The sequence below is a fragment of the Populus trichocarpa genome, chromosome 8 (assembly GCF_000002775.5).
Source record: "Populus trichocarpa isolate Nisqually-1 chromosome 8, P.trichocarpa_v4.1, whole genome shotgun sequence".
NCBI classification, from domain to species: domain Eukaryota; kingdom Viridiplantae; phylum Streptophyta; class Magnoliopsida; order Malpighiales; family Salicaceae; genus Populus; species Populus trichocarpa.
Window position 1 is genome coordinate 9,567,535 of NC_037292.2, and position 137,176 is coordinate 9,704,710.

General features: G+C 36.9%; 7 protein-coding genes and 1 pseudogene across 18 annotated transcripts; 4 read left to right on the forward strand and 4 right to left on the reverse strand.

Annotated features, from left to right (window-relative positions):
- The first annotated feature begins 543 nt into the window (after positions 1-543).
- On the forward strand, positions 544-4,162 carry LOC18101537 (myb family transcription factor MOF1). 2 transcript variants are annotated; one of them, XM_024606787.2, is made up of 6 exons: positions 544-1,056; positions 1,193-1,269; positions 1,416-1,452; positions 2,006-2,126; positions 2,300-2,546; positions 3,295-3,811. In XM_024606787.2, exons 1-6 carry the CDS (start codon positions 930-932, stop codon positions 3,304-3,306), a joined length of 621 nt encoding a protein of 206 aa, XP_024462555.2. In that variant the 5' UTR covers positions 544-929; the 3' UTR covers positions 3,307-3,811. The 2 variants fall into 2 exon arrangements, with proteins under 2 accessions (XP_024462555.2, XP_024462554.1); XM_024606786.2 differs by lacking the exon at positions 3,295-3,811 and adding an exon at positions 3,818-4,162 and having other exon boundaries at positions 548-1,056.
- Positions 4,163-7,302: 3,140 nt separating this feature from the next.
- Positions 7,303-17,058, forward strand: LOC7471458 (uncharacterized protein At4g15970). 4 transcript variants are annotated; one of them, XR_002983355.2, is made up of 5 exons: positions 7,303-7,633; positions 7,775-8,149; positions 8,763-9,244; positions 9,329-9,447; positions 16,699-17,058. XR_002983355.2 is itself a non-coding variant. In XM_024607104.2 (4 exons), the coding sequence occupies exons 1-4, from the start codon at positions 7,454-7,456 to the stop codon at positions 9,390-9,392; spliced, it is 1,101 nt and encodes a 366-aa protein (XP_024462872.1). In that variant the 5' UTR covers positions 7,303-7,453; the 3' UTR covers positions 9,393-9,865. The 4 variants fall into 4 exon arrangements, 1 of the variants encoding a protein (XP_024462872.1); XR_002983353.2 differs by lacking the exon at positions 16,699-17,058 and adding an exon at positions 16,117-16,423; XR_002983354.2 differs by lacking the exon at positions 16,699-17,058 and adding an exon at positions 9,519-9,865.
- Positions 17,059-27,283: 10,225 nt separating this feature from the next.
- Positions 27,284-33,160, forward strand: LOC18101538 (protein indeterminate-domain 5, chloroplastic). Of its 4 annotated transcripts, none has more exons than XM_006379741.3 (5): positions 27,284-27,544; positions 27,642-27,949; positions 28,227-28,623; positions 30,393-31,707; positions 32,859-33,160. In XM_006379741.3, the coding sequence occupies exons 2-4, from the start codon at positions 27,802-27,804 to the stop codon at positions 31,675-31,677; spliced, it is 1,830 nt and encodes a 609-aa protein (XP_006379803.3). In that variant the 5' UTR covers positions 27,284-27,544; positions 27,642-27,801; the 3' UTR covers positions 31,678-31,707; positions 32,859-33,160. The 4 variants fall into 4 exon arrangements, with proteins under 4 accessions (XP_006379803.3, XP_006379804.3, XP_006379802.3 ...); XM_006379742.3 differs by having other exon boundaries at positions 27,659-27,949; XM_006379740.3 differs by having other exon boundaries at positions 27,284-27,949.
- Positions 33,161-39,862: 6,702 nt separating this feature from the next.
- On the reverse strand, positions 39,863-44,306 carry LOC18101539 (protein indeterminate-domain 5, chloroplastic). Of its 2 annotated transcripts, XM_006379743.3 has the most exons (4): positions 44,089-44,306; positions 43,724-43,933; positions 43,004-43,400; positions 39,863-41,255 (listed from the first exon to the last, which is right to left on the reverse strand). In XM_006379743.3, exons 2-4 carry the CDS (start codon positions 43,875-43,877, stop codon positions 40,184-40,186), a joined length of 1,623 nt encoding a protein of 540 aa, XP_006379805.3. In that variant the 5' UTR covers positions 43,878-43,933; positions 44,089-44,306; the 3' UTR covers positions 39,863-40,183. The 2 variants fall into 2 exon arrangements, with proteins under 2 accessions (XP_006379805.3, XP_052311464.1); XM_052455504.1 differs by lacking the exon at positions 44,089-44,306 and having other exon boundaries at positions 43,720-43,868.
- Positions 44,307-57,582: 13,276 nt separating this feature from the next.
- Positions 57,583-61,651, reverse strand: LOC18101540 (protein CHROMATIN REMODELING 19-like; annotated as a pseudogene).
- Positions 61,652-63,717: 2,066 nt separating this feature from the next.
- Positions 63,718-67,102, reverse strand: LOC7457838 (transcription factor bHLH111). 4 transcript variants are annotated; one of them, XM_002312461.4, is made up of 7 exons: positions 66,566-67,102; positions 65,366-66,098; positions 65,033-65,143; positions 64,731-64,802; positions 64,529-64,594; positions 64,180-64,221; positions 63,718-64,079 (listed from the first exon to the last, which is right to left on the reverse strand). In XM_002312461.4, the coding sequence occupies exons 1-7, from the start codon at positions 66,868-66,870 to the stop codon at positions 63,912-63,914; spliced, it is 1,497 nt and encodes a 498-aa protein (XP_002312497.2). In that variant the 5' UTR covers positions 66,871-67,102; the 3' UTR covers positions 63,718-63,911. The 4 variants fall into 4 exon arrangements, with proteins under 4 accessions (XP_002312497.2, XP_024462309.1, XP_024462311.1 ...); XM_024606541.2 differs by having other exon boundaries at positions 63,718-64,091; positions 66,566-66,981; XM_024606543.2 differs by lacking the exon at positions 64,180-64,221 and having other exon boundaries at positions 66,566-66,982.
- Positions 67,103-79,581: 12,479 nt separating this feature from the next.
- Positions 79,582-87,161, forward strand: LOC7457839 (plant UBX domain-containing protein 7). The gene is made up of 10 exons (XM_002311528.4): positions 79,582-79,871; positions 80,296-80,414; positions 80,542-80,652; positions 80,857-81,052; positions 82,233-82,310; positions 82,402-82,470; positions 83,372-83,515; positions 83,664-83,763; positions 84,879-85,159; positions 86,790-87,161. Exons 1-10 carry the CDS (start codon positions 79,764-79,766, stop codon positions 86,949-86,951), a joined length of 1,368 nt encoding a protein of 455 aa, XP_002311564.4. The 5' UTR covers positions 79,582-79,763; the 3' UTR covers positions 86,952-87,161.
- Positions 87,162-87,535: 374 nt separating this feature from the next.
- Positions 87,536-89,597, reverse strand: LOC18109218 (pentatricopeptide repeat-containing protein At5g13770, chloroplastic). Its single transcript, XM_024607372.2, has one exon. The coding sequence runs from the start codon at positions 89,541-89,543 to the stop codon at positions 87,678-87,680; it is 1,866 nt and encodes a 621-aa protein (XP_024463140.1). The 5' UTR covers positions 89,544-89,597; the 3' UTR covers positions 87,536-87,677.
- Between the last annotated feature and the right edge of the window lie 47,579 nt (positions 89,598-137,176).

Here is a 137,176-nt window from a genome sequence, read left to right on the forward strand (position 1 = left end):
CTGATAATTTCCATGTAATTTCAAACCAATCATGGGGGCTATATAATTCTGAAGGGTGTGTGTATCTAGTTTTACTTGCAGTTTAACTATGTTTTTAAAATTATATTAATATAAAAATAAATTTTAAAAATAAAAAATATTTTTTAAATATTTTTACAAATAAAATTTACTTCATCACACGCTCGAAAAAGTATAATAAAAACACACACGTATTAGTGGAGAGAGCGAAGGTCAAAGCGAAGCAGTTGGCTGGTGCCGCGCGTGTAGAGTTGGTTACTATTATATGTTATTGGCAGTATTGCTATTACATAGGTGTGATGATTTTCGGTGAAGATCAGAAATTCGTGATCATCAGATCAGATTTCCTTCATTTATTTTAACACTCCCTCTCTCTCCCTCCCTGCTGCAGGTCAGTTGAATTATGTTGGAGGTTATTTTTTTTAAAATATATTAAAATAATATATTTATTTTTATCTTTAATATTAAAAAATAATTTAAAATAAAAAAATTCAAATTAAAAAGAAGAAGAAGTTAAAACTCGATACAAAACACCCGAAAAAAGCCAGCAGTCAGGTATTATCAGTCCTTCTTAAGGAATTTACAGCCTCGTCTATTCCTTTTCGCGTGATCCTTCTCTCTCTTTCTTAAAACCTGTTATATCTACCTTCATTGTTAAGAATCTACGCTCATGAGTGACTATATATGTGTAAGTTTGTTTTAAGCCTCTGTGACCTGTGCATATTGCTCCTTTATACCTGGACACTTCCAACAAGATTGAAAGAAAAAAAAGAAGAAACAACTCCTTTTGAGAAGACAAACCAAAGGGGGTGAAAAAGGAGAAATTTTTAAGAGAGCCCGGCTGGTGGAACCTTGTCTAGAAGAGGAAAGGAACTTTTTTTTTTTGGGATACCCATTTAGATTCTGAAGAAATGGGTAGTTGTGGAAGGAGTGGAGCTGTGAGGCAATATGTAAGATCAAAGGTGCCTCGTTTGAGATGGACTCCTGAGCTTCATCGCTGCTTTGTTCATGCCATTGAGAGGCTCGGTGGCCAAGATAGTGAGTACAGTTCTTGTTGGATTATTGCTTTCTTCTGTTTTAGGTTTTTTGGTTCTTCCATTTTGGCACTTATGTTGACTATGTGCTTATTTTGCTCCTTTCTGTTTCTTTTTTTTTTCCCGTCTCTTCTTTGTAGAGGCTACGCCTAAACTGGTTCTTCAGCTGATGGATGTGAAAGGACTCACCATTTCACATGTGAAAAGCCATCTCCAGGTTAGTCTTTCTCCTCTCCATGCTACTTTAGTTTGGGGTGTATTGTTTTTCTCCTACTCCTTCGATTCAAAATTCTTGTCTTTTGTATCTCCAAGCACCATTTGTTTTACTGGTTTGCTTACATGTGCTTTCTTTGTCTTGATCAGATGTATAGAAGCATGAGGAGTGACCTGAGGGGACAAGGTATCCAAAGCTTTTTAGTTTCCACCCTCTTTGTTTGATGAGTACACATTAATAGTTCTGGCTCTCTATCCCTCAACTATCACATATAGGCCCAGGAATCCCAAAACTTCCAATTTTCTAACCTTCAAGCTCTATGTCATCCATCATTGTCTGGGTCTGTACATGCATTGATGACAGACTCTCTATTATACTTTCCTCTAGTGGTTCTTATCAACTGCTCAAAGTCAAGAATTGTGAAATTCACATGTGAACATACATTTTGGAAATGGGTAGTTGCCTCCCTTCATTTATTACCTGTCTTTTCTGTTAGAGTTGATGCCAAAAGCGTTGAGAACAAAATAAGCCTCGTTTCTCTTGCAAATCTTCTAATATTAGCATTTCTGATGAAACTCACAGCATCACTTGCATCGCATTCCTGCTTTTATAAGTTACAGGCCCCATTTGTTTTCCTTTACTCTCTTTTTTTTCAATTATAAAAGAGCCAAATTTGATGGAATTGACATCTTTTTGTATGCGTTTGGGTTTATGTTGCTGGGTTGGTCGCTTTGAACAGATAATAGCTCCACCCAACAAAAGAGACGATCTTTTGATGACCATGATGAGTGTGTTGAAGACGTAAAACCCATTGAAGAATCAGATTCTCACTTGATGTACAGGCCTTTCTCTTCAAAAAGGTCAGCTTAGCTTTATCCTTATGGTTTCAGACGCACATATCAAAAAGAAAAGTAGATATATTCATGTAGAAACAAACAAAAAAAGATTAGCAATATTGCATGATCTTTTCCTTTCAGCCCTTTGCTTTTTCTTCTTTTCAAGCTCCTTTTTGTTTAAATTCTCTTTTCTACAGGGCCAGAATCGAGACCAGGAGTTCAATATCTGAGGAGAACCTGCAATGCAGTCAAGGAATATGGGAGACAGTCTCGAATCCGTACTCTTTTGATGATTATATGGGAATAATGGAGGAAGGTAATGGAGGTGGTTTCAAATGGGAGCAAGCCCATTCTAAGCCTCAATCGACAGCCTTCTCCCCATCACTTGACCTGTATTACTTGAACACTTCGAAACGTGAAGCGGAAGAATCTGACCTCGTCAAGGTAGAAAATTTAAACCAAACTCTCTCTCTATTTCTTTTGCCAGCCTTTCTAATGGGGTTGAGTGTAACGTTGGTTTTTGGTTTCATCTTTTCAAGTCTGCTGACTTCTGTAGGGTGGCCTCTTTTTCGTTTCCATATACATGCGTATATAAATAGATATACGTAGGGCTTTATGACCAGTGGTCGGATGGAATATCCGGGCTTTCTTGGTCAACTTACGTCATCTCTATAGCCCTACAGTGTTCCCATTGCTGTAATTTAGGTAAAAAAAAGAAAGTGTGCAGTAGTATCTCATTCTAGTGCAAAGTCTTTGGACTTGTACACTGTACAGTATCTAATTTGGGCGATATTTTATTATTACCTTATGGACCGGCTGTATGGTACTTATGTAATTAGTCTGAAATTTATTTTTTAAAGTATTTTTTATTTAAAAATATATTAAAATAATATTTTTAAAAATTATTTTTAACATCAGTATATTAAAATATTTTAAAACATAAAAAAAATAAATTTTTAAAAATATAAATTTAATTTTTTTCAAAAACATTTTTTAAACGAAAAAACATACAAGTTCTTGATCGGATTGAAACCGCCCTCGGTAGCCTGTCTAGTTCCCTAGATGGTGGTAATTGACCAGCAACTCCGCAGCCTGCCTTGCTTGTTCAGTTCTTTAAAACTGTGGGGATTTTAAAATGGACTTGTATTCAAGCTCCATTTCGAGATTTAATTTGAAGAGTTTTCTTTGCTAGGTTCTGGGGTAAACATGCAGGGTAATCTTTGTGTTACTGTAATCTTAACGTACTGTGGTCCACTGTCACTTTGATAAACGGGGTCGCCTCGAGGGTAAAAGGGAGGGGATTGAAAATATCCGTCTAGTGCACTGGAGAAACATGAATTCTTAGAGCCAGTACAAGCAGTGGCAGGAATGCTGTTACTGAATCGCAGGACTGCCCACATATGACTTGGCATGATTGTAATACGGCTACAATATTTCTTCCTTATTCCGTGTCAATTAATTATCAGGATAAGTAAAGAGGAATGTCCACCACCTGCCCCAATTATGTAGATATTTGTATGCCTTTCCAACTTCTTACGGAGCAACACTTGTATGAACTGAGAGATTCCGGTGACAGCTGCAATGGCTGTTTTTGCTCTTAGGTCTTCATCTCTGCTACTCAATAGCATTGATAAATGTTGTCCTATCTTTCCATTGCATTTTGGTGTCAGTAATGCAGCAAACTATAGATGACAGGTTTTTTTTTCCTTCCATAGATTGCCAAGCTAGAGGATAGAATGTGCAAACCAGGAAAGGTGTACAAATCCGAGGTTACTGAAAGTGAAAGAGCAGAAGATGAAGAACCTGGTGTTTGCGAATTGTCACTTGCACTCTCCCTGCCTCTTCCTTCCTCACAGAGAAGCAATGCTTCTTCGACGAGCAAGATCAGCGAGACATTCTCATCATACTCCAGGTCTAACTTAAAAGATTGTTCTGGCTTTTCTAGTGGAAAACGGGACATTAACTTAGATTTGTCTATTGCTCTTTGTGGTGCCTAATCAATATTTGAAAAAAAAAGTCTGTTCTCTAGAAATTAAATATTCTAGTGCTCATTTTCCACAGATATCTCCATTCGTCCTTTATTCTTAGCCTTTGTTAATCTCATTTTGATTTAGTTGTTGAGTTCATATGGGGCTAAAACGTGCGACTTTGAAGATATACGTGCAAAATGGTCGCGCAGTGTTCATGTTTACCAGTATTTACGAGCAACTTTGGGAGGCTTATTTCTTAGAAAATTACCATGTTGTGAACAAGAAATCATGCTCGTGGGCGATAGAGGAGTTACTGGCAAGAGGAATTAGTATAGGATAGGGCTTTTGTTTGTGCTCTCACCATGTTTTCAATTGCGTGTGGTTAAGTTAAGAATCAGAATCAATCCTTTACCGGTTTAATAAAGAACAAAAATTTAATTATTTTCGAGGAAACATAATGGTAGAAAATGACGTCGATTATTGTCCACGCTTTTATCGCGGTTTGGAACTAAAACTTTTTTACAATGTAAACAAATAATTTCCAGGTGGTCATAATTTTTTTTTTGTTACTGTTAGTATAATAATTTAAACTTAAAAATCTTAATGTTACTATTTTTTTATTCTAAATTTTAAATTAAATTACATAAAAGTTACTCTAGATCTAAAGAAAAACTTTGAATAAAAAAAAAATATTCACCAAGATTAACTTGTAAAACTTGCATCTTAAATTAATTTTGTTATGTTATAATATTATTAAAATACAAAAAACGACTCATAATCAACTCTTTATGAAATAATAAAATTAATTAATTTTAAAGGGTGCGGTTTGTTCCCTAGAGGTCATCAGTTAGAGCTTTACAAATCTCAGGGCCACTGGAAGTTTACATGGTCATTAACTTTAACGACTCATAATCAACTTTCTATGAAATAATAAAATTAATTAACTCTAAAAGGTGTTGCTCAACTACTTAAACTGTAAATTTATTCCCTAGAGGTCATCAGTTCGAGTTTTATAAATTTCAGTGTCACTGAAAGTTTACATGATTGTTAATTTTGAGATTAGTTGAGACATACAAGCTGTCCAAATAATCATGTTAATAAAAAAAATTAATTAAAAATCCTATGTTGTCTCTGTTAAAAAAGTAGAGCTGCGTGGGCTGCTCGCTTAGACTTGTAATTTATTTTTCCTTTTAAAATGGGCATGCCCCCAAGTTTTGAGCCGTGACCTCGATGTCTTTTCATGTTTTAACCAGCAAGCTATAAGCCTATAACATGAAGCTTCTAACTAAATAAGTAAAAAAAGATATATTAATTTAATTTATTGTTTATATGAACGGGTAAATCCGTCGTACTTTTTAATTGTTTTAGCAATAAACCCCTTTAGAAAATTGACATAGAAGGACGCTCATATTAAATAATACTACAACTTAGACTAGGAATAGGAATAGGAGGTGTGAATTCTTTTCTTTTGAATAATAATAATAATAATAATAATAATAATAAAAAACGTCCCGATTACTAGAGAAATCACACTACATGATAAAAAAATAAAAAAATTAAAAATTAACCGCTTTCATGTATGGCAGCGGGAACAGCAAAATAAAAAACAAATGGCAGCCATCTTTTTATATATATAAATTATCCACACACAGATTCCTATCTCTGTGAGGGTTGGGGGTGGAATCGGGCTTCAAAAAACAGAAGATATAAATACTCGAATAGGCTTCCCACATCGTGGACCGGTCAAGTTCTGTTTATGAGATCAGTTGTTTTTGTTTTTATAAATAAATAAAAGTTTTTGACTATTGATGGTGGAGGGCTAACAATTTGGAATACATCGAGAAATCCCGCGGCTTCTCAAAAATATGTGCTCCTCAAATTTTTATTTATTAAATAAATAAAAGTCTTTACCTATTTCCCAAAAGTGGAATCCCCTGAACAAATTTCACAGCTTCATTTTAATAATTATGTACCGCCAGTCGCGAATCTAGAGTTTTTTTTATGAGGAAACAAATTACTAATAAATACTATATAATTTTTTAATATAATTTATTTTTAACTTGATTGAGTTACATGACTTGAAGCTTTAAATAACTATTCATCTTCAAGGAATTTACGCTTGAAATAGTTGTATAGTAACATGTTAATTTAATTGATGAACCTGCTTGTTTTTTTATTTATTTATTATTATCATTAGTGTCTACATAATAATTAACACAACTACACAATAATAAAGTCATTTGCGTTACACAATAATTCTAAATCTTTTATATAAAATTCATAGTAAAATACACATCAATTAGAATTAGTCACGGTTTTAAAACTCGATTTGACATATTGATTTGAAATTTAACAAATTAATCTAGAATTTAACTGATCTAGGAATAGATTTAGATTAAATTTAAATAAAAAAAACCTAATTGTAACTCGTTGATTATTATTTTTTAACAAAGAAAACATTATTTTGTTTTATTAAAAAAATGAAAAGAAAAATTGGGGATTAACTTAGAATGATCCAGTGAAAACCTGTGATCTGAATCTTAATCCGAATCGACCACTAAAACCACTAAAACGGGTTTAAAAACTATGGATTTAGGTATTAAGTAATTTATCTAAAAGCATGAAATGAACACATTAATTTCACAATTTATTTGAACAAAACCGTCACCTCTGTGTATGTGCGGCTCCATGGTTCTTTTAGGGTAATTTTCTTGATTTTCTCAAAAACACGATAAAACCATACTTCCAAATGCACGTGACCTTAACATGCAGGTCACACTTGTATATTATATTGAACATTTTCTATTTTTTTTAAAAAAACTAAATTTATCTAATGAAATTAGCATAATCCACGTGATCATGCCATAGCTATGGATGGAATAATTTTTCATTTGTAAATGCCATTAATTCAACCGGAAAAAAAAAGCATTAATTAATATGAATAAGAGAGTGATTTTAAACACGAGCAAACTTGTTTTTTTTTAAATTTAATTATTTTTTATATTTTAATTGTTTTGACATGTTAATTTTAAAAAGTAAAAAATATTATTTTAAAATAAAACAACAAGCATAACTACACCTCCAAACATGCCGAGACATATTAGATGTAGTGCTGCACGCTGTTTTAGACTTTAGTGCCGGGAGAAATCCGCTAATTTGGAATGTCAATTAAAACAAGAAAGGAGGATTGCAATGGACACAGTTATTAGAGAAAGACGGACCCACGTTATCCAATCCAACGCTGTTTTGATTTCCAAACCACAAATCCCTCATCTTTACGCTCACAAGGAGCTCAAATATAATTAAACCGTGCTACTTGATGAATCCAGTTACTTTATTATTAAGCTTCCAAACAATCCCATCAGTTTCACCACCGCCTCCATGTTGTCTGAATCCCCCGTGCCCCGTGCCGTACTCGTCTTCGCTTCCATTGCCGTCTTCATTTTGCTCCTCTACGGCGCTTCTGATTCTCCCCCCTTCCTCTCCTCCTCCTCCTCCTCCTCCGGTTACTCCTTTAACATCTTCCCTTCTCTCCTCGGCGGCAGCGATTCTCAAATCCCAGTGAGTGAATAATAATAATAATGGTGAAATCACTATTCAGCGCATTTTAGCACAAATCAAATGACTGACGGCGCATTTTAGCTCAGCAACATAGTTATTTGCATTGAATTGATGGGTTATTGAATGTGATTGATCATGTAGATTAATGGTGGTGATGATTATAATAAGCTGGAGAAAGTTCTGAAAGAAGCTGCAATGGAAGATAAGACAGTAATAATTGCTACATTAAATGAAGCATGGGCAGCTCCAAATACAGTTATTGATTTATTCCTTGAAAGCTTCAGAATTGGTCAGGGAACGCGCAGGCTCTTGGATCATCTGGTGATTGTTGCGTTGGATGAAAAGGCGTATAGGCGGTGTATGGAATTACATACGCATTGCTTTGCTCTTGTTACTCAAGGACTTGACTTTCATGACGAGGCTTATTTTATGACCCATGTCTATTTGGAGATGATGTGGAGACGCATTGATTTCTTGCGCTCTCTTCTTGAAATGGGGTATAACTTTGTTTTCACGGTAATTATTATTATTATTTAATCTCTTTATTTTGCTTGAGGCTGTGATTTTCTTGCTTGTGCAAATTCATCTTCTCTGAGAATTGAGATGGATCGTTGTTTTACTTTACTGCTGTTGAAGCAAATTAGTTCTGTGCTGAAATAGGTGTACAGTCATCGTGTAGTTAATTGGCTTTTGAAAAAGGAAATGTTCGTGCACTGCTTACTTGGAGAGTTTACTGAAACTAGTTTTAAGGTTTTAGAGGTTATTTGGGCTGTCCGAGGTGTCTTGGCAACCTTTTTTTCAATAGTAAAAGAAAGGAATAAGATGGATGGTGTGATGCTGCAAACATTTTCTATGTTACATTGTGAAATGCAACACTTTTTTTTATTCTTCAATCACGAAAGGTTGGTTTTTGACATTTTGTTTAATTATTTTGCTCAAATGGTTGAACTGTACTTTTGTGTTTTTTCAAAATAGAATGGCATTTCCTGTAATAATGCTGCTATTTTTTTTCTTTAATCTAGGTATGCAGATACTCATTTCTGAATGCATATTCATGTCTCATCCTAGTCTGGTCATCCTTTCCTAATTATTCTACTGCACATTCAATGTGTTTGTTGGTTTCCTCCAGGATGCTGATATCATGTGGTTCAGGGACCCCTTTCCACGGTTTTTTCTGGATGCTGATTTCCAGATTGCATGCGATCATTTCTCAGGCAACTCCAGTGACATACAAAACAGACCCAATGGAGGCTTTAACTATGTAAAGTCCAACAAACGCTCAATAGAATTTTACAAGTTCTGGTATTCTTCACGGGAGACCTATCCTGGCTTCCATGATCAGGATGTCCTTAATTTTATCAAATTTGATCCTTTCATTGAGAGCCTTGGATTGAAGATGAGATTCTTGGACACTGCTTTCTTTGGGGGACTTTGTGAACCCAGCAAGGATTTGAATTTAGTTTGTACAATGCATGCAAATTGTTGTTTTGGTTTGGATAGCAAGCTCCATGATCTTGGAATTATGCTTCAGGATTGGAAAACTTTTTTATCTTTGCCACCAACCTTGAAACGATCACTGTCTGTGTCTTGGAGGGTACCACAGAACTGCAGGTGAGTAGACCGGACTTTGCCTGTCTGAATTTGACCTTTTAGCATCCCCTTGATGGACTTTTTTTGTCAATTAATTGCATACAGTCTTAATTCTCTACATCAACATGATTCTCCGGAAAAGAGTGTTCAACAAACTGTGGGACATTGAACTGCGTGGGATACTACTTTGAGGAACACTTCCCCTTCGCTTGCAGAATGAGAAGGTAAGGTTTCTTGTTTTAATGCATCAAGTGATGTCTTACATATATGTTCCTGTGTTTTGTATGTTACATAGTTGGGTGATAAAGCATTGAAATAGCTGAAAGGAAGTATAGAAGAGATACATCAAAGAGAAAGAGAGAAAATGGGCCCTACCTGAATCTCGATGACGAAAGAAGACTCTGCAGAATGTTTGAGGTTGATAGCATAATGCATAATCGCTTTAAGGCTTTGGAATTCCTGTCAAATAGGCATCCTGAAGCACAGATAGTGGGGCTATCATCCAAGTCTCACCTGATATTTCTTGTACACCTCCCCATCTAATCATCTACTTTTCATCAGCGCCAGCCTACTGATATCTGTTCAAAGTTTACAAGGCTGATATATACTTCAAATAAATAGCCAACAAACATTTCATTGCCATACACCATGTATAATGCCATGAATTCAACAGAAAATTGATAATTGCTTTCTGTTGGCAACAAAAGACTGGTGCATGATTCCACGATCCCTATACCACAATGAGAGATCTTCTGTTGCCCATTTCTTGTTTTCAGCATCCAAAATCAAATGAGGAGTAAACAACAAACTGTTAGTGGGCCAACATGAACTAGGCGTAACAGCATCTCCCTCAAATTCTTTACCTTAAACCAATCTATGTCACGAAATCTTCCTACCCAGTATGGCATGCTCCCTAACAATGAGAATTATCAACAACTTTTATCATCCACGCTCACCTAATATCCTTTGCCATCTCCCAAAAGGTGATCCATTTGAAACATTCAATCTCAATGACTATAACAACTCAACCACCTGCATTGCAATATATGTAGCAAATTGTCAACATTTGCAATTGTCAACATTTTTCTCAACCACTCTCAACCACCCTCTCCACCATCAACCACCCTATCCTTTGCAGCCATTATATTTATGTTTTCCTTTCTCCTGTAAACATGTGTAAAAGACAGAAGAGAAAAACGAGAGAGAAGAGAGAGTGCAGTGTGTGTGCAGAGGAAGAAGAGAGAGTGCAACTGTGAGAGTGAGAAAGTGCAGATTTGAGAGAAACACCGAGTGTAAGAGTGAAACACTGGGTTTTGTGGGATTGTACTGGGTTGAGTTGAGTGTTTGTATCATTCCTCCATTAATATACAATCTGCTGCCTCCGTGGACGTACCCGGTTTTGGGGAACCACGTAAATCTGTTTGTTTGTGTTTTATTTGTGTTTGCTTTCGGTCCAGTATGCACAACAATTGGTATCAGAGCATTAGGGAAGCTAGAACACTGAAAAAACACGTTTTTCAGCTCTCTGTTCAAAGTTGCAGAATTTTCAAAGTTCTCAGATCTTGCTTTTGACCAGCTGCGGAGATTCCTCTCGTCCATACGAGTCCGGCGATATAAAGATCGTCGAAATCGGAGTTGAAACGAGCCCTGTAGAGCTCGCCGAAGTTTCGCCGGAAATCTGCCGGAAAAACCAGTCATTGCCGGAATTCTCGCCTGAGAAGACAGCCACGTCATCCGACACGAAGGCGCTGAGTCATCATCCACGTCATCACAGAGGGTCCACATCGCCCTGTCATCAGACACGTCATCAGCCACGTCATCTAACAGTGACAGAATATTCTCTTGACAGAATAAGAATATTCCGTTACCAGTAAGAGAATATTCCCGTGACAGAATATTCTTTATCAGAGACAGAATATTCCTTCCCTGAGTCAACTCGGTCAGATTGGTTTTTTGGCCAACTCAGTGATTTTTTGACCCGTTTTTGGCCGAGTCAAGTTGGTTCCTAGCATTTTCAACCATTCCGGACGCAACCGTGGTGTCCGTTTTGTTAAACAGCATACCGAAGTTACTGTTTTGGCACTTTTGAGCATAAAAGTGTGTGTTTTAACAATTTTGGGATTCCATTTGTAATCCAAAGACGTCCTAATGGCTGATATTCCAGAAGAAAAATCAGCGGGGAATGCTAGTATACCTCCACAATACATCCCGGTATCGAATACCAAATTTGAGGTGGAGAAGTTTGATGGGAAAGGTAATTTTGGCATGTGGAAATGTGAAGTCATGGATATGCTTGTCCAAATGAATTTAGATTTCACTCTAGAAGATAAACCAGAGGATCTGGATGATAAAAGCTGGGAAAGGATAAATCGGTTGGCTTGCAGTTCTATCCGACTTTGTCTTGTAAAGGATCAGAAGTACGCCTTTTCAGAACAAAACTCTGCAAAGGAATTATGGCAAGCACTGGAGGACAAGTTTATGAAGAAGAGTATAGAGAATCGTCTCTACTTGAAGAAAAGGATCTTCCGTTTTCAGCACAAGAAAGGTACTTCTATGAATGAGCATCTAAATGATTTCAATAAAATGATAGCTGATTTGAAGAATTTAGATGTGGAAATTGATGATGAAGATAAAGCTCTACTGTTATTAAATTCACTGCCTGACACATATGAACATCTTGTCACCACTTTACTGTATGGTAAAGAAAAGATTAAATTCATTGATGTGTCCAATGCTTTGGTGAACAATGAGTATCGGAAGAAGGACCAAATTGTTCACAAGGAGTCAACGTCAGAAGCATTGACTGTTAGAGGCAGAACAAACCCTAGAAGATTTCGAGGGCGAGGGAGATCTCGCTCAAAATCCAGAGGAGAATCATCAAACAGACGATATCTTGCAAAAGATGAGTGTGCCTTTTGTCACAAAAAAGGGCACTGGAAGAAAGATTGTCCAATCAAGGGCAACAAGGAAAAAGATGAACCAAATGTGAACGTTGCACGAGATGAGGATGAACAAGACTCTGCATTCATGGTCTCATCACCAGAAAACCATTCTGGTGAATGGGTTCTTGATTCTGCATGTTCCTATCACATGTGCCCTAACAAGCACTTATTCTCGAGACTCGAGGAGTTCGATGGAGGAGGTGTGTTGATGGGTAATGATGATGTGAGTGAGATCAAAGGGATTGGGACTATCCATCTGAAGATGCATAATGGGGTAGTCAAGACACTAACAGATGTACGGTATGTACCTGACTTGAAGAAAAATCTCTTCTCACTTGGAGTCCTAGAATCCAGTGGTTATAAGATTATCATGCATGGTGGAGTCCTGAAAGCAATCCGTGGTGCATTAGTTGTCTTAAGAGGCACGAGGATAGGAAACTTATATTTCCTGGATGGATCTACAGTTACTGGTACAGCAGCTGTTTCCAAAAGTATAGAAGATGATGAAGCAGATAATTCCAGACTTTGGCACATGCGCTTAGGGCATGCTGGTGAAAAGGCTTTGCAAGGATTAGTCAAGCAAGGTCTATTAAAAGGCGCCAAGACTGGGAAGCATGGGTTCTGTGAGCATTGTGTTCTTGGAAAACAGACAAGGGTCAAGTTTGGCACTGCAGTACACAACACAAAAGGGATCCTAGATTATGTTCACACAGACGTATGGGGACCTTCAAAGAATGAATCTCTTGGAGGTAATCGTTGGTTTGTTACTTTTATTGATGATTTCTCAAGACGAGTATGGGTTTACATGATGAAACACAAGGATGAGGTCCTTGATATCTTTCTGAAATGGAAGAAAATGGTGGAGACTCAAACTGGAAGGAGGGTTAAGACTCTTCGGTCAGATAATGGTGGTGAGTACACTTCAGATCCTTTCTTTGAAGTTTGTCAGGATGAAGGGATCAAGCGACATTTTACTGTTCGCAAAACACCACAACAGAATGGAGTAGCGGAACGCATGAACCGCACATTGGTGGAGAAAGTCCGATGTATGCTATCACATTCGGGACTAAGCAAAGTGTTTTGGGGCGAGGCATTAAGCTATGCTCGTCATATTGTTAATCGGTTACCTTCAGCAGCATTAGATGGTAGAACCCCCTTGGAGGTATGGTCAGGCTCTCCTGCAAATGATTATGACTCTATGCGTATATTTGGTTGCTCAGCATATTATCATGTTACTGAGTCCAAGCTAGATCCTAGAGCCAAGAAAGCTATATTTTTGGGCTTTAGTGGAGGAGTAAAAGGCTACAGACTCTGGTGTTCTGAATCAAAGAAAGTGATCTTGAGTAGAGATGTCACTTTTGATGAGTCTGGCATGTTACAGCAAGAGAAATCACAGGAGAAGGAAAAACAGTCTGGTGATGCACAACAGGTGGAGTTGGAGACTTCAGTCATCCCTATAAAGACTGTTCAGACAATCTCTACTGAAGGAGATTCAGATGAAAGTTCAGATGAAGAGGATGCAACAACTCCAGCAACCACACAACAAGAATCCATTGCAACGAGTAAACCGAAAAGAGTTATCAAGAAACCTGCTCGGTATTGTAACATGGTGGCTTATGCACTTCCGGTGATTGATGATGGAATCCCCTACACCTACAAAGAAGCAGTACAGAGTGTAGAAAGTGCAAAATGGAACGAGGCAATGGATGAAGAGATGAAATCTCTCCACAAGAATCAGACTTGGGATTTGGTACAACTCCCTAAAGGAAAGAAGACAATTGGTTGCAAGTGGGTATATGCCAAGAAGGAAGGTAATCCTGGAAAAGACAACATCCGATTCAAAGCGAGATTGGTAGCAAAAGGCTATGCTCAGAAGGAGGGGATAGATTATAATGAGGTATTCTCTCCAGTTGTTAAGCATTCATCAATCCGTATTCTGTTAGCCTTGGTTGCACAGTTTGATTTGGAGTTAGCCCAACTTGATGTGAAAACTGCCTTCCTACATGGAGATTTGGAAGAGGAAATTTACATGTCTCAGCCAGATGGTTTCAAAGTCACTGGGAAAGAGAATTGGGCTTGTAAACTGAAGAAGTCATTATACGGATTGAAACAATCTCCTCGCCAGTGGTATAAGCGATTTGATAAGTTCATGGCAGAACATGGATACACACGGAGTCAGTTTGATCACTGTGTATATTTTCGCAAACTTCTTGATGGTTCTTTCATCTATTTGCTCTTATATGTGGATGATATGTTGATCGCATCAAAGAGCAAGGTGGAGATTGATAGACTGAAAGCTCAACTGAGAACTGAGTTTGAAATGAAGGACCTTGGAGAAGCTAAGAAGATTCTTGGCATGGAGATTCAGAGAGACAGAAGAAAAGGCACAGTCTGTTTGACACAGACCCAATACTTGAAGAAAATTCTACAGAGATTTGGGGTAGATGGTAAGACCAAGCCTGTAAGCACACCTTTAGCTCCTCATTTTAAGCTAAGTGCTTCAATGTCTCCACGCACAGAGGAAGAGCGCAAGCATATGGCTCAAATTCCTTATGCAAATGCAGTTGGTGCATTAATGTATGCAATGGTTTGTACAAGACCAGATATTTCACATGCTGTCAGTATGGTGAGCAGGTATATGCATGATCCGGGAAAGGGTCACTGGCAGGCAGTTAAGTGGATTCTACGGTACATTCATGGCACAACTGATATTGGTTTGAAGTTTGAGAGGGATGATAGACTCGGACAAAATTTAGTTGGTTATGTCGACTCGGACTATGCTGGTGACTTAGACAAGCGTCGTTCCACAACAGGCTACGTGTTTACACTTGCTAAAGGGCCTGTAAGTTGGAGGTCAACGTTACAATCAACAGTAGCTTTGTCAACAACTGAGGCAGAGTACATGGCAGTAACGGAAGCTTTCAAGGAAGCTATTTGGTTACATGGGTTGATTGAAGATTTGGGAATTGTTCAAGAGCACGTGGATGTCCATTGTGATAGTCAAAGTGCTATTTGTCTTGCAAAGAATCAGGTTCATCATTCCCGCACCAAGCACATCGATGTTCGATTTCATTTTGTTCGAGAAATTGTGGATGAAGGGGATATTCTGCTACAGAAGATTGGTACCGCAGATAATCCAGCTGACATGCTCACAAAATGTGTCTCAGGGATCAAGTTCCAACATTGTTTGGACTTGGTCAACATCTCTCGGTGTTGAGCACCTTCAGGGTGCAGCGCCATATGGCGCATCAGAGGCAGCATTGATTGATCACGAGGATTGAATGGAAAAATCTTGCCAAGGTGGAGATTTGTAGCAAATTGTCAACATTTGCAATTGTCAACATTTTTCTCAACCACTCTCAACCACCCTCTCCACCATCAACCACCCTATCCTTTGCAGCCATTATATTTATGTTTTCCTTTCTCCTGTAAACATGTGTAAAAGACAGAAGAGAAAAACGAGAGAGAAGAGAGAGTGCAGTGTGTGTGCAGAGGAAGAAGAGAGAGTGCAACTGTGAGAGTGAGAAAGTGCAGATTTGAGAGAAACACCGAGTGTAAGAGTGAAACACTGGGTTTTGTGGGATTGTACTGGGTTGAGTTGAGTGTTTGTATCATTCCTCCATTAATATACAATCTGCTGCCTCCGTGGACGTACCCGGTTTTGGGGAACCACGTAAATCTGTTTGTTTGTGTTTTATTTGTGTTTGCTTTCGGTCCAGTATGCACAACAATATAATGACATGCCAAATCCAAATTTAATGAAGTCATCCACTAATTAGAATAATCCCAATTTTTCAATTGAAGCATTGGCAGAATAGGAAATCATGGATCGTAAGTATAAATGCATGTTTAAACTCTCTTTATCTTTATGATCTAAAGGAGATCCAAGTGACTTGTTTCTCTTTTAACGGGACTCCAATGACCTTGTTTGTTGCCTGCCTTTTCATCCAGAATTAGAAGGCCCGATCGAATCCTCAAGGCTGTTGTTTTTCCCATCTTCTTATGACCTTTACCATCTTGCTACAACTCTAGTGAAGGATATGTTGGTTTTCATGTCAATGGTGTGCTGGGGAATCTATTATTATACAAACATGTTTTCTCGATGGTACTGTTGTAAAAAAAATCAATCAATTGTAATATATTGCACATGATAATGTTCATATGAATTCATTTGAGTGCCCTTTCAAGAGCATGTCAAAGAAACAAACGATTGTTCTTTTTTAAGAAAAAAATTGACAAATGGATATATTTTAGAGAATGTGGATAAACTAAAAGTATTGATTTTTTTGGACAAGGTACAATTGAGAAAATGTGTAATATATTAGGATACATTGATGGGTTTCCAAAATAAAAAAATAATAATAAAAGTAAAGATCTGTACATTAATGGGTCAATCTGTTTTTAGTTTAAGCTCTGAACATTTATATTTTTTTCCAGAACGATCGTTTCTTTTTTCAGAAACTGGATAGCATTTGGTTTTATAACCTTGTGGCTAAAAACAAATGTCCAACTATTTTCCTTGTGCATTGACAGATTTTATGCTGGAGTTGGAAATTTTTTTGATGAAGCTAAACTGGTCAATCTATAAGTTTGTTGTGATAAAATCTGCTGCTAAAATGTTGGAAGGAAAGTATTTGAGAAGGAAGATTTCTCGTCTTCATTTGAACATTTGGTCCAAGGCAACCAATCTTGTCTTCACTTGTCATCTACTCCAGTAGATAGGCCTAGGCATGCATAGAACATTGCTTTAATCATTGTTGGCTAGTCATGTTAATTAGTTTGATGTATTTCCTCGCTTCAGCATCTATCAGGCTGCGTTTAATTATGTTCTTCATGGTGTTTTGGAAAACTTGCTAGCTAACATTTTTGCTTGAAGTCGAGGTCGATTGATTCTATGCTGCGTAAATGGTTTGTAGTAAAGTTTCGGAGGGGCAATGGTACTTCCCCCCTGCCTTCTGAAGCTGTGTGTTTCGGCGAAGTTCTTGCCTTTGCGTGTTATAGCTTTGCCCTACAATATGCAAAGAGGGACAAATGATATGGGGGTATGACAGCTTGCTTTCCTTGCTTTGTTGAAAGGATTTTCAGCTTCGCGTTGGGGCTGCTGGCAGTTATCAAACAAAGGTTGATTTTCTTCTTCTTCCCCCCCATATGGACTCTGGTTTTTATAAGCTTATAATAAACCAAAAAAAAATGTACGGAAAGATAAGGAATTCGGCAGCATGGAGCTAGTGAAAATCTTTTCTTCAGGCTCACAAAATCTTTATGATCAATTCTATAGCACATTAAAAAATTCATTCATTCGAAGTACGAGCATCCAAGTTGTAATCTTGGATCTAAACTGATATGAAAATGCATTCTTGAAATCAAACAATAAGATGTCCTGAGCTGATCTAATACGACCACTCATCGTCGAACATAAAATAACATATCACAAGAGATCATTCATCCGGCAGAAATCCCTAGTTCACTCGCAATCTGAATTGAACCCCAACTGTTTCATCCCAATACATGTGGCTGATTATGGTACATCCAAAGCTTTCAAGAATTCGCTATCTCGCGTGAAATTCCGGCAGAATTCACACGAAACCAAGTAACCAAATCTGCAAATACCATAAAAAAAATAAAAAATAAATAACAGCCTCCGGTTGCTTTATACGAAGTCAGCCGTCCGAACTCTGAAGAAAACTTTTGACTATTCAAAAACTAAATGCACAAATGCTTTACAAACTACACCTTCAAGTGAACACGCTACCGGGGGAGAGATAGAAGAATACCACCAGATAACGGAGTTGGCTGTAGCAAGGTTCTGAAAATAACTTTCAAATGTAAGGAATACCTGCTGAACCTCGAGAATCAAACAAAGGCTTCGCAGGCAAGTTAAAAAAAAAATGAAAAATGTAACTAATATTCTATGAGTACATAGGCTTTATCTACAGCCACTATCAGATCCAATCACTCACGGCTTGCAAGAACACCCTCATCCCATGTTCAGCACACCCATGCACATGGAGAATTGGCATGGAATTAGATTTCTATACCAAATCACTGTTATTGTAGATCTGTTGAGATTAAAAAGAGTTCCATAACGAATCGAGTACACGGACCTTGCTCCATCAAAATCAATACAAACGAAGTGATCATATCACCACCCATCTTGGAAATGGCCAAAACAGACATCACCAGACTTGAATAGAATCAACTTTTTCCACTGGCCTTTCCCTTCCAAAAGTTTGCAAACCATCTATCCCTGGTATGAAAATAAAACCAACCCTAGATGTCCAAAGAAACAGAGAAATGCTCAAAAAACAAAGTCTGAACTGCAATAATTTCCACACCAACAATAAAGGGCGCGGCGGCAGTTTAGAAAGATGAGAACTGGATGTAGAGCAAAAAAATGTACTACATCCATTTGGTCTTGATTGGAATTATGTGAACCTTTTCTTTCTTTCTTTCTTTTTTTATTTTTGCGGGGACATGGACAAGAAGAGGATATAGAGCAGCGACCCTCACCATCCTCAACAATAAAAGGAAAGTGGCAGTTCAGAAAAAAGGGCCCTGGACGTTGAGCTAAAAAGTGCACTACATCTATGGTGGTCTGATTGAAATTATTGGGCAATTTTTTTTTGAGGATATGAATGGGAAGATGATACAGTGCATAGACCCTCACCACCCCCACCCCCACTCGCACACGCCCACCACGCACAGGCACAAGTGGATATATTGCCTCTTTCTAAAGTAACTTCCTAAAAGATTCCCAACGCAGTCAGAATGTGTACCAAAAATCACCATCTCTTAGGACTAAGTTTCACCTAAATATGTATAGTTTAATCTCTGAAATGCTTCCGAAAGGTTAATGTTATTGAGCCATCCAAAAATGGAGATTGTAGTGCTAGACATAACCACAATATGACCTCAATGCAGTCACTAAGAACGATTCTATCTGAAAAGGACTCAAAACATGGTGCCTCGTACTATGCAAGAGGATGATGAAGCTGGTCATAGAAAATTAGAAATCCTCTTCATTTGAAAGTCACCAGTCAAGTTAGGAGGAGGATAAGGGAGATGACATGAGACCAACCTTGCCATGTATTACATCATCCCTCCACGATCCCTGGAATACATCCCCATGGTTGAAGTAGAATGTACCTGGACCTGATCTCTTACCATAGCACCACATACCATCATACATTCTTCCATCCTCGAGGATCAGATGACCCCGTGTAAATTTAACTTAAGCAAGTGGGCTCTGATTTCTTCTACTACAGATGAAACAAATATCACCAATTCTCTGAACAATTCAGGGCTATCAGTACCTTCCCTTCTGGAAGACCTCCTTGGCACCAATCCCTGTATACAGCTCCCCTGTACTGCATCTCCATAATAGGAATCCACTTCTTTAGTGAATCTCGCTCAGCTCCCTGTGTGAAAATCAGACAATCAGATCAGAAACAGATCAAATAATCTCAATGATCTAGAGGAAAGTTTCAAGATTACCAGAAAGAAAGAGGAAGAGCTAAAATTCTTCAGGTTCATGGTTGCCTGTAAATATCTAAGTGAAATTATCGTTTCTGCATCAACCACATATCCCAATTTACAACTAGCATTTTTAGACGATAAGTTTGACAAGATACTGGACAGGATTGTCCATTTAAAATTAAAGTTGACCACTCCAACAATTAACCAACACAAGCAGAATGTCTTGCTTCAAACAAATAGTTTTTCAGAAAATAAGGACCCAAAACTCGACTTGCATTTTTTAACCTGTTTTCATGAGATGAAGATTACCAGCATAGATGCAGCACAAACAGAAAGAATTCCTTACTTCTTAGGCACTTCAGCATCTTCACCCTTTAACAGTGTAGATACATTATTAAAAATCCCTTCATTGCTTAGTTTTAGCATATAAAACAATTTAATCAGACTAATAGCAGCCCCAAACATATGAGAGTTATAGTTAAGGAATGTACAAACAAGGATAATGGCCTTTGAACAAAACTTTACAAACTGCGAAACTTCCATATCCCTTGGATTATTCTTTATTTGTTTTGTGCTGCAAAAAAAGAAAAGAAAAGAAGAAAAAGAAAAAGAAAAGTAGTACCAGCATAAGAAAATTAGAAACACAAACCTTTTTCAAGAACCTTTTCTTGCAATTGAACATTCTAGGAATCTTTGATCTAAACATTGCTGCATGAACACGATTTTTTTTATAAAAGAAATACAAAAAGATCTATAAATAAAATAAAATAAGAAAAAAATTGCAGCGATGGCAAGATCGGAGGAGCGAAGGCGAGAACTGGAAAGGCGAGTCGAAGAAGAAATCAACGAAGGCATCCTTCCTGCTACCAGTGCTTATTACATGAACGAAGTCTTTGCCGGATTATTCTCCTCCCAAAAACTCACACCGTCGCTTTTAAAACTCAATGAACCATCATCGTCATCATCCTTCTATGGACTTGCTTTAAATGGAAGACGACAACGCTCATTGCAATTCAATCTCCTACGAGGCAGCAGCGAGCGATGCAAGTAGATGGCGGTTTTCGAAGAGATAGAAACGGAGTGAAAGCTCGTCTATACAGGAACATCCATGGAAATGGACAATTTTTTTTAAAGAATTTATTGCATTTATGTAATTAAATCAGCGAGGGTTTAGAATTTTAGAAAATGAGGAGGGAATAGAGATTTTTGTTTGTGACCCACTCAACTCAATTACTCAGCTGCTGAGGGTGAAATAAAGAAATACTAATTGCTGCAAGATTGAGTGACTTTCCTTTCGGGACGGTTTCACTACCCGCTTGGACCTCGGCCCGGTTCTTTCAAGATTACAACAAGCCTCAAACTCTCAAACTTATATATATTTAATATCAATGAGATCCCAAACTTCTAAAGTTTTTCAATTTGGTCTCAATGATTCTGATAATTCTCAGTCAGGTTTTTATGCTGATGTTAATTGACCTTTTCTTGTGTGTGTGTATATATATAAATATTCAAGGCTATATAGTATATTCGATCTCGACCTTTGCATTGCCGACATTATTTCTTCCCGAGGTGGTGTGCATACTACATGAATTTTATCCCTTATTTCATAACCGACTAAAGTTTTTTTATTATTATAAAGTATAAATGATAAATATATTATACTTATCTTTAGAATCTTTAATTAAATAAGAATCATGGATCATTATCCGATCGAGTAACCCTTTCCGCCATTAGCTTAAACCCGCTGTTCTTCCTGTTAATCCTGTCACCTTTATTATGCCTTTCATTTTTGTTTTCCTGATTGTATATACATCGTACTAGTTGGACTTATTTGGTCCTTCCCAGGAAGTTTCCTTTGCATCTCACTCGAAGCCACTCGTATATATTTCCACTAGGATTCCAAACCTTCTTGAATTCAACAGATAATCAAATTTGGAACTTTAAATTTGAGGTGATTTATTGAATTCCTCATGTAGAATTTTTGAAGACACCAGGGCCGTCCCATGATAGAAAAGAAAAGGCTTCTCGTGATGGGAGAAGCTATTGTCTTTGTTTTCCATTGACTTCCGGTGCTACCCAGAGTACTCTTCATTTTGAACTGTACCCTCGCCCTCATGCCAGAAAACTACATCTCAATAGATAAGATAAAAGAATATGATTTTATTATATTCATTGTTGTAAGTTTATGGCGTCGGGATGATTATTTTTTCACATCAGGATGGTTAAGAATGATATAGATTGAAATAATAATAAAATTCTTGTTTTTTATTGGTAAAAAAAAAATAGAAGTGACCACCTAATATTTTGATCACTAGAAACCGTAATTGGTTTTAGAGTCTAGGTAAAAGGATTTGTCTAATGTATGTTGCGTTGCAGTGATTAACCTTCCAAATCTGGATCGTCATGAATGACGTGGATGAAAAAGATAATGAATTCTTGTTCTTTATCAGTAAGAAAAAGAAAATGAAACTTGTTGCCTAATATTCTGGTCAATAAAAACCCTAATTGGTCTTAGAGTCTGGGTAAGGGGACTGATTGCGTAAAGAAAATGTATTAGTACCACTGATACACATTACATAAGATAAGCTACATTATTTATTTTGTCTTATATAAACTCTTAAATCTGGATTTTCATGAATGATGTGGGTGAAAAAGATAAGGAATTCTTGTTCTTTATTAGTAGGAAAAAGGAAATGAAACTTTTCGCCTAGTATTCTGTTCAATAGAAACCCTAATTGGTCTTGGAGTCTGGGTAAGGGGACTGATTGCGTAAAGAAAATGTATTAGCACCACTGATACACCTTACATAAGGTAAGCTGTATTATTTATTTTGTCTTATATAAACTACAAAAATATTATGTTTTCTAACCGTTGGTTTGTTTAAGGTTAAAGAAAAGTCATCAGTAAGGAGGTCCTTATCTTATCATGTTAAAAACCTAATTGATCTAATGCTAACATAAAAAATAAAATAAATTATCTTTTTATTTAATATTAGAAACATGTCTTATGTATAAGTTCATAATTCTATATATTAAAAGAAGCAAAAATATTTTGTTTTGTTTTGTGTTTTTGTATTTTTGAAATATAAGCCAAAATCCTTTGGAATTTTATAAATTTATTGTAAAATCCATACAATGTTTTTTTTTTTAAAAAAACATGTCAAAACATTTTTTATATATTTTTTTTAAAATGCTAAAATAATTTTAAGATTTTTAGCCATATGAAAAATAGGGAAAATACTTCTCATTTTTTTGGGCTTTGTTTAGAAAAAACCTATTTTTTTAAATAAAATTACAAAAAATAAGTTTAAGGTGTATATTCCAAATACTGATATGTTTTTTTTTCTTTCAATATTTTTTAAATTTTTTTGTATTTTATTTTATGAAAAGCCCAAATTAGATAACAACATTCTTTACTATCTGCATCACCGTGTCAAAACTTGCTTATAATTATGATACCGGTAACTTATTTTTGTCAGGTTTTTGACCTATAGCGTGGCTTTAAAATAAAAATAACAAGTTGATTTTAATAATGTTTTTTTAATTATTTTTTTTATAATTTTAGATTATATTGATGGATTGATATCAAAAATAATTTTTTAAAAATAAAAAAAATATTTTTTTATATTTCTAAAAAAAAATACTTTGAAAAACAACCACTACCATTATCACAAACATTACTTTCATGTCTTGTATTTTATTAGTAATTACCATGTTATTTTTGGTTTGTGAAAAATAACAAGTTATATTTGATCCAATAATCATGAAAACATGGAGAATTCAAATATTAATCAATCTAAAATTCAAATTATAAACTTATTTATAAACCTATTTATCATTAAATTTGTTAAATTAAAAACCATATTGATATAATAGATTAAGTTGTTGGATGAAAATCTTAATTTTATATCACCTATTTAATAAAAATATAACTTTCCAAATCGATTGGCTATTTGTAAGACTATTACTCGATTAAGGCTATTTGTAAGACTATTACTCGATTAAGTTGGGTTTTCTTCCACCGCAATCAAACCAATAAAAATATAATTGAACTGATATGGATGATGTAGCATTTCTGGTTCCCTTGGGTGGATTTGTCATTTCAAATTCGCCGTCCGACAGTATAAAAAGAAAAATAAAATTAAAAGGGTTGGTGAGAGTACATAAAGAAATAAAATAAAAACGGATGAGATAGTGCTGTGCCGCCGTTATTGAAAATGAAAAACACAGCGTGTCCAGTTCTAACAGAACACTATCATCCTCGTGATGCCAACACGCTGTTGTGTTGTCACTTGATGGTCTTATTGTCTGGACAAATCCTCGTCTCAATTGACAATCTATATTTATCTCCATCGTCAAAGTGACCAAGAATTCTCCTCTTTTTTTTTTTTTTTTTCTCTTTGATATAATTGTTACGTTTTGCATTTCCTATTGTATTAAATCTTAACCAGTAGACTGCATGCTAGAGTGAATGATAGACTAGCCTATGACCAGGGTTAATTATTTTTCTTTGTTTACGGATAACTGTTCTTTATCTAGGGAGCGGTTGGTAGTGCGTTTCTACCTGTGTTTTGTGAAAATTTGAATTTTTTTTTTGTTAAAATTGAGTGCGGTTTGTACTTTTTGGATCGTTTTGATGTGCTGATGTCAAAAATGATTTTTAAAAAATAAAAAAACATCATTGGCATGCATTTCGGCACGAAAAGTTATTTGAAAAGCACCCGCAACCACACTGCCAAACACGCTCCTAATTAATTAAGAGGTGGGTTTTATGTGAGGTCTTTGACGACCGTAACTATAGTACTCCACCTCCACTAATATTAATTACAAGTTAGTCATTCTCTAAACCATCTAGATGGTGATCCAGTGGTAAAAACTTGAGATCAAGAAGTTTGTTTTTTCTGTGGTTTCAGGTTCGAGCCTTGTGGTTGCTCATATGATGGCTACTAGAGGTTTACATGGTCGTTAATTTCAGGGCCCGTGGGATTAGTCGAGTTGCATGCAAGCTGGCCCGGACACCCACATTAAACTAAAAAAATAAAATTACAAGGTAGTCATTGCCTAATCACGCAACTCAATTCGTCTCAATTGGCCATAATATTGTTGCCTGTGTTTATGCATCGATGGGTTCTTCCGCCATGGATATCATGCATTATCACCAGGTTAAGGTTATGAATTGGCATCTAAGTTCCCTGCGTTATTATTCAACTCGATTAACGTATGTCAAGCGCTGGACCAGTTAACATAAATTTTCAATTATTTTTAATTATCAATAAATTTTTTACCATACTTCGACATTAATATATATATAAACTTGAATTTTTACCCGAGTCATGTTTATTTCACCAAGCCTCCCTCCAAGACAAGACTTGAATCGGCACACCTCTTGTGCGGGCCAGAACTTACACGACAAGAAATTTTGCTATCTTCGAACCGTTATAGTTACGCCGCGTTCACCGAGGCTTCGCCCAGCCCCCCTGTCATGAGGTCACCATCATCCTTCACCTTCCGGCACTGGGCAGCCCCCGTATCTGAATACCCCTAGTAATAACCGAAGTCAACATCAACAGCAGTCCAGTAGCACTGTTTCTATGAAAACTAGTTTCCACCCGTCTAATTTAGAGGTGTCAGCTAATTAACGGCTCTTGCTAGTTCAAATTAACGCATCATCCTCGCAGATTACTGCAATATGAAATTATCAGCATGATATAAACATGAAAATGAAATGCATGGTTATAGTTAAGCTGTCACTGTTACAAAGAATGACAACTGTAATCCTAATCGCTACACGTTTTTGTTTGAGAAAAAAATAATAGAATCGCAGTCCAGGCTTCAAAACTCCATAATAACCAGATAAATTCTCTTTACTACATCATCATCTCCTTGACTACGCGAATTCTGTGTCTATCTCTTTTAAATCCCCATGGCCAAAATCCAGTGGTAACTAATTTACTAGGAGTTATGGGGATGAGAGAGAAGCTAGCAAAGAATATTGGGATTTGATAAAAGTATAGGCTGTGATTGTCTATTACGGTGGTCCGATTCTATTTCTTTTCTTTACCTCTTTTGAAACTACTTAAATACCCTCACAAACCTTGATGTGATAGCCATCTCCGTTGCATGTAACTGTACTCAACTGGATAAACTCCCGCGCGTGTACCTTAGAAAGAAAGGCCAGGCTGTTGACCCTTTTCTGCCCTTCGCACGCCAGTCAACTGGAAGTCCCCAAACAGTTCCTGAGCTGATTCACTGCCGGCTAACAGCTTAACGAAGGCTGCAGAGTTCCCCAGCCAAATCTTCAGGTGGGCTACCCTGGTTTTTCAGATGCACATATTTCACTTATGTTACTAATATCTGGTTGAAACTAACTGATTGTTACTGAATTATTAAGGATGTGGTCGAAGCGAACACAAAATTAATTAATCAACCGTTTTATATATGTTTTAACAAAAAGCATCACCTAATTCGCCCTTGGTTTAATTTGGTTTAGTGTTGTATTAGCTTTATTACTCGTGATACTCTATGGATAGAATTCAAAGTTCATTAATTTCTTTCGTAGTAAAAAAATGTGTTAATATTTTGATCTATGCTTTGCTACATATCAAATAGAATACTGTTTAAACGTGGAAAAGTATGTAAGTGTTAATGTATTTTTTATTTGCAAGTGAGATTTCGACGTCACTATAAACTGAAAATTTAATGTACATGAAGTAATTTTTTTTTAATTCTGGAGAAAATGAATATGAGCTTGTAAGCCAAAGCTTGTGCCTGATTGTTTTTCTTTGGAGCAAAATACACGTTATCCTCTCTCTCTCTTTTTTTTTTAATTTTAAACTCGGCTACAGATTGCCTGCTAGGTTGCTGACCAAAATTTGGGCGCCATTATAAAAAATTAAAGGGCATTTATTTTCATTTTAAAATACCTCAAAATATTATAAAAACTTATATAAACCATCTAATAACCTTAAAATACTGTAAAAATATTAAAAAATAATCAAATTTAAAAATTCAAAACCAACTCTAATCTACTTTTTCCGTCATGTTTAAAGAAAAAAACCTCCATTAAACTCTTCTTATGAAAAAGGAACCTTTTGGCATATTTTTTTAACCTAGTTTTTTTTTCTTTAGATATTTTTTTCTTTTAATTAAAGAACTAAATTTTTGAGATTGACTATGTATTTTTTATGTATTTTATATTGTGGTATTCTCATTTTAAATTTTTACTGTAATTAATTTAAAACTTTATCTTATAAAATTTAGATCATAAAATGATTAGATTGAAAAGAAAATTAGAAAATCTTCAGTGATAAAAATAAAAAAAATAAATATATTTCACTGTTTATATAAAAGATTAAAACAAAAACCTCTAATTTTTTGTTTATGCGGTAATGGGATTCCGTTGGGAGAATTAGTTAAGTAAAATACCAAATATTTGACTGTGAGGTCCACTGTGCGAGAGAGAGAGAGAGTGAGTGATGAGGGACGCTTTGTCTGGAAGTGAATAACAAGATACGAAATACAAAGAGAGAGAAGGTGTAGCTGTTCATGCTACCTTCACGCACCATCCTATGTCGTTACGTGTGATGGATTGGGTCCACCGACCTGGAAGCCTTACTCCCCACTCTCTCAATTAATCTTACAACATCATTTTAAGGTATGAAATTATTGAGCAAAATCAAGAAAGGAAACAACTGTGAAACAAATTAGGAAGACCAAAAAAAGCAAAAAAGAAAAGGAAATTATGGCATGTATATGTGTTAGTATATCTACATGACACCAAATCAAAGAAGAACCAGAGGACCCTCACTCCTTCAAAATCTGGCATTTAAAACAAAGGGAACAGAAGAAAATGCCATGGGTTGCTATAACTTTTTTCTTTCTCTTCATCTTTTGCTTGATTTCAGGTTCTCTCCCAGATATTATTTTCCATTTTAGGGTTCTCAATATATAATCAATAATACCCAAGAACCTGAATTTGCTATTTTTTTTTGCGTTTTTGAGTTGAGAATATTTAACAGGTACTTAAATTGCATGTGGGGCTGTATTGGGTTTGAAGACTATTATTTTCCCTGTGAGGAGAAAAGGATTGGAAAGACTAACAGCAGAAGAAGCAAAGCGAAGTTCAAGTAGAAGAAGAAAAAGGTAGAAGAATTCTTTGGAGATGGCTGCTTCTTCATCCGTGCCTTTCTTTGGAATTAGGGAAGAGGATCAAAACCAGATGAAACAACAGCATTCCTCAACCCCAACTTCATCTTCAGCCCAGGCTCCGCCGCCACCAAAGAAAAAGAGAAACCAACCTGGAACACCAAGCAAGTATCATCAATTTTATCTAAAGATCGATCTACCTATTACAAGTGACAGAATGATTTTATCTTCAACTTAATCTCTTACAATTTCTTCCCCTTTTCCGGTTTTGCTTCTTTCATAAAAATCCAATTGAAAGAAATCTAAATTTTATAGTGGAATTGACATGGTTGTATACAGACAGATACTATGTCTTAAACGTCTTCCCCCAAGTTTCCTTTTCCTTTGTAATTAAAATTTTGAATTTTCTTATAATTTGTTGTTTGTCATTTTTCATAACAGATCCAGACGCAGAGGTGATAGCACTATCTCCCAAGACCCTAATGGCAACAAACAGGTTCATATGTGAGGTATGCAACAAAGGGTTCCAAAGGGAGCAAAACCTACAGCTCCACAGAAGAGGACACAACCTACCTTGGAAGCTAAAGCAGAAGACTACAAAAGAAGTGAGGAGGAAGGTTTATCTGTGTCCCGAGCCCACATGCGTCCACCATGACCCTTCTAGAGCTCTTGGTGACCTTACTGGAATAAAAAAACACTACTCCAGGAAACACGGTGAGAAGAAATGGAAGTGTGAGAAGTGCTCAAAAAGATACGCTGTTCAATCTGATTGGAAAGCCCATTCTAAGACTTGTGGCACTAGAGAATACAGATGTGACTGTGGTACTCTCTTCTCAAGGTAACTGCTAATTAATTATATAACCCAATCTTCTCGTTAATTCTGTACGTATATCTTCTTCCTTGTAGACGAGGATGACTGTCCTCCTTCAATTCATTTACGACAACAAACAAAAAGGTTGAAAGAGAAGAAACGGAAGAAGCGTTATGAGTTTAGTACGACTACTTGGCTTGTCTGTTTTAGGGCTAAGATTCTTCGATCGAGCGACAAGAGATGAGAAAAGTTTTGAGACTTTTTCCCCATTTCTTTTACTCTTACTTCTCTTCAGTTTTTCTTTTGCTGAAGTCTTTTCATCTGGTTACTGTAGTGTAGATGGTGAGAGAGCAGAAAACATGCTTGCACGTGAACAATCAATCTATTGAAACTGCCGTCCATGGTCAAGGTCATATAGGTTTCAGTGAGAAGCAGATTAACAAAGAGAAAAGAAAAAAGAACAAAAAAAAAAAAAAAAAAAGAAAAGAAGAGAGAGAGAGTGCTTTTTTTTTTCCTCTCCTCGAAACCACCGCCCCTTTGGCTGTTTATCCCTTTTTCCAATTCACGTGTTGCTATGCCATGTAGAGCTTGCTTGTGTGTTTTACCATGTTTGTTCTCTTATGGGTTGGCTAGATGTGATCAGGTCTGTGCTCTTGCAGGTACCTCCTTTTCATGATAACGTTCTAGGCCATAACCAACCTTCCCCTCCCTCCATTGCTGTAGTTCTGCTAGAGCTACGTGGTCTAACAACATGGAGAGAGAATTGCAGTGACATATATGGGGGTGTTTAGAGTTGATTGACCAAGGAAAGGCTTTCAACAGCTGTGATGATTTTAGACCAGTTTCTCGTTTTAGAACAGTTAATTCCCAGTGGGAAATCAGCACGCATCATGAGGCTCGCATTAACAATAAGTCCTGGAGTGGAATTTCTTTGATAGATGGCTTTTCATGATGTTAAACACATCCTCTTGATGCATTTATTGAAGAGCCAGTTCTTGAAATGGTATTACATGGTTGATTGGTTAATAATACTCGGTTTCTGCCCAAACCTCTTTCACCCACCCCTCCATAATTACTACCCTATGTTTCTATCTTCTGTGGAAATTATAGTTGAACTTTCTTTCACTTTCTTCTCTGCTCTCTTCCTTTTTTACTCACTTAAGTCATCCATTATTGATGATTCGTCCATCCTAAATCTCTCTCTTTATCTCCTCCCGCATGCTTCATCTTTTTGCCAAAAAAACACAAAAGATTATGTACCGATTTTTCCACATATCTCTTTTTTTAACAGGGAAAGTGGAACCCTAATTATTATTTTGAGGTGACAATTATTGTAAGTACAGGAGCTACGCAGCCATTACCATTGTATTGTTGGGAAAAAAAACAATTCGGGCTCCTTTTACTGAAGATGACACGCATCAAGAAAAGGGGGAAGCCAAGAAAAATGGCAGGAACTCGTGAAATCTTCATACGCCATCAGTCAAGGAGATGGGCATCATTTTCTTTAGTGGCTTTATAATCTGGATCAACTATATAAACGTTTTAGAATCGTATATGTTATCATAGTTTCTATAACAGTAGAGGACATGCACATGTTCCTTGACGTAGCTGGCATCATATTTCACAATCATTCATATCTAAAACTATATATTTTTCAAGATTGTATAATTTGATGTCGTAGAGCTAGCAGACATAAATTCCTGTTATATTTGTTTTCAACTTTCCTTTCGTCAATGTGTACTTTTACCGTCTCTTTGAGGTGATCTAATGGTTTCTATACCTAATAATTGTTGCAGACGTGACAGCTTTATCACTCACAGGGCATTCTGTGACGCATTGGCTCAAGAAAGTGCAAGAAACCCTCCTCCCAACTTGAACACAATTGGGAGTCATTTGTATGGAAGTAGCAACATGACCTTAGGCTTATCTCGAGTAGGTACTCAAATTTCTTCATTACAAGACCACAGTAACCAGTCTACTGACGTCTTACGATTTGGTGGTGGTGTCCGGACTGGACAATTTGATCATCTTCTCCCTCCATCAATTGGATCATCTTCATTTCGACCTCCACAGCAAATGCCTTCATCTGCCTTCTTCATGCAAGAAACAAGCCAGAATTATCATGATGAAAACCAATCTCAGCAAGAGTTGTTGCAAAATAAGCCATTTCATCATGGACTGATGCAATTTGCTGATATTCACAACAACACAAGCAACCCTCCCTCTGCTGGCAATCTATTCAACCTTAGCTTTCTTTCCAATAGTAGCACCACAAACAGTAACAACGCAAACAATTCCAACAGCAACTTACCAACTTCAGGATTGCTAATATCCGATCATTTCAATAACCAAAATGGTGTTGGTGGTGGGAGTGAAGGGACTAATAACTTCTCAAACAATGTAAGGGGTAATCAAATGACCTCTGGTGTTCCTTCTCTCTTTAGTTCTTCGGTTCAGAATGATAACATGGTCTCTCACATGTCTGCTACTGCGCTGCTTCAAAAGGCTGCTCAAATGGGTTCCACTTCAAGCAACAATAGTGCCTCATTGCTAAGAAGTTTTGGTAGCTCTTCTTCAAGTGGAACCAAATCAGATAGGGCGCTAGTTGGTGGGAACTTTGGTGGCATGCTCAGCGACAACGAGAATAATCTTCATGAACTAATGAACTCATTTGCTCCTGGGAATCCCTCCATTTTTGGTTCTGGACATGCACAAGAAAACCCCTACGGTGGATATACTGCAAATAGGACTAGTCTGGAGCAAGAAAAGCAACACCATGGCCCAAATTTTGGCAATATTAATATGGATGAAGCAAAGTTGCACCAAGGTCTCAATGCAAGCAATATCGGTGGATCTGATAGACTGACAAGAGACTTTCTTGGTGTTGGTCCTCAAATAGTGAGAAGCATGAGTGGATCATCAGGGTTTTCACAAAGAGAAAAACAGCAGCAGCAGCAGCTACAACATCAGCATCATGGCATGGATATGGGTGACTCCTCCTTGGATTTAGAGAGGCACAATACTAATATTTCTGCGGCGCCGACAAGCCAATCTTTCGGAGGAAATGGGAGTTTTCAGTGAAGAAAAAAAATGCTAGATGACAAAGTATCGGTACATGAACTAAACCCTCTTCTACACTCCAGTGACATTTTTAATGATTAGAACCCTTATGATTAAAAAGTAAAATTTCCTGATTCCATTGGTAAATGTGTCCTTGATGTTTTTACCTTCCTTTTGGGTTTTGGAAAAAAGAATTCCTACTCTCTATTATATTTATATATATTGGGCGTCTGTCTCTGGCCAGCTAATTTCTTTGCATGAGGGGAGCAGTCATGAGATGGGAGTCCATACATGGGGTTTTGTTTCTTTTCTTGTCCTTTTGTTTTTATTTCCTTTTACCTGTTTTTATTTCCTCTTTGTTTTTTTCCCGACACATATACCTGCCAGAGTCACGGGAGCTGCTTGTCTTAGGATGCTCTAACGAAATGTCTTTTCTGTTTGGCCATGCATCCACAAAATAATTCTGGGATCTGAATATCAAGAGATTATGCAGTGCTCTCTCATTTTTTCTTTTCTTTTTTTTTTATTATAAAAATAGGACTCAAGGACAAGCATCATGGTAGGAGCTAGCAATGCATTGACAATACCTCTCCTAGTTCTTTGTGGTTACTAGCTAGGCGCAACATTACAAAATCGAAATTGTCACCTTTGGGGTAAACGTGTTAAGCCAAGCATCGTAGCCCCCTACTTTTCTATTTTCTTCTCTCCTAAATTCACTACAAAATCTGTTATTCTCGCAACTTTTTTTTTTATAAAAATTATTACTGTAACCTCTTCATGCCAACATTAATTAAAAGAGTAAATTAATTATTTTACAAAAATCAAAATTCGGGGGAATAATAAGATTGTTAGTGAATTTAGCATCACTCCTTTTTCTTTTTATACTTGAAAATCATATATATTCTCTTTCGACTTCTTCCAAAAACATTTATTGGCAAGAAGCCCCACCACAAGAGACACTCTCCACCGCTGTATGGTAAACTCATTCTTCATATAAATGCCAATAAAAGCTTCAACCCCAATCTAGAATGGATTTTTTTTTCTTTTTTAAAGTAGTGCTCCGGTTGATGACCAAATTGAAAGGTTAATTCTGATTGCAATTTTTTTAATTAGGAAAAAAATAACAAAAGAAAGAAAGAAAACATATATATGATATTGATAATGGAGATTAACAAAGTTAATTTGGATTGGTTTTTCTGCAGGGCAGGAGGGAATGTAATTTGTTTCATGGAAGAAAGGCCTTTCGGAAACATGGTAGTGCAGTAGTTACTTTGGATTTCTAATAGTTAGCAGTAATGTTATTATAGAACAGTTCACGAACTTTCATTTATAAATGTGTGCTTCGTAGATTACAGTGGGTCATGTTATATACATGCCATACATTTGCTTGGAAGTTGTAGCTTAATTTTCCTAGAGAAAATTTTGCAGGATAACGTAGGTGTGAGTTGAAATTTTAAAATATAATCTATATTATTTTTTAATATAGATATGATTCGAATTATAACTATTTAATCAATAAAATTCTGATATTATATTAAATAAACATCTTAATATAATAATTTAAATTATTAAATAAAATTTTAAAATAAAATTTATAATATTTTCCAAAAAAAAGAACCATTCCATTCCATTAGACATGAAATCTAGAGGAGTGCATTTTTTCTGGACCGAAATGTCACCATTTTTATACCCTTTCTAGATTTGCGGTGTCGATTTCAAATATCTCTTCAGAAAGCAAAACACCGTTTTATTGGATTTCTTTGGATCCATTGTCAAAACACATAGGCCCTAAGAGAGCACTTTTTTCTTGACAGAACTCAAGAGGCATCAATAATAATTTGTTCGTACATCTTTTGAGTCATCAGTCCTAAAGCAAGTCTAGATTTCATCAGAAGATGCCAGAAAGAACAGTACAACGGATAAAGTGAAGCTCCACAATAAAATTGAAAAATTACGCCTCGTAGTCATTGAGTTGACCGATCTGTATGTGTGTAGACTAGACTTCTGGGATATATGCCTCTAACAGAACGGCCGAGTGGTTAATAATTTGACGTTTTCATTTTGATTTATCAGATTCAAATTTTGAAAAACACAGGTGAGGAAATTCTATCTCTGTTGTAGAGCTCAAATTGGATTGGATCTTGAGTTTGAAAAAAAAAAGAAAAAGGAAAAGGAAACGCTGAAATATAATTCGAAGAGCAATAGCAACCTTAGCATGGTATCGCCTACTTTCCAGTTAGATTGGGTAGCCAATGCAAAGAAAAATTCCTTACTACGTATAACCTTGCTTTTATCATCCATGACTACACGAGAGAGTTAAACCTGTACTACTGAACATAGATAGAACGACACAATCGGCACAATTTCGTTCTGTGTTCCACACTTCTTTTAATGTATCGCATAGAACAAGCAAATATAAGATGCCGATGTTAAGGTAGTTGTTGACGTCTTGTTGAAACATTCTCTTAATCCTTTCTTTAGTCATCTTCATTACTACATGGGAAAGTACAACATATGTTTTTTTTATTTATTATAGTAATCGAGGGAGAATATTATATATTAAGATTTTGCCAATATCATTAAAAAAATAATAAACTAACTAAAAAAACTTACAGTATAAAGAAGAAAAAGAAACTAATTCTAAGTATTAATTAGATTATTTCAACGTACAATCTGAATAACTAGTTAGATCAATATTTGTATAATTAAAATTTTGAAATCTAACTCGAGTGTTTCATATTATTTTTATTTTTATTATTCATTTCAATACACTTCACTTATATAAAAATGAAATTCATCTTAATAATTATTTATGAATTTCATTTTTGTATGAGTGAGTGGACAGTACATTAATAGGATATCTACTTAAGAAAACCCCACCATTTTCTTGGAGAAGGGACTTGCATAATTCTGAGTAGGTGCTGGAAAAACAGTTGCTGGATTTGGTATCAAGTGTATATCTCCACTGTGATGAGATAAACAGGTTGGTTTGGACATATGATGCTAGGGGCTGCTATTTGGTTAAGTCATGTAGGATAATGTTGGATGGAGTTCTACTTGCTAATTATGAATCATTAATCAAGGCTAATGTGTGGAAGCATTTGCTCCTCCAAAATCACATTCCTTTGCATGGTCAGTTGTTCTTGGAAGATTGTGTACCGAGCATTTTCTAGCACAGAAAGGATTTATTAGAGATGCAGAGAACCTTGATTTTCACATTCTGCGATGAAGATGCAGAAACTGCAAGTCATTTGCTGCTGCATTGCCAAAGTGTTTGGTTAGTGTGGATAAAAATTATAGATTGGTGGAGTGTCTATTGGGCTATACCAGGTTCTGTAGACGAGTTATTCCTAAATTGGAGTTATTTCAGCCATGGTGATATGCAGAAAAGGTGTGGTGTTTGGTTTTATATTCAGCATTATATATGGTCTATTGGAAAGTCAGCAATGACAACGTTTTCAATAATGCTGAACCACAATGGGATGGATGTTTTTCTATGATCCTTCACAGAGTTGCTTTATGGGTTCCATACGAATATAGATGATCATTTTGTCTATAAGGCTATTGATTTGGAAAGAAACTCATAAGGGATTAAGTGTCAGAGTAATCTAGTCAGAAATAGGAGGGTAATACAATGGGAGAAGCCGGCAGCAGGCACCCAAAACTGGAATATTCATGGCTCATCTCTTGGCAAGCCTGGTTTATCTGGTTTTGGAGGATTTCTGAGAGATTCTAATGTAGTGTTTTTAATCTATAACTATGTTACTTAAGTCTTTTGAAATCAGCCAGCTATAATCATGTTTTTAGAGAAGCTAATCAGGTAGCTGATCACTTGGCTAAAGAGAGTATAGTAAGCTGTATTAACATTGTTATATATAAAGTAATAGTCTTGATTCAACAAAAAAATAATATATATATATATATATATATATGTTACCACGGAATCACATATAGAAACAGTACGTCGAAAAAACTCTGGTTGATAATTTTATGAATTGTCGGTGAGTCTGTTGGTAATAAAAATATCAATGGATTTACAAATAGACAAAGCATGCAAAAAAAAGTTACCCGCTTTATTTCATCGGTACATCCATTAGTAAAAATAACATATCACCGACAAAATACTATCTATAATTTCATTAGTGCATTAACAGTAACAGTAATATTTGCAGTAATATTTTTTCAACTCTCTGGAATATACCGACGGTCTAATTCTGTTGGTAACCCCATCAGTAATAGTAGCATTGGCAGTAATTTTTTTCCAACTTTCTGGAATAAATTGGCGGTCTAGTTCCGTCGGTAACCCCGTTAGTAATATTTTAAAAATATATTGAACAGAAGTAGAAAAGTAATTAAAATAAATTTATTTTATAATTTTCAAATAAATTAGTATAAAAATCAAATACTTATTATAAATTTAAACATCTATACGTTCAAATACAATAAATCTAAAATAGAGGCGATGCTAGAGGAGGAGGCTGGTTGTCGTCAAGACTGTGGGGTCAACCTACACACGAACCACCCACCTGTGATCTCATCTCCATTATCAATCGGCAAAGTTGTTTATAATCAGTAGCGAGTCGTTCATATTTATCAACAAGACGGGTCGTCTGATCCTATATCCGTTGGTCTAACATCATCGCAAACCCTAGAATTTGAGCGCTTGGAATTGATTGCGAGCATCCAAATATCAAAGCACTAAAGGTCATCCGTAAGTTCTCAACCATAGTATTAGAGAGACTGCACACCCGATTTTCTATTGGGCCCACTAGACGATACTGCTTCCAACCATAAATCTAGATTGATATCCGGATGGGTTAAAGGATCCTCCACGTATCTCTTATTCAACTAGTTGATATATGTATCCTGGGAAAAAAAAATTCATCAAATTCAAGGAAATAATAACTTAAGAAAAAAATGATTGAAAACCAACATACAACAAAGTGCTATCAATGAATTGTTGCACCCTTTTTTTACAGTCATCACTCTGCACATGTATTTCAACAAAAAGTTCCATCAGGCTTGTCTCGTATCCAATAACTATAGCCTGCAATAAAAAAAATATTGTCAGTTAAATAAACTAAAAAAATGGATGTAATAAAAAAATTCTACTATTTGTTTTGCATGCAAAACGAATGGAACAGAGTTGTCTGTATGCATTGTAATGAAACAGTGAACACACCAGCTTTGATTATTCATACCGCGGACTGTGACTATTGAGTGAAATGCGCGGACATCACATGCTGAATGTATTCCGTCCATACAGCCTCTGAGACATACGGTGGTATGAAATGCTTCCAGACTGTCATGTCATTCCAGCCTGAAAGCTCTCTTTCTTTTACATATTGTTATGTTATTTTTTTCCGGCTTGTACCAAAAATCACACAAGCTATATGGTACAAATTAATTATATGTTAGTAAATGAAAAATAAAATTTTAATATTTAGAATAAAAAAATTATCCTGAATTCAATCTTACCTAATTGCAGCGTGATTCTCCAAAAACCTCATCGCAACATTATCATGAATTCGGTTTTCACTACAGATAACCAATCAGCTCTTGAACGATCTTTTTTAAAAGAAGAATTGTATGTGTAATAAACTTGTTGGCATTGCTTGCTGAAAATAAAGACATCATCGACGTTATAGAGTCTAGCCTTTGAATTAATTTTGACCAAACCATGATGGGAATCTACTCCGATTTCTTTGTCAGTGGTGTCATACCAATAACATTTGAATAAAAATACTATATTCTGCTCGCTATGATATTATAATTCAATGACATCTTTCAACTTTTCATAGTAATCAACTTTAAATTCAATAGAAGTCGATCCCTTAACATAAACCCCATTGTTATGTCTTTCCGCCTTGTCCATATTCTTCAGTATGAAACACATGTACATTGATGAAATACCCATAGTAGCACTTCATCTTTCTTTCACCATGAAACACCTAAGTCAGAAATTCAACATAGGTTTCATCAATTTTACAAACAAATATAATTTTATAAAATCTAAAACAAACCCTAACATATACAAATCATAAATCCATACAACAAATTTGTATGAGAAAAACTATAAAACATACAAGTAAACACCTAAACAAAATACTTATACTGCAAAAAATATGCAAAAAAAATAAAAATCAACATTTTAAAATTGGGTTCAAATAAAAATAAGGTAGATTTGCTTACTTAAAATGGAGAATCATCAACAAAATTTAAATTAGAACACGAATGTTGACAAACTAAGTGTTGTGGTGGTTGAATTTGTTGTGGGAGGTTGAATTGTGTTGAGATTGGGGAGGGGTGGTTATTTGTTGCAGTAGAAAACACATAAAGAAGAAGGAGAAATAGGGGAGGGGGAGGATAAGGTCGATTGCTAGGTCATAAATTAAATATCATCAATGACATTACCGACTTAATTATTCTATCAATAACTCTGTTTGGTCATTTTGTCAGTAAAAATATCATGTCACCGTATAATTTATTTGTTTGAATCCCATTGTAATACTCTCCATTATTCCCTAGGTATATACTGAGAGAATTTTTTTTGTCGTTGTTTACCAATGGATACAGGGATGGAGAATTTTATCGGTAAAGGTTATCGCAATATATTGACAGAATTTGTCTGTCAGTGTTTCTGTTTATATTTATTAATTTTTTGGTGGTGTAAAATAAAAATTTCACACTTTCCAAGTGCAACATTTTAAAATATTGCTTATTAAAAAAAAAACATTAATCCTTGCTAGTTTGTCAAAACTCTTTTCAAGAAGTGCTAAAAAGGCAAAAAAAAACTCCTTTCTACCTAGGTTACCCACTGCGTTAGTCTATCAATTAACAAATTCGAGACTAGAGAAGAGAATTTCAGAATAAAGCCTTGGGAAGAAGTTTAAAATTTGAAAGCAGGTTGGGAATAGTTTTCACAGTCACGGATCAATGATTCCATAAAAAGAAAGGAAAGACAATAATCACGACAAAGCTGGCACACGAGTTTGCACTATAATTGCGATAACGAACAATTGTATTGCCTTTTCCTGTCGTCTCTGCAGAATACATGGCCGAGATCAGTACTCGTGAGACAACATGCCAAGACACAATCCTTCAAGGAATCCAATTAAAATTATTAAATCCTTTAGTTCTTTTTCAATACCACTAATAACAAGAGGAGGATAAAAAAAAAGAAGCAGCCTATATTCTCGTTGAAAAACTCTAACGTGGGTCTATTTGTTACGAGACTGCTTGTTATCTCAAGATAAAACTAGTCAACGTCAACAAAATGTCATGTCTCATGTGTAGAGAATGTCTATAGAATGTGACTAAAACAAATATTAAATGTAAACAAAGAACCTGAGATTCAGCGATTTACTCCTTGGTTTCTGCACTGATATATGATTTTAGGGATAAGTATTAGGTGACCGGACAAATTCTTTTAGAAATAATAAAGAGGTCGAAGAGCTTCATTTCGTACGTTTTTCATAGTAAATAATTAACACGTATCAAGTTGACAAATAACAAATAGAATTGTTGGCTGTCCAATCTATTGGATGTTATTAGCGGGTGTAGGATCTTCATTAAAAACTTAATAGATGTCCTTGTTCTTGACTTTCCACTCAACATCAACAGAGGATTTTCTCCGCAACAATATTTTATTTCAATATAATTGCACATATATTTCGTATGGCTGGTTTATATACATTTATGTATTCAGAGAAAATCTCTCCTTCTTTTTCAACATTATCTTTGTTATCGGACAGCAATAAATGCATTATGTTTTTGAGGATTAACTAAAATTGATTTGAGGAAATCAGACCAAATTGGTCATCTTTTAAGGTGAGATCTAATTTTATCTATGGAGAGTTAGTTAAATTTTCCAAGAAGAAAACTTCCTTGTAAGGAAAACACGATTAAGATTTTCAACTTTTTAAGGATTAAATCGAGAGTTTTTAAGCAACAGGGACAAAATATAAGACGTTTGTGAAGGGGTATGGGGCACAAATTTTTTAGGCGCCAGGGCCACCCCTTGATTCGTCCCTGTAGACTACTTTCAAAATATAAGCTATGGTATTATTTGTGTAAATCATGGCACAAATTCTTATTTCATAGATATTAGCAAACAAAAACTCGTTCCGAGTTGTAAGAGGGTGCTCATCAGTACCTCCTCTTTATGTGCTGAATAACCTCGGTATATTGATACAAACAAAGCAAGTAAGATAAATATATTATACACATTGAAAAAAAAAATAGTAATTGGTAATTAGAACACAGTAATTTAGCTGAAGGAAGCCTTGAGAAACATTTGCTGATGAAACCCTAGCGAAGCCTGAAGACCTGCAGAATATTCAACCTACTACATGCGTCCCTAATGCTGAATAAAATTAAAAAAAAAAAAAAAACATCCATACCTAAACTGCCTCTTCCTTGTTTGGTTATTTTCCTTCTTAAATGCCGTTCACTGTAATTTTGCACTTGCATGCAAACGGTTGACAGGCTTGTTCCTGACTTTATTTCAGGGTCAATGGAGCTTATATTATTGCATGCTATGTTGATCCCCTTGAGGAAACCCTCCACCAACGTTTCTTACCCTGCCTCCGACACCAAGAAAATCCAACGTCAGCTTATCTGACCCTGCAAGACTTTGATGTAACTTTTCTTCGCCTACTTTGCTAAAATTTGAGCTATTAAACCCCGTGTAGCTATTATCCTGTTCATTTCCAAAAATTGATGAGCTCCCATTGGCAAGAGAATTCATCAATCCTTGAAATTGGCTTTCACTTTCCATCTGTGTTTCTAAGCTTTCACCTACAGTTGGATTGCCGAAACTGCTGCCAAAGTTGGTGGAAACATGTGGCCTCACAGATTTAGCACCGGTTGTTGAAGAACTCCCCAAGCCTTTCAGTAAACTAGTTGGACTGTTGCTGCTCGTAGTTGAACCCATTTGAGCGGCTTTTTGAAGCAATGCAGTAGCAGACATATATGGGCTGATATTTTGCATTGAAGTGTTGAAAAGGGAGGACATAGTACCCGATCCGACATGATCACCACCCATGTTACTGGAGAATAGTGTTGTCCCTTGGTCAGCACCATTAACATTGTTGAACAGGTTCGCATTTAAGAAGCCGGAATTCACTAAGCTGGTGCTTCCAGTGTTGGCATTTTCATTGCTACTTACACGGCTAGCGTTGCTATTATTTGGAAAGAAGCCAAGGTTAAAGAGATTGGAAGCTGAGGAGTTGTTAGTGTTGCTTTGAAGATCGGGAAGTTGCATTAGCCCTTGTAAGGATTTGTTTGGAAATGGTCCTTGATTTGCATCTCCCATGAAGAAACCAGATGAATGCATCATCGGAATTGAAGAAGGATTAGGTGGAGGAATTAGGTGCTCGAATTTAGCTGCCCCAGCATTGCCCAGCCGTAACATGTTATTACCAGATGGGTGATGAACTTGTAACTGGGAAATTTGGGAACCCACTTGAGATAGGCCTAAGCTCATGTGGTTATTTCCATATAGATTAGTTCCTATAGTATTTAAGCTGGTAGGATGCCTTGCACTTTCCTGAGCTAGTGCGTCACAAAAAGCTCTGTGGGTGATAAAACTATCACGCCTGCAACAGTAATTATAATGAAAACAAAGTCATTAGACCACCTCTTAGTTATCAATGAAAGAATGCACATCTATAATGATGATTTATTATTTACGAGGCATTTCTAAGAAGCTAAAAAATAATAGATTCAAGAACTGCTTGAACGAAAAAAGAAAAATATATTACAGTCAATTTCTTATCATCCAATCTTTGAATTAATTAAGGGGCGCATCTGTGCATATATATTATCAGAAAGTCATTTTCTTCGTTTTTCTTAAATGAATTAATGGCAGTAGATGGAGTAGGCATGTGAAATCATGCATGTAAACTTCAAAAGGAAAATAAGTAAAACCGAAAAGGAGAATATATAGCAATGTCAACAAAACAGCTAGTGTTTTTCTATGGTCATGCAAATTGAATAAATAAATTCGACTCATCTTGATACCTTAAGAACGAAGAAGACATAACATGGATTTACTTGTATTCTACGTGACCACCAAATCTTATAGTCTGGTCTTCGACAAGGAAATTTTTTATTTTTTGCGCTGTCACCTCCCCCCCTTTACACGAATAAGTCAAGAGTTGAAGCCGTAAAGAACAGGAAGAAAACCTTAATTTCATCCTTTAGACAGAGAGAGAAGAAAATAAAAACTTGTGTTGGATATCACATGAATTTTCTATATTTTTTTATTTTTTAGGATATCACATGAATTTTCGTTTAGGAGAATTAATAAGAACAATAAGCTTTTATTTCTAAAGTTGGGAGAAAATGTGGGGGCAAAGAATTTGAAATATGAATCAGGAAAAAGGATAAATCAATCCAAGTCTGAAATGCTAATTTAGGCAGCGGCTCCTCAATAAATGAACGAAAGAATTACTTGCTACTTCGATGAAAAACCAGAAACTCATAAGCCTATTGCAGAAACTTAGCTTCAATTGATGCAAAATCCATGAAGACTCCCCTTTTCCATTGAAGGGATATTTTCCATTTCCACGAAAGTTGTCAATAAATGACACATACTCAGGAAATCTGTGATAAAAAAAAGGACTGCAACTGCAATGCTTTCAAACGACAGTAAAAACTACCCCCTCGATAAAAAAAGAAAAAAAAGAAAAGAAAAGAAGAATTGAAAGTTTATTTACTTAATTACCGCTATTATTCTGAGAAGAAAGAGGGAAGCATCTCAACCCCACAACCCTAACGTTTTCATGGGAAGAACTACCTGGAAGAACCGAGCCAACCCCAGAAGAGAACAAACTCAATAACATATACATCCATCCGCCTCACACGAGAACAAACCCGGCGGCCAGTAACAATATACTACCTGACACTCTCTACAACACACGTGAATCGAGAAATAAGTTAAAGGACTGGCGGTGTTACCAATGAAGAAATATTTGTCACTTTTTATTTTTTTCTTCTGTTTTTTCCCTTAAATTTGTTATCATCATGTGTTTGGAGACCTTCACATAGCATGCCAGTACACAGATTGTTCACATGCAACCAGTCCTTCTGCCGAGTGTGTGTATGAGAGAGAGTTAGGGTGGTTGAAGGATCCAATCTACGAGTAATCCAAAAGAGGATAAGAAGAGTACTATAGCTTTTCATCTTTTTCTTCTTCTTTTTTCACTCACCCATCTTCTTAAACTCTCAGTCTTTCAAACTTTTTTATCATCATACTTTTGTCTATAGCTACAATGAATGAGTATCAATGACGACTATCATTAAGGTTGTATGATTAATAATGGGGAAAAAATTTATTACTTACCTTGAGAAAAGAGTACCACAGTCACATCTGTATTCTCTAGTACCGCATGTCTTAGAATGGGCTTTCCAATCAGATTGAACAGCATATCTTTTTGAGCACTTCTCACACTTCCATTTCTTCTCACCGTGTTTCCTTGAGTAGTGTTTTTTGATTCCAGTAAGGTCACCAAGAGCTCTAGAAGGGTCATGGTGGACGCATGTGGGCTCGGGACACAGATAAACCTTCCTCCTCACTTCTTTTGTAGTCTTCTGCTTTAGCTTCCAAGGTAGGTTGTGTCCTCTTCTGTGGAGCTGTAGGTTTTGCTCCCTTTGGAACCCCTTGTTGCATACCTCACATATGAACCTGTTTGTTGCCATTAGGGTCTTGGGAGATAGTGCTATCACCTCTGCATCTGGATCTGTAATGAGAAATTAATGCCACAAATAATATTTACTATTAGAGAAGGAACTAGCTAGTAATTTATAGCAAGGAATACATCATGTCTGAGAAGAAGAAATTAAAAAAATAAAAGCTTGTCAATGGTTCAAGTGTTGCTCAAAAGTTAGTCATAATTTGCATTAAGTATTCATGAAAGTTAACAAAACCCATGTAAAAAATATTTCTGTTGTCCCTTAAGAAGTAGAGATAGGGTTTGATTGATGATTGATAGGATTAGGGAATAGTAACATAGACTCATTTGATACATGAGTTGACATGTATAAGATACAAAGAGATACTTGCTTGGTGTTCCAGGTTGATTCCTCCTCTTCTTTGGCGGTTCTGTGGTTGGAACAGTAGAGGAAGTGGTTGTTGAAGAACGTTGCTGTATCATCTGGTTTTCATTTTCTTCCCTTGCCCGGCCGAAGAAAGTAGCAGATGATGAAGCGGCGGCCATCTTCAAGATTTCTTTATGCAGTACAGCTTGTTTCTCTCTCTTCAAAGCAAACAAATCTAGGATTGACAAAAAAGGATCAGCACATATTCGAGGGCTATGCTATTTGGATAGCAAATCCACCGAGGGATTGAAAACCTCAAGTTCTTGTAAGAAGTAAGCAAAGAATATTTATTCAAAAGGGAAAAAAAAATCTTGGTCTTGGATATGTTACCTCCTTTGTAGCCCTTTAGATACAACCCAGAAAGAACCAAGAGGAAAGATTAAGTTAAAACCCGCAAAGAACCAAGAGAAAAGTATAAAAGGGGACAGCTACGATCCGGAGATGAAGAGAAGAAAACAAGCAATCTTTATACCTATTTTGCTTCTACTCTTTGTGAATTCTTGTTGTCTATCAATATATATATAAAAACTTGATACTATCACTCAGTCTCATAAGTGTTCCTCCATCATTTAATGCCATGTATGTGGACAACACATACATGTCTACCTTACACATTCATTCTCTTTGGTGTACGTTATTTTTTTCCTTTTTTTTTTTTTCAATTTCGAGAGATAAAAAAAGTTTTTTTTTTTTTTTGCATATTCTTGTGTTTATTTTTGTTTGTGAAACGACCACTCTATTCAAGACTTTATTCTATTATATAAAGGTTAAATAAAATTAATTGATGTCTTTTGCATTTTGCAGTACCAGAGATGGATTTTTTTTTTACCAGAGCTGGCTATTTTTACTGCATCAAATAATCATTCAACTGAAAATTCTAAGTTATTGAGTAAGGGTTAAGATAGAATTTGACATCTTTTAAAACATGTATGGCTGTATATACAGAAATAGAGAGAGAGGAAAACTTGTGAGTTAATTCAAGAGGAGGAGTAATGGTGTCATGGTTTACACAGTTCTCACACACAGCCTAGGCTAATGTGTCGTATGCGGCGTTGGTTGGGACAACGGGCCCCGTTGGCCATACCATCTCTCCTTCTCTTATTTCGTATCTTGTTTGGTGCATCGAAACAATCCTCCCTTTCGTCACTCGCATTCCTTTTCGTGGCCTCCCTCTTCTGCCTGTTTATTAATATCGCATGGACTGATCACAAGATATGTTGACGTTTTCCTTTGAAAAAAAAAAATATATGTTATTTTGCCTACGATCAGTTTAATTCTTTCACCTAAAACATCTCATCCAAGCAAACGCATCAGTATATGCGCGGAATATAAATATAATATATTACTCTCATACGTTATTTTAAACGCAACAAAACATAATTTTAAATATAAAAATAAACAACATTTTATATTACTCTCTAACATTATTTATAACTAAAGAATATTCTATTTATTTTTTAAAAAAATATTTCAAAAGAATAGATTTATATAATATTTCATCTAAATAAAAATCTTTTAGATTTAAAATTTCTATAAATACATCATTATCTTGTTCATAGTCTTATTAATTTAATTAAAAAAAATTGATGGTGAAGATTCAATCTTTTATTTTTTTCATTAAAGCTCTGAAATCTTTTTAAAATATAAGATATAGAGTCGAGAAGTTTTATATTGTTTTCTAAAAAAGCGAGCTTATATAATCAATTCCATGTTTTTTGAGCTCAGGAATTTAAACCACGTATACTTAACATACTGTGTTCAGATTTTTTTATACTTTTGGTCTTTTAATTTAATGAATAAGATGGAATTTATTGTTTGGTGGAATAAAAAATAAGTAAATGTACGCTAGAATTCAAGTTTGAAGAGTATTTTATAATTTGGATTATTCTTTTCCCCCACCCTGCATTGCTTCTATGGATGAAACTCACATGGTTTCACGTTCTCAGAAACCGCAGTACATGAGGTAAGTATTTGATATCTTCTTAATTACGCACGACATATACATATACCTTTGTAAGTACTCATTCAAATTCGTGATTAATAATTGCCATAATGCCTATAATAATATATATGGGCGGGAATATATCTTTTTTAATAAGCTTAATTACTTATAGTAACGGATATATAGATATCGTGATTTTGATTTGCAAGGTTGAATATTACATGTTGATATTTTACTTCACGACAAGGTACTCTGCAATCGGTTATTTATTTCCGATAAAAGACTAAACGTGAAAGTTTTCAGTGGGGGGCCTTGGGAGGATGGTATCCCTCAACTTCACGTCCTGAAACACGGTAAGAAATAGTCGAGGCACTGTTGTGTAGCCTATATGCTTTTGCTCAAGTAGCTGGAAGCTTATTTATGGCTCCAATTTATATGCGTTACCATTTATATAATCATAGTGAGCTTGCATTAATTTGATAAATAGCTTATTCTAATTACCCTCTCCAAGACTTTATATTTTTTTAGGAAAAGATGTAAAGAAAGACACAGTACAGGGAGGAGAAAAGGTCGGCAATGTACATTGACTCTGCATGATTTTTAGACATAGTAATTAAGGATTGGCTGTAAACCGAATAAAAAAGCGAATGAGGACACATAAATGAGCTTGGGATAAGTAACTGGAAAATTAGCTAAGTTGGACGCTGGTTGGGGGGTTTTATTTGTAGAAACTTGGTAAAAACTCTCATTGGATTGGATGTAAATGAGAAACTATATTAATTTATCGTATCTAAATTCACACTGTATCACTATATCAATTTTCTTTCTTAAATAATTCTAGACCTAAAAATTAGATTTGATATTTTTAATAGTACAAATAAGTATGAAAAACATCTAATATAATATCTATGATTTATTCAACAATTCATAATGGCTATATAATTAAGATCGATCATGCATCTCTAGGGTTGTTAAGACCTGTCAATATATAGGAAGAGGTTTGGGTAGCTACTATATAGAACTAACAATGGGGCTGGCTAACAACGGTGACAAGACATATTTTTGGATTCGAAAGACCTGGCAAAAGTCTCTTTGTATACTTACCTTAAAGGATGGAGCTTAAAGAAATCATTCAAATGTCCGTGATATAGAAAGAATAATATATGTTTCCTGAAAGACCAATGGTTAGTAAAGGGTCAAATGAAAGTCGTTTTTATTTGACTTTAATCAATTCCATGCCTATATCTTTGTTTGAATATTATGAAAACTATAATGTCCATAAAGTATTTTAAGATTTAAAAAAGAAATAATGTCTATGCTTTAAATACATTTGTGAGAACGATATCCAGTTTAATTATTTTCAAAATATAAAAAAAGATCTTGAAATTAAAATCTCTACCATCGTTTGTACTGTGTATATCTGTTTTAACTACTCGCAGCATTTTAATTTTCTGTTCTTGACTCTACAATCATGGTGGCATTAATACCTTAGAACGCGCGGGTAGAAAACTAGTTATTTTATAAGAAGGAATTGGATGCTTATTGGCCTGTGGATAGCTGTGTTGAAAATAACTTTCGAGTCCTTGGCAATGTGTCTGAGAGGAGGACAGGAAGAGTGGGAGACAGGAGTTTTTTTTGTGAGAATGAAGCGGAGGACAGAAAAACCAATGTACAAGAATGCTTCAAAGAAACACTTTCCTTGAACGTTTGTTTCCTTGCGTTGTGATTTAAAAGCAGCTTTTGTTCACACCCAGCTACAAAGGAACCTTCATGCTGTAATGTTGCTTTTTACCTAGCACCAAAGTTTGAAGTCTCATGTTTATTGTTTTCTGCTATTTCACTAGGAAAGAGACGCCATTGTTGGTTTGTGTAAAGCCAAACTCCTCTGGGCTTTCCTCTGTCAACCTCAGTACCTGAGTCACGTAATTCTCTTTAAGCCCTATTTTACTCAAAATTGTATGTTTTCAACTGTAAATGGGACCATGTGAATTCACATTTGTCTGGATTGAAGAAAAGAGATATCCTCCTTCCAGAGACCATCTTTGAAATACCATTTCTAAAGAGAGGTTCACGGCTAAGTAGGCCCATCTCCAACAAGATTGAGGACCACAAGGAATATTTGATCCAACGATCGAGAAGGGGCCAAGTATTTTACAATTTACAAATTAATTATGATCTACTTGATTAGGACTGCCTAGTCATATCAAGTCAATTTGATTCTTGAGTAACCACCACATCCAGCTATCTTGCAATGGCCTGTATTAATTAGTGGTTGCTTATTGTTTCCATATCAAATCATCGAATATTTTTCTATAATGCCTTCGGACAATGTCAAAGGCATTGGTCTTCGATGCCATTCATAAATAATCTCTCTCTCTCTCTCTCTCTCTCTCCCGGATAGCTTAATAAGAAGGCCGGAACTTAAGCTATTTTGGACCATATATCTAAATTCTATAAATAGCCAAATATTAAATAACGATCGGAACAGGCAAGCAAGTGGGGTAGAGTCAAGACCTCTGATATATATAGTGCTTGGTTATGGTGTGCACTGCAGTTCTTGGGTTCAGAAGAGGCTGCATATTAGCCTAGACTACGATATATGAACCTGAAGATCTGGCCTTAATAAAAACACCTCGTGGATAAGCTAAATTAAGCACGCCATATATATACAGTTAAAAAAAAGAAGAAAAGAATCAAGCTTATCATATAAAAGCTACAGTTAGTAATCAATTACATGTGGAATGATGAAAGTAATAACTGTTTGCAACCAAAATAAAATGTGATACCCAATACTAGTTTGGGTGGTTTTTATTATTTCCTTTCTTTTTAATAACTTAATCTTTAAAATTATATATATATATATATATATAATTTTGAAAATAACATCTTAATCTCTTGAACATATATGATGATAGTCAAGTCAATAACAAAAACTAATACAAAATAATGCGAAATTGTTAACTAACTTTTTAAGTCAAAAAATCATTAGATGAATGAGTTGATGAAGTGAAGGAGGACTAAAAGGTATAATTTTTTTTATGTAATTTCCGGTTCAAATACCTTTACCTGCTAATATTAATGGTCATGAACTGCAGGGTGTACCTATCAAATATATATATATATATATACCCTTCATTGTTTTTTAAGTATACACTTAATGGACATTGATTGTATAATTAGACAATCTATTTTTAGTATTTTACTCTAAAATCTTTCCTTAACATTTCATCTATGAAATAAACGCAACCTTAATTGAAAAGTTAAATACGCATGCTTTATTTTTTTTATTTTGATATTAATCTCTCTATTTATAGAGACTTAATAGCATCAATTTGATTTGTTTAGGGCGTGAATATAAATCTCGGTGTTAGGCCACGTGGCATGCAACCACTGGATATTAAAAAATAAAGCTGATCGTTGAAAATTCAAAGTTTGTAATTCTTATTCGATATTCTAGTTCAAACAACAGGTTTTGAAAGAATTCATGTTCCTTCAACATAACATGGATTTTGAGCTTATGCCATACTTTTCCCATGCATGGCGGAGGCATACTCCAAGCATTGCACTCCAACAACATCCAATATTTCTAATCAAGAGGAAATGGGAACAAAGTTAAGAAATAAGGACTTCTGTTTTGGGAAAGGTCGTTTTCCTCTTCTCTTTCGGCCATTCTTACGGGACACATTATTATTTCACAAGTACGTATATATATTGACAAGTATAGCGTCGCTATCATCTTCCCTGCCTACTAAAGTTGGAAAAGCAGTGCCGGCCATTTATACAAAGTAAGTTCACTGTACAAACGCAGACATGATATCTCAATTATTAACTTACACACACACACCGCGCCCGCCCATTCTCTTGGAGAAGACTCACACCTACAAGTTTTCTTACAGTAGTGTCCAAACCAGTTTTATAAAACCCGACTTGGCCGATGCGTCAACTTTATCGATCTAAAACCTAATTCGAAGAAGGTTTTATGTTGAATTGAATTAGGGAATTATCATGTTTAAACTAATAAATCAACTAGTGATTTGATGACCATGTTAAAATCTATGTAAAATTTAATTTAATTTTTTAAAATGATATCATTTTAATTTTTAAAAACAAATTATTGAAACGACATCTTTTTTTATTTTGACCTCCATACCACCCCTTAAACAATATTATCCTTTTATTAATTAATTACATCAATTTTATCCTCAATATAAATTATCAATTTTTTTTCTTTGCAAGATCCATCTAATAAAATTAAAAAATTAAAAAATATTATGTACAATGAATTAAAATTCCCTTCCCTTTTCATTTGTTTGTCTAATTAACCTTTCTATTTTAAGTGATTATGTGTGCTAATTTCTTCTAGTGAGAATGTTATATACTTGCAATGTTTCCTAGTACGTAACATATTCTAATATTACAGTGAAGTCAATAGATAATCTTAAAAGCAAAATTGATTCGATCGATTAATGAAAGGTAAAACTGCGTGCCTACCACACGTGTCAGAGATTTTTATTTCATTAATTTATCCTCGGATAACCTGAACACTTGTAAACTAGCTAATGAAGTTCATCTTATATATTTGATCATTCATTTGTCAGAAACTTCTTAAACGTTTTTTTTTTTTTTGCAGTGATAGAACACCGAAGGTCAGTTCACTTGGGGGGTCTACTTAATATTCTTTCATGGATGCCCTCCACATCTTTCTTCATTCAGAAAAATCGATTAAAATGTGAAAAGAAGTACGTCTTTTAGAATCAGAACTACTGTTTGACATAATAGCGAGGAGGGAAATAAGAGGATAAAATAAGTAAATAAATAAGAGAATTACAATTGTGTTGGGTCACCTTATCTAAAGGGAGAGACATTTTGCGGTTTGCAAGGATTCCCTATGCCCCACGATGGAGTCATGACATTGAAGGAGCTCCAAAATGACGCAGACCCCATTCTTCTTCTAGGAAGGAGAAGTGGGTTCCGCTCGTACCGTGAAGAATCCTTGCCGGCGCCACAATAAGGACACCATGAAAGACAAACCTTTTATCTAAAAATTGTTATGTTGATGTTTGATTTAAGCATGTAATTTGCATAATATAAAATTAAAGATTAGTTTAATATACTAATACAATTATCTAGATATATATCAGTACAAACATAAAAATAGCTCTACATTTTTAAAGATCAAAAGTATAGTTTTATAGATAAAGCATGTATGAAAAAATTATATACAAAATATCTTAAATAAATTGTTTAATATACTTATTTCTTGAAGCATTTAAAATATAAGTATATAGCTTAAGCCCGTGATATGTTGTGCTAAGCAAGTATATAGCTCAAGTCTAAAGCTCATTTGGTATTTGATTTTTTTTCTTTTTTCTAAAAGCTTTAGTACTGTATTATGAAATTAATTTTAACTCTTTAATTTTTTTACAATATAAACTATAAGAAAATTCTATGATACTTCAATATGAGATTGGGGATCGATTTTTAGATTTACAGAACATGTTAATCAAAGATTTTTTAAGGTTAATTTTTTCTTCATCAACAATTTATTTTTAATAAGTTAATGTTTTATTTTAAAGTATTTATGTTAAAGGATAATATTTAACAAAGTGTTAAACCTAAAAATATATGAAATTTATTTTTAATTTGATTTTAAATGTGTATGTTAATTAAAAAAAAATAATGTTTTTTTTTAAATAAATCTAACAAAACCAACTTCCCTTCTCTTGTCCTTTACTTGTCTATATTTATTCTTTTTTATATATATTAATTTAATGATCTTGTATTTTTATTGACCTTTTCCTTGCATGCAAAAGCGAAAACTGATCATGCTCAGAGTCCCCCCTTTCAGTTTATGAATGGATGACCTTGTTGTAAGTCCAGACTTTATAGAATTTTTGAAGAATGGGTGTCTGGGCTCTTGGCTTGCACTCGATGATCATAAGTGAATTTAGAGAGCTTCGTTTGTGGGAAGGGCGGGCATAGCCACTTTGTTGATGATTCAGCATTCCATGCAGTAACCCCTGGCTGGAGGAATGTTTATTTATGTTCTTAATTATTTCATTCCTCTCGAAGTATTAAAGCTTAAAGCCCCGCCCACCGGACTTTAGATTGTTCGATGAGTATCTCCTATAACCTGTCCCCCGGATTACAGTATCGGATGCTGCGAGAAGTCACGTGGCAGCAAAAGAATACGGGTCTTGAGGCTTCGATTCTGCAAAACAAGGTGGAGTTTCTCCCTTGAAGTAATTTCCCGATGCTTCAATCAGTGTTAAGATGTAACGAGGAGTCCTTTTGACCTTAAGAGAGAACTCAAGTACCGTATTAGTATTCTAAAAAATAGAATGGTTACGATTAAGAGATGAATTGTCGTGGAGTAATAAATGAAGTTAACATATAAACCTGTGGGAAATGGAGTATTTATATAGCAGAGAATATATACTGATGAGAGCTGGTAAGCCTGATTGGATGGAAGGGAAAAAATTAAGATTTTTTTTTTATATATATAATAAAATCATGTTCAATATTTGAATTTTATGGTCTTGATAGATATATAATATAATAAATTTGATTAAACGCGATGTATTTATCCCATTTGTACAGGATAGACAATTTCCAGGATCATTTTTTGTTCGGCGTGAAAGAATCTCACTAGATCGGAAAGATATTAAAAGAGGTGTTGGACAAAAGTCCAGTTCAAAACACTTCGGTCGGTTCAACCACAACAGGAAATAGATACACCTCAGGTGGAAACATACAGCTGGAAACCTGTACCATATATGTGAAGGAAAATAGCAAGCAAAACTGGCCATGCAGCTAGAGTCTCACCGCCTTTAATTCTATCGAGGAAATCTTGAGAAGCTGGATCTTCGGAGAACAATCAAGGCACTGGAATTCAATGCGACAGCCAATGGGATACTCTCATATTTTATATATCCCGTTTATGCTTGTTTGGATACCAATAATTAGATGCATTGGATGCTTTAGCCTAGGTCCCGCTCCTCGTGATACATGTCTAGTTTCGTTCTTGGGCCGAAACTGCACAGGTTAATAAGGAATAACATGTTGTGGGCCATACTTGTTTGATTATCCAGGTACAACGTCGCTAATTTTCACCACATTCTTTTCTCTTTTTCTTGTTTTTTCTTTCAATTATGTTTCATAGTTACCGTGCTAGGTTTGAACCGGTTCAAGATTCAAGTTACAAATTGTTAGATCAACTTGCATGTGACGACTCAATATAAATGTATATTAAAACTACATCATTTGTTTTAAAAAATAAAATTTAAAGTTGATTAGGCTAAGTTAAAGTTAATTCATAACATCATCTAATTTAACCAAATTAATTTTTTAAAATATCAAAAACAAATCTTCTCGAGTAAGGTTTTAGATCAATAACCTGTCAGACCGGGTTGGTAACTACGCGAAGAAAGAGTTACAGGCAATTATTACTAAATGACCCATTTTGCTAAATGAGTTTCAACACTGTTCAGGGTAGGGTAGAGGTTTGCTTCTACATTTCCAATTCCTATCTGCTATGCAGCTTGCGTCCCTTCTTGAATCAGTTGGAAGCCATATGATCCTCGTCCTTTCTTCTCTTTTTAATCATAGGTTCACCTCTTAAACTCTAGAAAGATTTTATTGCAAAAATGTCCTAATATATAGCTGCAGTGTTGTTAGTACGACTATGTTAATAACGTTCGAGCATGTGTTTTTCATCTCTCTTCATTATGTAATATCAGATATTTATACATCCAACGAAACGTTCAAGCCATAGTTGAATTTTTACAATATTCTTAGCAATTCTTGTTCTATATATCAGTGGCCGGGCTATGTATGCATTTGTTAAGTGATAAAATGTGATTGATATTGGGTTTTCACGAAAATAAAAAAATTAATTTCAATTTTATTAGCCCAGAGAATATTTATGAATGAAATCCAAGTCGTGAAGAAGAAACTAGCTCGAAGAACATCATTTAGTGCTTAATTATACAATTCGCAAATGCAAGGATTCAAGGACAGTGGCACCCTCAAACTTTGAGGAAGTTTACAGCTTAATTAGTCCTAAAATCCTTAAAAGTACCATTAGAACTAAGACTTATTTTTTAGGAAATATGTATTTTGCACCTCCGAAAATCATGTATTATATCTATAACCTTTCATTTGTTATTTTATTTCTAAAACTACACTAACTATTTTCATCGATCTACATTGACACCCCATTTGTAAAGTTCTAGTTCCGCCCATATGCATGGCATGGTGACAAAAATGTTATCATTGATAAAAATGTACACCATGAAAAAATAATACATCGACATGTGATTTGCCTAGCTAGTTGGTGCATGTGAGTGATTGTGACATTTGAGGGATACTAGTAAGTGATGGCTTACAGGAAGAACCCTATTTCTCTCTAGTTTTTTCCCCTTTTTCTTATCACTGGATGGTAGCTCAAGAGAATAAAGACATAAATGTGGACTGTGATCAGGACTCGAGATAAACAGCCTACCGTGAAGGAAACGATGGCCATTCGTAGGAGCAAAATAACAACAAATTAAACCATGATGGCGTGGTAACTTCCTAACCCTGCGTGGTACTATATGCCATGGATGTGATGATAGAGAGGATTCCACCTTCACGGGCTGGACTTCGTCAGTAAAATTCAATACAGAATCATGTCCTCCAAGAGATACCAACAAATCTTGCCTGCCTTTCCATGGCTTTCCTTGTTTGTCCACACTGAAAATAACTCCTGGTGTTTTGATGTGTTAACATCTATGTATGTACCCTGCAACACGGCCTATCCGTATTGCATTTGCCCTGTGGAAAAATCTAAAGGCATGCAGGCCTTGCAATGCCCTCTCTGAAAATAGTTTCTTTCCCTTGTGATGCAGTTGTTATTATTTATTTCAAAACAGTTTAATTAACTGGATCGAGGGCTTGGACGTCGAGCTGAAATGATTCTGGATCATGATTGGATTCACAAGTAATCAACTAAATTATAACCGGCTCCAGCTCGATGTATATATATACACATCATTTTCTAGTATATTGATTTTTAGAAAAACCGAAGAGATCCTTGGAGCACTCTTTTGACATCTAATTTTCAAGGTAATGAGACTCCCTTGTCGGTCACTGGTAATACATGCACAGGGATTGTAACCATCATTTTCATGCTGGATTTTTGTAAATATGTAATAAATTTAGATATTTATAAATTATTTATAAAGTTTCGGGTGTTTAATTTTTTATTATTATTTATTATTTAATAAAAAATAAAATAGTTAATCTATATATTCGTGTGTGTGTATTAAATAATGAAATTATAAAAATTATATATATAATTTTATGTCAATAATGAGATATGTATATATTATATTATATTAAAAAAAATCTAAATATTCTACAAATATATTTATATTATATAAATATATATTTTAGGCTAGGTTCGTGTGCGTGAATTTCGAATTAGATTAGACAATATTTATACTTTATTTATTATTAATAAGATAAAATAACTATTTAATTTAAAAATATTTATTTATTTAAATTAGATGAATATCCGTTAATTAATTTCAAATTAAATTACCATCTATGTCTATGTACATAAAAGTTAATGAAATCAGTTAATCTCATTAATTATCTCTGTAACTGACTCTTGTTATAATATGACAAAGAGTTTAGTACATTAAGGGAATTTCCAATGCTAAAAGCCATTTGAAAGAGTCATGTTGTCAATATAGCATTTTAAATACTGTAATTTAGCTGCTTCTTTTTTTGCTCACGTGTCACTCTAATGGGAAAAATGTATTTTAATTAACAAGTCATTTTGTATCTTACATAGAATGAAGAAAAGGGGAGGTGAAATTTAAAGAGAAAAGGTAGATAATTTTTTTCTTTAAATTTATAGCTCCCCTAAAAAAATATATAGGAATAGCTTTTTCAGAGCATCTAATTCAATGATAAAAATTATTTAGAAAAGCTAAATTATTGATATAGCTTTTTGAAAAGTGTGTATATATATATTTTATGTGAACTCTAATGGAAAAAACCATTTTAACAACCCATTTGTACTTTAATATATTTAATATTAATAGTTTTGCCTTTTTAGAAAAAAATTGAGAATAGTTGTAGAGATGAAAGAATGAATCTTTAAATAATCTATTTCAATGCTTTTGACTCATTTGATATATATATATATATATATATGACTTTTCTTTGATAGAAAAGTCTTTTTGACTCTTCAATTGGTTATCCTTTAATTTGAAGATGCAAAATAGAGGAAAAAAAACTAAAGAATTAGTTTTATTTATTTATTTTTAGCTTTTCATTTACCTCTCCAATCGAAGATACCCTCAAAAAAAAAATTGCATCTCATATACCTATTCCCTTTGAAACTCAAAATCAATAAATAAAAAATATTTTTGGTAATTATTTTTTTTTGCTCTTCATATAGCTTTTTCATTGGAGATACCCTAACATTGATAAAATATTTAAATCATTGGATTTGAATAAGAATTTTCAATAAAATGATAAAAATGCTATACTTATTCTCATCCAATGATACAATTTATTACTCATATAAACATTATAGCAATCCTCTTAATATTATCATCACAAACATTATATTACTAGTTTATTACTAACATTTCCACCACTTGTTGCCAATCACAACACTATTACGGTCATTGTCTCTATCATTATAGACTATTATCACTACCTTCTCGTGAGTCATTCTTATTCTTTCATTGAAAAAAAAAAGAAATTATTAAAAATTATAAAATGCATTTTGATTTTGAGTTATTATTCCAAACACATTCTTCGATTTTTGAAAAGGTATTCCTTATAACCAAATACTCTCTAGGAATTTAGTAAAACCTGAAATCTTATGTGTGCAAGTTATGAAATTTATGGAGGCAGGGTTTGTTAAGAGAATTCTTAAAATTCCAGGGAGTTCGTTAAGTTAGGAAGACCTCTCTAAAAGCTTCAGGAGAATCGTATTATTTCATGCATGACTGCTAGTTGAATTTCATACGAGGAGGCAAAGTTTAAAGGGTTAATGAAATTATTTAAGTTTAGGGCTTCAGAAACCGTCCAAACCTTAAAGAGAGCTGTATTATAACATCTTTATCCAGTAATTTGTCACCCGCCATTTTCAAAATTCAACCTCTACTATAACGCAAGAACCCCATTCCAAATGGATAAGCTCCAGATCCCTAGGAAACTGCCGACCAATAGATTGGCCTATCGCAGGCCAAAGCCCAGTCTGGGGGACCGAAACCTGAGATTGTGTGCGTAGTTGGGTCATGGATTCCCGGAAGCCTGCACCACATATATCTTACCCTCGTCCCCTTTGACACCAGTGCCAGCCCCACTGGCTTGGCTGTTACCTCTATTATATACAACAATCACGGGAAGGCAGAGGCTCCATCAATTGTCATCGCAGGAGGGAGACCTGGAGAAGATAGTACCTAATTTCCTCCTAACCAGAGATTCTTTTGTTATTATGCCCAAAACGGCAATGCAGCATAGGTTACATCTTGTCCCCGGAGCATAATCTCTTTGCCCATCAAATCATATTTAATTATTCTATGTGATCTCCAACGGTGAGGAAAAGCTGGTGAAACCAAGACCAGCCTTCAACGTAGCCTGTTGGTCTGAGATTAATACACGATCCATGGGGTCAGGGTTGAAGGCTGGCGGGTAAGAGCAGAAAGCAGCCTCGTGGAAAGTAAAAGAAGAATATCTAAAAGTTTAGTTTTCCAGGTCGTCTGTGGCACATAAGCAACTAGGCAACTTGCTTAATCAGCAATTCAGTATGGCACTGATGTTCATGGCGAGTCATAAGCAACTTGGATCAAATCATGTCGTCCTGATACCTGAATGGATGTATGAATTAAAGGCCTATTTACACCCATTAAAAATATAAATTATAAACTAATTCCCCCGCAGGTCGAGCATAACTAATACAACAATGGATATCATAGAAATATGGAGAAACAAAAAATTAAAGGGCAAAAAATTCCTGGTCGCTGGAGACAGAGGACTGAAGAGCCTTTTATTACTGATTGAATACATCGCCAGAACAGGGAGCACGCTGGAAAATGTTCGGGCGCAAGTCTCTGCGGGTTTGCTTAGAATTTCTATACCATCATAAGTGATGATAAGATCTCCCCCGTTGTTCGCGAAGATGCATCTCCCTCGTTATCTACCCCCACACCAGAGTCGAGCACTGCAGCGTCCAAAACTAGCTTCCATTTTGCCATCTCGTCAACAGTCTCATCAACCGTGCCCCTGGTCACCATTCTGCAAAGGATGGAGCGGAGTCACATGACACAATTTTTTTGGACTTGAAAAAAATTAAAGTATGTAGAGTGGTAAGAGGGAAAAATGATAGAAGGGGTTTGTCTGTAATTATTTCCTTCAAAGTCTCGGATGGGTTATGAAGTACCTGTATATGGTGACAGGTTTAGTATGGCCAATGCGATGACAATGATCTTCTACCTGTCGATCAATTTGTGGGTTGAAATCCAAATCGGGGATAAATACAGTATCAGCTCCCGTCAAGTTCAAACCCTGACCTCCAGCTCTAGTGGACAGCAGGCATGCTTTCGAAGTGTCATTATTGAAAGCGTCAACCATGTTCTGTTTATCCATCACCTGAGTACTGTCAATGGATGGAACTGATTAGGCTAAAAGGAATTTCTAGTGGCCATATAAAGAGAAAATTAGGAAACAAACGGCCACCATTGTGATGCGCAATTCAAAAAGAAAATGCTCAAAAGTCCAGCTAGTTCAAAAGGACGATCATTGTTGTTCTAGGACAATACAAAACTGCCTAAACTATTTTACCAAGTGATGTAGCAATCTGTGATGGACATAGTTCAATGATGGTAAATATCAAATTGATTGCTCAGATCCATCGCACTATAATATTAAAAACTTTCCCAGATGAATTTTCCACACCAGTTTGTACAATGGATTTAGGAAACAAGTGTTTGGCATTATAATAGCGTTTGTTTTAAAGTGCTTTTCACATGGAAATGCATCAAAATAATATTTTGTTTAAAAAAAAAAATTGACATCAACACACCAAAACAATCCAAAATCACCAAAAAAAATTAATTTAAAACAAAAAAAAAATCATTTTTTTTTTCAAAAGCACAATACCACCTCAAAAACAATCACAGCCTTACCGCATTAGAGAAAACATGAAACCTCCACCGCATGCACTGAAAACAATATTAGCACACCAGGCGCAGACAACAACTAGTTCTAATAATAATGATGATGAATGTAGATAAGCACAGGGGAGAACCTTCCATCAATACTTTCTATATGTAACCCCAATTACATCCAAAGTCTACTCTAGGATGTCTGGCATCGAAGTCCACTGGCTAAAAGTCAGAACACGACGCCCGTAATTCCTCAGGCCAGGAAGAAGTTCAGCTAATGCCTGCATGATATATGAACTTGCAAATTTTAGCTCACAAAAACTCAGGTCATGAAATCCAGTGGAAATTACTTGATTCATACCCGAGATTTAGCTGAAAGTATAACATACTTGTCCAAAAGGATTCCTTTTTTCTCATTTATATCATGATAAAGTAAAAGCTGCAAGAAGTTGGAACAAATATTACAATTTGAAATCAGGATGCATAGCTATGCACGAGCAAAAGATTCACAAGAATCTCACCAGAGAACATCAATTTCATGCCATTGTCATAGCAATAAGAGTACAGTCGGGCATCATAAGACACACCTATGTCGCTCAAAAAGTGAGTAACAGACAAGAAGCACCGGAGGCAACCCAACTTTGGCTAATGAGCCCAATTCTTTTGAATAGGCAGATCGTGTAGCCCCATGATACTGGAGTACAGAAAATGATGGGCACCACTTTTTCAGTTACTCTTTCCCAGTTCTCCAACAGAGGCAGGACACAATTAAATGTGGACCAGGGTCATTGTGCAAGCATTTCAACAGTGTCAAATATGTAATAGCCTGTCGCACAAGATCAAATTTATATTGCAACAACAAAAGGTAACCCTATTGTCACTGAAAAGTAAAAAAAAAAAAAACATTACAAGTACCTGAATGGTCTTCCTGAGACCCATCTCATCTGCTAATATGGCTGCATGGATACAAATGTGAGTGATTATTGATCAGGGTCTTTCCAAAACACATAATCTGATATCCATATCCAAAAATGACTACACACCCTAAAGTGCAGCCTCAGAATATGCATTTGATGGAATAGAAATGCATCAGCAATATTCCAGCATACATTAACTTCTTTCGATATACTTGGACCACACTGGTTTCACTGCTAATAATGAGTCCATGACCAATCCATTCATGTTAAAATTTCAGGGTCCTGGTTAGTATATTTTATCTTCTTAAAATATACAGCCAAAGGTGCAATGTAATTTCAAAAGTAATCTTGGATCATAAACTACAATGTCTCAACACAACTATTATAATAGAATGTAGGGCTCCTGAAAGTAGATATGTAACAACACAATGACAATGGAAAAAGGAATAGTAGAATACCTCCTTCTATGCCCTTCCTGTATAGCAGAAGAAGAAAGTTGACACCACCCAGCTGGTATGGCTTAAGGACAGGCTGGAAATCTGAATCTGCGACTGCAGTGCACAGGCTGCATCAATATCGTCCTGCGCTAATAAAACAGAGATTCCCCCATTAAAGACCAGACCCGTCTAAGGGATAGCTCTACATGTAGCAAAGACAGATAAATCAGAATTACGGATCATTTTCTTTAGGGATTGCAGAATGCACATACATGCATACCACACACCCATAGATGCAGATGTCTACGCCCACACGGACAGGCTCATCTAATTTGGGTAATTGGCTAGTTTTTAAGTGAAATTTCTTTTACAATCAACAAAATACATAGAGAAAGATCACCATTCCGTCGCATGAATGCTCACAATACTAATGTTATCAAGCTTAGTAAAGCTAAACAAACCAATTTTGAGACAAAAAAAAAGATGATTAAGGAAAATCAGTAGTGGTTTCATTGGAAAGGGAGCATAAAAGAACATGTTGCCACTCTTTTTCATTTCAAATTTCTCATGATATTTGGACCCTCTGTATTGAATTCAATATCATAAATGATCTAGGAGATGATTCTTGCAAAAAAAGAAAACTACATAAAACCATGATATAACTGAAAGAAACAAAATTTCAGCTTTTAAAAAATGAAAAGAAAAGAGTACCTGAGTAACAATCCTGACTGAAGAAGTTTCCACCTCGGCATACCGGTCGCACGAGGTCAATCCAGAGCCGTACAGATCCCTCTTCAACTCCGCCGATATTTTAGCGCATTTCTGCAATGCCTTACCCACCAAATCATCATCTTCTACCGCCGATTCCTCCTCCTCCTCCAACTCCTCCTCGCTCGATTTTACATCATAAACCTCCGCCAAATCCCCACCGCTCTCTCACTCTTCCATCATCACCTCCTCATCTCATCAACCACGAATCGAAGGCCACAATTCCCCACTGATGGCCTCGTTGTCTCCTCTTCCTCATCCTCCAAGCTGAAATGCTCGGTGACTTCGACGCAATCGTCGTCGTTGCTGATACTGCTAAAGGAATTTTGACGTGGTTTTGTGAAAGCAAAGGATTCTAAAGAAGAAGGAGAAGAATCGATATGTGTTTGCCATTTAGCGTGGATTGGAAAAGGCGAGAGGGCTTGAAGGATTGGTTAGCCCACTCGTCGTCTGAGATTTCGTTGAAATAGCGCTTCATTGTGGTGAGAGGGGGGAATAAACCCTAGATTGTTGTTGTTTTTTCAACACAAATTTGAGTAGCTGGGTGCTTCAGCTTTGCAGGCAGTGAAGGAGAAGCGCCATTTGTAGCTAGCAAAGTCAGAGCGAGCGGTCAAAGGAAGAAAATAAATACATAAATAAAAAGGCGGTTATGAAAGTGACGAGAGCGGACTTGAGAAATAAATTCATTTTGTTTTTCATTGTATTCAAACATTTAAGAAAATTATTTGCATCCTCCGCCTCACCGGAGATTATTAAAAAAAATCAAGAATTTACACGTGTGCAAAAAAAATTAACAAACGGGCATTTGTCCCACACACTTAACCGTAAATTGCTTTGACTATGGTAAGTGCGCGGCATACACCTATTTCAGTCATCAAATCAATTTATTAATTAAAAATCATTCCTCCAATTTTTTACTTTATTTTATTAGTGAACAGTTATAGAGGTAAAAAAAATTATTTTTGAGGTTATTTAGAAATATCTAGACTTTTTTTTAACCTCATAGTATTTTTTTTTTAATTTTTATATCTCTTTCTTTCTCTTTGGAGTGAGCTTATAAGGTAATTATTTATAGTTATTTTTAAAGTAATATAAAATTTATCAATAAACTCTTATTTGAGCCGCTGTGATACCTCGTACGTCCTCATTGAAGCAAACTACAATGAGATGAAATGGATGGAAGCCAAGCCTTTTCGGTCGTTTTTCTGAACAAAAAACACCAGTTTCATGCGAAAGTTAGTCATCGTCTATCCGGCCTTTCCCAAGCAATCGTAATAGATCGATAATGGAAAACAATTTGAATAAAAAAGGTTGAGAGAGTGTTTTTTTTATGAAATTTGATTATTTTTTTCCCAGAAAAGTGATAAAAGAAGTGATTTGGAAGGGGTTGCAAGGCCTATACCCACCATTCTTTACAAGAATATATATCTGCTACACTGTTATCATCACTATTGACATGCTTATAGATAATGAATTCATCTTGGAGCTCATAGTATAATGATGCTGTTAATTGATAACACCTTGAAGCTTCGAGGTCTGTAACTTGCACTCTTAATAATCCAACCGATAGCATGGATCAGTCTGGTTCAATAGCATGGTCCACGCATCATTTGCTCTAGAGTATATATGCGACAGTAATTAGATCAAGGGCTCTTTGAATTGCAGGACTTCAGCATCATTTGATTCATGAATACGTACCTGCTGCCGTGGAGAAGATGCAAAGAGAACAACCTTTATGATCTCTTTGGGTACTTTTTTTTATTAAAAAAAATGAAAATTATTTTACGATGAAAAACAATTTCAGAAAGAATGAGTCACTTTTCATTATTTAGATATATTTAGAAAAATATTTTCCATAAAACGAATTATTTTCATTCATGAATTTAAATGAAGATACGATATCTCTAAATAAATAAATATATATATATATATATATAATGTTATAGTTATGAAGATACTAATAATCTTAGGATAGTTGTTGTTGTTATAGTGATAGAGACAATAATAATAATAAAATGATGATTACTCTAATAATAATATGACGGTGAATATTGTTATGATGACAATAATGTTGAAGAGTTAATAATGTTAAAGAGTTACGGTGAGATAGTAATAAAATCATGTATGTTATTAATAATACGGTTGTTGTAGTTGTGGTGGAGGACGATAGATATGAAAAGCTATAGTGAGGATATAAAATAGTGATTGTATTAATAATAAGATAATGGTTATGATGTTGGATAGCAATAGTGGGATTATATCAATGGTGTCAATGATTGTGGGGATGATAAAGATGATAGTTCAAGAGATGAAGTGATAGTTTATGTGAATCTCTATTTGTTTTTATAAAGTTAATGTATTTTATTTTATGAATTTGTATTATTAATAAATAATTGAAAAATATTTCTCATAAATTTATTTTCTATTGTTTGTTTTAATTACTTTGAAAAATGAAAAAGAATTTTCGGAAAAATATTTTCGGAAAAATATTTTTTATTAAAAAAAAAAAAAAACCTTAGAACTCCATCAATCGCTTACAAACCTGGCTTTCTTAAAGATGAATCACCGTGTTCCATTTTAAAGTTGTCAAATATATCCATGGTAGTAGACACCTCTCAACCCAAAGTGACATCGTCATTGATGATCTAACACTTGTATTTTTAAAAGTTGGACTAAAAACTGGATACGTAACTAGACCAAGCATTCAAAGAGCTTGAGAGGCCATATAAAATTGAAGGGAAACATGAAATTAAACACAAATTAGTTATGTATTTACCAATATGGCATCTGAAGCTATATATATGTGTGTGTGTTCCCATGAGTGGCATATATATATATATATATATATATATTCGGTCTCTTGATCTTATACTAGAATTTATTTTATGAGAGACACAAAACAGCACCGCATGAACATACTTCATCTATACAGACACCCTCTATAAGTTGGTGTCCAGTAATCAGATCCTGCGTTGTCGTGATAAATTTGAGGGGTGGAAGAAACAGGAACTAAACAAAGACCTCTGCTTTTGAGATCAAGTTTCGCATCTCCCTTGTCAGCTTTTCTATCCAAGCCTACCCAAGGATCCTGAAATAAAAGCTGAGCGTGTGTTAATTATTGCTCGAAGGTGCTACTTGACCCTAAGAAAACACACTATATTATATCGCGCATGGCCTTAATTGCTTACATTTTGTGAATTCGTAGTCTTCGTGTAAGGATTGCTCAATAGCTGCAAACATAAGGCAGAGTGCTAGCTATCAAGAAATGATTTTTTTTTTTTACTTAATCAAGTAAATTAAAGGTGTGGATTAAGCTAACATGACCGACAATATATCCTTATCTTTTTACAACTGCCAGTCACACAACCTTTTCTTCCATAATTTCTCATAAAAAACGATGGAACTGATCACATGCAATTCTTACAATAAAAGGTGATCATTAATATTTCCCTTGATATCTATTGCTAACCCTGGACACCATATTTACGTTAATCTAGTTATCATTAGACAAAGGATATGTCAAGATAAGATGATCACCTGCACCTGCCCTTGCAAGAATTTAATGTATTGAATTGCTTCGTATAGCACCGAGGCTGTATCAGTCTGAAATTTAAACGAAAAGGAAAAGATATCGATTACAACAAAAAGGGTAGCATAATTAATTAATAAGAGAGATAAAGAAGAATAGAAGTATATGTTTTGTTGAAAATAAGTTGTTCATAATGATCATCGTGCTTACCCTTCCAAACGGCGAGACAATTTGCTGAAGGGCCGTGACTCTTTCCGAAAGCTTGACTTTTGATGCTTGCATCTATTAAAACAAAAAACAAAGAAAAGAAGAAATTTCCACTAGCCATTATCATTAGCTTTAATTAGTGCGTCGGTACTCTTCTAATTGGGTAGTCCTAAGGGATGATATATATTAGCGCTCCATCTCTTTATATAATAGCTCTCAATCTTTAATTAAAAAGGAGAGATAAAATTGAAGAAATGAAGAGGGAAAAAGGAGTGCTATTATGATCGTCCGTCCTTTATATGTACCTTTACGGTTGAAACTGTAGAGCTCTCATGCTTAGCTTTCTTTACAGCCGTCTCTGAAGTTTCTTCACGTCTTTTCTTTCCTTCATTCGTTGTTCCATGCCCTTTTCCAATCTGCATGCAATATACATACTCAGATACTTTGCTGAGTGTTAATTTTCGGCAAATAAAAATTTCCCACGATTCATTCTGCTCTCAACAAATTATTGATCATGAGTGGATCGAATAATTGATATTAGAAGCAGCAGTTGCACGGACTAGAGGTCACGTAATTAACATACGGAGAAAGGCAAGCAAAAACTATATATCAATAGCTGATTAATAAAAGATTCTCACCGGAGAAGAAGTTTGGATTCCTTGCTTTCTACTATCAGATAAATTGATCGATTTAAAGCAAGGTTTAGGCACTTGAAAATCAACCAGTGGCTTGCTTAATCGATTAGTAAACGTTAAAACATCTGCAAAGTTTCTCGCACTTCTGCTTGTAGCATCAGGCATGCCATAGTAGTATTTGCTGTTATCTCCTACCAGTACTGAGTTGTTAAGGCCAATATGGTATCCAACACCATTGCTATTAAATGGCCGTCTAAAAGGGGCCGTAGGTCTTGTACGGTGTTCGTTATCTACTTTGGGATCACGGCTATAACATGATTGAAAACCTGAGTTTCTGCTTTCTCCCACTAAACATGGTGTGGAGTTGCTGTAAGTTTGATGCTGGCTTGAGTAGTGATTATTTACAGAAGGGTTCAGGGATGTGTTGCCTGTCAGTGGATCGAATAATTGCCGTTTTACTTCTGGGTTTGGTGGAGCAATACACAAGTGGCTGACCAACTTGTTCAACCTTCCACTTCCAATCAAGCTCTCACTGAAACCGTTTAATTGCTTTTCGAAGTTGTTAAAGGACGTAGGATTCGTTAATTCCCAATTGTTGTCCATTTTCTTGAAGTAGTCACAGGCTGGTCCAAATATCCCAGATGACATAGTACTAGTAGTCTTGGATGACAAAGCGTCAAGTAAGTTTTCTCCAACGTCTTGACTGTTTTCCAACTCTTCATTGCTTCCAACTCCTCTGGTAGGGTTTAAAACAAATTAAAGCATTAAATTAATAGAGGTATTCCACACGGAGAGCAGATAAACTTTACCTTTCTTTTTGACAAAAAAGAAATGAAAGATGTCGAATGCAAATTCTTTCAATATGAAGTTAAATTTTTATTTCAAGTAGATCAAATGAAAAACAGACAAAAAAATAATTTGAAAATATATATAAAAATAAAAGAATAATTCTTGATCCATGAACCTCTCTCTAAGTGCATCTACCCATATATCCATTAATATAGCACCAGTTTCTCCCTTTTCTTGTGCTAAAAGATTCTTCTCTCCACACATCATCTTATTCAAATATATTTGAACACAAATATAAATCAAGATGACAAAATAACAGTATGATATTTGTATATGTTATCTTTATGTGCCTTTTCATCGATCCAAGAAAAAACTATGTAGCATTTTATTTACGGTGCTATGAAATTAACTTACAATAGAATATGGTTCCAAAGTTGGCTGTGATCTGAAGCGTGTTCTCCCATCATTTCGCTTGATGAAGAAGGCTCAACGAGTCGGCGAGCGGACTCAACGGTCAGTCCAGAGTGATTAGAAGCATTAGTAAAGGATGTAGACATGGAAAGATCCTCTTCGCAAGTGGAGTTAGAACTAGGGTTTGACTGTTGCCATGGACTGGTATTAGTCCATGAAGAGAGTGATGCTGCATGGTGAAGATCCCACCAATTTGGTGGAGTGGAGGAAGAGATTGCCACAGAGTCATCAGTGCATTCTTCGGCCATATTAATCTCTAAAGTAGCAAAAATGTTATATTGGAATCCTCTTTTTCTTCTTTCTGTTGGTGGAGGTGTGAATTTAAGGAGGATAAATCACATCTCCATTGGTGGTGACGTACGTACGTTTATAGGTTATATGCATCAATTATAGAGGAGACAATAAAATATGCAACCTGAGTTTCTCCCACTAAGTTTGTGGGCAATTATTATATTGAGGGCTGGACCAGGAAGAGTTTGGCTCAAGGTTGCTAATGTAGGGTTGTTGGACAAGTTTGGTTTAGGCTTTATTTTCTTATTGGACAGTATTGGGAGCCTCTCTCTCTCTCTCTCTCTCTCTCTCCGCGTGAGATTTAACCAATTTTCGTATGGATAAGGAGCATGACATTAGTACTGGTTCATAAGCAAAAGGAGGAACTACAATATGCTCGTCTTTCAAATATTTATAGAAGGGAATAACGATTGATCTTCATAAACCTCCTCAACTTTAATGGCTCCATTTTGATAATGGGTACTAATTAGAGCTAGAGAGAAAGAAATGGCCAGACGAAAGCAGCGAATACTTAACTTGAGCCTGGATTTTGGAGTGGAAATAATATGTAAAGCCCAGAAAATGAGGAAAGTGGTCTTCTCTTTTGATTTTCATTTGCTATCACCATGAAAGGCCTTGCGTGTTAGCTTTTTGTGACATATATGATATATATCGTTTGCTTCAATTTTGCAATACTGGTTAGTTTCTGTCCACTACTTTTCTTCTTGATATATCTCTTTAAATAAATTCTTTTCTCTTTGTTCTTCGATCGCTTCATGACGCAATTATATACGCAATGAGAACTACTACATGAATTACAGCTATCGATGACTTTTTTCTCCATCACCAGGCAGGCTGTAAGCATTTCAAGCTCCAAGCATATTCTCCAAATATCAAGAATATTATATATTACCAATCCATGTTTTCCATTGATAATGGTAATCGGAGATTGTTAGTTCTCACCTTAATATATAATGTCCTGTCATATAAAGACCCCTGAATTGCCATCTATATACGTTGCTTGATTCATTAGCAGTACACACGGAGAAGATAAAATTAAACGAGATATCCGGCGTTAATTTGTCTAGGCATATAGCACCACCAGGACTAGCTTTTTGGCATTAATTTGCCAGGGGAATATGCGCAAAGCACTATAACTAGCTAGAAAGGATTTGCACTTGAATTTTTCTTTCTCTCCATTATGCAAAGCCATGTGCATTTGTTTGTCTTACACAATAGACTCCAAAAACAGGAATGCAGGTGTTCTTCGGCACAGATTTTGCTTTGCGCTTCCGTGTGCTTGCACGTGCATGTGCGTGCACGTCTCTGCTTCTTTGCCCACTCCTGTTACTTCTATTTAATCAATCATGTTTGGGATAAAATTGAGTTTACAGTAGTTACACTCGCATTCTGTGTCTTCTATATATTCACCGAAATAAAGCTAGCTATATACGATATGGAAATCCATGAAAAAACCTGAGGCCAATCCCATTAATCTATATTATGAATGATACGAATGAGAGAAAAAACGACAAAGCAATTCGAGATCAATATCGAGGGCAGTGATGATATTATTTAATGGATTGAGAGCATGTTTCGTTACTTTATTCTTGACATTTTTTAATATGGTCCCTTCAGTTTTTTATTTTAATATTTATCAGGTCTCTTTACTCAAAGAAATTTCTTAATATAGCCCCTCCATCATGATTCCATCAGTTTTTATTATTATTATTATTAAATATGGACATGTTTCAAAAAAATATGATTTTATGCTCTAAAATTATGAAAACATTAAGGAAAGAAAATTGATAAAAATAATAAAAATAAAAATTTAAGATTCCTAATAAATTTGAAAACAAAATATTAATATGAAAAATAGAAAAAGGAAATACAAAACCCTTTACCAAAAAAAATTATAGGTGAAATTTATTATTAAAATACGAATAACTGAGTAGGGTTTGCATTCGCCAGGCCAATGCACTCAGGCAACCTTGGCCAACCCATGCAGCTCAAAAACAAAATAATAATAATAATAATTTGAGAAAAATTACATAACTTTTTTATGTAAAATGCACTGTTTTGCATCACGAGTGGTAATTGTTCAATATAAATCGTGCCATCTTTTCTTAGAGTTTGCATTTAAAAAAAAAAAACATGTGTCCTTTTAACAAAAAAATATATATTTATTTATACAACGGGTACTAGCTAGACCATTTAATTAAAGTTTTAGTGATTCTTGAAGTTTTATAATTTGCTCTTAAATCAAAGTAGGGCTCCTTTTTCATATTTCGTACTGTGACCTAGAGGCCATTCAAAATTTGACAGGTCAGTCTTTTTATTTATTTTTTGTTGGGTTTTCATTATCTTTTTTAGTGTCGAACACACCCTGCAAATCATTGCGTCGAAACCTCTGTGCCAATGGCTTTATTTGCCTTCTTTTTTTTCTTGAGCTGCCATCATGCAATTGCAAAGTAGTGGCAGCAAGTCATTATTTATATTTCTTTTAAAGACAAGACTGGTAAATGTGGCCTGGCCACATATTGAAAATGGTCGCAAAATTGCCGTCTATAGATCAGTCAAACGTCCATAGCCTCTTATTAATTAAATCTAATCACTTTTACTGAAAAAAATTGTTTTTACTTGGCGGATGCACAAACTTTGTCGCCATGGTCTAGTTGGTGGGTGTTATTAGATTGTGGGACTCTATGTCACTCTACATCAAGCTCCACTTCGAATTTTTATACCTGCATTTATTTTGCCACTTTTTTCGCCATTAATTGGCTACATAGGGAAGCATTTCTTCTTTAAACACCAATACATGCGGGTTCTCTAACAATATAAATTATTTATTGATGCTAGGTTTGCTTTAGTGCAATTAAATTAAATTCCAATCAATTTTAAAGGGTTGTTCTTGATAATTAAAGAGGTTTATCGATTTTTTAATTTCAAATCTTAAATTTAGCATTTAGAAAAATTTATTAAATGCTCCGAATATTAGTCCTCGCGATATCCGACGGTCTTTATAAGAAATTTAAGGAAATCATTTGATTTGATTTAATCAAGCTTAGCGTGGAATAGTGAATTGAGGACCATATGACAGGTTAGGCGGGCAATCGATTTCCTTTTTTATTAGTTTAATTAGATAGTCTTGATATTGAAAAAGGGTACCTTTAAGGATTAGGATTAAAAGAAGAAGAAGAAGAAGAGTACTACTCTAAAAAGAAAATTATTAGAATGATCGGTTTGTTAGGTTTTGTGGTAGGATATGTTGATCTTGTGGGCACAGGATCATCCAGCTAAATGAATTAAGTCCTTGCAGTACTATTGCTTGTGAAATTCAGTTGATTGGCAGCTTAAATCCCGATAGGAACACGAAGTTTTTTCATATGGCAGCTTCTGTTAGTGGAAGAAAAAACAAAATTGATAAGATTGTGCATACCAATTCCTTTTTCTGAACCGAGTTTGATTAAAGCTGAAGTCACTCCTGCTTTTTCCAGGCAAGCAGTTGGAAAAGACGGTTTTCAAGAAGTCAAGTGCATAATCAACTCAATCCTTAGAGAGAATTGCCACTGTTGAAAAGATGAAGGACGCAACTTGGAGCTGTGATAGTTCTAAGGCCTTAGAACCGGCTTGATACAACTTCTCCTTTTAATAAAATAAGCGTATCACTTGGTTTTAAGTGGTGTATGCCTTCGATATGGTTTCTGGCTTTTTTCAGATTTGGTATTCTGCCAAAAAGAATTATCAACACATTTTAAGTTCACTGGTGCTGCCACTTTCTCGGATTTTGGGCTACCAGCTTAGTTAATGGTCTGTTTAAGATATTTGCTAAGGTTCTTTCTCTTCGGCTCAGGAAAGTTATGAATGGAGTGGCCAGTGACTCTCCGCCAGCTTTCATACCAAGGAGGCAAACTTTGGATAGTTCCTTGATTGCCAATGAAAAGGAGAAGAATTGGTGGATTTATCTTCAGAATGGATTTTCAGAAGGCCTTTGACCCTGTTTTGTGGGCATATTTGCTTCATGTGATCTGTTCTATAGGGTTTGGGCGTAAATGGATTGCTTGGATTCAACAATGTATCTTCGTTGCTCGAATGTCTATCTTAATTAATGGGTCTCCAGCTATTGAATTCAATTTAGAAAAAAGAGATTCGGCAAGGAGATCCTCTGTCCCCTTTTCTTTTTGATATTGTAATAATTGAGGGCTTATCTGTTCTGTTTAAAAGAGCAGCAGAGAAGGATTTTTTAAAAGGGCTGAATTTGAGTGGAAGTTTATGCATTTCTCTTCTGAAGTATGCTGATGATACTGACATTTTCTATCCAGCATCACTTGAAAAATTATTGATTGTGAAGAGGTTGTTAAGGTAGTTTGAGTTGTGATCAGGATTGATAGTGAATTCTCATAACAGCTCACTTATTGAGTCGAATGTGGGTTCTGAATTCTGTTCTAGTACGGCAGAAGTTCTGGGATGCCGAGTGCATTCTTTTACTCGGGTCTGCCTTTAGGTGCTAGTCCAAGACATGCTTCACCTTAGAAGCCAGAGATGGAAAAAGTTAGGAGTGATCTTCTGTCTTGTAAATTTGTGTCTTTGGGTGGTCGGACACTATCTCACCTTATTTAAATGCCGAAACCAAGAAGTTTATTTCTTTTCAGAGAAGGTTCTTACAGTGTGGGACTGTCGAAACTAAAAAAGAGTAGGGGTACTGGGTTTGGTTCTCCGGGAGGGAAAAACAAGGATTTACTATTCAAGTGGATTTGGAGTCTAAGTGGTGCTAGCTCTTCTAAATGGCAATCCTTTATTCTTGAAAAATAGAAGCTGGTTATTGAAAATGGCTTCCCGTGTTTTTCAGGTCAGCTATCTCCATATTGGAAGGATATTTGCTCTGTTTACTCTTCTTCAAGCACTTGTTCATGGGTGTTAAACAATGAGTTTGAGTTTAGTATTGAAAATGGCTTGTCCGTATCCTTTAAGAAAGATGTGCGGGTTGGAGATACAAGTTTACAACCATTATTACCTAGTATATATAGATTGGCAGCTAATACACATTGGAGAGTTGCCGAAATGGATGAATGGAATGGTTCTAGCTGGGTCTGGCGCTTTAAGTGAAGAAGGCAGCTGCGGGATACAGAACTTCAGCAGGTTTCAGACCTGTATGCTTCGATTTCAGAGGTTGTACTGTGTGCAGACATGAAGGATAGATGGATTTGGAAACATAATGTTAAAGGGACCTATAAAACAAAGTCCTGTAGCTATGTTCTTGATCCAGTATTGCTAGGAAGTGACTGAAATCTTTGACTCCTCCAAAGATTGAAGCTTTTGTCTGGTTAGTTCATGTAAAGTTACAAGCAGGGGAATTTCTTCCGGGAAAACAATTGTTCAGTATGATGTAAATATTTGTAGAAAATAAGTATTTATAAATTTTAGAACAGTGTAAATAAGTGCAAAATCGAATAGTGTAAAGAGACTATTTATTTGCTGAATAAATAGTGTAACCCTGTCCAGCGCGGTGAACGAAGTGCACAGTTTCTCATATAGTTGGGCAGAACCCGGTTTGGAGCTAAGTTGCCTGAGGATGAGTGTTACCATTTTAGTAGAATGGTTAGTCTGTTGAGCCTTTGGCTCATCAGCTGGGTTTTAAGCCAAGACTGTGTTATACCTTTCTGCCAGAATCCAGCGCCATCGAACTCCGATCTGACTTTCCTCGAGCGAATTGTGCAGCTAGGAATTCAGTTTCCTGCATTTACCCGGGGGTGGAGAAATTAACTAAAGCACATTGCAAGTTTTGCTAAAGTTTACTTTATCCCACATAGGTACAACCAGGCACAAACGGGATTTCTTTACTTATTGATATTCATTTTTTTAATTATTATTTATTTTTTTAATAATTTTTTATTTTTTTATTTGTCAGATTTAATACTTATTTTATTTTATTTATTTATTTATTTTAAAATAATTTATGAAATTCCATTAGTTTTATTTGAAATAATTTATACAATTGGATTGTTCTTGATTTCATACTCCTTTAACTTTTTTATTTGTCAACCTTGGTTCAAATTCTTTTAATAAACTTGAAAAAAAATTATTTTTCAATTTATTTTTTATGACATAACCAAACATTAGAAAGTGTTTTTCAACTCATTTTCCATGACACTGTCAAACATTAAAAAATAATCTACTTTTCAAAACACTTATTTTCTATAAAAACCACTTTCTAAAATAAAAATACTTTTCAGCAAATAAACATGATTTAGTTCTCTATATTGTTCTACACACATGTCATGTTTTGCCCATTCACAATTTTTGCATATAAAAGATGATAAAATAGTAATGACATTAGATCATTGGTTCGCATCACTTTATGTGTTGAATTAATTTTTTAATTCAAAAAAAGTATCTAAGTATTTCTAATATTTTTTTTAGAAAAAAAAATTAAACCCCCGTATAGCAGTTGACTCGATATAGCCTAGTCAAATTAACATTTCCAAAGATAATCTGAACGATCATTGAGAATATAGTTTGATAAAAAAAAAAATTCAAGACGACATCTTATTTTTTAATATTGAGACAGAAATATATTGAATTGGCATAGATCAACTTTGGTTAACATGTCAAATTTGCGACATGGATCATGAGACTGAGATAACCCATAAAAAGCAAATCAAAACTAATTATGAAAATTTAATTCTTAACCAACCCAATGTTGAAGAATAAAATTAAAAAAAATCAATTAAAAATAGACAACTCGAATCAACTAGTGTTAATCTGTCAAAGTCGTAACCTTATTTATATGATTATAATAACCTCATAGAAAACAAATCAAAACAAATTATGAATCCAAATTCTCAATCAATCAAATTTTAAATGATGAAATTGAGAAAACAATTTAAGAAAGACAAAAAAACAACCTGATTCAACCTGGGTTAACCCGCCAAACCCGTAACTCAAGTAATGAGATTGAGATAACTTCATAGAAAGCAAACCGAAAAAAAAATTATGAAACCTAAATCAATCAACCAAATATTGAAAGATAAAACTAGAAAAAAAATAACTAAAAAAGGGACAAAATAACCCAATCTAACCTGTTAAACTCGTTATCTAGGTCATGAGACTGGAATAAACAAGCCCTATATTAAAAGATGAAATTAAAAAAAAAAACAAAAAAAATGATTTGAGTTAATATGAGATAACCCGTTAAACCCATAACTTAGGTAATGAGACCAAAATAACATCATTTAAAACAAACAGAATAAAAAATTATGAAATCTAATTCTAAATCAACCAAATGTTAAAAGAATAAAAATGAGAAAAAAATCAACAAAAAAAAAATTAACTCTCTAAACCTATAATCTGAATCATGAGACTAGGATAAGTAAACTTAATATTGAAGGATGAAATTGAAGAAAAAACTAAGTCTTAAGAAAATTCAAGTTAACCTATCAAACTAGCAACTCGGGTCATGAGATCAAATGTTGAAGAATAAAATAAAATTAAAAAATTAAAAAATAACTCAAGTCAAGCCGAGATAACATGGCAAACTCGTGATCCAAGTAATGAGACCAAAATAACATCATAAAAATAAATTGAAAAAGATCATGAAGCCTAATTCTAAATTTAACAAATATTGAATTATTAAATTGAGAGAAAAAATCAACTAAAAAAATAAAAAATAAAACTTAAATTAACACTTTAAACTTGTGATCCAGATTAAAATCAGGATAAATTTTTTTAATAAAATAAAAAAAATAAAAAAAATAATTTATTTTTATAAAGAAGAAATACGGTTCGAGATGAACAGAGCTTTGGCCCCTCCTCGATTAGTTTATGCGCTAAGAAGCTTTGTGTCGGTAACCATCTGTCCACACAATTTAACCTGCATTAAAGCGGAGGTGTTTTTCGCTAGACTTCTAATAAACAATGATAAAACAACTAGTACAAAATTATTAACCGATTTTGGCTACATCACCCTTCAGACTTTACTAGAAAAAGTACACATACACAGTCATAACAGAAGCTTTTCAAGGATTAGGTGAATTACACACACATCACTGCAAAAAGAAATCCAATAGAATAAAAACTCCTCAAAAGCATATGCATAATATAAACATTTTATTGTCCTTCGACAGCCAGCAACTGTCGTCCTAGTCCCTTCTCGGACATTGCTTTCACTTTCCAAAGAGAAGGTCGTCGTGTATAGCAAGAGTTTCTTGACACGTCCTTAAAGTTTGCACGGGCGCACCAACTTTTTGTGAGAATAGAATTCGATGAGACAAGCTCGAGTAGTTCAATGGCAAGCTACGTTTTTATGAAAAATAAAATATACTTGTTTATTTTCGATAAGCATCAGAGCTCCATACTGTGCAGCACGAAGAACGCAGATAAAGGAACGAGCAAGATAATAAATCATAGCTTGTTCCATCAATGACAGCAGTGAGGTTATAATACTCATCTTGTGAGTGCTTAGCATATAAGCATACAGATGCAGCAAGATCATAAGCATAAAATAATACTTGTTGACCTGTACTTGGTTAATTAAGGGGTTATCGGCTCGTAGAGATCCTTTTTTTCAAGTCCTGGTGGAATTCTGAAGTCTTTTTCTATCAGTCCAGCTCCATTGCTACTCGTGCTTCCTCAGATGGTGACTTCTGCAAATGTCAACTATATATAAACTTTTCAAACCCTAGTAGCGTTGAGTCTAATAATATAGTAAAGAGAAAGCTTAGGCGATAACGTTTTGTTCGTGGCACCAAAGGTTAGAGATCAAATGTCAATGGATGATGTGGTTAGGGCATAAAAAATGTTTGAAGATTGAATTGTTCAAGTGTGAAGATATTATATGGGTATATAATAATGAATTTAAAGTTTAAATAAAATATAATTAAAAAATATTTTATTTAAAAATATATTAAAAATATATTTTATTTATTTTTAATATTAATACATTAAAATAATTTGAAAATATAAAATAAATAATTTAAAGCAAAGAAAAAAATTATTTATTTTTTAAAATTATTTCTATAAAGAAGACACTATAAATTTGATTTGAAGGGTAAAATTAAATAATAATAATAATAATAATTTATATAATTATTAATAAATATAAAAAAAAATATTATTGCTAGTGGAAAAAAATAGGTCACACCTGAGTTTGATATAGCCACACCTAGAAACTAGCAGGGTTTAGTAAGGGCACCAAACATTCTCATTATTCTTAATATTATTCATATAGTTATGAATAAATTTGAAAAAAAAATTATTGCTATAGAGTAGAAACCATAAATTTGATTTCAAAATGTAAAATTAATAATAATAATGATTATTATCATTATCATTATTATTGTTAATATTATTTATATAATTATTAATAAATATGAAAAAAATTATTATTGCTAGTGGAAAAAAATAGTGATAAGGTCAAACCTGGGTTTGATACGGTCACTCCCTAGGAACTAGGGTCTCACAAGGGCAACAAACCTAAGTAACTTGGGTCTGGAAGGGGATGTCATGCCTAAGGAACTTGGATCAGGAAGGGAGCCAGACCCAAATAACTTGGGTCTCGCGCATTTTCCAGACCCAGGGAACTTGGGTTAGGCAGGGAAGCCAGACCCAACTAACTTGAGTCTGCCTCTCCTACCTGATCCAAGTTCCTCGGGTTTGGATTAGCTACCAGACTCAACTCTTTTGGGTTTGGATTGACCGCCGGACCTAAATTTTTTAAATCTGGCTTGACCGCTGGACCCAGGTCTTTTGGCCCCATTTTTGCAATAAGTTGATAATCATTGTGCTATTGGGTCTTCCCAAGTGTATTATTTAAAAAAATATTTTTTTTTATTTTTTAAATTTATTTTAATATTAATACATTAAAATAATTTGAAAATATAAAAAATAATTTAGAGCAAAGAAAAAAAAAAGTTCACCTAGATACAAACACATTGTGAATTGCAGTAGTGTAATGAAGCGGTTGTCCTTGCCAAAGAAACTTGTTAGACATAGAGTTGGGGGTGAGGTTATCTTTTTCATGTGATACATTTGGCATTGAAACGATGGTTGGAGATAGTTTGGGTTTTTTTGGGTCTAGCACTAGGAAATGACATGGCTGACATAAACCTGACACTTGGGTTAGGCATGTCAGTCGATCTGAATTTTTAGATCTAAAATGTTAAATTAGATTTTTGTGATGGTTTGTTGTTTATAAATTATTTATACTTCATTTATAAATAATTTTTTGACCTACGTTATTTGAGTTTGACAAACATGTCTAACCCAAGTTTACTTGAATAATAATAATAAAAAAAACAACTACAAAAACAACAACAACAACAATAATTATAACAAAAACAACATTAAACATTAATTATTTCAATGGGAAGATATGATTTCAATTTTTACAGGGGTTTGCAGCCCCTACGGGGAGTACACATCCGCTTGCCTGGGTTAGCAGAAGATATGATTTCAATTTTTACAAGGGTTTGCAGACCCAAGCGTGGGTCAGCAGACCTGGGCCGACCTGCGCGTCTAGGTGTGCAGACCTGTGCTAAGGGTCTGACCCGTGCCTAAGGACAGTTGGGGTCTGGCTGGGCTGTATGGCCCAAGAGTTGCGGGTTCAGAAGCCAGACCCTAGAGCTTTTGGGTTGGTATGCAAGGTTAAACCCAAAAGCCTTGGGCTGCCTGCAATACCGGACCTTAGAGCTTATCCTTGAGTCTGACGTCTAAACCCAAGACTTTTGGATCCGGTATTGTAGTCAGACCAACTTAAACTTAGGTCAGCAAGTTTAATATTATTATTAATATTAAAAATATTATGATTTGTATTATAAATATTATTATTTCTATTATAATTAATATTATTAATATAATAATTAATAAATTGTAAAAAATTATTATTAATATTAAAAAACAATCACATATTAGATTTGAAGGGTAAATTTAAATCATTATTATTATTATGATTATTATTATCATTAATAAATTTGAAGTAAAATTATTATTATGGAAGAAAAACCATAAATTTAATTTCAAGGGATTAAATACTATAAGAACCTGAGTCAAGCGAGTTAAATATTATTATTAAATTCATTAATGTTATTAAATTTGAAATATATATTATTACTATCGAAAAATACATATGTTTGATTTGAAAGATAAAATCAATTGTTGTTGTTGTTGTTATTAACTTGGGGTTGGAAATGACATCTGACTCAAGTTGCTTGGGTGTGGTAAGGGCGCAGACCCAAGTTCCTTGGATCTTGTAACCCTGCTTGGCTCAAGATTTTATGGTCCGGTGTCTGGACCCGAGGCTCTTAGGTCCGGTGTCGTGACCCAAGTCTAATGGGTCCGACGTTACAGCCAGACTCAAAACTCTTGGGTTTAGTGTTTAAGAGGGATCCAAAGCTCTTGGACATGATGTTGCAGCCAGACTCATTTAAACTTGGGTCATACAAGCTTGATATTATTATTAATATTAAAAATATTATTATTTGTATTATAAATATTATTATTATTTTTATAATTAATATTATTAATATAATAATTAATAAATTTGAAAAAATATTATTAATATTAAAAAACAACCACAGATTTGATTTGAAGGGTTAAATTAAAAATTATTATTATTATTATTATTATTATTATTATTATTATTATTAAATTTGAAAAAAATATTATTACTATCGAAGAAAAATCATAATTTTTTTTTGAAAAGATTAAAAAATATGATAATTTGAGCTAGCCAAGTTAAATATTATTATTAATATTATACATATTACTATTAATCTGGAGTTGCAGCTAGATCCAACGCTTTTAAACCTGAGATTGTAGTTAGACAAAAAAACATTGGGTGTGGCTTCAAAGTAAAGTTCTTGATCCTTGAATTAGGTTATTTTGATATTTTTTATTGAAAAAACAATTTAACCCGTGGAGTAACGCGGATAACTTAACTAGTGGGTATCCCGGGTGGATTTATCTATCCTTGTGTGGGGCCGTCAAGTTTTTTTTGTTATGGATTGACGGTCAGGATTTGGTTTTGAGCTAGGGCACTGGGAAAAGGTTTTCCTTCTTTTTAAAAGAAGATGGGGTTCCATGGGAAAAAACTTGTCTGACTCGATCGATAATTCTATGTTTTTGCTTGAAGCCTTTTGGTATAAACTGGAGGAGGACCTGCCGTTTCAGATTCGATACACGGTTGCTGATAAAGGAAAAACAAAAACAAAAAAGGAAACGTTGTTTGACCGGAACATCGAAATAAGGGTAAGTTTATATTTCATGAAAAATATTTTTTATTTTCTTGTATATATATATATATAAAAGAAAAGAGGGACGTGGGACAACAGTAACCCATTTAGAGATATAGACTGGCTAGAGCTGGTCATGGATTGATGATAGGGCTCAGACCAGACAGTTGCAGGCATCATAATGGGCCTACATTCTTTGGGCCTTGTTCAATCCTGATCATGATCTCTCCTTGGACGGTATAAATTCTTCTTACCCAGGAGGTCGATGCCTTCCAGTTTTCAACTACCACTAGCACAAAAAAAAAAAAAAACAAAAAAATTATCAAAATTCCTTTTCTTCTTAAGGAAAAAAAAAACACTTTCTGTTTCCACATCATTACATAAATACCCCCGGTTTCCTGGGAGTCGGAGGCATAAATAATGATAAAAGGGTACTTTCATAAATTATTTCGTAAATTCCGAAATATCTTCGGATTGCATAAATTATATAAATAAGAATAAAAGGTCGCATTCTCCATCAACCCCCTCCCTCTCTAAAATAGTGTGGAAGATTGAAGATTGCTGGAGTTTAATTTATTCTCTTTGTGTGATTGATTGATCAAATTAGAAGTCAAATTAAATTAAATTAGGGTTTTGGATTTGTAATGTCAATGGAGGGAATGTTATCTGCGAATGATGAGCAGAGTATGGTGTCTTCCTTCCTCGAGATCGCAGTTGGCCAAACTGCCGAGACTGCCCGTCAGTTCCTGCAGGTTTTCCATCAGTTCCTTCTCCTTCTCTCTCTTTGTCCCCCCCCCCCCTCTCTTTTCAGTTATGAATTGAATCTGTGATATTTTTTATGTAGTTTAGCAAGCATAGGGTTCTGGTTGAGGTTAAAAACATCAGTTTTTTTTTTTTTTTGCTATTTATTTTTCGAATCGTAAAAGCATATTTTCGTTGGTCAAAGTTTATAACTTTTTATGTTTTTGAGCTTGTGCTGTCCTACATTAACAAGTTCTTCGACTGCTTTTGGTTGTCAAGCTGTCTGCATTGAGGAATTTTATAACTAAGTCTTTTTGAATCTCGCCTTGGTCTAAGTATTAGTGTTGTTGTGGTATGTGCTTGTATATAATTTTGGTCATGAAGTGTTGTTCTTATATTAAACTCGATTGATGGTGGAATGTTGGGGGTCGACAGGCCACAAGCTGGAAGCTTGAAGATGCTATTCAGTTATTTTATGTAGGGAATGAAGGTGGGGTGGTTGCATCTGCGTCACACCCTCCTCAAACTGAAACCCGGACAGATGTACATGAAAGGTATTTCAGGGGTGCGCTTTATTTTCTGATTGTTCAGAGATCAATTTGTTTGATATTGAATTTGTTGGTTTGTGTTGGTTTAGTTTCATTTTTCCTTAATATCGGTTTGGTGGTGACATTATTTCAGTGGATTGAAGGACTTCGGAAATGAAAATGTTGGACCTGGTGGTGGAGAGGAAGTACGTGCTCCTTTACCTGTTGTGAGGGATACCCTCTATGATGATGCCATGTTATATGGGTATGTTATCTATGTATGCCCACATATTGTGTTTCTGTAATGCTTTTTTTATGTATTTCCTTGAAAATTTCAGCACATGTTTTTCAAATGCTACTAACATGCGCTCCCTGCCCCCGTGTTTTTCTGGTTAGTCATTGTTTATTTCATCCCTCGCTGGTTATTTTGTCCGGTAATGGTTACTTCCTTTTTGTTCAACTAATCTAGAGCGTCAAGGATGGGACACCCACCACATGAAGCCAGTTCATTGATTGCATTTCGCAACTTTGATGAGGAAATGAAACATTCTGGGGTCTGGGAATCAGACCAAGGTTCTACATCCACAATAGATAACCCTCGAGATAATCTTGCTTCTTTATATCGACCTCCTTTTCATTTGATGTTCCATGGATCATTTGAAAAGGTAAAGGGATTTTCTTTGAGTCTGTTGCTTCATGATTTAATTGAAATATTTATTATTCAGTTTCAATGGCTCTAGTTAGTTGCACTGGTTACTTGTTGCTGTTTATGTTGAAGTATCGGGTTTTGTACGATTCTGACGCAACACATGCCGCAGTTTAAATTTCCTAGAATTCTGAAAAATGGGTTGAAGGCATGATTTTAGAGTACAATTGGGAACTTGGTGTTGGCTATATCCGTCACGTGAATTGTCGTTTCATTAATTACTCACACACACACCCCCCCTTTTTTTTTCCAAGTGCATTCCTTGTTTGGTGTGCAATCAAGGGACTAAGAAATAATATTGCAATTCGATTTTTTTTTTAATTCTAGACTTAGAGTTTCTTTTATTTTCCTCAGGGGTTGGGTTTTCGTTTCTGAATCAGAATTTCTTTGAGTTTAAGTAGAATCATCATAATAGTTAGATAGGTATCTAAATCCCTACCGATCTCTTTTTAAGTCTTTCTGTATCTCTATAGTTTGGAATAACTGAAAGAAGAATCCACACCATAAATTTGCAAAAAACTAATCTAAGGAAGAAAACTTTGAATTTATTAAGAAACATGTTTGATACAAAGGAACGCTTCACTTCCCTGTGATTTGAACAACTCTATGGCCTTGATATACCAAAGAGCAAAGCTTAAGGTATATCGCTCTAGATCTTCATGCTCATGTTAGTTATTTTTGTATGCTGGTATACTAACTATAAAAGTCCTATGGTTTAACCAGAGTTGAAAATTTGAACGAGATTGAGAAAACATCATCTTAAATTTAGCTAATCCTATGTTAGAATTTTTTTTTTTTAAATAATTTTCTCCAGTTTTCCTTGGATGTTCTCCTGCCATTTCTCAATCTGTAGGCCTAGAGGGGACCTGTGTGCAGTGAAGATTGGGTTGGATCACCGTTGGTGTAGTTGGAGAATGACTAAGTATGAAGCATTGACGGGTTGTGCCTGTATTGTTTTAGTGGAATTTATGTCATGTTATTATCATTGGTGGCATTAATTTGGCCTTGGCTTCTTGTCTTTCTGGTTCCACATCAACCTTGATGTGCAACCTTAATAAATGTGAATGCTTTATCTGGTATCATTTGGTATTTTTCTATTTGACTTATTTGATTGAAAATTCTATCATTTTTTAATCCAGGCAAAGGATGCTGCTTCTGTTCAGGACAAATGGCTTCTAGTGAACTTGCAATCCACAAAGGAGTTCAGCTCTCATATGGTAGCTTTCAAGTGATTCTGCAACCTAGAAATGTTCCATTATGTTTAATGTTGAATCTTGATTTTGATGCTGTAAATATTGTCTTCTGAAGTTAAATCGGGATACATGGGCAAATGAAGCTGTTGCTCAGACAATAAGTACCAATTTTATCTTCTGGCAGGTGAGTATGATGATTTAGTTCAAGCACCTAATTTTTCTTTTCTACTCAGTGCTATGAAATGCTATCAATGTGTATAGCTTCCATGAAACCCACTAAAATTCATAAGAACATGATGGAAATTGATTTAAAAAGTCGACTGTGTCTTTATCATGCCATACAAGTAAGAAAGGACTTGTTTTCCAACTTATTAAATTCCAATGTAGGCCTTACATGGCCTTATTGATTCTCTTTGTGTCTGTGTTCATGTTTTTTTTTTAGTTTTGAGGTATTAGATTGTTAGGAGTTAGGATAGGGCAATCTATTCCCTGAGCAGACCCTGTTGAGAAGGGAAACACTATTGATTAAATTGATTCAAGGAATGGAAGCAAGAACTATTTCCAAAGGAGATGCTAAAGGTAACAGGAAAGGGAAAAGAAACATGTTCTTGTTGTTATTAATGTGATATTTGATCTTGTCTGGAATCATTAAAAGGTTAAGTTGATGACTTAATAAATCAACCATGTATCTTTTCCGGCCATCTTGAGACTATGCGAGGGTTTAAATTCACCCCTCTGATTATTATGGCTGGTTAAGGTAGGACTGTTAGCTGTTGATAATCCTTTTATCCACTGTCCCAAAATGATCTTTGATTAACAAAAGGATTCAAAAAAGGAAATATATCTAGTGATGAAGATATAAATAGAACCATGGAGTATTTTGCATGAAGTGTTTGCTGAAATTCCACTAATGTTTCATGTATGCAATGTTGCAATAGGTACTAATATGCTGTTTTCATCAGTTATGATCTATGGTGATGTCGTGGAGTCACAGTATTTGGAAATATGAATCAGTTTCTTTTGTTCTATGAATGTCAAGATTCATCGTTAGCACTCATCTTTCTTATTATGGTTCGTGGATGTAGGTATATGATGATACAAGTGAGGGAAGGAAAGTTTGTACATATTACAAATTGGATTCTATACCAGTAGTCCTAGTAATCGACCCAATCACAGGTCAAAAAATGCACTCATGGGTTGGAATGGTACAGCCTGAGAGTTTGCTGGAGGTGTGCTCTTTGTGTGTATTTTAATACTTTCTCTGATAATCATGTAGAAAAATTGTTGACAGAAGAGGGGAACTTCCTATGTTAAAACTTAATCCAACTTTCAATTTGTTGCTCCACTGATATGAGGAAACACATGCTCAACTTGTAGGATCTGGTACCATTCATGGATGGTGGCCCAAGGGATCATCACAAAACCCTGTCTCATAAACGTCTAAGGGGCAGTGCTCTGACTCCGCAAAAAAGCAAAGGTCAGTTATGCATGCTAATGTTCTTGAATTTGTGATGATGGATTATTTAATTGGAGAATTGTAGACGAGTTATCTAATACATGAAAACTAATTCTTGTACCTTCCATAGTGTTCCATTTCTAGATGTTGATAAATTTTAGTATTTAACCACGATGTCCTGGGTGCTGTTATCTATTGTGATACTTGTTGAATGACCAATGGTGGTATTATTAAGTGATAATGACTATGGTGGAGGTGATAGGATGTGAGTTATAATCTAATTTTGTGGCATCTGATATAAAAAACTAAGATGTTTGAAATAGAGTGTATAACAAAGTTCAATGCTTTTGTTAAAAGGAACTTTCTCCCATAAAATGGTATATTGGGCTCTTAAAATCTGTATTTGAGAGTTCAGTTGCATGAGCGCTTCTTGGTCTCATTCATTCTTCACATTTTGATTTTCATTGCCAATCACCCAAATGCAGTGGATAAATTTTTATTCTTTTACATTCTGTTAAGAATTATATATACATATTTATGTAGTGTTCCACTGGATTTTTCTCAAATTGGTGCATTTTATGCGGTTCAATCTTGATGGTCCAATTTTTCTCGAGGCTCAAGCTGCCTCATTGAATGTTTGTACTGTCATTTCTTGAATGTAACTGTCCTTCATGTAAGCTGTCAGGGTGGAAGTTATCAAACGTATTTTGTCAAACAAAATGGACTTAATGCATGCAACAGTATCTATTTGTGGAAATTTATGGTACCCTAACATTTAGTGTAAATTTATTTTGAAATGCAACATGTCACTGCAATTTACCAAGCTCTCATCAAATAATTTGCTTGTACCAGGGCAGTTAAGTTCTTTTTTACCATAACACTCCTAGATTCTAGTAATTTTAAGCATGAGGAGAAAAGTGTTTTCGTCTTTTATTTCTTTTATTTATTATAAGATTCCAATTTTTCCTTGTATCTACAAATGTTATGAGGTGTGTGCATGCGTTCATGTGCATGTATTGTGTGCTTGTTTCTCAATGTGTGCATGTGCAGTAGGAGGTGTGGTGTGATTCTCCGTCCTCTGTATGAAGGTTGGTTCATTGTGTCTGCCTCTGCATATAACTATACATAATTTTCAGCTCCGGTGCCTGCTTATGAAACTAATGAAGAAGACGAGGAAGTGCAAAGGGCATTAGCTGCTTCAATGGAGAGCATGAAAGAGTCCAGTGCAGTTGCTTCCAATGATAAAGATGAAGCCAGTACCACTCAGGAGGAAGAAAATTGTTCAAGTAGGATGCCAATGTATCCACCTCTACCTGAAGAACCCAGTGGCGATAAGAGTCTCCTTTGTAGGGTTGGAATTCGTCTTCCTGATGGACACAGAGTCCAGAGAAATTTCTTGAAAACTGATCCAATACAGGTGAGAACCTTCTTTTATTTGTACTTTGGCTATCCATGCTCATTTAATGCATGGTTGTAAAACCTGACCTAAGGGTTGACCCCTAAATTTTTTATTTTTTTAAAAAAATGGATCAAAACACTTTTTTTTACCAAAATATTTTTCTTTTTTTAAAAAAATAGACAATAGGTTGAGGGCCAGGTTTTGATCGGGTCAACAAATCAACCCGGGTTTTTGACTAGGTCGGATGAGGTTTTTTCTTTCTATTTTTTCTTCTACCCGTACTGATCCGGGCACCGGGTCTCGAGTTGACATGCCTAGCCGGTCCGAGTTTTACAACTATGGGTTAATGTTGTGGCCTTTTCTCTCTGTACATTTTACCCATTCTTATTTGCATGCTTAGTTACTCAATCTCAGGCACATAACCTAGGTGAATAGGTACTAAATCTAGTAGTTGGTATTCTCACCAAAAGCTATGGCATAGTGCAAAATTTTTGTGATTGACGCATTCTTGGTTAGACTTATAGAATACTTTCTATATGCCTTAGTTGTTTTGAATCACAAGTACATGGAGATGAACTATTTTGGTGTTACTGGCCAGCTTATCTCAGTTAGGTAGACCAGTGTACTGCATTGAACTGGCCAGGTCTTCCATTAGACTGTTTAAGAAATCCAGATAAAATGGTTGCTTCAAATGGTTTTATTTGACATATTCTTGATTAAAATGGTTGTTTTTTTTTCTTTTTTGCTATTCAATTTTTTTCTAGGTGAGTGACACTTGAAATAATTGCTTCTTGTTCTTTATTTCTTTTATTTATTTTATTTTTTTTGGGTGTGAGATGGTTTTTGTTCAGTGGCGTCCATTGCAGAAGGAAACCCTGTATTAATTGGCTGTGCTCACTTTATCTTTGCCAATACGATTGAAGTGCCTTTTGTCAAAGCATTGATGCTTTCTCTTGGGTTTCGTTTATCAATCTAATGCTTTATTTGTGGTACCTTGACTTTCAGCAACTATGTATGCTATTTTAGTTCGCGCTTTCTCTTGAGTTATAGATCCTATTCTATGCAAACTGTGACTCGTTGTTTGTATCATGTCGTCTGGCTGCTCTCCTTTCTCTACTGCTTGTTTATTTTGTTTTCCCTCTTTTTAGTTATAATCAATCCGTTGGTTGAATCACCAGCCTGTTGATCCAGTTTCTTGACTGTTTTGGTTTCAAGTGTCTAATAACCATGACCCTTTGTAATTGAGTTCAGCTTATATTGGAGTGCTTCAGGATATGTTCACTTTTTCCCTTGCATTAGGTTTCACTCTTCTGCAATTACAATAAACAATGGAACCATGCTATCTGATTTTTGTCAAAGTGTAGTTTGTAACTGGAGAATGATAAAGTGGGCCACACTTTATCATTAAACTTTATTTGCGTGGGAGGGTGGGAAGATGGGTTGCATGATTTATTTCATGTTGTTTTATTTTCATGGTGAGTAACGTGCTTGAATAGTGATATTATCTGTGCCATGCTTGAGATGGGCGCTCCTTGTGCAGCTGCACTGTAAGAAATTTGTTCTGCAGATTAATATAGTAGGGATCTACTAATGTTTTATCCCAAATGAAATGCATTAGTTTCTGAGTTGGGATTTACTCTTTCTTCAGCTGCTATGGTCATTTTGCTATTCTCAACTAGAAGAAGCTGGGACAAAGCTGTTTCGTTTGACGGAGGCAATTCCAGGATCAAAGAGGCTGGATTACGATAGTAAAATGACCTTTGGGGAGTCGGGCTTGGCCAACTCTATGATTTCGGTTGCTTGGGATTGAAATCAAACTTCAAGACCTTGCTCTTGTTTTCAAGACTTTTGGTTGAAGTTTCGTACATGTCTGGTCCTTTTTTGCTCTGTTTGGAAAGTTGACCTATGGAGCCATCGAGTCCTATTTAAAATTATTTACTGTGTACATACTGTTCTGTATTGGACAAGAATTCACAATCTATGTAATGCGCTCCTGCTGCTCTTGTGGCTTTCGCCGATAGATATTTAATAGTTGATGGGAAGGATGCAATTTAATGCACGATCAGTAAAGTTGAGGCGGAGGAAAAAGAAGAAGAAGAAGAAAGACTTAGAAACTTAAACCCCATTACACGTAGAAGAAAAAAGAGACTTCTGAATCTTATTTTTATCCTGTGGAGATAGATCTACGAAACATTAACTGATTGAGAGAAACCAAATCACTATTTTCTTGTTGATTTACAATAAATCAAACCAGTACACGTAGAGTGTAACTAATTTCTACACAGATAGCTTCAATTTGAAAAGTCTTTATTATAAGCACTAGATGTTATTTGAAAGGCATCTACGTGCTGATGTTCTCAAGTAACTTTTAAAATCGTATATTATAATTTACACTTATTTATTTGATCTGGATACAAGAATATCAATCTGTTTGTAATTTATTCACATGATGAAATTACTATTTTTTCATGTAAAAAAAAAAAAACACTTGCTTCATTGTACTTGTTCACTAGAAAAAAATACAAGTGTAATCAATCTATGTTACCTTGCCTCTAAGCTCTTTTGCAACCATTGCATTCGTAGCAGATACATAAAGCCTCTCGTCGATCGGTGCTCCTTCAGATTTCATGTCCCTCAAAAGCTTCAGCAACTCATCAATCCGACTAATTTTAGAGAAAACTCCAACCATAATTCCTGCAATAGCCCCATCAATTACACCCCCATTAATTCTATACTCGTGGAAAAACCTCACACACATCTCATACTCTTTGGACTTGCTATAAGCACTTATAATACTAGTGTAAGTCACTTTATCTGGAGCCACTTTTCTTCTCTTCATCTCCTTCCAGAGCTTCTCCACCCGCCTTAAATCCTTGGCTCTTCCATGCATGTCCACCAAAGAATTGTATATCCATGTATTAGGCTGACAACCTTTTAGTTTCATCTTTGCTACAAGCCTCATAGCATCTCTTGGCCTACCTGTTTTCCCATACATCGAGATTATGCTGGAGTACGCCACGACACATTTGTCGAACCCCTTTGCTTCCATCTCAAAAAACACAACTTCAGCTTTAGAATAAAGCCCAACTCGGCAATAGGCATTTATCACAGAAGCATATGTCACCTGTCCTGGTTCACAGCCATCATACTTCAACTCCTCATAAACCTTAACAGCTGCATCGAACCCTCTTCTTTTAGAAAAGCCATTGACAACTGCACAGAAAATGCAATCAGACACCTTCAGTTTAGCAGTACCCTTCATTTCCTTGACAATTTCAACTGTCTTCTCCATCTGTCCTTCTTCCATATAAATCAACACAAGCTTTAAAAAAGTTTCTGGATCCTTTAACATTCTCTTCTCTTGAGCTTCTTTATACAGCTCCTCAGCTAACTTTACTTCTCGAATATTTACCAATGAACAGATCAAGGAAGAGTACATTGAAGAGTCCTCCAGAATCCCTTTCTTTTTCATGTCCCTGAAGTATTCAAGAGCTTCAAAAACTTGGCCTGATCTCCCCAATGACTCGCATAATATCTTGTACATTTGACTTAAGATCATTGGTTTTGAATCTATTTTTCTACTTTCAAACTCATTAAACATTTCGACAACTCTCTCCGCATCTCCTAATTTATGGCGTGCCTTCATTGTCTGGAAGTAACACCCAGAATCCAAAGGAATGCCTGCTAATTTCATCTTTTCGTGTACAGAAAGTGTGCTACCATACATATGTAGCTTGTTATACCCTTTCATTGCTGAATCAAAAGCCAAAACAGCAATTTTACTATCAGATATAGAAATTTCAAGCAATCCCTCTACAATTTTGAATTTTCTAGCTCTAATGCAACTACTAACTAGTGTTGAAAAAGTATAGCTATCTGGCAACACACTATACTTTTTAAAATCATCAGCCACTGGCAAAACCAAACCCCACTTCTCTGATTGTATCAAGTACCTTATTAGAAGCTTTAGCATTGGTCTTTTAGGCCTAAATTCTTGCTTTTCTTTTGCTTTCTTGTAGTACTCGTATGCTAGTTCTTCAGACTTGGGATCTCGCAGTACGCCACATAAAAAATCATTTAACTTGTCTGAATGGTCTGGAATTGGATAGTGTTGAGTATCTTCAAGTCTCAAGTCTAATGGGATGACAGGAGAATTCGTGGATGACTCTTCTTCTATGATAGGGGATGGACAACTAGAAGAATTCACGTGAAAAACAGGAATATTGAAGCATGGAAGAGGGAGAAAGTGAAGGTTTTTGCATGTTTGAGTGAAGATAACCTTGTGAGGCTTTCTGCAAGAGTTAATGGAAGGTACTGACCAATCTGGAGAACTACTAGGAATGGCCATTGGAAATGAGGTTTCACTTTTCAGAGTTTTTGGACTGTTAAGAGTTGAGACCATATGAAATTATATTATCATAAAGATGCTCCGATCCGTTAAATACTGATGCGCACTTTCCCTTCCTCTGGATTTTTTTTCGTCTACGTTCGGATCTTATGAGCCACTGAGAAGACATGGCACGTGGAAGATTTCCGTACATAAAGATAACCTGCTCTAAAAGTAGCCACGTCGCGACTCGCTTAAGTCCAAGTTGGAGTTTTATCTCTTTTTGTAAATAAATAAATAAATTTTAAACAGTAAAAATATTGAAAACACGTGGACCTTTTTTTTTTATAAAAAAAATCGGATCTATTTTAATGGGGTCGGTCAAATTATAAGTTTATCTATTATATTAATTGGATTTAATTAGGTCAGTTCTTAACTAAATTTGATATTAAATTTAACTTAATCAAACTCTGATCTAGATTAATAAATAAATGAATTAAACCACAAAATTAAATCAAGTTTTATACTATATCAATTTTTGTTGGTTAGTTTCGCAAGTGCACGAATCGTAACAAGTAATAAAGTGATGAGTAGAGTATTGTCTCATGAAAATTTGTAAAAATTACTACTAATTATCAAAATCTATTAAATTATGATATATTTGAGGAATCGAATGAGACAGCTTTTAAAACAAAAATTAATAATTAAAAACAAACAACTAACTGATTAAATATTATTGAATTTAATTCTACTGGTTCTAAGATTTCTGACTTACCGTAACTATTCTTATGTGAACTTTCTTAATTGAATTTATTATTCATTGCGTTGATAATCAGGTTTTTCAAATTTAAACATTAATCTCTCTTGAGTATCAATGAATTATTTCGACCAGCAAACTTCATATACTTTACGAAATTTATGAACTTGTCGGAATTTATTAAATATCGTAAAACGTTTAACGATTACAAAAGTTCCTAGGATATCTCTATCCTATAGATTTCTTAAGGTATTTCAAACAATAGCTAAAACAATTATCACTTCTTAGACTAAAATTGAATTCCAAATCATACAGATGTTGCCTAAACAAATCATACAGATGTTGCCCAAACATACACAAGCATTAAACATAGAATGAAATACTCAACAACTTAATGTAAATTCAATCAAAAACACTGTTCACATATTTATAAAAAGGTTACATAAAAAATCTCAGAATAAAAGTCTACTCATAGTTAAATTAAAGAGAAACAAACTTGATACGATGAACATCACTCAAAAGCAGAGAATGATAGTAGAATAGATAGGTGTCCTCCAATCTTCTCTGATTTTTATCCCCCTTGTCGCACGTAAATTGCGACGTCGCAGCGATATCTTCCACCCTTAAGTGTATGGCTTCTCTTTCTAGCAAATATGAGGAGACAATGAATTCTTGTCTTTTCTTAGTGGAAAAATGGAATGAGAGTCGCCACCTAGTATTCTGGTCACTAGAAATCCTAACTGGTCTCAGAGATCGGGTACGGAGACTAGTTGCTTAAAGGGAAGGTATTAGCACCCCAATTACGCCCTATCTAAGGTAAGCTGCATTGTTAACGACACTGTAGTTCTTCTTCTTCCCCTGGACGCGCGAGGCACGGGAAGAAAAAGCTTTCGCTCCCCTGCTTTTCTCCTCTCCCTCTTTCTCCAAAAGCCCCAAAAAGATGCCGACCAAAGACCCCTACTTGCCTAAGCTTTGACCCGTGGCTTACCTAGTATTGAAATTTGTTTTAGCATACGGAAATCGAGTATTTTAATACCAAATTTGTATTTTTACAGTGTAAAAATATAAATTGATATTAACCAAAATGGATAGAAAAATACGCAAAAACATCACAAATGTTTTTTTGAAAAAATATTTTTAATTGGAACGGGATGGACCTGGTCTAACATAAAACTGGGCCAGCACCGGCCCAATATAAAAATGGGCCAGCACCGGCCCATCAATTTATAATTAGCTGGTTACTGTGCACAACACAGTAACCAGCTAATTATTTTCATTTGTTGCAGAACGTGAATTGCTCACGTTCTGCATGCAAAATGAAAAAAAAGGAAGACAGAGCAGAGAAGGAGAGAAGATTATCTGGAGTGAAGGGGCGTGTTTGTTGTCGTCTGCGGTGGTTGCGGTGGTGGAGATAGTGGTGCTGCTGTTTTTCTTCTTCTTCCCCGTGCAGAGGTGCCAATCTCTGCGTCTTCTCCTTCTCTTTTTCTTCATGTTTTCCTTCTATCGGTTCTCTCCTCTCTATCTATGTTCTTCTCCTATCTTCTTTCTCTCTATTCCTCTGGTTTTTTTTTCTTCATACATACGGCAAAGTCTCTAAAAGCTAAAAATCATATTGTATTTTCATACAACAAAGAAAACTTTAAAAAATATGTTTTAGCATGCATTTTGGTTTTAATAACTAGTTTATTAAAGTCACGAGAATTTGGCCAATATTTCAAAAATTTCAAAAAAAATATTTTGTTTTGTTTTAGTATCAGGGATTACAAATTTATACGTAAAACGTATTCCCGATATTATAAAGGTATTTCTTTTGACGACATAGAACAATTAGGTTTTTACTTGATAAGATAAGGATCTCCTTATAGAGAAGGACTTTTCTTAAACCGTAAACAGACCGACAATTAGAAATCACAACAAGACCTTAGATTTTATCAGACAACAAAACAATGCAGCTTACCTTAGGTAGGGCGTAGTTGGGGTGCTAATACCTTCCCTTTACGCAACTAGTCTCCGTACCCGATCTCTAAGATCAGTTAGGGTTCCTAGTGACCAGAATACTAGGTGGCGACTCCCATTCCATTTTTCCACTGAGAAAAGACAAGAATTCCTTGTCTCCTCATATTTGCTAGACAGAGACCATACACTTGAGGGTGGAAGATATCGTCGCGACATCGCAATTTACGTGCGACAGAATAACGACTCCAGTGGGGACCTTGTGGACTAAGCTTTATTTTGTCTAATTTTTATGTTATTGTTGTGGTTTGCGTGTTTACTATTAATATGCATTTTCTTCCACACTTTAAATTTTGTACATATTTGGTCATGCATGTATAGAATTGCCTCATGCATCACGTTTTAATTTTTAGAAGTACATATAAGCTTATAAGTTAGGTGGGGGATTAGCGATCTGCTTTATGACTATTGGTCAGGGTTCAGATGCGTGAAACACCCAACTCATATCTGAGTGCATGCTTGGTAATGGTGGGCATACGTGCCTTAACCATTTCTCGCAACGCCCCTGTACTGTCTTTACGAAGATCGTCACTGGGCAGATATGAGACCTTTTGTGAGACTAGATAATCAACCTACCCTTTGTCTCATTTAATGAATAGAACCCACCCTTAAGTTGTTTGTGTTACCTTTGTTTTGCTTCAAAGCAAACTCTTCTTGAAGCATCTTGAGCTCAAGATTTGTGGTTGACACAATGGTTGTCACTCGGGAAATTTCCATTACAGAGTTTGAGCAAGAATCAAAACTCTTGTTTCATCATACAAAAGTTACGACCATGTGTTACCCCTTGAAGGACGAGTTTATCATATAGAACATACTCATATGTTTAAACATGCATGTTCGTCAGTTTGGAATAAAGGTCCCCTAATTCATTCTCACTGCTATTATTTTTTTGGATTTCTTTCGACTATATATTTTTTGTATTTTCTTCTTTTTTTGTGCGGGGACCCAAAAATGGATTACAACACCCCTGTTTGTCTCTGTTTTTATCTCACTTTGTGCCGCCTCCTCTCTTATTTTTGGTGTATTCTAAGGTCTCTCTGTGTCTCTCTGTTTCAATCGCTGAACCCCTCTTTTTCTCTTTTATATCCTAGCTTTTTTACCCCCAGATGAAAAGAAGAAAATTTCCTTCTCTGTTTCGTATTCCTTTCCTATCCGGGTATTGTGGGCCAGATTTGAGGCAGGCAACGTGCGAATTCAAATATCTCTATTTCTGGAGAAATTGTAGAAAATCAAATCTTTTTCCAACAAAACCGATCTTGCAATTTTTGGACCTCTGAGACTTGAGATATGGGCCATAACCCGAGATAGCATTTGGAGTGCAGGAAGTTCGGGTCTGATTCAATCTCTGGTTTTTGACTCGCTCTTTGAGCTTCAAAACAGCAAAATTGGGTTCTATGCCCTTCATATGTTTTGTAGACCTTCATCTCAAATATTTGAAAATGGTGACGAATGCCTGGAATTGAGTTGTATAGCTTCCTTTACAGCTCAAAATCAATCAATGTTCGATTTTACTACCGTATTCTACCTAGTCAGTAATCTAGTATATAAAAACACATTAATTTCCCACGAGGTCAATAGTTCAAAAAAAAATTCCAAATTCTAATTAACTTATGCAACACATCCAAAATATTTCAAAATCAAGCATGAATAGTGGAAAATATACATGTTAAAAATTCCCTTATCAATTTCAAATAATTTATTTAACTTATTGTATTTAAATTAAATACTTTATTGAAATCTTAAGAGACTTTCATTTCAACCTATCAACAACTTGAACTATTCTTTTACTAGATCAAACTTATTTTGTAAATATATCTATTTAGTTGATACATATCTATATGTTTATTCATTGATTGAAATGAATTTCTCCCATATAAAAAGTAAGAATATTTAAATTCGAGTGTTTTTTTTTGTATTATAATATGTTTTTTAAACTTTAAAGTGTTTTTTAATTATTTTTTATTTAAAAAACATTAAATTAATACTTTTTATGTATTTTTAGATTTTTTTGACATGTTTATATCTAAGAAATTATTATTTTAATATATTTTTAATTAAAAATAATTTTTTTTAAAAAACACACACCATAATAACAAGTACACAGTAAAGTCTAAACTGTTAACTTCATCAAAATCTATTCATTTCAAAAAGAATATTTAGTAAAGTATCATTATTTATTCAAAAGGCAGAGGAGGCAACTAATTATGATCGTGAACCTTAAATTAATTTGAGATGGAGGCGCCAACCCAATTAATTTGATTTGCAAATTCAATCTCCCAGCACAAGCCCGCCCACCTACGGATGCTAATATATAGCTATGAACTCTCTCTGTGTTGTGTTGAGTCTCCCTGGCACAGACACGCTCCAAGCAAGCTCCAACTATCCGCTCCTGATGTGCTGCCATTGCTTGACAGTCTAATCGGATAGAGGCATGCCAATCTCCAGCGCTATTTTCACATCCTATTTCGATTTCCCTTTTTAAAGTCATGGAGTTTTTTATTGAAATTCAAGAAGAAAATAGAGGTCTTCTTCTTCTTCTTAATCTTAACAGTTTTAAAAAATGAGGAGAATTCTTGCATATTTATCTGCTTTTAAGAGAAATTACCTTTCTTTGCTTTTCTATAGAAATTCGTTAGTCCTTCATTTTCTCTCATTCCAACAACCTTAAATTTGTCCGCTAGTGTAATTTCTATGCTCTGATGTTGCTCCATTAGAGCAGACATTTGAGAGTGGCGGGTAGAAGAAATCGTGTTAGAGAGTGTGGTGTTGATAGAGCTTGTGAAATTTTAATGGGCAGCTCTAGTTTTTCGAATTGTATTCATAATAATCATAATATGGAGAAAGCCCTCGAAAACTTAGGTTAGAGCTGATTACTGACTTGGTCCTTGAGGTGCTCGGTAGGCTTAATTTCGAGGAAAAGATTGCGTTCAGGTTCTTTATGTGGCCAGGGCATGAAGAGAATTATTCCCAAGAGCCTTATGCTTGTAATGAAATGTTGATATTTTGACTAGTACGAAATATAAGAAGCAGCAGTTTCAAATAGTCTGTGGCATGTTTGATTACTTGAAGAGGAATAACAAGAATGTGGTTCCTGCTGAGTTTTTGTAACCATTATGAGGAGTTATACCGAGAAGTATCTAACCGAGTCCACAAATTCGCCAAGAAGAAGAGGATAAGGGTCAAGTGAAGCCCGAAATGAATGCCTTTAGCTTGTTGGATGCTTCATGCAAGTGTATTTTGGTCGAGGATGCCGATGCATTGTTTAAGACGGTGAAGGACAAGGTTAAGCCTGATGCTAATACTAATTACAATTAATGTATTGTTTTTTCGCTGGTGTGGAGTTAGGAATCCGACTAGAGGAATGAAGGTTTTGGAGGAAATGATCCAGCTTGGCCATACCCCTGGTAGTTTTACATACACAACTTCCATTGATGCACTTTGCAGGCTTTATGAAAGAATGATTGAAGTGGGTTGCTTTCGTAGTGTCCAGACTTGTAATATGCTGATCTCAATGTTTTTTGAAATGGGTGATGTTGATGGGGCATTTGAGGCTTGGCATGAGATGGATAAGAGAGGTTGTGCACAGGATGTTGTTGATACTTGTATTCTGATGCTCGATCGATGGGCTTTTCAGTTACAATAAAGTAGAGGATGCATGTTTTCCGGTAGAAGATATCGTGAAATTTCCATATCAGAAATTTGACACTTTTCTGATGCAGCTTTCAGCGATTGATAATATCTGAGCCATCCACAGGCTCTAAGAGCACATGAGGACATTCTATAACCATCCCATGGCAAGACGCTTTGCACTAAATGAAAAAAGAACCAGCTTGAGCGTCAGAGGGAAGTAAGGCAATATTTTAAATTACCTAGAAAAGTAATGAAACATGCTTCATGTTCTTATCTTTTTCACTTTTGTCAACGATGAGCTCGTCGTTGTCATGATGGACAATATTCGATTCGTTCGTCCATTTCACACCAAATCGAATAGTCTCCCCTCTGATTTTTTTTAATATTTTTTAGAAACTAAATTTCATTTATAATTTAAAACCATACCATAAAAAAATTCAAATATAAAAAATAATCTAACCTATGAATTAAATTTAATTTGCATTTTAAAAGAACATGGTAATAACTACATAACTAACTAGACAAATAAATATTAATCCTTATCCATATATTTTCATAATTATTAAACTCGGTTTGGGGTTAACCCAACTAATAAACTGGATCTCAAGTTACACGTGGATCCAGGTCAATGAAGAAAAAACAATTCTTGAGATTTTAATATATTTTTTTAAAAAATTAAGAAACAATCAACGTAAATATATATTGTAAATAATAAAATTTAAAAAATTATTTTAAAAAGGTTTTTATTCAACATTAAAAAGATATAATTTTTTATTTTAAATTAAATTATTTAAACAAAAAATATTTTTTATTTTTAATTAGAAAAACACGACTATATATACTGTTGTAACCCATTTTTGGGTCCCCACAAAATATATATAAAAATATATAGCCAAAGGAGGTTAGAAAAATAACAGGAGGCGGAAGCGCTCAGAAAATGGTTGGAAAATTGGTCAATAAGGTTAAAAATACAAAGATGGAATTTTTGATAATATATTCTTGAAGGAGGAGAGCCCTGTTGACAAGGAAAATTTGAAATTTGAGGAGAAAAGCCCAAATTTAGATGTTTATGGACTTAATTTGATTTTTAAATGAATTTATAGGGGATTTGATTGCAAGAAAAATTGATTTTTAAGTCAATTTGGGCTTTAATTAGAAGAAATTTAAGTTCTGGGGCCAAAATATATTTTTTAGGAATTTATTAGGTCAAATCAGGGGCTTAATTGCATAAATATTAAAGTTTAAGGGCCAATTGGGGACTTAATTGAAGGAATCCGAAACCAAGGACCAAATTGAAGAAGGCGCGTAAGTATAGGGGCTGGAATTAATTGATTCAGGGGCCTAATTGAAGAAATTGGAAGTTTATTGATCAATTAAGGGCTCAATTGCATAATTCAAAGGCCAAGGACTAAAGTGAAAACCGCGGCCAACTATGGGGGCGGAGATCGAATTCGGCAGGGGTGCAATTGAAGGGACAAAAGATAATTGAGGGCTGCTTTGCAAATTGACGCGTTTTGGCGTCTTGTAGGATTTAAATGAAACGACGCGTTTTATCCAAAACGACGCCGTTTCATCCATTCAAAAAAAAAAAAGGGAAAAGGGCAGAACAGTGTCGTTTTGAACGACACTGTTCATCTTTCTTCTTCCCCCCCGAACATGCAGCGGGGAAGAAGGGAAAAATGGTGCTTTTTTTTGAAATTTTTGCCGGCCCCTCTCTCTCGCCTGGAGCCCACCGACCGAACACAATGGCCGACCACCCACCGCGCACCTGCCAGAAAGCCGGGGAGGGGGGCCGAGCGTTGGCAGTCGCGCCCAATGGCCGACCGGCCGGCTGCTCCCCATGCTCCACAGCGAAAAGCCACTCACTTGGCTCTATAAATAACAACCAACACGACAGCAGAAGGGGAGGAGAGGAGAACAGACGGGGGAAGAAGGAGAAAACGAAAAACAGAGGAGAGAGAGAGGAACGGAAAAAACCGAAAGAGAGAGAAAGGGGAGAGGGAGAAGAGAACCGAAAGAAGGGAAAACAGGGGGAAAGAAAACCAAAGAAGGAGAAGAAAAGGGAAGGAAACAGAGGAGAAGGAAAGAGGAAGAATCCCTCTTTCCGCCGCTTGAGACAGCAGCGCCGCTGCTTGGAGTCGCCGACAGGGAGCAGCGACACCGCTACCAGCCTCCACCACAGAACCGCCAGAAACGCAGCCAGCCACCGCTTCCGCCTCCGCGCCAGGTAACTTTTCTTCCCCTTCTCCCTCGCGTTTATTTTCTCGTTTCGTTCCCTGCATGCAGAACGAGTAGCGTTCTGCATGCAGGGGTGGGGGGAAAATAATTCCCCCCCCGCCCCGTTTTGGCTTGGGCCAGGCGGATCCTGGCCCAGCCCTGTCTTCTGGGCCGGGTCTGGCCCAGAAGATAATGTTTTTTTGGGCCGAGATTGGCCCAACCCATTTTGGGCCGAGATCGGCCCAACAATTTTGGGTTGAGTCCGGCCCAGTGGTTTGGGCCGGCCCAGCCCGATTTAATATTATATTTTATATATATATTATATTTTGTATTATTTATATATATATATATACATGAAAAATTATAAAACAATTATGCAAAAATTATAGAAAAATATATGTGATTTTGTTGTAATTTTATTACTGTATGTTGATTAATATTGGTTGGTATTTTATACTGTAAAGATACAAATCCGGTATTAACATACCCGGTTTTCATCCAAACATCAAAGATTTTCAAAATAAAAAATGTCTTTTGCTTTCAAAAATTTTCTAAAATATCTTTGAAAATATTGTTGATTTTTCTGCATTTGCTTTATCAAAGTAGATTAATATTTGGTTGTATTTTTATACCGCAAGGATACAAACCCAGTATTAAAATACCCGATTTGCGTCAAAACGTACAAAATACATATTTAAAAAATGTTTTGTTTTAAAATACGGCCTAGTCTCTCCAATATATATATATATATATAAATATTATAGCATCATATTTTCACACAACAAAAGAAATTTCAAAACAATATATGTATTAGCATGCATTTTGGCTTTAATAACCAGTTTATTCAAGCCATGAGAACTAGGCCAATATTTCAAAAATTCTAAAAAATCTTTTTGTCCTCTGTTAGTGTATGGGATTACGAATTTATACGTAAAACGTATTCCTGAAATTAAAAAATATGTTTTTTTTACATAGACGCTAGAACGGTTAGGTTTTACCCGATAAGATAAGGACCTCCTTATTAAGGAGGACTTTTCTTGAACCATAGACGGACCAACAACTAGGAAACACAACGAAAACACCTTAAATTTTATCAGACAATTAAACGATGCAGCTTACCTTAGGTAGGGCGTATTTGGGGTGCTAATACCTTCCCTTTACGCAACCAGTCCCCGTACCCGATCTCTGAGACCAGTTAGGGTTCCTAGTGACCAAAATACTAGGTGGCGGCTCCCACACCATTTTTCACTGCTATGAGACAACGAATTCCTTGTCTCCCTACATTGACCAGATATATATCCCCCAATCCCCCATTACATTACATTACATTGTTTATATTTCGAGGGTGGACGATCGCCGCGACGTCGCTCACGTGCGACAGAATGGCGACTCCACTGGGGACCTTGTGGACTGAGCTTTGTTTTTGTCTGATTTGTTTTTGTTTTCGTGTGTTTATTGTTAATATGCCTTTCCTTTTGTTATCCGCTTATATGCTTTAAATATTTTTACACATATTGTTCATGCATTTGTATAGAACTGTCTCATACATCTTATAGAACTGTCTCATGCATCACATACTTTGATTATTGAGAAGCACACACAAGCTTTAAGTTAAGTGGGGGACTAGCAGCTTACCTTACGACTGTTAGTCAAGGTTTAAGTTTGTGTAAACCCCAACTCTTCGCTGAGTGCTTAGACTGGTAATAGTTGGTACATGTGACCATCTCATTGCCTACAAGCCCCCATATTGCCTCCACGAGGGCAATCACTGGGACAGCAAGAGACCCTTTTTAGAGACTGAATAGCCAACCTACCCTCGTCAAGCACAAAAGAATTAGAACCGGCTATAGGGTGTATGCTCCATAAAATATATTTTTGCATAAGACAAAACCTAACCATAAGGCATTTTGGTTTTCAGGTCTTTTCAGCTCACATTATATATGCATCATGCATTGTTCTTTATCATACATTCATTTACATTTTTTCACGCATACCAGACCGTGAAACATAGGTCCCACATCCAAAATCCACAACACCCGGTCTCGAGCAAGAATGGAGAACGAAGAAAGAGCTCATTTAGAGTCACATTATCAGACTGAGTTGGAGTCTGTGAAAAATGAAGTTTCTCGACTGACCAATCTGCTTGAGCAACTCTTAAGAGCCAAGAACGGGGAGGGAACGTCTACCCAACCACCTATAGGAGCACCGTCAGTTCATGTCCCGGGGGTATCTCAGAACTTGGGGGCAGATTCAGTGACGGGGCAGCAATTTGCGCCTGCCATTCCCATTCAGCCCCCTCAAGCTCACATCACTGTAGAGGGGCCTTCCGATAATAGGTCCACTGGATTTATGAACAATGACAAGATATCAGCCTTGGAAGAAAGGTTAAGAGCGGTCGAGGGAAATGACTGGTTTGACCTCATGCGAGCGTCTGAAATATGCTTGGTGCCAAACATCACGGTACCAAAAGATTTTAGGATACCGGAGTTTATAAGGTACACTGGGTTGGAATGCCCAAACACTCACCTTCGATCTTATTACAATAAGATGGCTGAGGTGATTCATGACGATAAGTTACTGATCTACTTTTTCCAAGACAGTCTATCGGGGTCGGCGCTAAGTTGGTACATGAGGCTGGATAATACCAGGATTAAGAAATGGAAGGATTTAGTGGAGGCTTTCCTTAAGCAATACAAGTTCAATTTGGAAATTGCTCCAGATCGAACAAGCCTTATGTCAATGGAAAAGAGAAGCCAAGAGTCAGTAAAGGCTTATGCGCAAAGATGGAGGGACGAGGCCACTCATGTGCAACCTCCTTTGATAGAAACGGAGATGGTGACTTTGTTCGCCAATACATTCAAGGCACCCTACTATGAGCATTTAATGGGTAGTTCAGCTCAGCATTTCTATGATGCTGTACGCATAGCGGAAAGAATAGAGCAAGGGATTAAAGCTGGACGCATAATTGAGCCATTGGAGACAAAGGGTTTTATTGAAAGAAAAATGAAAGGTCCCGTTAACAACTTCGAAGATGGGTCCAATGACAAGATAACGGATTCATATAACCCACAAATACCTACCTCTCATGTGGCCCACATAAACTTTAACAAATCTTTTTCCCCTAATCGAGCAAATAACCAGTCAAACATCCAAAACAACGACCAAAGACCAAACACAAGATACATTGCAGAACAACTACCGCCATTACCCATGCCTTTGAAGGAAATGTATGCCAAACTACTGAGCATTGGACAAATAGCTCCTATCCCTACATTACCACTACAACCACCATTCCCCATCTGGTATAAGCCCGAGTTGACTTGCGAGTACCATGCTGGTATTCCCGGACATTGTCTTGAAACGTGCTACGCTTTCAAGAGAATGTTGTTGAAGCTCATCAAGATAGGATGGGTGTCGTTTGAAGACACACCCAATATCAATTCAAATCTATTGCCTAGTTATGACAAAAGTAATAGGGGATAAAGGGTTGGAAAACCTTGGTCAAGAATCGTCAATAATGAAGAAGGCGAGATCGAAAGAGTAGACAAGGAAACGCAAATGGGGAAGGAAGATGAAGCATTGCCTCGGTTGACTTTCCAGAACGGGTTGACCCAAGAACTTCTCGTAGATTTCAAAATGTAAAACAACTTTATTTGCCTTAGCATGTTTTTGTCATTTGCTTTTGTCATTACTTTTATTTTCTCTATTGGGCAGTCAGGGCTCATGTTTTCAGCCATATTTTATGTTCGTCTTTGAGCCTACCTTTTTTTAATAAATGATGAGATTATGCACTTTTTGAACAAGTTTGAGTGGTTATAAAATGGTTTAATATGAAATTTAAGAAAAGCTAACCCTAAAGTACATCCCTACCTCTGATAGCGTAATGAAAGATTAAGTAGTCACTTTATAATCATCTGTAATTATCTTTATCAACCATAACAATGTGCATTTTGAAAAAAAAAAAAAAAAATCATCATTATCCCTTCACGCACTAAAAAAGTTTATCATTGGCTTAATGAATTTCTTCTCTATAAAAGCCCAGACTAGGATCACACCCCTACACTGGGGGCAAAATGAGTTGTTTTTTTTGAAAAGTTTTACGTGTTTAAAATTGGTTGGAAGCCCATAGATTTGAAAACCAAGCTAAAGCATTTGACAAAAGCATGACAAAGAGGCAAATACAAGTCATACATTTTGAGAAAAGGACTACTTGGAGAAAGTCGAAGACTTCTTCTCAAAGATATGAGAGGCAGCACGAGAAATGAATCCAGCATACGACTTTAAAAGCAAGCTCATATCAAGAGAGAGTTTCATGAAATAGAAGAAGATGATGGGGCCTATGTTTCAAAACCAGGTACAAATGCATGCATGGCATCTAATCATAAATCATTGCATATATGTTTTTTGGATCATTACAGGAGGAGACCTTAATGCATTCCAACAAAATTGGAGATGAAGAAAGAATCATTGAGTTGATTCTAGAACAACGAGAAGAGAAGATAATAATTTTCAAACCCTGCCATCAGGAGGAACGACATCGAGCAATCGGTTAAAGGGAATCGCCAGATGGGATTCCAGGTTGACCGATTTACAAAATAGATTTTTTGGTTTTTGATTAAAGAAGATCGCCAGAAGGGATCTCATTATTTCAGCTTCGGAAAAAGGAATCGCCAGATGGGATTCCAAGTTGTTTGAGATCGCCAGAAGGGATCTCGTATTTCGATATTGGTTAAAGGAGGTCGCCAGAAGGGACCTCATATTTCATATTGAATAAAAGGAATCGCCAGATGGGATTCCAAGTTGTTTGAGATCGCCAGAAGGGATCTCGTATTTCAATATTGGTCAAAGGAGGTCGCCAGAAGGGACCTCGTATTTCAGCTTTGAATAAAAGGAATCGCCAGATGGGATTCCAAGTTGATGAAGGTCGCCAGATGGGACCTCATATTTCATGTTGGTTAAAAGGAATCGCCAGATTGGGATTCCAAGTTGATTAAAGGAGATCGCCAGAAGGGATCTCGTGTTTCGCTATTTGGAGGTCGCTAGATGGGACCTCGTATTACATGTTGGTTAAAAAGAATCGCCAGATGGGATTCCAAGTTGTTTGGATAAAGGAGATCGCCAGAAGGGATCTTGTATTTCGATGAAGGTCGCCAGAAGGGATCTTGTATTTTGATGAAGGTCGCCAGAAGGAACTTCATGTTTTAGCTTTAGTAAAAGGAATTGCCCGATGGGATTCCAAGTTATTTGAGATCGCCAGAAAGGATCTCGTACTTCGACATTCATCAAGGAAGGTCGCTAGAAGGGACCTCGTATTGAAACTATTTCTTAGAAAAGCATGGAGTTTACTAAGAATTCTTCCCCTGGGTAGGTCACCCATTATAATGAGACCGCACTTCACATTATTTTTCCTGGGTTAGTCACCCATACAATGAGACCATCATTTTTCCTGGGTTAGTCACCCATACAATGAGACCATCATTTTTCCTGGGTTCGTCACCCATACAATGAGACCATCATTTTTCCTGGGTTAGTCACCCATACAATGAGACCATTATTTTTCCTGGGTTAGTCACCCATACAATGAGACCATCATTTTTCTTGGGTTCGTCACCCATACAATGAGACCATCATTTTTCTTGGGTAGGTCACCCAAACAATGAGACCATCATTTTTCCTGGGTAGGTCACCCATACAATGAGACCATTCTTCATCTTTTTTTACCTGGGTAGGTCACCCATAATAATGAGGCCATTCTTCCCCCTGGGTAGGTCACCCATAATAATGAGACCACTCTTTCCTTTTCCCATTCGGGCAGGTCACCCGTCATAATGAGACCACACACAGGATTTTGGTTCTGGTTAAAGGGGATCGCCGGAAGGGATCTCAGGTTAGCCCAACCATAACATCGATATTAGCTAAGGGAAATCGCCAGATGGGATTTCAGTTTGGCCAAACTACAAATATGGATTTTTAGTTAAAAGAGATCGCCAGAAGGGATCTCGGATTGAATACCAGGTTAATCTAATCCAACTTAGAGGTGAGGGGATTGCCGGATTGGGATCTCAAGATGACTAAGTTTTGATCATTTTTCGGGTTGAAGGCGAGCTACTGTGAAGACAGTTTCAGATAGATCAAGCTCCGACTAGATCAGTTTCGGGAGCTCAGTTTTGGTTTATCTTTATAAAACTTACTGCGCAAAACCTCTGCTCCGTAAGCATTATAAAGAGGGGGCATCTGTTGTAACCCATTTTTGGGTCCCCACAAAATATATATAAAAATATATAGCCAAAGGAGGTTAGAAAAATAACAGGAGGCGGAAGCGCTCAGAAAATGGTTGGAAAATTGGTCAATAAGGTTAAAAATACAAAGATGGAATTTTTGATAATATATTCTTGAAGGAGGAGAGCCCTGTTGACAAGGAAAATTTGAAATTTGAGGAGAAAAGCCCAAATTTAGATGTTTATGGACTTAATTTGATTTTTAAATGAATTTATAGGGGATTTGATTGCAAGAAAAATTGATTTTTAAGTCAATTTGGGCTTTAATTAGAAGAAATTTAAGTTCTGGGGCCAAAATATATTTTTTAGGAATTTATTAGGTCAAATCAGGGGCTTAATTGCATAAATATTAAAGTTTAAGGGCCAATTGGGGACTTAATTGAAGGAATCCGAAACCAAGGACCAAATTGAAGAAGGCGCGTAAGTATAGGGGCTGGAATTAATTGATTCAGGGGCCTAATTGAAGAAATTGGAAGTTTATTGATCAATTAAGGGCTCAATTGCATAATTCAAAGGCCAAGGACTAAAGTGAAAACCGCGGCCAACTATGGGGGCGGAGATCGAATTCGGCAGGGGTGCAATTGAAGGGACAAAAGATAATTGAGGGCTGCTTTGCAAATTGACGCGTTTTGGCGTCTTGTAGGATTTAAATGAAACGACGCGTTTTATCCAAAACGACGCCGTTTCATCCATTCAAAAAAAAAAAAGGGAAAAGGGCAGAACAGTGTCGTTTTGAACGACACTGTTCATCTTTCTTCTTCCCCCCCGAACATGCAGCGGGGAAGAAGGGAAAAATGGTGCTTTTTTTTGAAATTTTTGCCGGCCCCTCTCTCTCGCCTGGAGCCCACCGACCGAACACAATGGCCGACCACCCACCGCGCACCTGCCAGAAAGCCGGGGAGGGGGGCCGAGCGTTGGCAGTCGCGCCCAATGGCCGACCGGCCGGCTGCTCCCCATGCTCCACAGCGAAAAGCCACTCACTTGGCTCTATAAATAACAACCAACACGACAGCAGAAGGGGAGGAGAGGAGAACAGACGGGGGAAGAAGGAGAAAACGAAAAACAGAGGAGAGAGAGAGGAACGGAAAAAACCGAAAGAGAGAGAAAGGGGAGAGGGAGAAGAGAACCGAAAGAAGGGAAAACAGGGGGAAAGAAAACCAAAGAAGGAGAAGAAAAGGGAAGGAAACAGAGGAGAAGGAAAGAGGAAGAATCCCTCTTTCCGCCGCTTGAGACAGCAGCGCCGCTGCTTGGAGTCGCCGCCAGGGAGCAGCGACACCGCTACCAGCCTCCACCACAGAACCGCCAGAAACGCAGCCAGCCACCGCTTCCGCCTCCGCGCCAGGTAACTTTTCTTCCCCTTCTCCCTCGCGTTTATTTTCTCGTTTCGTTCCCTGCATGCAGAACGAGTAGCGTTCTGCATGCAGGGGTGGGGGGAAAATAATTCCCCCCCCGCCCCGTTTTGGCTTGGGCCAGGCGGATCCTGGCCCAGCCCTGTCTTCTGGGCCGGGTCTGGCCCAGAAGATAATGTTTTTTTGGGCCGAGATTGGCCCAACCCATTTTGGGCCGAGATCGGCCCAACAATTTTGGGTTGAGTCCGGCCCAGTGGTTTGGGCCGGCCCAGCCCGATTTAATATTATATTTTATATATATATTATATTTTGTATTATTTATATATATATATATACATGAAAAATTATAAAACAATTATGCAAAAATTATAGAAAAATATATGTGATTTTGTTGTAATTTTATTACTGTATGTTGATTAATATTGGTTGGTATTTTATACTGTAAAGATACAAATCCGGTATTAACATACCCGGTTTTCATCCAAACATCAAAGATTTTCAAAATAAAAAATGTCTTTTGCTTTCAAAAATTTTCTAAAATATCTTTGAAAATATTGTTGATTTTTCTGCATTTGCTTTATCAAAGTAGATTAATATTTGGTTGTATTTTTATACCGCAAGGATACAAACCCAGTATTAAAATACCCGATTTGCGTCAAAACGTACAAAATACATATTTAAAAAATGTTTTGTTTTAAAATACGGCCTAGTCTCTCCAATATATATATATATATATATATAAATATTATAGCATCATATTTTCACACAACAAAAGAAATTTCAAAACAATATATGTATTAGCATGCATTTTGGCTTTAATAACCAGTTTATTCAAGCCATGAGAACTAGGCCAATATTTCAAAAATTCTAAAAAATCTTTTTGTCCTCTGTTAGTGTATGGGATTACGAATTTATACGTAAAACGTATTCCTGAAATTAAAAAATATGTTTTTTTTACATAGACGCTAGAACGGTTAGGTTTTACCCGATAAGATAAGGACCTCCTTATTAAGGAGGACTTTTCTTGAACCATAGACGGACCAACAACTAGGAAACACAACGAAAACACCTTAAATTTTATCAGACAATTAAACGATGCAGCTTACCTTAGGTAGGGCGTATTTGGGGTGCTAATACCTTCCCTTTACGCAACCAGTCCCCGTACCCGATCTCTGAGACCAGTTAGGGTTCCTAGTGACCAAAATACTAGGTGGCGGCTCCCACACCATTTTTCACTGCTATGAGACAACGAATTCCTTGTCTCCCTACATTGACCAGATATATATCCCCCAATCCCCCATTACATTACATTACATTGTTTATATTTCGAGGGTGGACGATCGCCGCGACGTCGCTCACGTGCGACATATACACACACACACTAATAAGTTTTCAATTTCATATTTAAAAAATAAAATATTATTCAAGATTAATAACCGCCACCACTAAAAAAAGAATAGAATCACGCGTATAAGATGACAAAACAAAAAGAATACCTTTGATTCCTCTGCACAAGACATCTCCTATGTTTTTTATCCTTAAACTGAAACACCATTTTTAACTCAGATCAAGCAATTATTTTGTTAACTATTGTAGCCGCTACCTTCTATCTTCGGTGATAAATGTTTTTTTTTACCCTCGAACTTAAACCGCTATTTTAACTCACTGGTTAAATTTTCTAGCATTCCCAACAATTTTTCTATTAATTACTGAAACCGCTACGTGCTGTGAAAATTCTTTTAGACACTCACGCCCTTAGCCTATCAAAATTTTACACGCGGTTCGCATGTATTCATAAATTTATTTTTAGTTTGTTAAAAAATAAAATGTAAATAAAAGAAAACAAATTCGTACGAGATCGCCCGAGTTTCTACTTTCTCGAGGCAAATTACAGACCTAGTGTAACAATGTTATTCGTACGAGATCGCCCGAGTTTCTACTTTCTCGAGGCAAATTACAGACCTAGTGTAACAATGTTAAACGTGCACGAGGTGCACACTTCGGCAGGCTGTCCAAAACATGGCCTAAGGGTGCTGGCAGCCATGCCAACAGTGGGAGAAATCGGCAGCGCAGATTTATGAGGCTGTAGGTTCGTCAAAGGAAAATCGGCAGCGCAGATTGTTGACGAACATGGGCTTGACGATGGAATGTCCAAGCCAGGCAGGAAAACTCGTCAGGGGCATAGGCTGACGAGAACATGGGCTGTCGAGGAATTCGGCAGCGAAGACATTGGCAGCCTGCACGCAGATGCGAATTTGGCAGCACAGGAATTGGCAGCCTGCACGCAGATGCGAATTCGGAAGCGCGCAGCAGCTTGTGCAAGTCAGGGGCTCGACTTGGCACGATCTAAAACTTGGACGAAGGACTGTCCAAGGCATACGAGTGACTCAACAGCTGACGAAGCAAGAGCTGGCAGATGGGGCTGCCAGGTGAGCATGCAGAACGTGGGTTAGTGGCAGTCATGGTCTTCCTAGATCATGGGATCATGGGGCAGAACGTGGGTGAAGTGGCAGCCTCATGGGGGCAGAACGTGGTAGCATAACTGGAGTGCTCTCCAAGCTGCTGAGATCATGGAGATCATGGGGGAGAAAGTGCCCCACTATGTCCTGAAAAATAGGAGATCATGGGTGAGCCTTGCAGCTCACATACTTGGCTATAAATAATTGTTGATACTCTTAGATGAGAGGGAATAGAGAGCACGAGATAGGGAATGCATAGAGAGGAATAACGTGTGTAAGCTTGATTGTGTAACATGCGAATTCTGTGCATAGCACACATTGTGTAATCCTTTGTTGACGAGATAAATAAAGGTTGAGAGTTCTTCTTGTATTCTTGGTGTGCTTTGTGTTGTGCAATTCTACTTGTGTATTCTGCTTGTCTTTTAACTTGGGAAAGTGGGGAAACCTCTCGGGTGAGGGAAACACTTAGTTACTAGGCAAACACGAGTGAGATTGGCGAGGGAAGGCTGAGTCTAGCGAGGGACTAGGCTGCCGCACGGGTTTATTCGCAGAGCAAAAAATTACCCCGTGACAATTGGTATCAGAGCGCGGTTGCTTTCTTGGTAGAAAGACGAGAATGATTCTGTGGCCAAATCAACGAACTGATTTGGGAAGGCTACTACTTCTGCCGATGGATAGGCAGATTTCAGCGCAATGATCAGCGATGAGAATGCTGATGTTTCTCTAGACAAATCGAAGGGACTGATTTGGGAGAAGCATTGCTGCTGCCGAAGGACTGGCAGAAACTTTGGAGCAGAGCGCGCTTCGCGTTCATGACGAAACTGTTGCTACCCAATTTTTGACCCATGTTTTGATAAATTTTCAAAAAAATCCAAAAATAGCGAAAAACATTGAAAATCCAAAAAATACATTTTTTATACATTTGTATCGTTTTTAGCATTTTTAGCATCGTCTCAAAAGAATTTAAATTTTCAAAGACATTTGGAACGCGTTCAACTTTTCACGCGTCATTTTTAAAATCATTGATTTTCCACATTGAGTCGATGTTGATATTTGCTCACTTTCAAAAATACAAAAAAATAAGAAAAATCAAAATTTACAAAAAAAGAGGAAAAGAGAAGGAAAGGAAAAGTTGAGGGACTAGTTTGAAAACCTAGTAAAACTTTTCCTATAAATACCAAGCTACACTGGTTTTTAAAGGGGGGGGTTAATTTTGGAAACATTAGAGAAAAAACCACAAGAAACCCTAAACCACAAAAAACCTAAAAGCCACATTTCTTTCTCCTCCCTACCCGGGCAGCCGCTCACAGCGCCTGTAAAAAAAAATTCAGAGAGAACAGGGGCGGCCGGAAGACTCCTTTTCCCTGCTCACAAAGGCCGGCCGCCCCCCCCCCCCGCTTCACTTTCAAACCCCATTTCCAATCATCTTCTCCAAGCCGCTGCTCCCTTGGAAAACAAAACCAGAGAACAAAAGGAGCGGCGCCCCTCCCTTTCCTCTCGTCTTCCCCCATTTTCAGCCCCCCTTTCCTCGGCAGCATCTTCTTCTTCGGCTTCTCAACAGCAAAGGGCCAAGTCAACAGCTCCCTCCTCACTTCGCCTCAGCAGCAGCGTCTCCCTCACCGGCCAGCAGCAGTCCTCCTTCCTCCACCAGCAGACCCAACTCACTGCTTCCAACAGCCTTCATCGTCTCCTTCGGCGCCGTCTCCAGCTCCTCCCCCAAGCGCAGCGGCAGCCCCTGCTGTCTTCTTCTCCTTCAACCGACCTCAGCAGTGGCAGTTTCTGCCCACGCGACAGACCCAACAGCCCCTGCTCCTGAACCAGCTGCCAGATCGTGAACGCCCGGCCATCCCTGTTCTCTCCTTCATCTCCCCGCAGATCGGCCTCCACAGGAGCCAGCCTCCCTCTCAGCCACCGTTCCTCCCTCTCGTCCGTTCCCCTTCCTTACCGGCGACCTGAGACAGAGAAGAGATGAGGCAGAGAAACGGGACAGATCCAAGAGAAGAAACCGAAGCAGATCTAAAACCAGAAACCGAGAAGGAAAGGAGGCAGCTTGTTGTTGCGTTTGTGTTCTTTTTGCAGGTTACAGTGATTGGCACCACCGGCAGAGAAGAGGAGCAGAAGCTGAGCCGAACCCACCATTTTCCAGCAAATCGCGGCTGCGCGTGGAGCGACGCGCCGCCAGTGACGGTGGCGCGTGGTTCCACGCGCCGTCGCTGTTCAGACGACACCAAGGCTGTGCAGCACTGTTCCCGAGGATTTCTTTGTGTTTTTTGTGTAACTTTCAGATGATGTGTATATTTAGATATTATTGTATTTGATTTATTTTGAATTTTTTTTATTTGTTTTACATGTAAAAATTGTGTATGTAAAAAACAAAAAAAGAAAAGGAAAGGAAAAGAAAAAGAAAATATAGTGAAGGTGTATGGGTGTGTTTGTATTTGTTTTATGGATGTTTTTTTATTTTTATTTAAGATAAAATTGTAAAGATTAAAGAAGAATTTAATATTTTGATTGGATCACGGTCAAGAATTATTAACTTACATGTAAGTTGTATTTCTAATATCCGATGAAAAGACAATTATTAAAACTTCTTTAACACATCAAAGTCACGAAGCAGCTTACCTCAGGTAGGGTGCGTTAGGGGTGCTAATACCTTCTCTAACCACAACCAGTCCCTTACCCGCGAATCTCTGACAAGACCAGTACATCCGGGTTTCCTAGTAACCCTCAATTAAATACTAGGTGGCGACTCCAACGAACCAATCAAATCAAAACATAACAAACAACGAAAAATCGCCAGCCGACGCCGCGCGTGGATTTTCAGACGTGCGACAGAATGGCGACTCCACTGGGGAAGGTACTGTTTCTGACAATATTGGACTAAGCTTTGTGTATTTGGTGTGTTTAAGTTTTTGCATTTTTATCTTGTTTTATTTTTGTTTTATCCATGCATTTTTAGAATTGTTTCATGCATCACCTGTATTTATTTTTGAAAGCACACACAAGCTTCTAAGTTAGGTGGTGAATTAGCGATCTGCCCCATGACTATTGGTCAGGGTTCAGATGCGTGAAAAACCGAACTCATATCTGAGTGCCTGCTTGGTAATGGTGGGTAGACGTACCTTAACTATTCCTTGCAACGCCCCTATACTGTCTTTACGAAGATCGTCACTGGGCAGATATGAGACCCTTTTGAGACCAGGTAGAAAACCTACCCATGTTCACATAGTGAATAGAACCTGTCCTTAGGTTGTATGTGCTATTTTTATTTGCATCAGGGCAAACCCTTCTTGAAGCATCTTGAACTCAAGACTTGTGGGTGACTCAATGGCCGTCACTCAGAAAATTTTCATTGTAGAGTTTGGGCAAGAATCAAGATTTTTGTTTCATCATACGAGAGTTGTCGCACCCTCCCGAGAGCTCGACGTCGCGGCGACACTTCCTCCGTAGCGAGGATTTGATATTGGGGTCTTTCTGTTGTGAAAAAGGGAGTCGCCACCTAGTATTATGGTCACTAGGAAACCTAACTGGTCTTTCAGAGATTCTAAGGCAAGGGACTGGTTGCGTAAAGGGAAGGTTTTAGCACCCCTAGTACGCCCTACCTAAGGTAAGCTGCTTGGTGTTTGATTTGCCTTATAAATGTTATGGTGTTGATGTTCTCTAATCCCATCAGTTTCCTAGGATAAGTCTGCTCTGATGAACGAAATCTAGGGTGCTTTAAAAACCTATTTTTTGTCTCGTAAACCGTGGAGTAAAAAAATTGAAATGTCCTCGATTATAATCAAGGCTTCTTTCAAGGATTTGTGCGGATTTATTATTCCTAGAAAATTATTTTGGATATTTACCACTCCGGGTTTCTTTATCCAAATATTAACAGTGAATAATAACAAATTATTCCCAATAATATTTTGGATATTCGTCCTTTAAGGATTTCTTTATCCAAACATTAGCGGTGAATAATAGATGAATTCCCCCAAAATAAGATTTTTATATTTTTTGGAATATTGGCCAATACCCTTTGGAGTTTTACAAACATGTTGTAAAATCCAGAAATGCAAGAAAAATGACTTTTGTTGTGTTTAAGAAATCCATGCGAAAACACATTTTCAAAGCTTCAAATATTTGTTTTTTATATAAAAAAAACATAAAAACAATGTTAGGGTATTGGCCGTATGCAGGAAAACAAAACATTTTTTATTTTTTATTTTTTTTTGATGTCTCGACGAAAACCGGGTATTTTCATACCGGACTTGTATCTTTATAGTACAAAAATACAACCTTGCAGAAAATCACAGATTTTTTTAAATACATCTTTGAAGAAAACTTTTTGAATGGGCCAGACCCGGCCCAAAAGGAAAATGGGCCGAAATCAGCCCAAAAATAAAATGGGCCTACTTTCTACAGGGCTGGACTCAGCCCAGCTCAAACCACATGACTGGTTACTGTTCTCTGAACAGTAACACGTTAATTAATTTTCCAGTTACTGTGCACATGCACAGTAACCGGGTAATTATTATTCTCACCTTAACAAAGCAAACTGCATGCAAAAGACCACGTTACTGTTCAAGTGAATTAAATTTCACTTGAACAGTGCAAACACAAAGCAAAGAATGCTCACGGTGCGGGAGGTGAAGAGAACAGACCTGGGAACGAACGGATAACGGTGGCGAAGGCTTGCTGGCTGGTCGATCAGTGCTGCCGTCCGCTTCAGCTTTCCCCCCTTTATTCTCTGTTGGCGTTCTTCTTCTGAGTTTCCTCCTCTACAATCTTTGGTCCTCTCTCTTTCTTCTAGTTTTCTGCACTTCTTCTTCCCTGTTTCTGCAGGTTTTATATGCAAGAAAATGAAAGCAAAGACCAAAAAAGATGATGAGCTGGTGCGGTTGGTGGTGTTGCTGCGGCTGCCCTTCCTCCTCGTTTGTGCAGCTGCTGGTGCGGTTGGTGGTGTTGCTGCGGCTGCTCTTCCTCCTGGTGTGGCTGCTGGTTTTTGAGAAGACGACGACGACGGTGGTGCTGCGATATCTCTTCGCCGTGTCCTCTGCTTCCGTTCAGTCAGCTTCCTCTTCTTCCCCTGTTAATTACTCCCTCACTATGTATCAATAATCTCCTCTGCTTCCTTACGTTCTTCCCCTGTCTATCTCTCTTTTTTGTTTTTTTTTTCAAAAGGTTTCCCAACTCTCTGTTTCTTTCTTCGTACGCTGCCCAATTCCCCTTCATGTCTCCCTCCGTTCCTTTTTATTTTTCATGTTCTCCTCCCTTCTCTGTTTCCTTCCTGTTCTTCTCTTCTGTATTCCCCTCTCAACAGTTCTTGGCGTGGCTGCTGGGATGAAGAAAATGATGAGCTGGCGATGGCGTTCTTCCCTCTGTTTTTGTTCCTGCTCCTTCTCTGTTTTCCCGTGGGCTGCTGCTTCGTTGCACCGCTGGAGGAGAAGGAACTGCTGAGAAGAAAATGGTTGCTGCTGCTGTGGGGTTCGGTGGAGGCTGGTCTTAAGAGAAGCTGCTGGATCGTGGGGGAGAATCTGGTGGTGTTGGGAGGAAGCCGACGATGCCTCACGGTGGTCAGGAAGGTGGCGGTGTACTTCCAAACGGTGGAGGGAGAGAGCAGAGAGAGAGGTTACCGTTCTTCTCTTCCCCTCTGTTTTCCTCCTTTAACTCCTTTTCTTTCGTTCAAAACTTTCCCCCTCTTTCAGTTTTCCAGCCCTCTCTCCCATTTTCAAAAACTCTTCCCCCTCCTTTCAAAAACTCTCCCCCTCGTAAATTAATTGTGAGCGGTCTTCATAGGCACAAGTGGAGCGGGGCAGCAGCGTGCGCATGGGGAGCAGGGGACACCAAGCCAGGGCAGCCTGCGCTGCTCCCACGCCTGCGCTGCTCCCCACTCCTGAGGGTCTCAGGCAGCGGCATGCACATGGGAGGCACGTTGTCTACACTATTTTGGTTTTTTTTCTTTTTTTCTTTTTATATTTTTTATTTTTGTGGGGATCCAAAAATAGGTTACAACAAGAGTTACGACCATATTGTCACCCCTCGAAGGGCGAGTTCTTCATATAGTTTACATGTTCATACATTTATCATGCATGTACCGGGTTAAAAAATAGGTTCCCCTGTCCGAGGTTTACTACACTGGATGGAAAAGGATGGATAATAAAGAAAGGGGTCAGAGAGGCACAGAGTCAAAAGAAACCTGAGAGCATCAACGGGGAAGTAGCTAGGCTCAGATCTGCCTGAACAAGGATAGAGCATCAAATGGGAAGGGAATGTCTGCACAGTCTTCTGTGGGAACACCGCTCGTCCATGTCCCATTGAAGTTGCACCTCTCCTTTTCAGTCATGAACAACGACAACAATGCCTTCAGTCATAACCAATGACAACTTTTGTTCTCGGTCAATTGCCCTGTTAATTGTTCATCACCTCCATATCTTTTAAATGGCACCAAATAACTGCTAGCCTTCTGTGCATGGTGCATGTCGCACCCTCCCGAGAGCTCGACGTCGCGGCGACCCGTCCTTGTAGCAGAGATTGATTGTTGGGGTCTTTCTGTTGTGAAAAAGGGAGTCGCCACCTAGTATTAAGGTCACTAGGAAACCTAACTGGTCTTTCAGAGATTCTAAGGCAAGGGACTGGTTGCGTAAAGGGAAGGTTTTAGCACCCCTAGTACGCCCTACCTAAGGTAAGCTGCTTGGTGTTTGATTTGCCTCATAACTGTCATGGTGTTGATGTTCTCTAATCCCATCAGTTTTCTAGGATAAGTCTGCTCTGATGAACGAAATCTAGGGTGCTTTAAAAACCTATTTTTGTTAGGCTCGCAAATCGTGGAGTAAAAAAATTTGAAATGTCCTCGATTATAATCAAGGCTTCTTTCAAGGATGTGTGCGGATTTATTATTCCTAGAAAATTATTTTGGATATTTACCACTCCGGGTTTCTTTATCCAAATATTAACAGTGAATAATAACAAATTATCCCCAATAATATTTTGGATATTCGTCCTTTAAGGATTTCTTTATCCAAACATTAGTGGTGAATAATAACAAATTATCCCCAATAATATTTTGGATATTCGTCCTTTAGGGATTTCTTTATCCAAACATTAGTGGTGAATAATAGATGAATTCTCCAAAAATAAGATTTTTATATTTTTTAGAATATTGGCCAATACCCTTTGGAGTTTTACAAACATGTTGTAAAATCCAGAAATGCAAGAAAAATGATTTTTGTTGTGTTTAAGAAATCCATGCGAAAACACATTTTTGAAAATTCAAATATTTGTTTTTTAGATAAAAAAAAAAACGTAAAAACAATGTTAGGGTATTGGCCGTATGCATGAAAACAAAACATTTTTTAAATAAACATTTTTTTTTGTTGACGAAAACCGGGTATTTTAATACCGGATTTGTATCTTTACAGTATAAAAATACAAACCGATATTGATCAAAATACAGTAATAAAATTACAGAAAATCACATATTTTTTGAAATAATTTTTTTTTGAAGAATTTTTGTTCGAGCGGGCCAGACCCGGCCCAAAAGGAAACTGGGCCAAAATCGGCCCGAAATAAATTGGGGCCTGGTTTCTACAGGGCTGGACTCAACCCAGCCCAAAACCACATGACTGGTTACTGTTCACTGTACAGGTGAACAGTAACCCGTTAATTAATTAGCCGGTTACTGTGCACACAGTAACCGGGTAATTATTTTCTGCATGCAAGACGATGAACAGTAAACGGAGATAAGGGTCAGAGGGTTGACCTGTGGTGGCTCTGAAGGCGGTGCTGTTGTCGGTTGCTGACCGGAGGATGGCCTGGACGGTGTCGGTTTCCTGTGGCAGAGAAGAAAGAAGAAGAAGAAAAATCTGCAGAAATTGGGTGAAGATGCTGGTTTTTTGGCTGACTTTGGACTCGAATCTCTTCCCCTCAGATCATCAAACCCGACTCTATTTATAGGCAGTGGAAGATGGCAATCTTGTCTACGTTGTGGAAAAATTACAGCCCTTGATTCAGTTGGGAAGCATCTCAACCGTTGGCTCAAAGTGTGCACCTCGAGCTGCCAAATTTGGCAGCTCCAGGCTGTGAACTGCCCGAGGTGGCCACTTAGAGCCACTCAACGGAGCCGTTTCTAAATTTTTCGACCCGACCGGACCATTCTCCGGGATAAAGGGGTTTCAGGTGGAGATGTTGGTGCATATTTTGTCGGATTTGAAGGCCAGACGAGCCGGAAAATGCGCCTGGAAAGCAGCCACTCGGGCAGCTTTTTGAGGAAGAAAGTGAACAGTAACAGGCGACGTGTCACCTGGTTTCCCTATGCCGTTTTCAAATCAGTCCTCCAGTTTTCAATTTCTTCAATTTGGCCCAGGATCAAATCCAATACAGCCCCTCTGATTTACGCGCCTTTTCCAAATTGGTCCTTGGTTTCAGATTTTCTCAATTAAGTCCCTAATTGGCCATTAAACTTCAATATTTATGCAATTAAGCCCCTGATTGGACCTAATAAATTCCTAAAAATTATAATTTGGCCCCAGAATTTTAATTTCTTCTAATTAAAGCCCAAATTGACTTAAAAATCAATTTTTCTTGCAATCAAATCCTCTATAAATTGAAAAAAATCCAATTAAGTCCATAAACATCCAAATTTGGGCTTTTCTCCTCAAAATTCAAATTTTCCTTCTCAACAGGGCTCTCATCCTTCAAGAATATACTGTCAAAAATCAAATCTTTGTATTTTTAACTCCTTGACCAATTTTCTGACCATTTTCTGAGCGCTTCTACCTCCTGTTATTTTTCTAACCTCCTTTGGCTTTTTTTTTATTTTTATTTTTTGTGGGGACCCAAAAATGGGTTACAACAGATGCCCCCTCTTTATAATGCTTACGGAGCAAGGTTTTTGCGTAGTAAGTTTTATAAAGATAAACAAAACTGAACTTCCCAAATTGATCTTGCCAAGGCTTGATTGATCTGAAACTTTGTCCTTATAGCAATCCTTCTTAAACCAAAAACTATGATAAAAACTTAGTTGTCTCAAGATTCCAAGTCTGGCAATCATCTGAGATCCCTTCTGGCGATCTCTTTTTAACTAAAAATCCATATTTGTATTTTGGCCAACCTGAAATCCCATCTGGCGATTTCCCTTAGCCAAAGCTAAAATCGGTATTACGGTTGGGTTAACCTGAGATCCCTTCTAGCGACCTCCTTAGCCAAAACCTATATTTGTAGCTTACTCACTTTGGAATCCCATCCAGTGATTCAAAACTAAACTCTGTGGGGTTGGGTTAAACTGAGATCCCATCTAGCGATCTCCTTTAACCACAACCAAAATAAAAAAATGTGTGTGGTCTCATTATGATGGGTGACCTACCTGAGTGGAGAAGGGGAAGAGTGGTCTCATTCTTATGGGTGACCTACCCAAAGGGGAAGAATGGCCTCATTATTATGGGTGACCTACCCAAGTAAAAAAAGATGGAGAATGGTCTCATTCTAATGGGTGACCTACCCAGAAAAAAAATGATGGTCTCATTGTGATGGGTGACCTACCCAAGTGGAAAAGGAAAGAGTGGTCTCATTCTTATGGGTGACCTACCCAGGGGGAAGAATGGCCTCATTATTATGGATGACCTACCCAAGTAAAAAAAAAAGATGGAGAATGGTCTCATTCTAATGGGTGACCTACCCAGAAACAAAATGATGGTCTCATTGTGATGGGTGACCTACCCAAGTGGAAAAGGAAAGAGTGGTCTCATTCTTATGGGTGACCTACCCAGGGGGAAGAATGGCCTCATTATTATGGGTGACCTACCCAAGTAAAAAAAAGATGTAGAATGGTCTCATTCTAATGGGTGACCTACCCAGAAACAAAATGATGGTCTCATTGTGATGGGTGACCTACCCAAGTGGAAAAGGAAAGAGTGGTCTCATTCTTATGGGTGACCTACCCAGGGGGAAGAATGGCCTCATTATTATGGGTGACCTACCCAAGTAAAAAAAAGATGGAGAATGGTCTCATTCTAATGGGTGACCTACCCAGAAAAAAATGATGGTCTCATTATGATGGGTGACCTACCCAAGTGGAAAAGAAAAGAGCGGTCTCATTGTAATGGGTGACCTACCCAAGATAAAGGAAAGAGCAGTCTCATTGTAATGGGTGACCTACCCAAGATAAAGAAAAGAACGGTCTTATTGTAATGGGTGACCTACCCAGGTGGAAGAATGCGAAGTGCAGTCTCATTATAATGGGTGACCTACCCAGATGGAAGATGAGAAAAATGTGAAGTGGTCTCATTATTATGGGTGACCTACCCAGGTGGAGGATAGAAAAAATGTGAAGTGGTCTCATTGTTATGGGTGACCTACCCAGGTGGAGGATAGAAAAAATATGAAGTGGTCGTGTTGTAATGGGTGACCTACCCAGGTGGAAAGAATGTGAAGTGTGGTCTCATTATAATGGGTGACCTACCCAAGATAAAGAAAAAAACGGTCTCATTGTAATGGGTGACCTACCCAGGTGGAAGAATGGTCTCATTGTAATGGGTGACCCACCCAGATAAAAAAAACATGGGGAATTGGTCGTATTGTAATGGGTGACCTACCCAGAAAAATGTTGACAATGGCTCAAAGGCGCACTTGAAAGGAGGTAGGGTTAGAAAACACACTACCTAAGAAGTGAGGGCTCAAAGGCGCGCTCAAAAGGAGGTAGGGTTAGAAAACACACTACCTGAATGGTGGTGGCTCAAAGGCACACTCGGAATGAGGTAGGGTTAGAAAACGCACTACCTAAGAAGTGAGGGCTCAAATGCACGCTCAAAATGAGGTAGGGTTAGAAAACGCACTACCTGAGAAATGGTGATGAAACACCGATCTGACACATGTTGAAAGCAATTCATTATGGTCAATATGCATGTATGTTTTTGTTACCTATCTTGGAAACATAGGTCCCCCTTTCATCGTAAACTTCTTCGAGCTCTTGTTTCAACCTTTTCTCATGAACCGAAATATACCATATCCTCTTAATGAAGAGATCTCTGGTTTCTTATGGGGCCCTTTCTTGCTTCATTGAGTATTGTGCTTTATTATTATTTCAAAAAGAAAACTCAAAAGATTTGGTTTTGTTCATGAAAACTGAAACTTTCAATGTAATTGGGAAATCTCATAAAAGATGTTTTTTAGAAGTTTTTATGATATACCCATTTGGGCTTTGGTTCACTATGGACCCCTATGTGCACTTCGTACACTCATTGCCCCCAGTGTGGTGTGCAAAAACATGTCAAGTTTTGATTTGGTTTGATTCTCTCCAATTGATGGAGTCATCTCCTTAGTCATGCATTAAAACAGTTCTTTTAAGTAAAAGATTTCAAATTCTATGAGATCATACGTTTTATGAAAAAAAAAGGTTCTTTACAAAGAGAATTCATGGCTGAACCCTTTTTTTTTTATTGATCGGGAAGCATAGTATTTCTTTATAGAGTCAGCCTTCACAGATTTAACTAGATCTTCTCCATCCATTCTAGATAACAAATAAAGCTCCTTTCGAGAATGTTTTCTTTAACACGTAAGGGCCCTCCTTGTTTGGCGCCCTTTTACTTTGATCCTCTTCTGGTAAAGGCTATATTCAGTACAAAATATCCTTCATGGAATCCTCAAGGTCGGACCTTCTTATCATATGATTAGGCCATCTTTGATGATGACAGATTGCAGCTAATCTCTTTTCACTGATCATATTCAACTATTCATATCTAACTTTTACCCATTCCACCTTTTCTAAATTCAGAGTCTACCAAAACTCTTACTGAGGGGTTTTCCACTTTTAAAGGCATAACCGCCTCCATTCCATATACCAACGTGTACAGGGTGGCTCCTGTCGAGGTTCGGACTACGGTGCGATACGCATGAAGGGCAAATGGCAACATCTCATGCCAATCCTTATAGGTGACTACCATCTTCTGAATAATCTTTTTGACATTCTTGTTAACGGCTTCTACCACACCATTCATCTTTGGTCTATACGGCAAAGAGTTGGAACGCTTGATTTTCCATTTAGCGTAGAGTTTTATTATCATCTTGCCAATTGAATTTCTGGGCATTATCAATTATAATCTTTTTCTGGTGGACCATACTGACAAATCAAATCTCTCTCAATAAATTTCTTCATCACTTTTTGCCTCTACGTCATCCAAACATCTCAACAAAGTTCTGTAAGATGATTTCTTATACAAAGTTTCCTCATCAAGATTGAAATCCATTGCCAACATTCTCAAAGTCTTCTTGTTGATTTTGGATGCCCCCATGGGATATGTCTGGTTTTTTGGATGAAATTCTTGATATCATAGTACCAAGGGTTTCCATCTATTTCCCTCTCAACTGAGCAACCATGAGATGGGTTATTTCTGATATCAATGTGTACCGGTTGTACCTTGTGCCCAAAGTCTATTCTAGCCATGGAAGTTAATGTGACCAAAGTATCAACAAAATGTTTTCCTTCCATTCCTAAATGGGTGAACTTTATCTCCTCAACTTCTCTAGCCAATTTAGACAGGTATTCTTGGTAAGGTCCCAACTTCTCGTCCTTGGTTTGCCTTTTTCCTTTCACTTGGCAAATAATCAAAATTGGTGATTTAGCATGGTCAGCTAGGTGATCGGCAATGACATTCATGGCTTTCCTTATCATATATACTATGTTGTACTCAGCTAGTATAACTTGCCATTTGCAAATTGGCTTGATAGATAGGGGTGAATTTAGTAGGTACTGCTTGATTTTCTCGAAAGCTTCTTCACACTCTTATTCCACATTCCAAGATTCTTCTTCCTTAACAATTGAAGATGGGGTCATAAGTCATGGTTAATTGGGATATCAATCGAGCAATGTAATTCAACCTTCCCAAGAACCTTCTTACATCCTTCTCATCCTTAGGAGTTGGCATAGATTGAATAGCCTTTACTTAACCAAGGTCCACTTCTATCCTTTTTTTCACTCATCATAAATCCCAACAACTTCCCAGATTTCACCCCGAATGAACACCTTGTGTGGTCAAGCCTCAACTTATACTTCTTTGGTCTTTCAGGACAAGTCCTTCAATATTTGGATATGATTCTCTCCTTCTCTAGGTTTAGCAATCATGTCATCCACGTATACTTCAATGTCTTTGTGCATTATGTCATGAAATAGAGTTACCATGGCCCTTTGGCAGGTGGCCCTAACATTCTTCAACCCAAATGGCATGACCTTGTAACAAAGGTTCCCCATGGTGTTGTCTTTTTCTTATCCTCTTACGCCATTTTTATCTGATTGTAGCCCGGAAATCCATCAAAATATGTGGAGTTATATGCTGCATTGTCAACTAACATCTCTATGCGTGGTAGATGGAAAATTGTCTTTCGGGCTACCACTATGTTGGACACCCATTGCAGGTATTTGACAACCTCTAGAAAACCAGCATTCCACTGTTTTTTTTATTTTTGCATTCACTTTGATTAAAACCTCCGGATGAGTTCTCCTCAACTTTTGCTTAAATGGTTTGCATCCTTCTACCAATGGTACCCTATGTACTACGATATCAGTATCCAAAGCAGGCATATCCTCGTAGGACTAGGTAAAGAAATCTACATAATCTCGGAGTAATACAATCAACTCTTTCCTTTCTTTAGGAGTGATCATGGTCCATATCTTTAATTTTTCTCTTATTTTTTATTTCCCGCATCTATGGTTTCAAGTTCCTCTCTAGCGGGTTTCCAAGCTTGTTCATGTTGTCCTATTTTCATCCACTTCTTCCTCTTCTATAGCTACTATGTTTTCTTAAGTTTGGCCATTCATTCTCAGTGTAAAGTGTAGATGTTTGTTTCGAAAGATCCGATTTGAAAACGGAAAGTGATGTGTAAAAACATCAAGATGAACCTTTGAAAATGCATGATCTCATTAAAGGAAAAAAAATGTCTCAAAACATTTGCTTGAGCAAACTGATTAGGTGCGCAACATCATTCCAAACTCCATCAAGCTTTCTTTGGTACTGAGCTTTTGGGTTTAACCTTTCTTCATTTTCCATCCTTTTCTTTGTCGAGTGTTGTGGATTCTAGAAGGGGTATCTATGTTTCTAGGTCTGATGCGTGCATAGATGTATAAGAAAATGCATGACATAATGCATGATTGTCATAAGAATGCTTTGTATATTGGGTATGGATGCAGCCTTTTAGTGAATGAATAACAGCCACCACCTTATAAACATAGGCTCTCTTGTCACATTGCTAGGAGTACTGCCTTTCAAGTCGTTTGCTTGAATCATGTTCACCAAGAGACAGATTTTGCATAAGAAGATGGGTCAACGCCCTTTTCATTAATGCTTGATAAGTTTATTTCCTTTCCTCCACAAACTCTCTAGCCAAAGGTAAAAAGGCAAAACCGCGATTCTCAATCTTCCCTAGAAAGGCATCGGTTTTAGCTAGGCTTCGGCGATAGCGAATGATGTCCCTTCCCACTTTTCATGCATTGATTCTAATAATCCGAGTATGTGTAGCAACTTCGTCCATTTGCTCATCCATCCTGGTCAGCTTTTCTATGAGCAACATATTGGTTTTGTTTAAAGCAGCATTGTTAGCGTCGATTTGATCCTTGTATTTTTCCATTTCTGCTAGCTTATTGTCCAAATACTTTTTATCCTTTTCACGCTTCTTGTCAAGTTTTTATCCTCACAACTCTTTATCTCATTCTTCTTAACCGCTAACTCCGCTTTAATAGCCTTAAAACCTTTCCTTTTACTCTTCCTTTACAATCTCCATCAAACGGTTTTCCAACTCTATATATTTCTTATTCAAATCCTCATACTTCCTAATCCTATCCATCAGTTCGAATTGAACTTGTGCAAATTTTTCTTGGGTATATTTTGTGCTTCCTTGGCAATCTTTAAAGTCAACCTCCATTGCTTCAAGTTCAAAGCAACTTTGCATCCAATCCAAACTAATCCCTCCTAGCTCCTTCTCACTTCTTTCCTAGCAATCTTCTCTTCACTTAGCTTTAACTCAAGCTTTGTTATTCTCGCGTCTCTAGATTGTGTTTGTTCATCTAGAAATGCTCTTCTTTTATCTTCTTCCAGCAATCATTTCTTCCAACATTGCCTTGTCTTCTCAACTCCTCTTCATTATTGTCCCTTTTTCTCTTGATAGGCTCTTCTATAATTTGGGGAGATTTGACTCCTACACAAGGCATGGCTGAAGCAGCTAAGTCTCTCGATCTTGCATATCCTTCACTTGCACTTGGATCCTTTAAACCTTCTATCTCAACCAAAACCAGATGCTTCCAATCTTGTGTGATGATCTCCACAACTTCTTGTGCGATGGGATCTTTGAACAAACCAAAGAATTAAGCAATTCCTATAGTCCTTGGAACAAACTGCATGCCCCCAAGTTGCCTTACCACAAGGGCAGGAGCATAACTTACATAACCTGTGATCCCTACCAAAGGCACCCAACATCTCTGTCCACAACTCATTAGGACTTTCACTGTCGTTACCCATGAGGCTCTCCACTTGAAATCACTATTAGGTCAACTATGCCCAAGGCAATCAATCTCTCTTTTTCTAATCCTGACTTCTTTTCCAGTTCAATTTATAGCATCCTCCATTTCAGTCCGGTAGCATTCTTTTCCAAAAACTTTTCCCAGTTGGAGATTCTGAGCAGTTTTGACAGTTCGGGGATGATCTTTTCAGATCTCAAAGGCAAATAAATCCGATACAAATTGTTCAAAAACTTAGTCAACATCCCATATTCCTCCATAGTGGGACATAAGTCTATGCTTCCAAAAGAAAAACACCGGTAGTCTGGATCCCAAAAATGAATTATGGCTCGCACAGCTGTAATATTTCCTAAAAAATGTCTATATTTCCTAAAAATGCATCCTTATCCACATTCTGAGAGTGAGTCATTAACTTGGTCACCTCATTCATAATGCAATTCAGGTTCTTGATTGGTGACAGCTTCTTAGCATCGCTTCTAAGGCAGTCTCCTTAAGTCAATTGTGACATTTCAGATTTTTTTTTTTTTTTTCATATTCTATGATGGAAAATTTAGCAATGGTGGCCATTTCATTCACAAGTCCTGGGATTCAAAATGCCTTAGGTTTAGACTTGTTTTGATGCAAAAGATATTATAGAGCATACAACCTTAAGGATAGGTTCTAGTTCCTTTACGTGGGACATAGGGTAGGTTTACTACTTGGTCTCTAAAAAAGGGTCTCTTGCTGTCCTAGTGATCGCCCTCGTAAAGGCAATATGGGGGTTCAGCAGATAGTGGGATGGCACATGTACCAATCACTATCAGTCTAAACACTCAGCATAGAGTTGGGGTTTACACAAACTTAAACCTTGACTCAAGTCATAAGGCAAGCTGCTAGTCCCCCACCTAACTTAAAGTTTAATGTGTGTGCTCTCGACAAGATAGTAATAATACAAGTGATGCATGATAGGCTCTGCAATAAAATCTATATCCATATATGATATACCATGCATGATAGGATGTAAAGATGCATGCTAAAGCTTTTAAACAAAGTATCATTCATAGTAAAAAAAACAACACATGGCATAACAACAAAAAACAATTACCAAGCTTAGTCCAAGGGTCCCCAGTGGAGTCGCCATCCTGTCGCACCCTCCCGAGAGCTCGACGTCGCGGCGACCCGTCCTTGTAGCAGAGATTGATTGTTGGGGTCTTTCTGTTGTGAAAAAGGGAGTCGCCACCTAGTATTAAGGTCACTAGGAAACCTAACTGGTCTTTCAGAGATTCTAAGGCAAGGGACTGGTTGCGTAAAGGGAAGGTTTTAGCACCCCTAGTACGCCCTACCTAAGGTAAGCTGCTTGGTGTTTGATTTGCCTCATAACTGTCATGGTGTTGATGTTCTCTAATCCCATCAGTTTTCTAGGATAAGTCTGCTCTGATGAACGAAATCTAGGGTGCTTTAAAAACCTATTTTTGTTAGGCTCGCAAATCGTGGAGTAAAAAAATTTGAAATGTCCTCGATTATAATCAAGGCTTCTTTCAAGGATGTGTGCGGATTTATTATTCCTAGAAAATTATTTTGGATATTTACCACTCCGGGTTTCTTTATCCAAATATTAACAGTGAATAATAACAAATTATCCCCAATAATATTTTGGATATTCGTCCTTTAAGGATTTCTTTATCCAAACATTAGTGGTGAATAATAACAAATTATCCCCAATAATATTTTGGATATTCGTCCTTTAGGGATTTCTTTATCCAAACATTAGTGGTGAATAATAGATGAATTCTCCAAAAATAAGATTTTTATATTTTTTAGAATATTGGCCAATACCCTTTGGAGTTTTACAAACATGTTGTAAAATCCAGAAATGCAAGAAAAATGATTTTTGTTGTGTTTAAGAAATCCATGCGAAAACACATTTTTGAAAATTCAAATATTTGTTTTTTAGATAAAAAAAAAAACGTAAAAACAATGTTAGGGTATTGGCCGTATGCATGAAAACAAAACATTTTTTAAATAAACATTTTTTTTTGTTGACGAAAACCGGGTATTTTAATACCGGATTTGTATCTTTACAGTATAAAAATACAAACCGATATTGATCAAAATACAATAATAAAATTACAGAAAATCACATATTTTTTGAAATAATTTTTTTTTGAAGAATTTTTGTTCGAGCGGGCCAGACCCGGCCCAAAAGGAAACTGGGCCAAAATCGGCCCGAAATAAATTGGGGCCTGGTTTCTACAGGGCTGGACTCAACCCAGCCCAAAACCACATGACTGGTTACTGTTCACTGTACAGGTGAACAGTAACCCGTTAATTAATTAGCCGGTTACTGTGCACACAGTAACCGGGTAATTATTTTCTGCATGCAAGACGATGAACAGTAAACGGAGATAAGGGTCAGAGGGTTGACCTGTGGTGGCTCTGAAGGCGGTGCTGTTGTCGGTTGCTGACCGGAGGATGGCCTGGACGGTGTCGGTTTCCTGTGGCAGAGAAGAAAGAAGAAGAAGAAAAATCTGCAGAAATTGGGTGAAGATGCTGGTTTTTTGGCTGACTTTGGACCCGAATCTCTTCCCCTCAGATCATCAAACCCGACTCTATTTATAGGCAGTGGAAGATGGCAATCTTGTCTACGTTGTGGAAAAATTACAGCCCTTGATTCAGTTGGGAAGCATCTCAACCGTTGGCTCAAAGTGTGCACCTCGAGCTGCCAAATTTGGCAGCTCCAGGCTGTGAACTGCCCGAGGTGGCCACTTAGAGCCACTCAACGGAGCCGTTTCTAAATTTTTCGACCCGACCGGACCATTCTCCGGGATAAAGGGGTTTCAGGTGGAGATGTTGGTGCATATTTTGTCGGATTTGAAGGCCAGACGAGCCGGAAAATGCGCCTGGAAAGCAGCCACTCGGGCAGCTTTTTGAGGAAGAAAGTGAACAGTAACAGGCGACGTGTCACCTGGTTTCCCTATGCCGTTTTCAAATCAGTCCTCCAGTTTTCAATTTCTTCAATTTGGCCCAGGATCAAATCCAATACAGCCCCTCTGATTTACGCGCCTTTTCCAAATTGGTCCTTGGTTTCGGATTTTCTCAATTAAGTCCCTAATTGGCCATTAAACTTCAATATTTATGCAATTAAGCCCCTGATTGGACCTAATAAATTCCTAAAAATTATAATTTGGCCCCAGAATTTTAATTTCTTCTAATTAAAGCCCAAATTGACTTAAAAATCAATTTTTCTTGCAATCAAATCCTCTATAAATTGAAAAAAATCCAATTAAGTCCATAAACATCCAAATTTGGGCTTTTCTCCTCAAAATTCAAATTTTCCTTCTCAACAGGGCTCTCATCCTTCAAGAATATACTGTCAAAAATCAAATCTTTGTATTTTTAACTCCTTGACCAATTTTCTGACCATTTTTTGAGCGCTTCTACCTCCTGTTATTTTTCTAACCTCCTTTGGCTTTTTTTTTATTTTTATTTTTTGTGGGGACCCAAAAATGGGTTACAACAGTGCATTAGCCTTATCTGAAGTTACCCCCACTGTGAGCTCAATTCCAGTTCAGACTGAAAAAAAAAAAACACACAAAAAAAAAACCATGATTAGACACTGAACTTCTACGTTGCAGAGCTCTCTCTGTAAAGATTTGTTTGTGGATCTGCCAGTGGGGAATGCAAGAGAGGGTGTAGTAGTTTCATATGTTTTGAAACTTTCTCCCACCAGTGACATCAGCAAAACACTGGAGTACGCCGAAGAGTCAGACCTAGTCTGAAAACATGAGCAGTCGTCGAACTTTGACGTGGCAGAGCTCTCTCTACAAAAACCCGTTTATGGCTCTGCAAGTGGGGAATTCAAGAGGGGATGTAGTAGTTCCAGACAATGTGAAAAGTTACCCCACCAGTTTCAGCATCGAAACACTGTAGTAGGCAGAAAAGCCAGACTTGAGCTAGAAAACAGGAGCAAATATAGAACTTCAACAGAGCAGAGCTCCCTCTACAGGTGTTTGTTTGCTGCACTGTCAGTGAGGGATCGAAGAGGAGACAAAGGATTTTAGATTCATCAGGTTCTCTTCCAATAAAGACAATGCGTGATTCCACACGTCGGCAGTGACAATGCTGCAAGTCTCCGGGTGCTGCCAAGATTACCTAGCTATTGGAAGGTCTCCAACAATTCTCATACAACCGCAACAACATTGGAAGATTGACATGATGTTGTGAGGATTGCCAAAAGAATTGAGCTAGCTATCGAGAGAGGAAAGATTGAAGGATCTACCATGGATTCCAAAACAGTGATGAGAGTTGAATCAGAAGATGACTCTCAATTGAGAAACCTCAGTCATTTTGCCTAGTCAGGTCTTGCCATAACATCAATTGCTCAAATGTCTTTGCCAAGATTGACATCTTTCTGCCACCCAAGTTGGACTACTAGCATCTGTCAGATTCCAGACTTTTTGCCTGACTCTGTTAAATCCCATGCAACCACTGTTTCTTATGTGATATAATCCAAACAGGAGATTTGAATATCATGGGGGGATTTCAGGCCATTCAGTTGAATAATTGCAAGAATCGAGTCCGCAAATTGGTGAGCAAAAGACGAGAGGAATCTGTAAAGGAGCTTGTCATTGATCATTTTGTCGCCAGAACATCCTCAGAATGACGAGTGATCGAAATTGCTCGGTAAACACAGATATTGCCAGAATAGTTGATCCAAGAAGGGCGTTGAACTGTCAATCATGTTGTTATGGAATTTTTGCCATTCTGCATTTTGTTTTGGGGTCACATCTCATCCTTGAACGAAACATGTCTTTCCTTTGTCTTCCTGTTGTTTTGAAATCAAGAGATGCTTCTTTCAAAGGGTATTTTTACAAAATATTTTGATCAAGCTCCAACATGCGATTAAGATTAATCAATCCTGAAGATTAAAAGTATTTTGATTGCAGAAATAACTTGATGCTTGAAAATGACATGAGGTGACCAAACAATTTTTGAACTCATACTTCCTGAAACTGAACCACACATCATATAGCTAGTTTTAGCAGTATGCATAATGACATGTAGTGGATTTAGTAGTTATGGACTCGTGAATCATGATTCTTACAAGTCCAAATCATTACACTGGACGAGGTCAAAATTTATCGGTTCTAACCGACCATTGCTTGAAATGAGAAAAGGCCATCTTTGATATCCCTTCACTTTCTAAAGATTATATCCCTTGAGTCCCATTTTGAGCTGGATAGAATATTCCTTTCATAAAAAACCCTGACTAGGATCACACCCCACACTGGGGGCAAATGAGAGATATTTTAAAGACAGTGATAGGATTAAGGGATAAAGGAAAGGCTTAGAACAAAAGTCCAATGATTAGGAAAGGGCTAGAAGGAAAAAGCCATAGATTGAGGGCCATCCAAGAAATCTTTGAGGAAGACTATGTAAAAAAAAAAGAGAAAAAAAGAAAAAAAGAAAAAAAAAAGAGTGGAATGGAAGGATCCGCCTATCAATTCTAAGAGGGGCAAAAGAGGTTTCAATTAAAGAAAGACACAGTAAATGCCAAAAGTAAAAAAAAAAAAAAAAATTTTGAGCTTCATGTCTTTTGGTATGTCTAGGATAAAGCCTCTAATGTCTTCAAAGAGATTGAGATTGGTTATTCATCAAAGAAAAAGTTGGATTTGCATATAACCTATGTTAAGAGAATTCTGATATTTAAGGTTAATAAGGTTATATGTCATTTCCTCTACAAAAACAACAATAGAAAAAGAGTTGATGAATAGTTTGATGTTGATCCTAGTTCTCTGAAACCCTCAAACACCTTTTGAGCTTGTGAAATCCCTTTCTTTCATAGCCATGAACCATAGCCTACATTACGTGCTTTTAAAAGCCCTTTTTAATCAAGTAAGCAATCTGAACCGATAAATGGCGATCTCAAAAATTGAAGAGTTGTTCCATAAGGGTCGCGACTTCATGGATTAAGCTACTGGTTATTATGCATGCTGATAAAATTGGTGCTAAAAAAAGAAAACAATCTTTCTTGATGAATCCTCAAGTTTTGACTTGAGCCTTTTGTTTCTTGAAATTCACAGAAGGTCACCTCATTGCAGACCGTGAAAAGATATACCCAAGATCAAAGATTAAAACTGACATAAAGAACCATGGAAAAAGTCATTTTAAACTTACAATGGGTCATTTCTGTTTTCAAAATACAAGACAATCAAAGGACTATATTGAATAGTGTGTGTTAGGTCTTTGACCAAAAAACTTGATTTTTAAAAGATCTTTTCCAAAACTGATATCTCTTTGATTTCATTTCAACAATTAGACTTGAATTGACATGATCTTTGAAATATGAGAGTTGATTCCAGAACAAGAAAGATTGTTAAACAACAAGAACATCGACCGAATTTGCAAAATCCTTGACAAGAATGACATCAACATTTCTCGACACTCCTTGAAAAGTTGACCACCTGGAGGCAATACAGTGGATCATGGGTAGGAAAACAAACAGTATTCATATCAGCTGGGGGCAATGAAAGATGATTAAATGAAGAATCGATGAACGGAGGACAATGTGGTTCAAAGAAAGATAATCACTGAAAGAGCACATTCAGATCACACCGGGGGCAATGTTGTTCAAAAACATTCCATGATCTAGTGAATTCTAGCAGCAATTGAAAACAACACTGCAATTAAGGGACAACCTCGTATCTTCATCTTGGGGTCACCTTTTGAAACATGGCTATCAACCGATGTGGGCATACAATTGCATTTGAATGAATATTGAAAAGATGCACACCACCAAGACTAATTGTGGAACAATGTTGCACTTGAAGGACAATCTCATATTGTCATCATTTGAAACATGGTTATCAACAGATGTTATCACACAATTGCATTGAATGAATGTCGGAAAGGCACCCACCCCGAAGACTGACTGTGGGACCATCTATTTTGGAGATCAAAGACGCACTTCATCGCATGAATATGGGTGATAAAATGAACATCATTGATGATGCCACTGCATTTCTTTTCACTATCTGATTTGACAAGTTGAGAGAAGAATCCATGGAGAAGAACATTGAGCTTACAACGATGAGCCCTTTTACTGCAAGGTATGAGATCCATGTCTGGATGACTTGGCAGTTCCATGAAGACTGATGATAACATATACTTGAAGAGTATTGTTTCAGCTTGAGGCAAGTTTATGACTGGTTGACAATCGTGATGGTATTGGCACGATGCGCACAATCAATGAGAGAACAATTCTCAGGATAATACAGAGGATGAACGATCGGTTAAGATCTTCATGATGAATCAAGCAACACCGCACTTGGGGGCAGAGTCAAGCTTGATAAACAGCGAGAGCAGTAATTGTTGTGGACAGCCCAGGATGGGCACTGCACTTACAACTGAGTGGATGGCTAGCACATGAATAAGCCAATGCATCGAAAGAACCAATAAAGCTTTGGAATGCAAACAAAGGCACCCTATGACGATGGATCATCAAAGGGGGGGACCTATATTTCACATCAGGTAAGGATGCATGCATGTCATCTAACGTTAAAACATTGCACATATTTTTTATTTTTGTTGCAGGAAAAATCCTCAATGTAGTTTAGCAAGATTGGGGAACAAAAAAAAAAAAGAAGAAGAAAAAAAGAAAAAAAAGGGAGAATCATTGAGCTAATAATAACAGAGAACCATGGTTGTGACCTTGAAACGGGAAGAAGATGAGATAAACCTTATTGTTAGGAAAATCTCAAAGAAATGAAAAGATCAACCTTGCAATCAGGAAGCATCGAGTTTTCAAACCCTGCGATCAAGAATTATCAAGAAGCACCAAGTTTTCCGGCCCTTCTTCTACCATCCCTTCAGGACTTCGCCAGGTAAGTCCCATTTTTCACACTTGTCGCATCACATCTTTCAGTTGGGTAGGTCACCCATAACAATGAGACCATTTCACATTTTTTCTATCCTCCACATGGGTAGGTCACCCATAATAATGAGACCGCTTCATATTTTTCTCATCTTCCACATGGGTAGGTCACCCATAATAATGAGACCGCTTCATATTTTTCTCATCTTCCATCTGGGTAGGTCACCCATAACAATGAGACCACTTCATATTTGTTCTATCTTCCATCTGGGTAGGTCACCCATTATAACGCGACCACTTCACATTTTTTCTATCTTCCACCTGGGTAGGTCACCCATTATAACGCGACCACTTCACATTTTTTCTATCTTCCACCTGGGTAGGTCACCCATTATAATGAGACCGCACTTCACATTCTTTCCGTTTGGGTAGGTCACCCATCATAATGAGACCGTTTTCCATCATTTTTTTTTCTTGGGTTCGTCACCCATACAATGAGACCATCATTTTTTTCTTGGGTTAGTCACCCATACAATGAGACCATCATTTTTCTGGGGTTCGTCACCCATACAATGAGACCACCATTTTTCTGGGGTTCGTCACCCATACAATGAGACCATCATTTTTTTCTTGGGTTCGTCACCCATACAATGAGACCATCATTTTTTTTCTTGGGTTAGTCACCCATACAATGAGACCATCATTTTTCTGGGGTTCGTCACCCATACAATGAGACCATCATTTTTCTGGGGTTCGTCACCCATACAATGAGACCATCATTTTTCTGGGGTTCGTCACCCATACAATGAGACCATCATTTTTCTGGGGTTCGTCACCCATACAATGAGACCATCATTTTTCTTGGGTTCGTCACCCATACAATGAGACCATTTGTTCCACATTCTTTGTTTTGGTTTAATGAGGTCGCCAGATGGGATCTCATGTAGCTTTGGTTAAAGGGAATCGCCAGATGGGATTTCAGGTTAACCGAGTTACGTAACATCTTTTAGTTTTGGTTTAATGAGGTCGCCAGATGGGATCTCATGTAGCTTTGGTTAAAGGGAATCGCCAGATGGGATTTCAGGTTAACCGAGCTACCACACATTTTTTAGTTCCAGTTGAATGAGGTCGCCAGATGGGATCTCATGTAGCTTTGGTTAAAGGGAATCGCCAGATGGGATTTCAGGTTGACCGAGCTACACACATTCTTTGGTTTTGAAAAAGGAGATCGCCAGATGGGATCTCAAGTTAACAAAAAAAAAAAAAGGGAAAGAAACATTTAGAGTTTTTCTTTACAAAGCTTACTATGCGAAACATTGAGGAGTTTTGCTTCGTAAGCATTGTAAAGAGGGGGCATCTGTTGCTACCCAATTTTTGACCCATGTTTTGATAAATTTTCAAAAAAATCCAAAAATAGCGAAAAACATTGAAAATCCAAAAAATACATTTTTTATACATTTGTATCGTTTTTAGCATTTTTAGCATCGTCTCAAAAGAATTTAAATTTTCAAAGACATTTGGAACGCGTTCAACTTTTCACGCGTCATTTTTAAAATCATTGATTTTCCACATTGAGTCGATGTTGATATTTGCTCACTTTCAAAAATACAAAAAAATAAGAAAAATCAAAATTTACAAAAAAAGAGGAAAAGAGAAGGAAAGGAAAAGTTGAGGGACTAGTTTGAAAACCTAGTAAAACTTTTCCTATAAATACCAAGCTACACTGGTTTTTAAAGGGGGGGTTAATTTTGGAAACATTAGAGAAAAAACCACAAGAAACCCTAAACCACAAAAAACCTAAAAGCCACATTTCTTTCTCCTCCCTACCCGGGCAGCCGCTCACAGCGCCTGTAAAAAAAAATTCAGAGAGAACAGGGGCGGCCGGAAGACTCCTTTTCCCTGCTCACAAAGGCCGGCCGCCCCCCCCCCCCCGCTTCACTTTCAAACCCCATTTCCAATCATCTTCTCCAAGCCGCTGCTCCCTTGGAAAACAAAACCAGAGAACAAAAGGAGCGGCGCCCCTCCCTTTCCTCTCGTCTTCCCCCATTTTCAGCCCCCCTTTCCTCGGCAGCATCTTCTTCTTCGGCTTCTCAACAGCAAAGGGCCAAGTCAACAGCTCCCTCCTCACTTCGCCTCAGCAGCAGCGTCTCCCTCACCGGCCAGCAGCAGTCCTCCTTCCTCCACCAGCAGACCCAACTCACTGCTTCCAACAGCCTTCATCGTCTCCTTCGGCGCCGTCTCCAGCTCCTCCCCCAAGCGCAGCGGCAGCCCCTGCTGTCTTCTTCTCCTTCAACCGACCTCAGCAGTGGCAGTTTCTGCCCACGCGACAGACCCAACAGCCCCTGCTCCTGAACCAGCTGCCAGATCGTGAACGCCCGGCCATCCCTGTTCTCTCCTTCATCTCCCCGCAGATCGGCCTCCACAGGAGCCAGCCTCCCTCTCAGCCACCGTTCCTCCCTCTCGTCCGTTCCCCTTCCTTACCGGCGACCTGAGACAGAGAAGAGATGAGGCAGAGAAACGGGACAGATCCAAGAGAAGAAACCGAAGCAGATCTAAAACCAGAAACCGAGAAGGAAAGGAGGCAGCTTGTTGTTGCGTTTGTGTTCTTTTTGCAGGTTACAGTGATTGGCACCACCGGCAGAGAAGAGGAGCAGAAGCTGAGCCGAACCCACCATTTTCCGGCAAATCGCGGCTGTGCGTGGAGCGACGCGCCGCCAGTGACGGTGGCGCGTGGTTCCACGCGCCGTCGCTGTTCAGACGACACCAAGGCTGTGCAGCACTGTTCCCGAGGATTTCTTTGTGTTTTTTGTGTAACTTTCAGATGATGTGTATATTTAGATATTATTGTATTTGATTTATTTTGAATTTTTTTTTATTTGTTTTACATGTAAAAATTGTGTATGTAAAAAACAAAAAAAGAAAAGGAAAGGAAAAGAAAAAGAAAATATAGTGAAGGTGTATGGGTGTGTTTGTATTTGTTTTATGGATGTTTTTTTATTTTTATTTAAGATAAAATTGTAAAGATTAAAGAAGAATTTAATATTTTGATTGGATCACGGTCAAGAATTATTAACTTACATGTAAGTTGTATTTCTAATATCCGATGAAAAGACAATTATTAAAACTTCTTTAACACATCAAAGTCACGAAGCAGCTTACCTCAGGTAGGGTGCGTTAGGGGTGCTAATACCTTCTCTAACCACAACCAGTCCCTTACCCGCGAATCTCTGACAAGACCAGTACATCCGGGTTTCCTAGTAACCCTCAATTAAATACTAGGTGGCGACTCCAACGAACCAATCAAATCAAAACATAACAAACAACGAAAAATCGCCAGCCGACGCCGCGCGTGGATTTTCAGACGTGCGACAGAAACGATGGGCTGTTTCGTAGCGCAGACGATGGATAGTTCTGTGGGGCAGATCGAAGAGTTGATTTGTTCGAAACCATTTGGGGAAAACTTGCTAGCGTTTTGGGCAGTATGGTGTTCAAAGGCCTGCGAAGTTTGGTGGCTTAACTAATCTATGGGCGACGCAAAATGATGACAAAGGGATCAGTTCAAAATGGGTGCTGATTCGGCCATCGAAACTGTCGATGGAATGGCAGACTTGAGAGCAGGGGCTAGCGAAGGGATTGCTGGGAGTTTCTAAGTTTTCATCAAAAAGCCTAAATGGGAAGGTTGGGGCGAAATAGAAGAAGCAATTCAGTGGGAGAGAGCCCAAACTTGCTGCTGACGATGGAAGGTCAGACGAGAAGGCAAATCGGTAAGGGTTCGAAACTAAAATTTACACTGTTTTTCTCTTGCGATGGAATTTCTTTGTGTGGGATTGTTGCCCAAGGATGGGAAACCTTGACGCTGTCAGTGTGGAAGATGGTGTTGGGGATATGGCATACGTAAATGTTATGCATTTGCTTGACGATCGAGATGGAATTCAGTCATCATGGGCCAGCATATCGGTGAGGATGTTGTCTGGCCTTGCTGCCTTGTGGGGGCAGAACTTGGGGAATTTTGTGCATCTTGACGAAGGAATGTTTACGGTGGTGGAAGCAAAATTCAACGACGAAGTTGAGGAAGACTTGGTCGAATGGCCAGACGAATCTGCGAAGATTTGCTGTGGCTTTGCTGCCTTGGGGGAGGCAGAATTGCTGTCTTCAATGGAGACCTTGACGATGGACAGTACAGGGCGAAGAAGACAGAACAGTGGCTGAGATGGACTCTAGTCACGTCGGGACCAGAATGGGGAGAGTTTCATAACTTTGACGATGGACAGATCATGGTTTAACTCTAGGCGTGAGGATGCGCCAACGAAAGCACACTGCATAGAATTTGGCAGCGATGGAGCGGCAGAGGCGAATTCGGCAGGGAGAGTTGATTGTTGTACAATGGACAAGTAAGCAATATTTAAATTTTATTACTTGCAAGTGGAATACGGAACAATTGAGGAATTGTGGGCTCGTATGGGAGTTCATATGATTCTTTGATGGGGGTTTTTGTATGGCTGTATTTTGTGAAGAAAGGGACAAATTCCTTGGGTGCTAGGGGTGGCATCTAAACTTTGCGAAACAGGCTTGCGAGTATGATATGTTTGACATTTGTGGAAAACTAACGAGCCAAAAACAGAATATGTCACAGCTTGGCTTTGAAACAGGTTGATGAAGATTCGGTGGACTGAATTTGTTGTTGAATGTGGGCAAAGCTAGAGGTTTCGTGGGGAGAAACATGGAGTGTGACGAGGAATAGATGCGGTGCAAGGGTACTTCGAATCTGTCCGACGAGGGCATCAGGTTCTTTTGGTGGGGGTGGTTTGTAACAGTGTTAAATGTGCACGAGGTGCACACTTCGGCAGGCTGTCCAAAACAGGGCCTAAGGGTGTTGGCAGCAATGCTAACAGTGGGAGAAATCAGCAGCGCATATTTATGCGGCTGTAGGTTCGTCAAAGGAAAATCAGCAGTGCAGATTGTTGACGAACATGAGATTGACGATGGAATGTCCAAGCCAGACAGGAAAACTCGTCAGGGGCATAGGCTGACGAGAACATGGGCTGTCGAGGAATTCGGCAGCGAAGACATTGGCAACCTGCACGCAGATGCGAATTTGGCAGTGCAGGAATTGGCAGCCTGCACGCAGATGCGAATTCGGCAGCGCGCAGCAGCTTGTGCAAGTCAGGGGCTCGACTTGGCACGATCTAAAACTTGGACGAAGGACTGTCCAAGGCATACGAGTGACTCAACAGCTGACGAAGCAAGAGCTGGCAGATGGGGATGCCAGGTGAGCATGCAGAACGTGGGTTAGTGGCAGTCATGGTCTTCCTAGATCATGGGATCATGGGGCAGAACGTGGGTGAAGTGGCAGCCTCATGGGGGCAGAACGTGGTAGCATAACTGGAGTGCTCTCCAAGCTGCTGAGATCATGGAGATCATGGGGGAGAAAGTGCCTCACTATGTCCTGAAAAATAGGAGATCATGGGTGAGCCTTGCAGCTCACATACTTGGCTATAAATAGTTGTTGATACTCTTAGATGAGAGGGAATAGAGAGCACGAGATAGGGAATGCATAGAGAGGAATAACGTGTGTAAGCTTGATTGTGTAACATGCGAATTCTGTGCATAGCACACATTGTGTAATCCTTTGTTGACGAGATAAATAAAGGTTGAGAGTTCTTCTTGTATTC

Bases quoted from the DNA above. Each gene is read 5' to 3' on its own strand.
- LOC7457838 (XM_024606541.2), bottom strand. From the start codon at position 66,870: ATGGCCGAAGAATGCACTGATGACTCTGTGGCAATCTCTTCCTCCACT. The intron at 64,803-65,032 runs GTACATATAAAG...TTGTTTTAATAG, and splicing joins CTACAGTTTCAACCGTAAAG to ATGCAAGCATCAAAAGTCAA. The intron at 64,222-64,528 runs GTGATCATCTTA...TTATGTTTGCAG, and splicing joins TCTTGCAAGGGCAGGTGCAG to CTATTGAGCAATCCTTACAC.
- LOC18101539 (XM_006379743.3), bottom strand. From the start codon at position 43,877: ATGGCCGCCGCTTCATCATCTGCTACTTTCTTCGGCCGGGCAAGGGAA. The intron at 43,401-43,723 runs GCAAGTATCTCT...TTCTCATTACAG, and splicing joins GAATCAACCTGGAACACCAA to ATCCAGATGCAGAGGTGATA. The intron at 41,256-43,003 runs GTAAGTAATAAA...TTACTGTTGCAG, and splicing joins TGTGGTACTCTTTTCTCAAG to GCGTGATAGTTTTATCACCC.
- LOC7471458 (XM_024607104.2), top strand. From the start codon at position 7,454: ATGTTGTCTGAATCCCCCGTGCCCCGTGCCGTACTCGTCTTCGCTTCC. The intron at 8,150-8,762 runs GTAATTATTATT...GGTTTCCTCCAG, and splicing joins GGTATAACTTTGTTTTCACG to GATGCTGATATCATGTGGTT. The intron at 9,245-9,328 runs GTGAGTAGACCG...AATTGCATACAG, and splicing joins AGGGTACCACAGAACTGCAG to TCTTAATTCTCTACATCAAC.
- LOC7457839 (XM_002311528.4), top strand. From the start codon at position 79,764: ATGTCAATGGAGGGAATGTTATCTGCGAATGATGAGCAGAGTATGGTG. The intron at 79,872-80,295 runs GTTTTCCATCAG...GGGGGTCGACAG, and splicing joins CTGCCCGTCAGTTCCTGCAG to GCCACAAGCTGGAAGCTTGA. The intron at 85,160-86,789 runs GTGAGAACCTTC...CTCTTTCTTCAG, and splicing joins TGAAAACTGATCCAATACAG to CTGCTATGGTCATTTTGCTA.
- LOC18109218 (XM_024607372.2), bottom strand. From the start codon at position 89,543: ATGGTCTCAACTCTTAACAGTCCAAAAACTCTGAAAAGTGAAACCTCA.
- LOC18101538 (XM_006379740.3), top strand. From the start codon at position 27,802: ATGGCTGCTTCTTCATCCGTGCCTTTCTTTGGAATTAGGGAAGAGGAT. The intron at 27,950-28,226 runs GCAAGTATCATC...TTTTCATAACAG, and splicing joins AAACCAACCTGGAACACCAA to ATCCAGACGCAGAGGTGATA. The intron at 28,624-30,392 runs GTAACTGCTAAT...TAATTGTTGCAG, and splicing joins TGTGGTACTCTCTTCTCAAG to ACGTGACAGCTTTATCACTC.
- LOC18101537 (XM_024606786.2), top strand. From the start codon at position 930: ATGGGTAGTTGTGGAAGGAGTGGAGCTGTGAGGCAATATGTAAGATCA. The intron at 1,453-2,005 runs GTATCCAAAGCT...CGCTTTGAACAG, and splicing joins GAGTGACCTGAGGGGACAAG to ATAATAGCTCCACCCAACAA. The intron at 2,547-3,817 runs GTAGAAAATTTA...TTCCTTCCATAG, and splicing joins AAGAATCTGACCTCGTCAAG to ATTGCCAAGCTAGAGGATAG.